General features: G+C 38.0%; 1 protein-coding gene across 6 annotated transcripts; it reads right to left on the minus strand.

The window, feature by feature from the left end:
• Positions 1 to 24273: 24273 nt before the first annotated feature.
• Positions 24274 to 114412, minus strand: LOC131031277 (FAD synthetase, chloroplastic). 6 transcript variants are annotated; one of them, XM_057962353.1, is made up of 6 exons: positions 114141 to 114412; positions 112913 to 113047; positions 49176 to 49354; positions 46069 to 46204; positions 25214 to 25389; positions 24274 to 25016 (listed from the first exon to the last, which is right to left on the minus strand). In XM_057962353.1, the coding sequence occupies exons 2-6, from the start codon at positions 112969 to 112971 to the stop codon at positions 24481 to 24483; spliced, it is 1086 nt and encodes a 361-aa protein (XP_057818336.1). In that variant the 5' UTR covers positions 112972 to 113047; positions 114141 to 114412; the 3' UTR covers positions 24274 to 24480. The 6 variants fall into 6 exon arrangements, with proteins under 6 accessions (XP_057818336.1, XP_057818337.1, XP_057818338.1 ...); XM_057962354.2 differs by lacking the exon at positions 114141 to 114412 and adding an exon at positions 113937 to 114091; XM_057962355.2 differs by lacking the exon at positions 114141 to 114412 and adding an exon at positions 113760 to 113906.
• Between the last annotated feature and the right edge of the window lie 29767 nt (positions 114413 to 144179).

A 144179-nucleotide genomic window follows, 5' to 3' on the forward strand; every position in this document is an offset into this window, starting at 1 on the left:
GTGGAGGAGAAGGACATCATTCTTTTGAGTGTAAGAAGACCGAGAACACTGGAAGAACAGCCTTGGTAGAAGAAACCCCACCGGATCAGCTAACAAACCGGAAGATGGAGAACTGTTAATGATGGGGAGAGTCTTATGTCATACTGGAGAGGATGAAGAGCCCTTGCAGAGAAGAAATTTGTTCAAGACTAGATGTAAGGTATCTGGTAAGTGTTGTAAACTGGTTATTGATAGCGGTAGTTCAGATAATCTTGTTTCAGAAGAAATGGTGAATAAATTGCAGTTGAAAGATTGAAACGCCCTAATCCATATCAGATAGCATGGATTTAGGATGGTCATAAGTTGTTAGTGAGTGAGAAATGCTTGATGAAATCGAAAATCGAAAATTATCGTGATGAATTTTTGTGTGATATTATGCATATGGATATGTGTCACATTTTGTTGGGAAGACCTTGGCAATTTGATAGACAGGCAATACATGATGGGAGGAAGAACATATACACTACTGTGGCAAATGGGGTGAAACAAACCTTGTTTCCCTTGGAGGAGCCCCTCAAGAGTGAAGTCTATACGAATGCTATAATATGTTTGGTGGATGGAAGGAAATTCCTAGAAGGCATGAGACATGAGAAGGTGTTTATTGCCTAAGTTCCTAAGACGACTGAGAATTTGGAGTATGAAGAAGAACAATTAGAGGATATAAAAGAGTTGTTGATAGAGTATGAGGACATCATTTCAAATAATGTGCCTAATGGATTATCACCTGTGAGGAGTATCAGTCACTACATGGACCTAATTCCCAAAGCTATTTTATCAAACGAAGTTGCACACCAGATGACACTAGCAGAGAATGAAGAGTTGAATAGACAAGTGCATGAATTGTTGAAGAAAGGTTTGATCAGAGAAAGTTCAAGTCCCTGTGTAGTACCAACAGTGTTAGCACCTAAGAATAGTGGAGAATGGAGGATGTGTACCGATTCCAGAGCAATAAACAAGATCACAATGAAGTATCGGTTTCCTTTACCTAGGATGGATGACATAATGGATTGCTTAAGTAGAGCCAAATTCTACACAAAGATAAAATTGAAGAGTGGATATCATCATATCAGAATCAAAGAAGGAGATGAATGGAAGATAGCATTCAAGACAAATGAAGGATTGTACGAATGGTTGGTGATGCCTTTTGGACTATGCACCAAGTACTTCATGAGGTTGATGAATGAGGTATTGAAGAAATCCTTGGGTAAGTTTGTTATTGTATTTTGGATGACATTCTAATTTTCAGTAAGATGAAAGAGGAGCATTTGTTTCATTTAAGACAAGTTTGCAGAGGTTGAGAGAAGAGAAGTTGTTGATAAATCTTAAGAAGTGTACTTTCATGAAGAAAGAGTTAGTCTATTTGGGATTTGTGATATCCTACAGATGGATTGAAGATGGATCCTGAGAAGGTGAGAGCCATTGTTGAATGGCCCACACCGGAAAGCATTGAGAGGTTAGATCATTTCATGGATTGCCTAGTTTCTATCGAAAGTCTATCAGAAATTTCAGTTCAGTTTGTAGCCCTATGACTGAGACAATGAGAGGAGATAGGAAATAATTCAAGTGGACCACCAGAGAAAATAATAGTTTTGAATAGTTGAAGCAAAAAGTGACTGAGCAACCTGTGTTGGCTTTACCAGATTTCAACAAAGTATTTCAAGTAGACTGTGATGCAAGTGGGAATGCAATTGGATCCGTGTTAAGTCAGGAAGGAAGAGCGGTACCTTATTTCAGTGAGAAGTTGAATGATTCTAGAAGGAAATATTCAGTGTATGATCAGGAATTTTATGCTATAATTTAAGCTTTGAAGAAGTGGAGGCATTACCTGTTGCCTAAGGAATTTGTGTTGTATGCTGATCATCAAGCCTTACAATATTTCAACAGTGAGAGTAAGTTGATTCGACATATGAGATGGGTAGAGTTTTTGTAGTGTTACACCTTTGTGTTGAAACACAGGAGTGGGAAGTCAAAAAAAGTTGTTGATGCATTGAGTAGAAGGAGGAATTTGCTGATAGAGATGAGAGTGATGGTATTAGGATTTGAGGAATTGGAGACCTTATATGATGATGACCCATATTTTGCAGAACCTTGGAAAGCATGTAGAAAATTGGTTATGGTGGACAGAAGTCAGTGGTTGGATTATTTCATTCAGGATGAGATGTTGTTTAGAGGAGTTCAGTTGTGTATACTCAGGAGTTCTATGAGGGAGATTCTGATAAAAGAGAAGCATAGTGGAGGATTAGCCGGCCATTTTGGTATTGACAAAATAGTAGCATTGGTGAGTGAACATTACTTATGGCCTCAGATTCATAAGGATGTTAGGAAATTTGTGCAGATCTGTATAATTTGTCAAGTTACATAAGGTAGCAGTCAAAACATGCGATTGTATAAACCTTTGACAGTAATGGAGAGACCTTGGGAAGACATAAGCATGGATTTCATACTTGGATTGCCTAAGATACAAGGAGGAAATGATTCTATATTTGTGGTGGTAGATAGATTCTCATAAATGGCTCATTTCATACCTTGTAAGAAGACATCAAATGTAGTGCATGTAGCTGACTTATTTTTTCAAGGAAGTGGTGAGATTACATGGATTACCTAAGAGCATAGTTTCAGACAGAGACACCAAGTGTGTTGGTTATTTTTTTGAGGACACTTTGGAAGAAGATGAGGACAGATCTGAAATTCAGTTCTACTTTTCACCCACGGACTGATGGATAGACAAAAGTAGTAAACCAGAGCTTGGGAAATTTGTTGAGATGCTTAGTAAGAAAGAAGACCGGAAGTTGGGATTTGATTCTTGTACAAGTAGAGTTTTCCTACAATAATTCAGTAAACCAGAGTACCAGAAGAACACCTTTTGAGATTGTTACTGGAGCAAACCCTAGGGGTATATCAGAATTGAGAGATATCAGTAATGAAGACAGGAGAAGTGCAAAAGCAGAAGAATTTGCAAACCATATGAAATCCTTACATGTTCAGAATAGCAACATTTGGAGGAAACTAACAGCAAGTATAAGGAGAAAGCATATGAGAAGAGAAGGCATAAGGAATTTGAAGTTGGCGATGAAGTAATGGTGTATCCAAGAAAAGAGAGATTTTTAGGTTGAACCTATAAAAAGTTGCAGATGAGGAAGTTTGGACCTTGCAAGATCTTGAGGAGATTCAGTTCCAAAAATGCATATGAAGTGGAGTTACCGGATGGTTTGAGTATTTCATCTATATTCAACATTGCAGATCTACATCAGTATCATGAATCAAAATTCAATGAAGACAATCTTGCAGACTTGGAGAAGTATTTTCCCTGGAAGGAACCAGATCACGATTAAAGACATTTTGGACAATAAGATCGGGTGTAGTACCCGGAGCAGCTAGTACAAGGAGTATCTTGTGAAATGGAAGGACAGACCAGTTGAAGATTCATCTTGGATTTATTAGGCGGAGGTGAAGCGCCTTGGTTTTCCTCAGACCCTAGAAAAGTGAGGGTCTCACTTTTTCAACAACCCCAGATATCTGATGCAGGAGCATCCCCGATTCTTGGCAATCTTGCATCAACCAAAAACATTTCTTTTTCAATTTGTTTTCCGTTTTGCAGCTTCAACATTTCTTTCGGCATTTTCTTGCATTTTCTCATTGGATCTGGTGGAGCTAGATTTTGTTTTTGAACATGATCATCTTCCTTATTCCTAAAGTGCGGGACATTTGGATCATTTTCTGGCAAGTTATCACTTTTGGATTTCGAGACAGTTTTCTAGTTTAGAGCTCTGGAACCGCTTGGACCTATTTGCTCTCGGTGAATCTTGTGGATCCTTTCATAGCTTGTGAAGCCTTAGCATGTGTCTGACCTTCCTTTTGATTTGCACTTCATCCTTTGTATTTTTCGGAGTATTCTCTTTGGCGGAGGCCGACATGGTGGTTGTACACATTTGATCTTGTTCTTCAGTATTTTATTCTTCTTGGGTCGACCAGATCCCTCTAGACCATATAAATCAATGTAATTTAGCATCATAAATCATCAAAGAGTCAATAAAGAAGATATATCTAAGAATGAGATTTCAAGAGTTGACTGACTCTGTAATTAAGTATGTAGCATGCCAGTGAGCTGAATCTTGTAATCCAGATGTTACCGGTCACTTGTAATTAGTTTTCATTATATAATTCATTCAGTTATGCATTGCCTCCAACATATCCTCTTGTTTCTGTTGTGTTTACTCTTGCTACCCGATCTGGATTGATCTCTTTGAGGTCCCCCCTAACCGTTGACTCCACCATGTTGATAAATAAAATAAATTGTTAAGTTACTTGATTTCAAATTAATATGCTTAATTATTAGTAATAAGTTATTTAGGATAAATTGTGTCTAGTCAACCTGTAACAAAGTTAATTTTAGTAGGAATAGTTAACTGCAACTATTGTACCATTAGATTTAATTTTTGTATAGTTATGCTGTCAATTTAATTTATTTTTTCAAGTTGAATTCCTATACACAATCAACAGAATATCTTAAAGTCTCCTCAACTACACATATAATGGCAACATCAACCAAGAAGATATGATTCCCTAGTTGATAAATGAATATAGCATATTAAGGTTAACAAGTTACTTGATAGGAGATCTATTGGCCTATTGAGTTGAATGCATGCCTTTTCAACATCAATTTATTACACTTAGATGCAGCTAGTAATTTTTTACACCATTTTTAGGTACAGTGGTAAGGTTTAGGACCTTTGAGTTTGAATTTCTTTATATATTGTTTGTTTACATAAACTGCAATCTTTTCTTTTCAGTAGTAGGATTACTAAAAGATAAACTTTGAAACATTTACTAATGGATTGTAGGAAGACAACCCTTAAACTTCCATTGCATGTGGTGTTAGAGGGATGCCTTAGGAATATTCCTTCCACCAACTCAAAATCAAGAGGAGCTATTTGAATACATTAGTACAATTAGAAGCACAATGCCTTTGAAGAATAAACATCCTCAAGAGCATCAACATCAATAGAAGAATCAACATACATAATGGTTGAGTAAGTGTGGAATCCTAATGAATGGATGACTTTTGAGTTTACAATTACTAACCAAGAGCGTGTATTTTCTTTGAAAAATATACTTCCTTTTGCTTTGCCTAATTTCTATGGCCTAATCACGGAAGACCCTAATACATTTTTGTTTGAATTTGATGTCTTGTCTCAGAGCTATGATTATACAATTGATGCACACAAGCTAAAACTTTTTCCATCCACATTGAGATGATGCTAAGATGGTTTATGGGTGTTGGTAAGAATGAAATCACAAGTTGGGACATAATAAAGGAGAGATTATTGCAAATGTATCAAGACTACTTTCATGGTGGGATATGAAAAGAGATGACATCTTTTGGAGGGATTTCAATTTTACTTAAATAAATCATGCCAAAATAAGCTCTCTCCAAAATCTCTTAAGTAATAATTCATAAGAGGTATAAACAAGAATCATATAGATGTATTGAACCTGTGTGGAGCAAGGGACATCTCTTAATTAACTTTTGAAGAAATATGCCAAATCTATAGGAACTGCTTATGATCAACTCTAAGGAAGTCTAAAGATTTTGGATTCCTTCTTGCCACCAAAAAGGTTATTAGCATTTTTAAGGTGGAACTCAGCAACCTTTTATCAAACATGAAACAACATATCATCAACCATCTTGCAACTCAGTTGGACACCCTACATATCAAGAAGAAATAAGAAGTAGAGACTACCCTCACTGAATTTTCTCCACATTACTATCAAAAGAAGGTCAATTGCAAGTGTAAGAGAATTTCTAACATCTCTAAAGAAAGGAAAGGAAGACCAAAGTTGTGCACCTTAGAGGACAAGGAAGAACAAGTTTTCTACATTTCTCAATGTGAAATGTGGTAGCAAAGACAAGGTATTCCTCAAGACCCTTTATCCAATAATATTTCTTTTCTTCGGGACAATTCAAATCATCCTAACGCAAACAATCAATCTTGGAATAATATGCCTGGCCAACCATGGCCAATTGTTTTTTTCATCTAATTGGATTCCATAACAAGGGATGTGGCAACAACAATCATAAATTTTCTAAACTATAACCAGTAGTGCCAATCCCCTAAAAACTCATGGTCACAAGAATGGTGTGGAAACCAACAGTAGTAGAACTCAAATGTAACCAACCTGTAGCCACAACCTTTACAACAACAACCAACCATTATGCTAAACTTAGCTATTCATGCCCTTGCACAACCCAAAGCACCTCAATTGCCAAATCAACCTACACTAAACCTTAACAGTAATCCTCTCCAACAAGCCTATACTAATTATCCTAACCTACGCAATTGAGGTTAGTGATATTCACCTATGTTCAGGAAAAACCCTTGTTGGCCCATCATCCCTATAAATCATGAAACTTTCTAACGAGGAACCAGTTATTGAAGTTACTTGCAACAGGAAACCTAAACAAAATCAACCATATATAGACATCATGAGCAAGGAACCGATATTCCTAGAAAGGCTAGCCACTCAAAAAAAAATCTTAAACCTAAATTTGACTTCTTGGCCCATCAGCTAAAGAAAGTATATGTTGAAATTCCACACATCCAAGCCATTAAAGACATGTCAATCTATACCAAGACTATTGGATAATTGTGCCTCAAAAATCCAAAGAAGAAATGAAAGGATCCTTAGACTATCCATGTTATATGACAGCTAGTTGATATCACGTTAGGAAACTTAGTTGTCCCAAAATATTTACCCGATAGCCCTATAGTAGATGTGCACATTAAAGGAACAATTATCAAAAATACCTTGATTTGTTTTGGAGCGGCCTTAAATGTGTTGACCAAAGAAACAACAAACAATATGCAACTAATGGATTTAACGCCTACACCCATAACTTTGCAACTTGTCACTAGTACATTTGGAGCAATTTTCCGACGACCGTTCGTCGGAATTTAGACAACTAAACGTCGGAATTCTGACATATTTGTTCATCACTATTTTTTCGTCGGTGATTTCGACGACGGGTTTCATGTCAAAAATCAAACGACACCACGTCGGAAATTTCTATGCACCCACGGAATGTTTTTTTGATAAGGAGACGTCGAACTTCCGATCTCGTTGCATCCTGTATCATCATAACCTTTGTCGATGACCCTTTATTTATCATCATAACCTTTGCTGATAAATTTTTACTTTGGCAGTGTCCATCAGGATAATTTTTACCGATAGCATTATCGGCTATCAGCAAGACAAGATTTCTCCATTGCCGCTAGTGTGTGTTTTGTCGATGGACCATCTTCAAGGATATGTTGGAATTTCGACGATTACGACAACGGACGAGGCTGCATCCTGTGACGTTTTGTCGTTGTAGGTATGGCAACATTGTTGGTTGTCTTGTGGTGTTCGTTGGAATTCCGACCTTCCCCAAGATTCCTGACTGCTTTTGTCTACATTGATGACCCTTTATCATCGTAACCTTTGCCGATGCATTTTACTTTTTGCCAGTGTTCATCGGGATAAGTCGTATCGATAGCCTCATCAGCTATCGGTAAGACAAGATTTCTCCATTGTCGCTAGTGTGTGTTCTGTCGATGGACTTAAACGGCGTATGCTATCCCGATCACATGCTTCTACTTGTCGGTGTTATCATCGAGTTGACTTTTGCTCATTACAAAGGATTAATATCAGTAGCATTTATATCAATGAGCTTACAAAGGATTAATCGCAGTCGGTATATCATTATTAGGAAGATAAAGATGAAATAGCTACAAGAATGCATGCAAGAAGACTTATCATAAGGAATCATAATAGTAAATTCCAAAAATGTCTTGTAGCCAGTACATAAAGCATTCATAAATAGTCATACAGATAGTCATATTATTGTTTAAAAATATTATAAAAGGAGGATATTATAAAGATAGAGACCTAGAACTCAGTATGCAGTCATGCATAACAGTGCAGGGTTAGGTATAGTCCTAGACCTTGTTTAAAGGGAAACATATGATAGTGCACGTGCCTAAGGAAAACTCTACAAAATAGTGAGCAACAAGACTATCAAGAACAATATTTCAGTCTTAGGCATACACAACTCAAGGAGATAATGATTAACAAAGAAAGCACTTACAAAGATATATCTAGTCATAAAAGATAATCATCTGAGTTGGAGACATGAGAATATTGTAGAACACAAAGTAGACAATGCCATCATAAGGCATACACTCCATTTCAAGGCCCCAAACCTAAGGGCAATACAAGGAGATTCCATCAATGCCAATTGTAGTCCATAAAAGCCTTGTCGCAAAGTAAATCAAAGACAAAGTACAGACATAGAGAGAAAAGAAGATCAAGTCTATCAAAGAAAAAAAAGAACTCAAAGGCATTCAAAGATGTAATAGTCATAAGGCATGCACAGAGGCTCAGTGCAATGGTGATACAGTGTTGCAGACCAGTAATGAGGAGTGAAGAATAAGGATTCTGATAGAAATCAGGTTCTAAATACAGAGGCACATGATAGTAAGTTTGAGATTAAACAATGCAATGTGGAGATATGATCACCTTTTATGAGAAATGAAAGTGCAGTCATGATAGCATTTTTTAGTAGATTGGACTACCATAAACATGCACATGGAAATGACTAAAGGGTGGGAGTTTCAGTTAAGTGAACTTCAAGTTAGAATGCAAGTTGTTAGTATCATTCATCAGTTCAGGGATTAGTTTTTAGAGAAAATATGGATTTCTAAGTTCATCATTAATTTGAGGCTTGAAAAGGTGGAGTTTTCAGGATAATTTCATCAGTTCTACGTCAGTTAGAAGCCGCTCATAGGTTATACATGAGACAAGATGGCTTTTAGATAATTTAACAGCTAAGTTACTGATTCGAGTACGCATACGGATACGGAATCGGGTATGGATTCACGGAATCAGTAAAAAAAAAATCCTTGGGTATGGGTACGGGTACATCCGTGCACACACGTATATATATGACATAAAATCTACTTCAATGATATAAAAGCAGTTGAGAGCAAATGTAATCTTGAATTTATTTAGTTTATGACAGACTAAAATGAAATCAAAGTAAACACTCATACAATTAATTGCATAGATGCAGAAACTAATTTGATTAATGATGCTCAATTGGATCTTGAAACCCTCAGAAAAATATTGACAATACCAGATCTAGTCATCAAGATAGTAGGATGACAAAATTTAGTGATAAATAATGCCACTATAACTATCGAAAGATCTCAGAGCTGATTATTTATCAATATGATTACTAGTTGACCAATAAGAAATCACTAATAGCAGTTTCACATCCTTATGACAGTATGAAGAAATCAACAAAAAATAAAAATAAAGATCAGATTGTACCAATGATGACAGGCTGTGTATTTATGAGAATTGCAACTTGAATAGCAGTTTGGGTCAGATCACACCCCTTACAAAAGGTTGCAGTGTATATGAGATAGCAATTTAAATTGTACACTTTGCAGCCAGCACTACTTTATTAATTTGCCCCAAAATTAGGCATAGCAGATGATGAATAATAACTGAGGACTCAACCACGTAAGAAGGACCTTGGAGGAATCCAAGGGGAATCAGGCTCGGACCAAGACCTAGGCAGAATCATAATCGGGATCCAGGAGTTTTAGTGAAGAATTAGTAACTTAGTTTAACAGTCAGTTTCCAGTAGTTCCACCTCTTTTTATGCATGCTCTTTCTTCAAATTTGACCCAAAATAAACTCAAAATGAACAATGAATGAACAAAATGAGACAGTGTGTCTATTCTAAAACAAAATGAACAAATGCTAAGGAATGAATAGAGAAAGTGAGTCTATTCTAGAACAAAATAAACTCACAAAACCAATGAGGCATGCATTCACTTGTAACGGTTGTCTTGTAGAAGCATGCTCACAACCTGCAACACTGAATATGTAACCTGCAAACAAGATTCTTAGCATCAATAAGATTAACAGTGGAGTATAATGAAATATTGAAAAGTGTGTTACCTTATTGAGCTTCTATTTGTTTCAAGAATAGTTTAATATTCTCTACTTAACAAGGCCAACCACGCGAAGGTGGAAGCTCATCTGGCCCCTCCCTCCCCCCTGCTAATATCACTCTAAATTCCCCATTAACGTCTAACATTGTTTCATCCATTAATGAACATAACATGCATTCATTATCACGTAACATTCATTAACACATAACATTCATTAACATGTAACATTCATTAACACATAATATTCATTAACATTCATTAACAAGTGACATTCATTAACACATATCATTCATTAACATTCATTAACACATAATTAAATTCATTAATACATAAAATACAGCTGTTAACATATAATAAAATTACAATCATTTTTTTTCTTTCTTTTTGAAGCTTGGAGGTAAAGACTAAGTGGACAATCGTTGTCTTCATCATTTGTCCCCTCTTCAATTCTTCTGCCCTCTGTTCGTGATCTAGTTAATGTATGCCTAGTCTTGTACTCACGATGAGGACGCGTATGCAAAGGGGGGTCCGCTGAAATAACAAAGAAATGGGTTAAATTCATGAGTTTTATTATTATTGTTACAAGTATTATAGGGGTGCTCTTTACCTAATGGGGCCACATCATCTTCCTGATCATTTTGTCTAGCCTCATCCTCAACATCCTGAACACCCTCTAAATCCTCTGGAGTTGAAACACTAAAGGTTACATTAATCAATACACCAATTGCAACTAAATTCGTTTTAAGGAATAACAGTGGTCCTCTTTACTTGGTGGGGCCACATCACGTTCCTGATGTTGTCTACCTGGATCATCCTAAACTTGCTCACCACGGTCTACATGCTCTAAAATAAAAACAAAAAAGGTTACATTAATTACTACACCAATTTCAATTAAAGATGTTTAATTGTAATAATCATTGCATGCTCATCCTCAACATCCTAAACACCCTCTAAATCCTTTGGAGTTGAAACACGAAAGGTTACATTAATCAATACACCAATTGCAATTAAATTCATTTAAAGGAATAACAATGGTCCTCTTTACCTGGTGGGCCCCCATCACGTTCCCGATGTTGTCTACCTGGATCCTGCTCAACTTGCTCACCACGGTCTACATGCTCTAAAATAAAAACAAAAAAGGTTGCATTAATTACTACACCAATTTCAATTAAAGATGTTTAATTGTAATAATCATTACATAAAAAAAAAATTGTTTAGCACGTGAATACCTCCAGTACTGGGATGCACACCACGACCTTCGTCATGTGCAGGTTGTGTTCCACCTTGTGCAGGTTGCATTCGAATGTCATGTGCATTGTTATGATTGCTTGATTATTTAAAACAAATATAGTCACATTATGTTGGAAATTAACATCGAATAGATTATTGCTCAAGTATTCAATTTTAAATAATTTTCATTTAGCTTATTTACATGATTGATGGATGCATTGGATTCTTTTGTTTGCCCACTCAATCCTTTTAGATGTTTAGCCACGACTCTATAGCCCTCCCGGAAGGCAATTTTCATGTCATCTTCTGTGGGCACTCTGTTGAATTCAGAGCCTTGCATTTTTTGCTTAATATCATGAATTTTGCTTGTATTATTTAATGATTAAAAAAATTGTTTGCAATTTATTATTTCGATGCGATATTTTATTTTTTGATACTTAAATTTGTTTGGCAACTTTCATATAACCACCAAAGAAGAGTTTGTGTTGCCCGTGCTTTTCTAGTCTTGCCTTGCAGTCTATGAAAAGTTTGAAATATGTTAGATTATATAAATATAAAGAGTAATTAGTACATAATTACATTCTTAATAGTATCACATACCTTCTTCTGCCTGGTGTTGTATTTCCTTTTTCCCTTTCAACTCTCTCCTTTTCATCCAAAATCAGGTCCTTTCACTCCCTCTCTAGAATCATGGGGGGACACTCGTACTTTTTGTTCTTTTCTAAATGTGTCCTATACTGGTCCCTCACATACTTTAGATGTTTGCCAGCTTGGTCCAGGACCTTTCTTTTCTCGAATGTGTCATTTCCGAACAACCCAACCAAGTGGTTTATGAGCTCATCTTTTAACATTTTTTTTTTGCTCATTCCACCGTTTACGTATGGTGGGCTCGAAGATCTCCAATGTAATTTCATTAAGATTTTTATAAAAATATCATTTCCTGCAAACAAAACAACGGCCCGTAGAGTCCTAAATAATCGTATAAAAGTTGTTTCCATACAAAGGGCTATTTTGAGGGCTGGAAGGATTTACAGTCGCAGAGAATTGTTGACCCCTCTAGAAGCTATGAAGCGACTTGTCTTTATAAATGTTGCTAGTTTTTTAAGGGTTAGAAGGACCGCGCTAGCAACTTCTGGGAACCATGTTATGGATCCATTGGATGATACTACAATTCATCCAAAGTCATATGAACTAGCTAAAAAAATGGTTGAGGATGTTTACTGTGAAAATGCAGGATAGCATATAGATGATATGGATGAGGAAACACAACAAATGGCAGTTGAACATGTCAAAAAATATCCCCATGTGTTAAAGGCCCTTGATATTGATGAATATGCTAGAAGTGTGGAACAATGGACATCCAATAAAAAGCGGGAAACTCTTGCTGACATAAAGATTGAATTGGTGCATGGATTTAAGGATTGGCAAACACCATATAAAGAGCCATCCCAGGATGAGGAATTTTATCTGCTAACTGGAGAAAATGAAGAGACCCTTTCAGTGGGAAAAATTGTACAAGCAACTGCCCATAGAGTCCTAAATAATCATATAAAAGTTGCTTCCATACAAAGGGCTATTTTGAGGGCTAGAAGGGTTTACAGTCGCAAAGAATTGTTCACCCCTCTAGAAGCTATGAAGCGACTTGTCTTTATAAATGTTGTTGGTTTTTTAAGGGTTAGAGGGACCAGGAAAGCAACTTTTGGGAACCATGTTATGGATCCATTGGATGATACTAGAATTCATCCAGTGTCATATGAACTAGCCAAAAAAATGGTTGAGGATGTATACTGTGAAGATGCAGGACAACATATAGATGATATGGATGAGGAAACACAAGAAATGGTAGTTGAACATGTCAAAAAATATCCCCATGTGTTAAAGGCCCTTGATATTGATGAAAATGCTAAAAGTGTGGAACAACGGACATCCAATAAAAAGCGGGAAACTCTTACTAACATAAAGATTGAATTGGTACATGGATTTAAGGATTGGCGAACACCATATAAAAATCCATCCCAGGATGAGGAATTTTATCTGCTAACTGGAGAAAATGAAGAGCCCCTTTTAGTGGGGAAAATTGTACAAGCAATTGCCCGTAGAGTCCTAAATAATCGTATAAAAGTTACTTCCATACAAAGGGTTATTTTGAGGGCTAGAAGGGTTTACAGTCGCAAAGAATTGTTCACCCCTCTAGAAGCTATGAAGCGACTTGTCGTTATAAATGTTGCTAGTTTTTTAAGGGTTAGAGGGACCGGGCAAGCAGCTTCTGGGAACCATGTTATGGATCTATTGGATGATACTAGAATTCATCCAAAGTCATATGAACTAGCCAAAACAATGGCTGAGGATGTATACTATGAAGATGCAGGACAACATATAGATGATATGGATGAGGAAACACAACAAATGGCAGTTGAACATGTCAAAAAACATCCCCATGTGTCAAAGGCCCTTGATATTGATGAATATGCTAGAATTGTGGAACAACAGACATCCAATAAAAAACGGGAAACTCTTGCTGACACAAAGATTGAATTGGTACATGGATTTAAGGATTGGCGAACACCATATAAAGAGCCATCCCAGGATGAGGAATTTTATCTGCTAACTGGAGAAAATGAAGAGACCCTTTCAGTGGGGAAAATTGTACAAGCAACTACCCGTAGAGTCCTAAATAATCGTATAAAAGTTGCTTCCATACAAAGGGCTATTTTGAGGGCTGGAAGGGTTTACAGTCGCAAAGAATTGTTCACCCCTCTAGAAGCTATGAAGCGACTTGTCTTTATAACTGGTAGTCGCAGAATGGAGAGGTTAAGGAGGTTGAGGATCCATATTTTGCCAAAGTGGATGCCATTAAACAAAGTGAACAAGAGAATGCAAGGAAAGCAAAGGAACTTGCAAAAAAATCTTAATGACAAGAACGAAAGGACCAACCTCTTGTACAGTTGTTGCCGAGCATCTATCTGCAGCAATTGTGCCCTAATAATTGCCCTAATTTTAAGTTTTACTCATTATTGATGCATTTAATCTTATTCTATGGAGATTTTAGGGGTATGTGGCTTGAGGAATTGAGGCTTAACGTCAGAAACAGCCAAGGGGAGGAGCAACCTATTCAATTATGGACTTCTGTTTGGGATTCTCGTTACACAAGATCAAATTATATCAAATTTGAGGAATGGATAGTAAAACCAATTTATCAGATGTATGGATTTCCTTGTGATGGATCAATCTCAGATGATATTAACTATTTTTAAGACCTAAAGAATTTGATGACAGAAAGATAGTGAATCATAACTGGGGAGATCGGTATGTCCAGTGACTTGTCTTTATAACTGGCAGTCGTAAAATGGAGAGGTTAAGGAGGTTGAGGATCCATATTTTGCCAAAGCCAATACCATTAAACAAAGTGAACAAGAGAATGCAAGGAAAGCAAAGGAACTTGAAAAAAAATCTTGATGACAAGAACGAAAGGACCAACCTCTTGTACAGTTGTTGTCAAGCATCTATCTGCAGCAATTGTGCCCGCTTCCTCCCAATTTTTGCACCCTGAGCCCGCGTATAATGATGGCGCATGATTACTTTTTTTTTTTAAATACCACGTGTTCGTCAGAATTTCGACGTTAAATATGAAATATGCGCTATTGGCAAAAGTCAACCCGATGGTAACACACAAGTAGAAACATGTGATCAGGATAGAATACAGCGATGAAGTTCATCGGCAGAACGCACACTAGTGGCAATGGAGAAATCTTGTATTTTTGATAGCTGATGATGCTATCGGTAAGACTTATCCCACTAGACAATAGCAAAAGTAAAATGCATCGGCAAAGGTTACGGCAATAAAGGGTCAAAGCTTATGTTGAGGAGACATAACATACCGGGAGGAGCTACGCCAAGGGAAAAGACATCGGGGAAATTATGCTCATCACCTGAACACATTTTAAGCTATCCTAATGCCCGATGAGACTAGCAGGATAACTTGCACCGATCAGCAGGAAGAGAGGTCGTCAGCTAATGTTATCCCGATGAGTAAGAAAAAATCAAGAGGCTGTGAAATCATCGAACCAACTTATGTCGATCAACAGGTAAAATCCGTGTTCGTCAGGATGCCGACATGAAATTTCAACAAGTCTGAATTCCAACAAACACGGGTTATACTTTTTTTAAAAATAAAAAATTAATCCAACAAAGCAATAGAAATCCCATAGCCGGTCGGAAATGTTCGTCGGTTTTTTGTCTGAATTCCGACGTGAAATTTTAACACGTCAGAATTCCGACAAACACGGGCTAATTTTTGAAAAAAAAAACAAAGTAATCTGACAAAACAAAAGAAATCCCATAGCTTGTCGGAAATGCTCGTCAGAAAATCGCTCCAAATTTACTAGTGTGTGGATAGGTCAACAATTAAGGCCCCTCTCCCATGTGCTATCCATCAAACTCCCAATGCAGATTCTTCCTCTTGGCCTTCTAAAAAGGCAAAAGGAAAAGGTGGCAAGACATCAAAAAACAAAAAATTAAGAGAAGAAATCATAGTAGGAATCCAAACTACCCTGGATGACAATCTTAGCCCATGGAGAGCCTGTCACTCTCCACGTAAAGTATGAAAATCATAACTTGGAATGTTAGGGGCATCAAAACACCTAACAAAAAATGTCTCATCAAATCGCAAGTTGAGGCTAGTGGAGCAGATATAATACTGCTACAAGAAACCAAATTCTCGGATGAGGAATGCAACCAACCCTTTACAAAATGGAAAAAAATGGAAATACATTGCATCTACATCTATTGGGGCCTCTAAAGGTCTGGCTATATTGTGGAAGGATAGATTTATTTAGATTAAAAAAATTGCAGTAAGGGCTAATTGGATTTAGGTCCAAGTCAAACATTTCAATACTTGCTTCCATATGTTCAATGTGTATGGCCCTAATTCAACAGTTGGAAAAAAGCTATTGTGGGATTCCTTGTCAGTGGCATGTGCAAACATTCTAGATGAACCAATCATAATTGGAGGTGACTTTAACGCTATCTTATCCTTGCAAGATAAAGTGGGTGGAATAGTTCCTCCTCTTAAGACAATGCAGGACTTTAGTGATTTTGTGTCTAACAACGGTTTCAAGGACTGCATTCCTTCTAATGGAAAATTAACATGGGCAAACAGAAGGTCAAATTTCCTTCATATTGTTGAGAGATTAGATAGATTATTCATCAACCCTATGCTATTCATGGCTATTGTGTTTCAAAAAATTTGCCCCCTATGGATCAGACTACTTCCCATTGAGATTAGTTTAGACTTTGGTAGGGCTCATCATAAACCTAAGTCATCCTTCAAGTTTGAACAAATGTGGTTCAAGGATCAGTCCTTCCTTCATCTCCTCAAATTCTAGTGGCAAAACTCCCCTTTCATCCAAGGTTCCAGAATGTATCAACTTTGTAAAAAACTTCAGATTTTGAAAGCACACATCAAAGTATGAAACAAACAAATTTTCCAAAATATTTTTACTTCCAAGGATGATCTTGAGGATCATCTATCCAAGATCAATGCATAAATTGTTGAAAATGGTATCAATTTAGCTTCTTACCAAGAGCAAAAAAGAATCCAACATGCCTATGAGGAGGTTCTCTCTAGAGAAGAGATCTTCTAGTGCAAAAAGTCAAGAGAACTTTGGCTCAAAGATGGGGATAGAAACACTAAATTTTTCCATTCCTTAGCCAAATTGAGAGCCATCACTAATTCAATCCTTCAGATTAAGGATTCATCTAGGGTCCTCTTAGTTGAAAATGACAAAATGTAGCTTGAGGCAGTCCAATCTCTTTGCAGCTCCCTGGGAGGGTATAAAATCTTAAGCAAATGATCTTTGTGATCTCCTTGTCAGCATCCCTCCTTTGGTATCTAATCAAGATAATTTAGATCTCCTCAAACCATTTTCCCTTTAAGAAGTTAGTGTGGTGGTTTTCTTTTTGTCCCCTAACAAAGCTCCTGGTCATGATGGACTAAATGCCCTCTTCTTCCAAAAAAGTTGGGAGTTTGTGGGCTCAAGGTCTGGTCAGCTCTTAAAGAGGCTAGAAGGAATGGTAATGTCCCCAAAAAATTCAAAACAACTTTCTTAGCTCTTATTCCTAAAAAAGAGTTGCCCTGATTCCTTTGTTGATTTCAAAACAGTTTCCCTTTGCAATTCAATCTATAAGATATTTACCAAGGCTATATCAATCAAAGTTGTGAAGCTGATTCCTAAAAACATCTTAGAAGAATGAGGATTTGTCCCTATAAAGGAGACTTCTGAGGGCCCTTTGATTGTCCATGAGGTTCTTCACTCTATCAAACAGCATAAATTGGAAAGCATGATTATAAATTTGGATATGTTAAAAGCATATAATAGAGTAACCTGGCAAGTCTTAGAGCAAGTGCTTCTCAAATTTGGATTCTCAATCAAATGGAGTAAATGGATCACTCCATGTGTTTCGAGCATCAATTTTTTTGTCCTAATTAATGGGCAACCACATGGTTTATTTTCTTCGCCAAAGGAATCAAACAAGGCGATCAGTTATTTCCTTACTTCATCATCCTGGTTGAGGCTCTCAGATGGTCTATTGCTACTAAACATCACCTTCAACTATGGAGAGGAATCAAAATCCCTCGATCAGAGGTTGTCATTACACATATCCTCTTTGTTGATGATACAATTTTATTTGGTGAAGTTACCATGCAAGAGGCTCAAACTATCACATTAGTGTTGGAGAAGTATTGTGATGTCACGGGTCATAACATTAATGTTGCCAAATCAAAGATATTTTTTCAAAACTTCTCTTCATGTGTATCTTAAAGGTTATCAGAGTTTCCTGGATTCAAACAGGACTTGCTCCCAAGTAAATACCTTGGCATCCCACTCTTTGTAGGGAAAAACAAAAGGTCATTTTGAGATACCATTTCAAACTCCATTCAGAATAAAGTTTCTTTGTGAAAAAACACTTAGCTTTCTCTAGCAAGAAGACACCTCATGATCAAATATGTTTTGGCTATCATCCCTAACTACATCATGCCAGTTCTCCCTATTCCTAAGGGATTTTTGGCTGACATTGAATCTAAACTCAAGAGATTTCTCTAGAAAGGTAATAAAGACCCCAAAGAAAAACTCCATCTTTTATCTTGGGAGAAGGTACATACTACCAAATCTATCCAAGGTTCAAGTATCCATAATCTGGAACATAGAAATGTGGCATTAAGTGCAAAGTTGGTTTGAAAAATGTTTGCCAACCATAACTCTTAATGGGCAACAATCATGAGATCAAAATATTTTGATTCTAATGACCCGGAAAGGATCTTCATAGCCCCGAATCCACCTTTGAGTTCTCAAATGTGGAACTTTATGGTCGATTGTAGAAAGATCTTTCTTCCTTTCTTAACCTAGGTCACCCATGATGGGAGAAAAACCTTTTTTTAGGACTCTTGGAATGGTTTTCCTCCCCTAAACAATTTGGACTCATTAGCTCAATCAAAGGCCCTCCTCAAAGAAGCTTGGGGTGACAAAGTGAGTGATTATTTCATCATTAAAGACTGTAATGGGTTGGGATCAGGTCACTGGAAAGACCTCTCCTCTGCTCCTATTCCTGCAAATCAAAGAATCATTCTCCAAAGGGAACTCAACCAAAGGTTTGTGCATTTTAAAGATTATCAAGACTACATTATTTGGTCTTCTTCTCCTTCGAGTAATTATTCAGTCAAACAAGGGTACAATATTATTAGAAATCCTAGTTTGGTTGCAAAGGCCATATGTTTTTCCTTCTGCTAGTCAAATGCAAACCTTCCAAAGGTGGGTTATTTTGTTTGCTTAGCATTAAAAGGATATTAACCAATGACAGAATCTCTCATCTAGGGATCGCTCCTATGTTTAATTGTATGCTATGTGATTCAAAATCTAAAACCAGAAATCACTTACTTTTGACCTACCCCTTTGCATAGTCATTTAGGTTATGGTTGCAACATAAACTTCATTGGAATGCCCCTCTTCATTTTGATTTGTTAGAAGTATTCAAAACCTGGCCTCTTCTCCACCAAAACTCTTTCTTTGTTGTAATTTGGAAGGATGCACCATCCATCCTGATCTAGAACATCTGGTGGGAAAGAAACAAGTGCATCTTAAGGAATGAAAGAAATTCTCTGGACATTGTTCTCTTGAACATTGAAAAATCAATTTCAAAATCAGTGAATGCATATTCTATCAAACATAAGAAAAATTTTGAGGATGATAGGATCCTCTCATAATGGAAACTTATATCTTTATCGTTCAAAGGGTGTCTACTTAACAATTTTCCTAAGAGTTCTAATAGGAAAGAAATCAAATGGAAGCCCCCTAATAAAAACTTTGTCAAATTGAACTTTGATGGGGCTTCAAAGGGAAACCCTGGTATTTCGGGGGTGGGATGCATTCTTAGATATTCCATGGGGTTGGTTGTTGCAACATTTGTTGCTAAAGCTCCAAATGATAGGAATAACATGACTGAAGCAAGGGCTATGGTAGCAGGTCTTAAACTAGCAATGAAGTATAAGGTGTTAGGCAGCTTATCATTGAAGGGGATTCCCAAATTATTATCCTTGCATTCAAGATAAGGGAAGCTCCTAATTGGAAAATTAATTACATCCTACAAGAAGCTTGGGATTGTCTTCTATTGTTCCATAGTTCCATTGTTGTCATCTTCTTCATTGCTTCAGAGAAGCAAACAAGGTTGTAGATGTGCTAGCAAACATGGGTTGCTCCCAAGTTAATGAGGAGAAATTCTTCAATCACCCTGAGTTTATGGCGGACCCTTACTATCCTCATTTGTTAAAGATGATGCTAGGCATATTTAACTTTCTCTTTGTTTGTCTGCTCTCAGGTCTTGGTCTTCCCATTTTGGCCAACTACTACGATTTCAAATTCTTTTTTCAAAGATACTCTTGTGCTCATTTCCTCGCATGATGCTCAGCTTTCAAATCTATTGGCATCTTGTGACCCATCCAACTTGCAAGTTCTTGTGTCTTCGGTCTCCTTGCCTGGGGTTTCGACTATTACATTTTTCTGACCACACTTCCAATGTATGCTTCTATCAAAGAATCTCATCATGCATAGTGCAGTCTCCCTAGGATTCTCCTAGCCCTTTCAAATCGGATATTGTTGTTCATCCTTCATGCCCCTACGCTGACTATATCCATGTCAAAAGTTTTCAATTCCTTACTCACAATTTGCAAGCCCCTATGCTATCGAATCACTTTTCTCGAGGCTGCATTGATATGTTTATTGGTCTCACTCTTTGAATGGGTGAGCTTTCCAAAGAATTTCACCATTCTCTGTGTGCAGTCAATCAGAATTTGTTTTAGGAAACGTGGATTTGAGTGGATATGATGTACACATGCGTGCATCTCCTTGATTCTCTCATGAGCAAGGCTCGTATGCCTCTCTTTTTTTGCCTCTTCCTTAGGCCTCTAGTTGCTTTCAAGCAGACACACCATCTCAATATTTAAAACTGATCTTTTGCTTCCATTTTGGGCCTCATTGTGTATCTCAGCAAATTTGTGACTCGCTTTGCATTGTCGACATCCTTTGGTGTTTCATGCAAATGTGAAGATGAGTCACTAGATCAGCAATGCCATCGACTCTTCCATTATGTGGATGAGACAATTTGGGAAGCAATATCTCTTATCCTCAAGCACAACACTAGTGAAGATGATTCTCATATCCACGATGGTCATTTTTTTTAGTTCTTCTTCTCCCCATTGTTCCAAGCAGTCCCATTTCCAAATTGGGTATGCATGGTGTGTAGTAAATTGGTGTTTGGTCAATATTGGCCAAATGTAGCTCAAGCTTTGGGTGGGATTGATACTGATCTGATCTCGAGCTCTTTAGGTGAAGTTTTTTATCTTTCTAGGGAGGGCAAAGAAGAAAAAATGATGGAGGCATGGAACCTCTTCAAATCTAGTGTAACCTATGATGACTATGCACCCATGAATATTTTCTATTCAAACAACAAGGATCTCTTTGAGGAAGCTCACAAGTGAAAGATTTTGGATTTCTTCTCAGACCTTGCCACAATTGTGGCCAAGTTTAATTAAGGACCTTCTTTGTTGAAGCCTCTCTCCATTGTTTTGGTTTGTCTTAGATCTAATACTCAGCACATTGTTTTTGTCATGTGCCTTCAATCCATACAGCTGGTATTGGTTTTTGTCAATCCTATCTATCTTTGAGTTTAAATCCAAAGGTGTTTGAGGAATATTACCCTGTCTAGTTAACTATTGTTGCCTCAATGGTTGAGCCTTGCTCCCATATTTTGTGCAACTACTTTATCTATGCATCCATATCTTATATTATCCTATTATTTTATGCTCTATGTGTTTTATCCCAAAACAAAACAATTAAACTAGAAGGTACAATTAAAGATTTAGTCATCATACTTGACTCGTGGGAATACCCCATAGACTTTGTGGTCTTGCAACCTAAGGCCAACTTGGGAGGATACCCATTAATCTTAGGATGACCATGGTTGACCATAATAGATGCCTTTATTAGATGTAGGTCTGACAATATGATCACTTCCAATGGAAATGTAATAAAGAAATTGATCCTTTATCCTCCTACACAACCTCATGTGTGGCCAAACTTGGAATATGATGACCAATACTCTATCTAGACGCTAGTGACCATTGAAATAAATCGCATTTTAGATATTCAAGATGATGAAATTATTGCCAATATTATATAAAACTCTAATGGGATTTACCCACAGCAAGACCAATTCTTATCATGTTTGAATTGTCTATTGCATAATTTGTTACAAATGTCTGCCTTAGAGTCTTCTAATATATTCCATGAACTATTCTCACGCAATTGCAACCTTAATGTATCTAGACTAGAATATTGCTTCTTTCCTAACCACAACAACACCAATGAAAGTATCACTTGGCAAGATACTTAATGTCAACAATGAGTTGACAACATCCCAACAGTCTGAACTATTGAAAATGCTACAAGCTCACACAACCACATTTTCTTGGAAATATCATGACATGAAGGGCATAGATCATAACCTTTGTATGCATAAGATATACATTAATGAAGGATGCAAACCAATGAGACAACCCCAATGTAGAATGAATCCAATTGTTAGGGATATAATGAAAATTGAGCTACAAAAACTATTAGATAAAAGATTCATATATCCAATATCAAACAGTCAATGGATGTCTCCATTACTCATAATACCCAAGAAAAGAGGCAATGGAGAGTGTATCTTGACTACAGAGAGCTAAATGAAGTCACTGGGAAGGATCATTTCCCTCTCCCTTTCATTAATCAAGTGTTGTAGATTCATTGGCAACGAAAGGATGTTTTTCTACCTTGGATGGATTTAGTGATTACAAAAAAATCAAGATAGTTGTTGAAGACTAGGAAAAAACAACCTTCACATGTCCATGACGTACCTATACATATTTAGTTCTACCATTCCTATTATGTAATTCTCCTACAACATTCCAAAGGGTTGTTCTGAGCATATTTTTATATTTTGCCCATGATTCTATGAAAATATACATGGATGATTTCACCACCTATATGGATTCTTATGACGAAGCATTAGCAAATATTAGTAGGATTGGACTAGGAACATATCCAACTTCGCCTACCACATTTGGTCTAGGATTTACAAGTAGACCTCTAGGCTGACTCTAGGAGTAATATCCCATCTTGGGAATTGTATGTAATAGCCTTGTAATTGATATCCAAAAGGTATAGATGGGATAGAAAAGATAGAAGAGATAGGAGATATAGAAACTGGGATCTGGAACATGTAACGTATTTTGGAGATCAAAGATATAATGTAATGATGTTGTTGTCGGTCCGATTGTATGCGTTGTGTTTATGCTTTGTGATTTGTTAAGGTAGAAATGATTTATTGTTTTGATTTACTTCCACATCTATTGATTTCCTTTGCCGTGTCCTTTGGCATATAGAGACTATAACAAGATATATTAGGGGTACAGATCTCCAGACTTTAGTTTCTCTATTCCTCTTGCTAACATTGGTTCCATTGTCGGGACCCTAGAGTGAACAATGAGGAAATTTTCAGCAAAAAAACAAGGCAGAATGGCTGAAAATTGATATGCGATAGACCCTAAAGGTCACCTCTATCAAAGTGGGGTGGGCAAATAGGGGATGGTGAATGGAATGGGGGTGAGATCCGAAAGGAATCTTAAAAATACAAGACCTCTCAAGTTCTGGAAGCTGAAAAGACATATATATGATGAGATGAGGAAGACTAGAACAAAATACTATGAAAACATGAAAGAATGAGGGCAAAAGAGAGACCAAATAATTGATTGCAAAAGAAATGGGCATGAATACTGTAGATGAATATATAGGCTTTGAGAATTAATGCTCAAGGCATTGATAGAAAAATGTCACAATCTCACCCTGCGGAGGGATTTTATGGCGATGGTGATTGTTTTTCTTCTCGAGCAGCCCTTTGCTTCTTCATCCATCTAAGTCAAAGATCATGCAGAGTGTCCATTTGTCACCCCTACACGAATTCTCTACAAATATTTATCGGCCCCATTCAAAAGATGTGCATGCATGCCACATGGTGTCCCTGCACGGTTTGAGCAGAGGCTTTTCCTTTTGAAGACACTCACAGCGGAGAGTGACACATGTCAGCCCCACAAGGTTTTGAGAGGAACAAAGAAACGGGACTTTAGAAAATCCCCCACCAGTGCGCCATGGAAAGGCAGTATTCATTAGATATATATGAATCACGCAACATTCTTTTATCCTATAACAACAATTTGAACTTTTATACATGATGGAGAGTTCTGCGGTCCCCTCCCAATGTGAAAATTTATATATTCCCAGCAAAATAGATAATGGGATTTTCAGAACAAAGACACTATCTAAGTAAAAGAACAATCACCCCAATTTTCAATTCTAGATATGTCATCAATATTGATACAATGTCCCTAACCAAGATCTATGAAATTGAGAACTCCATGATAACATAAATCGTAAATATACACTATGATTATCAATAAAGTTTTGCTCTTAGGAAATTTGAATGCACTCCCAGAATAAAACTCTCATAATTTACAACTTTTCATCCAGGCGAAGGGCCTGAAACATGCAAAAGAATAAGGCAATTATGTCTTCATAACATTATTGGCCACAGGTGAAAATAATTTCTAAAAACATCTCACTCAACATGTTCTTGAGCATTCAAATTCTAGACCAATACAAGTATTTCTATTTAGTGGTACCAAGGAGTTATGTTCACGTAATGTGACTTCTATTTGTGAAGAATCTATTCTCATATCACCATATCCTATAACATTTTCATTGCAATTAATGTCCACATGATTATGATCATTGGTCACTATCAAGCAACCATATATGCCCTCCTTAGGTGGCTGATTTAGCACAGATGACCTGCAGGCAAGCAACGTATTTTTTGTAACAGCACAATTGGCTGTTGTTAACATTAGCCGATGCTTTCTACCAAGAAGTTCTTCTACACGCTTGATATTGCCACCGGCTAGAGCTTTACGAATGAGAGTCGAAGATACCTGCCCTTTCTCTCTAGTATCTGTTCCCATATTTCCTTGCTCTGAAATTGATCCGTCAAACTTATCCATGACAGGGTCAACAATGTAAGCTTTGAGGCCAAATTCTCCACACAACTGGACTAAATCTGATGCATCCCCTGAAGCTTTGTACCCAAATCTGTAATTTGAACCTGCAAATAACCAGGTTCAACCACTTACTATCATAACACTCTCAAAATTAGTTATCAATCTATGTATGTCCTAGTGTAGCATGGACTAAAGTGCAATTTTCGGAACTTCCTCCAAACAGTGCCTTAAACTAAGATTCAAATGTAAGTATAGATAATAATATTACTTGCCAATAGCCTAAATTTAAGGTAAAACTTACCTGCTACAACTCCTGTCACTCCTAATTCCTTTGAGAGACTCTCCACAAATTGACGGGGGCTCAAAGAACGAACTTGAGCGAATTGGACATGGTATTCATGTGGTACCATACCACCACACAAAGGTGCCCACAGTGAAAGTGCTCGCTTTCGATCACATTTAGCAACCACAGGTAGCCTGCATTTATAAGAAATGATAAGTTTATCTCATAAAATTTGAAATTCAACTAGAAAGCTGAAATAAACAAAACAAAACACAATACAAAAAGATGGCACACAGTTTTGGTCAGAACAAATACAAAATGAGAAAATTTAGAACCATGGCTGGGAGAAAATAAGAAGTTTCTTTGTAGACACGATTTTTCAAATGTTTAGTATGCTTTTGAAATAAACTGTGTGAGCTGGAGTTTGAATTTCTCTTGGCATCCTTTGTTAGCCTCCCTTTGTAATAGTCGTTTCCACCCTTCTTGAACCTTGCCTTTTCCCATTGGCTTCTCAGCTCCATTCATTTCCTGTTTTGTCTTTTCCTCCCTTGTCATCATCCTTTTCTAACCTCCCCCAGCTTTTTTTTCATCTGCAATCTCCTTTATTTCTCTTCCTCACATTGCTCATCAATTTGATCCAAAAAGTTTATGCAAAAAGGCTCACACAGTTTATTCTAAAAGCATACTAAACAATTTTCTTGCTATTCAGACAACGTCACAATTGCTATATTGTATATCTCTGATAAGTGTGACAAGCCTGGTCAGAAGAAAAGTAGAAGATAACATGAAGGACTTGATAGAAATTTGAATGCATTTCTTGACTATCAAAATAAAAACCGCATACACACTCATCAACAAATAGGCAGCTTATATAACATTCTTCAATTTTGAATGCATTTCTTGACTATCAAAATAAAAACCGCATACACACTCACCAACAAATAGGCAGATTATATAACATTCTTCAATTGTTATGAATTCATGACTGCAATTTATTGACTTAAGATGGGGCTGTCCTGGAGTAGAAATGGTAGTTTTGGCCCCCCGTGGATGAGTTTCAGGAAGACTCTATAGTATGCCACAGAAAGAAATGGTACTCCCCACTCTCATAGGTTCTTTATAAGGGCATCTTTGCATTGTGAGGTAGAAAAGCATTTCCACGGACTTCTTTTTTCAAACCAAGGTCTGAGAGGGAAAACTCCGGCTTCCAACAGTCTTTGTGGAACAAGGTGCTCTGGGCCAAATGCTATTCCATCAGGCAAGGGAAGGGATTGGGCCATCCTCTATCTCATTCTATGGTTTCTCGCATGGCAGTAGTGGATTCTACTCCTGTGGTTCCTGTTTTCTCATCTTGGCAGAACAGATGCTCTCATATATATATATATATATGCACACACACAGACATGCGCACACATATTTTTACATTTTATCTTTTCCTTGTTGTTTGGAGTCCTTCTTTTTCTTTTTATTATTCTTTTATTTATTTTTATTCTTATTTTGGTTTTATTTGCCTCTTTTTAATTTTTTATTTTTTTTATTTTATTTTTATTCTCTTTCTTGGGTCTTTCTATTATTACTCCCTTCTTTGTTTTTTGCTTCCTCTTTCATTTTTTGGTTTCTTGTTTTCCTAGGTGTCTTTTCTTGCATTATTTTTTGTTTTCCTTTATTTTTATCCTGGACCACCTTGTCAACCGTGCCACTCCCTCCCTCCTTTGTGCTATCTCTTTATATCTTCTATTGATCCGCAGCAGTCCATCTTTCTTATTCTTGAGCATTCTCTCATCCTAATGATGGATCAGAGCGTGATCCGAAACATTGATGCAAAAAATCAGAGTCAAAACCAGAAGCAAGAACATTAGCTATCATGGATTGTGGAAAATAATTCGTTTTAAATGCTATTCCGTTAGCCAAGGAGAGGTCTTGGGCCCTTCATCTCCTTCTATGATTTCTTCCATGCTAGCTGTGGGTTCCACTCTTGTGGCTTATGTTTCCTCGTCTTCTTTAGATAATATTTAAAGCTTAAAGGATACGACATTAATAGGGTTTTATAAAGAATGGTGATTGTCTATGCCATCTATCCAAGAATGGATCAAGGCTACATGGAAACCTACTCTGGGACTTTTCTTCCTTCCCAAAGATTTTTTTGTGGCACAGTTCCCCTCTATGATCGAATGCAAAGATGTCCTGGCCACAGTGCCATCCAAGATTTAAGAGTGGAATCTTTCTTTTCAAAAATGGACCCCCGGTTTCTTCCTTTCCCTTTGCCCCTTTGGAAACTAGATATGCCTTTATAGTCTCCCACTAGAGATTTGGAGCCTGGACTGTCTTGAAGCGATTAGATGCAATCTAGGAGAACTGATAGAAGTAGATTAACACACATTGGAGGACAAACGTACTGTTTATACCTATCTTAAAATAGCAAAACAAGTATTGCTCTCTATATCTGTAAGTTCTTTTGCTCATGTAATGTCCCCACTTTGAAATACAATTTAATGATAAATAATAATAATAATATTAAAATTAAAATATAAAAGAAATGATTAAATTTTAATTAAGTTAATGAATGGTCCAAGACATGAAATGAAAAGTTGCGACTCCCTCAAACATGAGATATAAAAGGGAGAAGAGAACCTCATTTGAGGAGGATAATTTGGGAATCACAAGTGAAGAACTGATTTAAATAAAAAGTGCAGATCTGATTATGAAAGGTTGTGTCTCTTGCCAAAAGGGCATCTTTAATGAAGAGGTGTGACCTCTCCCTCACATTGAGAGATATAAAGGAAAGGAATTAAAAGCATCCAGTGACATGACCATAGATCAGATCAGATCAGAAATGTTATTAAGTTACAGAAATCGGCAGCCTCCTAGTAGTGGATATTACCGCATCACGTGAAAAATAGATAATAAGATTGATTGTGTGGGATTGTTTATCATAGTATAATATCACCACAATAACATCCATCGTACAAAAAGAAGATAATGGAGATAGAAGTAACATGGTCAAACAATCATCACACTCATCCACCAATTATTATCAATTTGAGAGGAAGCTTTATCAGTTCAATCATCAAAGGATGATTATAACATACAGTAAGAAATTCGTAGAGCAATATAATAGTGACAACTTTGGATATCCTAATTAGTAATTCCAGATCCAATTGTGCAAGGTTATTATCAATGCTCCAAAGGGTAATAATAATTGCCAAGAAATTCATATTGCTGACCAAGGAATAAGCGATTAAAGCATTAAGCAATCCATATCAATATTACCATAAGAGGAAATCCAATTATATGATCTGTTAGTCAAACAAACATAGCATCGGTTCATATTAATTATGACTAAGACATTACAATGGACGGCAATTATCTAAAGAGGTGTGATATCATTAATGATTATTTAAGACAATTTTCTATGTTAACAAACAATGGTCATTGAAGGACAAGACACGACCCTTCAAGAAATAGCTATTCCAAAAGGATACGATCTAAGGAGATAAAGGCATAAAAGGAGTATCCAACATCAAGTCAGAGGCATTGTGGAATTGTTTTTTTTATTTGCATCTACATCAAGTATTGGATCAATTGGCTTTGGAACTTCTAATAGGTACTAGTGCTCGTTTTCCCCCACCACCTTAGTGTTGCGGGGTCACCTGCGCTTGCTTGCCTCCATATCCGGCTCCTTATTAAATGGGATGGGGATGAAATGGGTGTCGATCTAGCTCTTAAACTAGCTTTCTAACTGTTGCATTAACTCGAGCGAGCCTTCAACATAGCATACCTTCCACATTGAGAACCCACAATAGATTCTTTTTATTGAGATCGATACCCCCGAGAACCCGTGAATGTAACTACTCCCCCATCGCCATCTCATCTAGCTTCCCTTTGCTCAGTTTCACTTGCATCCCTCCTTGTTTCGACTCTTGGTACATTATCGAGCCCCATACGAGCCCCATACGTGCTGGGAATTGTCACACCCATCACCAAAGGCATAGGGAGCAAGGGTAACATGGGAAAGACGAGGCATCTCAGGAGAAGGAAAGGCGGCTAGAGAGGTGGCAGGGGCAAAGGTAGTAGATCCAATTGCCTAGGACGTGACACAATCCACCTATTGTGCCTTACCTCATTCTTATCGAGATCTCCCTATTATCTCCATAGATAGGTCATGATTAGTTATAGTATTTGGACCCTCACCCTCCGCTCCGCAATCACTTTCATAAACTTATTTGCCCAAATATTATTAACTGCAAGGATTTATAAAAGTGCCTCTATGCGTCTTTCGACTTTACATACCTCGCTCTGGGCTCCCGACCCAATTTGAAAAAAGATATTGAGGTACGCTGACAGTACGCACTGAAGTTAGAGCTCATCAGCCAGCGATGAGACTATCTGCATACTCCTTAACGGCATTGAGAAATGCACAAATAGTGTCCGAGCATCCGCTATCTTTCCGTTTCTTCTGCCTATTCGTATATTGGTTTGGCAGAATTCGCAGGGAGTCATTTGACAAGTCTCTAGCTACTCCCTCCCGGAAGAGACTCCTGTGGCTCCTTACGTGGCAGCAGCCGAATCCCACCTATCTATTTCAGTAACAGATCCGATCATTCAAAGTGCTAATCCTTAATATAAGTAATAGAAAGGCTCGAGTGATAAGGCATGCAGTTGATTGATCCGAAGCCGCACCAACGAGTTTCGTTCCTTCCTCGGAATAACACATGGCCAGAGGAGAAGTAAAGACATCAGTGGGAACCATGGGTTGGGGGGCAAGCTTGCATCATATACGAAATAACAACCGTTGATTGCTCCCAATACTGGTCGACCAAGTCCCCTACTTCTCGGGAGAATTGTCAAGGTGTTGTACTGCCCATTGAAATAAAGACTGTCAGAGAAATGAGACCAATAGCTTCAAAAGCATATAATTGATTGCCAATTCTCCGAAGGAGAGCCACGGGTGGACATAACGTTGGGCCATCAGCAGCTCCAGAAGTGGGTTGATACCTAGGCTTTAGGTCGAATGACTCCTTTCCTTCGAGTTAAAGCTTTCCAAGCAAGCATTCTTCCCTTTCTGCCTTTCCCACCACCCTTTCCTATTGCTTCCCACATGAACACCCCTACTATTCGCCAGGCAATTCCGTAGGGTCACAACATTACCACCCACCCATCCCCACAGCAATCATATGATCTAGACTTTTTGGGAAGTTTGTTTGCCCTACAGGGGTGGGTGGGAGGATATAAAAGTTAGTTTGGAAGTTTTAAAACAGTCGTATCACATATGGGCTAATATCCAATGTGTTCGGTTCCGGGCTTCGAGAAAGCCCCCGCCTACTAGGTCGCCAATAGGGCGAGAAAGCCCGAACCCGAATGTGTTACCGTGTTGGGTTACGAGAACACGCTATCTATCTATATACAACACAATTTGTATTGTTACGAGCGGTCTCCAACGTCGGTGAGCGGATATGCGGCCAATCCAACCTCCTAAAGTCAGTTGAGTGCCCGGCCCACCAATCATGTTACGTCTCTAGTACTCGACCTTCCAACCAGACCATATGAGCCTTACGTAGGTTCGGTTAGAAGAGCATCATGTGACATTAATAAAGAGATTTGGATAGAGAGAGCCAATAACTATAGTTGATTACCGGTCGACGGAATAATTCAAAATTCACAATGTTTGTTTTAAAAAAAAAACTAGCTATTGTCTATCTAATTTCCCCATATCCAAACCCACCAATAGTAGTGAGAGAGGCACCACCGCCCGCTATGGATGAATCACCCGAACTTGCTTTCATTAGCATGTTGATTAATGGCAGTGGGAGGGACTATAGTTGAGAGAAGATTCAACGGCTGGCAGCTACCTTAGAATAGTAGGGGCCTGCATGCACATCCGGATCTGAGGAACGGAATAGAGATAAAAGTTGCGTGCGGTCACCGTGACTTCGAATCAGAATGTAATCACCTTGCAGAATAATGAAAACTATAGTTTTTAATTTATCAGTGAATTCCCATAGAATTGTAGGGTAGATAAATACGCCTGCTAGATTGACGCTAGAATACGCTAGAATAACCGCCTATATGTTCTCATTAGTTATACTGCAGGAATCACAAGTTCAACCATCAGACCCAACCAACCCCTACTATTCTATGGGCATTTTGATGAAGGGGCAGAAGCATGCATCACACGTTTTCTATCAATTCAGAAGCTAGAAACATCAGACGGGGCCCGCCCACACATGTTTCTTTAGGCCAGTTGTTTACTTTTAACCAGCGCATAAGCATGGACCAGAACTAGTACCCATTGATGATGCAAGTGATTCAAACCCCATTGAACAGCCCCCTATAGTTTCTTTAGGCGGGTTCACTACCCCTTAAAATAGTAGGGGTTCTAGCAATTGCATTTGAACCCATTGAAGCAGCATCCGAGCGAGCATCCGGGCCCCTACTATTCTATGGGCGAGTGTTAATTCTATATTCTCTTCTAATCACGGATTGAGTTGTTTCATATCCAGATTTTGTGTCAGTTGACCCAGACCCACCCCCCCTTTTTCTATAGTTGTAGAGGCGCAGGCCACAGAGCCTATTTAATCATTTCAATATCCAGCTAAAAAACTAGAACTAGTTCTCAACTATCTAGAATATTGTCTTTCCATATTTTAGATCGGATGAGAGGACAACTATAGATAGCCCCTCGTTAGACTAACTACTTTAGGATGGATGGATGGAATAGAATAAACAAGGATGGATGGTAGCTCGAGATCTCAAACGAGCCTAGAATTTCAGCCCACCCGGCCCCCCAACTTTCTATTTCAGGGAGGTATATTATTTGTAGGGGCCCCTCAATAGCACCCTACCATTTGATAGGTGTAGAGAATCTAGCTCTGCCCTCGTCACTGGAGAATCCGCAATTCGATCTGGGGATAAGATAGTAGGGCACCCAGCACTAGATGTGGAACAAATTCTTTGACTCGATCAATCGGTTATGATAGAATTTCCCCCCCACCCGGGTAAACTCGATCTCTAACCGGATATGGATCAACTTGCCCAAATAAACTATAGGCAACGGGTGGAACAACGACTGCTTATGGAGGAGAAGGGGGAACAATACCTGTATCATAAATAATCCATCCCCATCCATCCCTACACCTAGACTGGTTTCTCTGTGCACAATCAAGAACACCCTTCATGTTGCCTACCTACTTTTCATTACCCGAGGGGGAGGGAGATAAACACCTAAACCCACCTAATCTTCCTCCTGAGGGCATACATAATAGATAGCGCGCACCTTCCTTACTTGCCCACCTCGCCGCACCCATCTGTCTTTAAGTAGTTAGTTATCCCCGCCCAAATGGAATAACTTTATGTGGTCAATTGCCATGACAGAAAATTGTTGTCTGTATGTAGAGGGAGGGAATGAAGGCCTACTTTCGGTTCGGGAAGAATATGAATCTATCTCCTCGACCGGCACATTGCTTTCCATGGACTGATTTATTAATCGCTTGTCCCGCTACTTGCTAATGTTGTTTGCTGCGCTATGCCGGCCCGCCTTCTACCTTTAATTATCTATCAATTCCATTCTATTCTCAAACGAAAGGATTGGATGGAAGGGCATGAAGAGCGGGAGGGGAAACGGAGGAAGGGATTCTCAACTGGAGGTAAAGCGGCAGTAGGCTTCTCATTTCCATTTTATATGTCGTACTAGAGAAAGACTCCAGCGGAGCTAGCCGGGAGAATAAAAGCCTCCCTAGAATTTGTTCGAAGGGATAAAGGGGAAAAGCCTTGAAAAAGGATGAAACACTTTATTTGGTTGGGTGGGTGCTTGGTGAACGAATGAAATGGTTGGATAACAAACCGGTTGGGGGAAAAGCAAAACGGCCTGCCGAGAAACGATGGAATGTAGGGAGAAATCCAGCTAGTGGTTCTGCTTTCCCTACTGCTTTTCCCTGCTATATATAGAATATAAAACCAAACCAAAGCTCATCTCAAGGCTACAACTGGTCTTCACTGAATTCACTGACTAAACCACATCGAGACCTCCGGAACCGCCAATCTATCTCTCTCTCTATAGGAGAATGCTTGCTCGTTGGGTTTGGCAGCGATTTCCTTTTGCCATATTATGCAGGACTCCTTCCCTTTCCCCAGACCTGGGACCTCTGGACCTGCTTGCTCTCAGTCAAATAGATGCTCCCAAGGCCTCTGACCCGTGTTCTCAGCCTTACCAATTTATTGGATTTAGCTTTCTGCAAATTGGAATATACTACCTAGATCAACCAGCGAGCCAGCAGATCATTTGGCTACGAAGTGCTCGATTGATCGTACTTACTGAACGGCAAAAAATTGACCATACCATACAACGAATAGGAAAGGTCAAGTGAGGGGAAGGAGGATGAGTGATTCGTACAATTATATACGCAATATCTACATGGTCTCCAGTTGCTCGTCGCTCAATCTGGCTTCATTCATCCTTTGTTCGTTGAGTCGAGTTCAAGCTATGTAATTGACTGACTAATGCTACTATTTGATTCACAAACGAACTAAGATACGACCGGAACTGCAATATGGTTGGTGAATCAGTTTGTTGGACGCCCGCCCGGGGAGAATATTTCACTACTCAATATCCTGTCCGTAGGTGTCCTACCCTCTCTATTATTCGTTTTGTGGGTGTCCCTATATTCATGATGCTAATGATCGTTGAATTCGAATAGTTGATTAGTCACAACAGAGAAACGGGACTCGCACGGACTCGCCTGAACTCGGCGAGTCCCTAACTCGGACTCGGACTCATCCGAGTCTGGCGAGTTAACTCGCCAAACTCGGCGAGTCCCAAGCCCCAAACTCGGCCGGCGTCAAGCTAAAGTAAAGAGAAAAAAAAATTAGTTTGCAATGCTTTTTCAATTCCTTTTTTTTTTGTTATTATCTCCTATCCCTAAAAGTGACCTTCATTTCATTCACTTGCAAAAATAGGAGTAAAGTGAGTTGGGAAGAAAAACAAGGGTGCATAGAAGAAAAACCAGCAAGGAGGAAGCTCAAGTTTTCTTCAATTTGTCACATTGGAGCTGCATTGTGTTTGGATTTGGTGCATCAAGAGTTGGATAGGAAGAGTTTGCAGCTCATTTCAAGCTTGTTGTAAGAGGTAAGATTGTTTTTTTGAAGATTATTTTGTTTCTTGTATGCAAAAATTCCATTTTCTATTCATTTATTTTGAAAGTTTTACATTTTCTTTCAAAATCTTTTGTATGTTTGTATGTAGCATGTAGTATGTAGTTGTAGTGTTGTACTATGTAAGGTTTGTAAATTTCATTTTTTTAAAGTAGGGTTTGACAAACCCTATTTTAGTTTTTTTGAATGTATGTATTAATTTTATTTTGTATTTGTAATGTTTTATTGCAGCAAACTTCACTTTATTATTTGCCTCAACTTCAAGTTTCACAAAACTATCCTAAAATGTCTACTTCAACTTCTAGACCCCCCATTAGAAAGGACCCTGCTTGGAAATATCATGAGGATTTTCCAAGGCAAGGAAAGGGGCAAACAAAATGTACCTTTTGCAAAACAATATTCCATGGAGGTATATATAGACTGAAATACCATATTGCTGGTGTGCGTGGACATGATGCTGAACCATGCCTAAAAGCACTCCCTGAGGCCGTACATGAATGTTATGTAATGATTGAGGAAATTTAAAGGAAAAAGAAACAAAAGGAGGATCGAGCGGCCATTGGGAGAGAGGCAAATTTAGGAAGAGGGACACAGTTAGGTTGTGTTGGAGGCCCTTCTTCCTTACCTTCATATCGTCCCACTCAGTTTGCTACTGCGGGGTTCAAAGCCCCTAGTGAGAGTGATTTGAGGGGACCCATTTTGTCTCAAATGGTGGATGATGTGAAGAAGGATTTAGATGAACAACGCCAGATATGGAGCACTAAAGGTTGCACCATCATGACTAATGGTTGGACGGATAGGAGAAATAGAACTCTCCTTAATTTTCTTGTTTCTTCCGCAGGTGATTGATTAATTTTAGTTTCATATAGTCTTTAATTTTTTATTTTTTATCTAATGATTTATTGAATGATCATTGACCTAGCTTTATTTTTTTATTTCAGGGGGCACCGTTTTCATCAAGTCCATTGATGCCTCCGCCCATTGCAAGAATGCCACCTACCTATGTGAGCAGATAGAGGAGGTGATTGATGATGTGGGTGAGGAGAACATGGTACAGGTGGTGACCGACAATGCAGCAAATTATGTTGTTGCGGGTAAACTTTTGATTACAAACTAATTTTGTTTGCAAATTAATTACTATCTTGTAGTTTGTACCTCCATTAATTACAATTTACAATGCAACAAATTATGTTGCTGCAGGTAGACTATTGATGGAGAGGCACCCATCTATAGTTTGGACTCCATGTGTTGCTCATTGCATTGACCTCATGTTGGAGGATATTGGAAAAATCCCATGGGTCAAGAGATGTGTAGAAAGGGCAAGAAATGTCTGCAAATTTGTATATAATCATTCATGGGTGTTGGCTCTTATGAGACAATACACAGAGCAGAAGGAGTTGCATCGTCCAAGAATCACAAGATTTGTCACAAACTTCCTCACATTGCAGTCCATGCTTAGGTCTAAGTCTGCCTTGAGACGTATGATTGTTGGTGAGGAGTGGTCTTCCTCATCCTATGCTACCACCCCTACAGGGAAAAATAGAGACTGCATTTTTGATGAGCAAGACTTTTGGGTCCCTTGTGATGAGATAGTGAAGGTAATTTTTTTATAAATTCTACAATTTAACTTCATGTTTTATAACTTATTATATGTATTCTCTTATTTGCTCATTTTTCTAAATTACACAATATTTTCAATTTTGCAGTTTGTTAAGCCCTTGGTGGTTTTGTTGCGAGTTGCGGATGGAGATAAGCCCGCAATGGGCTATATATATGAGGGCATGGATAGGGCAAAGGAGGGCATCAAATTCGTCTATGGAGGAGATGAGAGCAAGTATGGTCCCATTTGGGAGATCATTGATAGGAGATGGCATCATCAGCTTCATAGGCCCATCCATGCAACAGCCTATTATCTGAATCCGGCATTCCGTTTTATCCCTTCTTTCAAGGCTGATGTGGAGGTCCTTAATGGGCTATACTCAATCATGGAGAAGATGGGACCTGCTGGTACTTCTCAGATAGACCTTATTCGAGAGCTACAGTTGTTCTTAGATGCACAAGGGGAGACCTTCTCTCGTCCTGTCGCCAAAGACGGTAGGACAACTATGATGCCAGGTAAAAATAAATTGTAAGGCTTAATTTTAGTTTTATTGTATATTGTAACTTGTTAATGAGTTCATGAGTGGGACTGATTTTATTTATTTTTCTCATTTCAAACTCAGATCATTGGTGGAGCTTTTTTGGCCCAACGATACCAAATATTCAGAAGTTGGCCATTTGCATCTTGAGCCAACCATGCAGCGCATCAGGTTGTGAACGCAATTGGAGTATGTTTGAGCACATACACTCCAAGAGGCGCAATAGATTATCTATGGAGAAGATGAATGATCTCGTCTTTGTTCACTACAACCTCCGCCTGAGAATGAGAAAGAATGCATTAGTTGACATCTCACCTATCATTCTAGATGAGGTTGATCTTGAAGCAGAGTGGGCCAATGAGAGTCAAACAGATCCTGAGATTCCTGCAGCTGTCTTTAGTGATGATGACACGGATTGGATCGACCAGGTAGATATAGAGGCTGAGGTTGTAGCCATAGCAGAGGAGGAGCAGAGAGCACGAGCAGAGACAGGAAATACTGAGACTCAAAGTGATACAACTGTTCCTGATGTTGGTGAGCATGGCATGGTGTCACGGGGAGCGACTATGGCTGTTGAATCATCCAGGACCTACCTTAAACGCCTTTGCAGGGGGCCAGGGCGAGAGGGTGCACACTCCTCTGAGCCATAGGCTTGTAGTTGTATTTACCTTTGGTATTTGTATGAAACATTTGATGATGATCATATGATGACATGGATTTTTTATTCCATGAGTTTTGTAATATTGTATACATTTGACAATATTTATATATTTATGTTTGTTATTTTCTTCAGCTACAATTTGTGTTTATGCTTATGTGATTGATGTATACTAGTGTATGTAATCAAATGAGCCGAGTTTGATGATGTTATTGTGTCTTTAAGGTGTATTCAAAAAAAGGGTGTCTGAAACATGTTTTAAATCTTTAAAAATCTCTAAATTTCTTGAGTTTTTCACTTTCCCGAGTCCAACCGAGTCTGGAGCCGAGTCTGATGCCGAGTCCGGAGCCCGAGTCCGAGTCGGCCTTGCCAAGTCCGAGCCGAGTCCAAGTCCCGTTTCTTTGATTGGATCGCTCTTGGAGCAATAGCCTTATTGGCATGAAATCAGGTTACACATATTCAAAGTCAGAAATCTGGAGCAGCACCATCATAGCAAAATCAGAAACAGCATTATGGCATTATTGCTACAAGTAACAAGGAGAAGGCTCACAGCATATTGCACGTCTCCATATCAAAAATAGCAGAGATAATTCCCTAATTGCAGATTGCAGTAACATACAGATCAGATTTCCATTGCATAATCTTCAAAGACGTATCAGAGACAGCAAGATACTCCATCTTAATCATTCAAGGTTGTACATTGCAGATTCGTATATCAAGACTCATTACATCAAATAATACTTGAGCATCATATTGATATCAATAGTATAATCAGATATAACTATATAGCAGATCATAATTATAATTCTCATAAGATTTATTAAGGAATTTCATGTTTGATAAGATTTTTAATTAGAAGAAGTCTCTTGTAATTGATTTGTGAGTCAATAGTCCCTAATTCCAAAGAATTTACAAAAAGGGACATTACAGCTCAAGAAACAGACTACGAAGGAATCCCTTTCCAATGCTTCATCTACCATAAAATAAGTCATGAAGCAAAAATCAGCAAGATAAAGAGCTCTACTCTGCCCCATATAAGTAGTCCACAGAGTCTCCTCGACTAAATAAATGTTGAAAGGTGAAACAATTATTTCAAGTGAGTCTGAACCAAGGAAATCCTTCTTTTAGGCATGTGATAACGATTGGTTCTTTTTAGATGAGATCACTTAGGCTTTTTTTGGAGGCCCATAAGAAATCTTCTCTTGCTCATGAGCCTCATTTTCAGTGGGTGAAAGATCTAAGCCATTTTCCTAAAATAATTGCCCCTTCTTCCTAGCATCTTGGCTCTCCTGCCTCAAAATGAAGCTCTTTTGCTTTAGAGGAGCTAAATGAGTTTAAGCATTATCTAGAGAGCCCAAAGAGGAAAGAATCAATGGATGCCCTTTAACAGTATTTCAAGTGTAAAACTCTCTCAACAAGCCATACCTACTACAGACAAGAAAAAAAGAGGTAGGAAAAGTAGAAACAGAACTTGAAAGTTTGACTGGTTTATCACTACAGGAAGTAGGTGACAGATTCTAAAGAACTCTAGATGTTTCTTCAAAGTTTCTAACAGTACAATGCAGAGGGAGCAGGGCCTTCCAAAGGGTCGAAGAATGTTCTTTTGTGGAATGTCAGTGGCTTCAACACACCTAGCAAGCAAAAGTTAGTTATATATAAACTCTATCTAAGCAAAATGGATTGAGTCCTTCACGAAACCAAACTCTTTAAATTAGAATTTTCCTGGCTTTTAAACTCCATGAAAACATGACAAGGTATAGCAATGTCTACAAATGGTGCTTTTAGGGGGTCTTTGTATCCTTTGGAATCCAGCTTTCCTACATCATCTCCCTTTTATGTAAAGCACCCAATCAGAGTTACTGCTCCCTTAGATCCTACAAGTACAATATACCAAGTATTACCCAACATTTGTGGACCCAATAGCCCTATCAAGAAGAGGACGCTATGGGATGATCTCTCAAAAGCAGTTGATTCTAAATCCAGATCAAAAAATGAAAATACTCTGAGATTCCAATACACTTTAGGATTACCTGCTAAAAGGGGTGGTATCGAGAAGTCAACTATACCTGAATACTTCAAGGAGTTCTTGGCTAAAAATAAGCTTTTGGATCTTATCCCTAAGAAGCTCTTTTACTTGGAACAATAGATGCAAAGGTTCCTAATTATAATTGTGAGAGCATAGAAGCATAAATCCTCAAAAAATAACAAAAATTACAATTTTTAAAAATTCTTCAGCCGAAACGATTTTTTCCCCAAAAATCGTGATTTAATCAGCCACGATTTTTAGGAGTTTAAATAGCAAAAAAATTGCCCAAGAAACACACTATTCACCAACCCATCATGAAACCCTAACTGCACAAAATCGCTATTTAATCAGGTTTTTGCGTTGATTTTTAGCACAAAACTAAGCATTGGCCATCAAGACATGGTTCACCATCAGAGATTCACCAAATTTCATCAAGTTGCTGAAGCAAATCACAAGTGAGCAACCTTGAATGGACGTTGTTTCCGGGAATAATCATTATGTTATGTTGTTATATTATGTTTATGTTGTCGTCAGTAATAATGAGTTACGGCGGTCAGTTAGTTAGCCGACGGGTAGGTAGTTGGAGTAGCGACGGTTGTGTCGCACCCCTTCGGGTATTATATATTGTGTACCTTTTCTTCGAAGTAGGATCATGTTAGTCGTGTCAGATGTAATGTTATAAGCACTTATTGTACATGGACTGTGGAATTAATACAGAGGCTGGTTATTTAATATATTTCCATTATGTTCTGTGCATTTACTTTCTGCATTTAACTGTTTGGGGGCAAACAGTTAAATGCAGAAAGTAAATGCACAGAACATAATGGAAATATATTAAATAACCAGCCTCTGTATTAATTCCACAGTCCATGTACAATAAGTGCTTATAACATTACATCTGACACGACTAACATGATCCTACTTCGAAGAAAAGGTACACAATATATAATACCCGAAGGGGTGCGACACAACCGTCGCTACTCCAACTACCTACCCGTCGGCTAACTAAGGGCAAACAGTTAAATGCAGAAAGTAAATGCACAGAACATAATGGAAATATATTAAATAACCAGCCAATATATTAATTGCACAGTCCATGTACAATAAGTGCTTATAACATTACATCTGACACGACTAACATGATCCTACTTCGAAGAAAAGGTACACAATATATAATACCCGAAGGGGTGTGACACAACCGTCGCAACTCCAACTACCTACCCGTTGGCTAACTAAGGGCAAACAGTTAAATGCAAAAAGTAAATGCACAGAACATAATGGAAATATATTAAATAACCAGCCTCTGTATTAATTCCACAGTCCATGTACAATAAGTGCTTATAACATTACATCCGACATGACTAACATGATCCTACTTCGAAGAAAAGGTACACAATATATAATACCCGAAGGGGTGCGACACAACCGTCGCGACTCCAACTACCTACCCGTCGGCTAACTAACTGACCGCCGTAACTCATTATTACCGACGACAACATAAACATAATATAACAACATAACATAATGATTATTCCCGGCAACAGACATATATTTCTAATATATGCTAAGGACATTAAAATTGATACACATTCTTTGGTATGCTTCTACATTTGATGTTAAGGACATTAACATGGAATGGTCAAGAGATGTGCCGGTTTTTCACTATATTCCACACTACTGTCATTTGCCTTAGACTTGTAGTAATGCTTTCCGTGTACATAAATCCAATGACACAATTTAGTGGGAAACGATTGACACTATCATAAATTCTAAGGCTTCTATCTAATTTTTTTAACATATCAGACCTTATAAGAGCACTTGACAAAAGTAAATATAGTACGCCAAACTAACTAAAATGAAACTCTATGGGCTTGATATCGACCTAAAGAGGTTTGGTTTCTTGGAATTCTTGTGATCCTAACTATTCAAAAGAATTTAACATTTCAATCTTTAACAATAATACCAAGGTGTTTGCTTATTAGATTACAAGGTTAGGTTGAGACGAATTTCTTTTTGAGATGCTAACAAAGTGTGATAATTTGGAGCTTCAATTTGACATTGGCCATCAAATTTTAATGACAAGAGGGTAGGGAAGTGGCAATTGTATAATCCACTAGGATTGTGGAACCGGAAGAAGAATAGTTCCTATCAGAGAGATAAAAATCAGCTTGTAGTGCTGAAAAAATTGAACTGTAGCAATATCTAATATCAAAATGAAGGATTGTTTTGATTATATTTAAATTTCCTAAATATTTCTACAAGCTTAATGCTTTGTTAAATGGTGAAACTCGCTACTTAAATGCATGCTCTGCACTTGTTAGGGAACTACATTCCATTTGGGATCATCGTCTACATGGAGATTCAAAAGGCCTTAAAGGAGTACAATAGCATTCATGAATACTTTAGACATATATAGCATAGTATTCCATGCATGTTAAATAGGTATTAGGCAAACTAATACATGCCTTGAGAAAATTCATGCCCTAATCTTGTGGGCTTATCTTGATCCCTCCTGAAGTAGGCCTCATATATTTTCTCTTTGATGATCCGGATAGATCTCAACAGCAACTGTCCCATTGAAAGGGAATGTTTCTTGCGCTTTGATTTTCCATTGAAACTTGTACCTATAATCTCTCAAATTCTCAACTCAAAGTGTCCATCAATGTTTTTAACTCCATCCACTTATACACAAAATCAAGGAAATACTTACTTGAATAATAATAGCTAGAATTGTGGTTCAGATAGTTGCTCTCTTCTTTTGTACTAGCAGGTCTTTATTATCTAATGGAAAATAATTAACACTCCCTTTACCATTTTACAAATCTGCTAAAATAGTTATCAATGTGAACATTTCAATATCGTTTATGGTCTTTTCAGAATCCAGATGCAAGATTCTGTTTCAAAAGCATTTTCTATGACTCCCTGAGCTATTTGATTCAAAACCTATTAAGTTGAACTATGCAATTGCTTCCTTTGTCATTTAATTTCTCTTTCACAAGCTTTGTATTGTTTCTCTTTGACACTACTAGAAATTGCAGGTACCGTTAAATCACAAATATGAACCAATCAATTCCCGTTTTGTAATTTATGATGTCTGCACAACAAAGGAAAACTGCCCTTTTAATGACTATCTTGAGCCTAAGGATTTTGAGATGCTAGAAGCCAACTTAGATAGTCATGAGGTTGGAGATAGAGAGGCTCTAAAGTAGGATCTTCATCATCAAAACCCACAGCCCTCAAGTATAGCTCTATTTGTAGTAGCAAGAGTCATTGGCTACGTTTGATTTTTAGAACTTTGTACTTGGTTTATAGGTTGACTTTATACAAACTATATTGTAATTGAAATTTTGTCATTTGTAACCATCTAGTTATTATTTATTCACTATGATTTGTGCAATGCAATGTAATCAGCAATATGAATATAAGAAACAACATCCTATTTTCTACAATTCATGGGTAAAACTCTCAATTTTATTTGCTCCTTATAACTCTATGCTTTGGAAATGCCCTTAAATTAGAAAAAAAAATGTAGTTTTTGCCTCTTTTTATACAATTTTTTGCTTTTTTTTAAATCCAATTTTTTCCCCAAACGATTTTTAAAACTGTCAGCATGAATCATCATAAAAGCTTCATTAATCTTACCTTTTGAACAAATGTACAAACATATTATTTAAGGTGTTGTCTCATAAAATGTTTTCTAAGAATTGACCTATGTTTTGTACGAAATTAGGCATTGAGTTTCATAATGGTTACACTACACGTGTTTCTACACCGCACTTGAAACATAGGGTTTCTTAACAAGCAGAACTATGTTCATAACTATAAATAATAAATGAATTAGTTCAACACATCTGGGTTGTATACTTATGATCAGACAAGATATTTAAAACTCATGAAATGTGACCTTTTGGATTGCAGTAAAAAATAAACTCTATTACCCTAAGCAAATATTCATTGCAATAAGGTTCACCAAACATTAGCGATGGGCCTCTTGTGTAGGGTTTAGTTATGCAGAGAGGGACCTGTGAAAGAGTGTTCACGGTTCAAGAAATAAAGTGGTGGGAAGATGCTCAAAATTCAAGTGTTTCCAAGTGCAAGGTATTTATACTTTTTGTTAGGCTCTACAAACAATTGCCATAGTTTACATGACCGCTTACATCTTAAAAATGCAACAATGATTTGGCCTAATTATCCTCTCCCACTAAAATATGTGCAAACAGTCTCAGTCTAATGACAACACAGTAGAAACTCTAGAGAATATTTGAGTCACGCCACAAAGATAATAAGGAATATCGGGATTTTGCATGGGGAAATGGCACAGAATAGAGAAAATACAGAAGCAATTTTGCAGGCCAAGCTGCACAAAGGGCGCTACCTCAGACCTCACTGCAGTATCATTCTCTATTTCAGACTTTGAGACAGCTGATTTAGTCATCAATAAAAAGCTCGTTTCAAGACAGCCAACTTCTGGGAATGTGAATCAATTGCTCACACTACTTCATCCCTGCCCTGCACGTCTTTAAGGTACATTACATATGGGAAACTCCTTGTACTGACTCCTATGTGAGAAAACTGATGAATGTCACCACAAAAGTAGGATACTTGTCTTAATGCAGGCTTTAGCATGAGACGTTGAAATGAATTGACTCGTAGCCTGTAATGTTCAGGTAGATCTTGGCCTCAAGAAGAGAAACCCCAAGGGTGGTTTAGGGTGGGCTTATATCCTGGCCAATTTTTATTCTAATCAACTAGTTTCTGTTGTATGTCTCACCAGGTTACAGTAATTATTCTAGGTTCTTATCTGTCCTCATTATGTCGCTGTAAGCCCTAATTTTATTTGTCTATGGCTCCTTCTAACTAAAAGTTACCCTCTGGACTTTATGGTATATTTATCAGCAGTTGCCATATATTAATATAATCTGTTTTCATGTTCCAGAAAAAAGTACATTATACTACTACATGTTCCAAGCTTTTGGCAACAGATTGAGAAAACAAGAAGCACTGCTCATTCCAAAACTCTGTTCCACATTCAAATTTATTATTCTAGTTTCTATTGCATGTCTCGCCAGTTTATAGTAATTATTCTAGGTTATTATCTGTCCTCATTATGTCTCTGTAAGCCCTTTCCCTATGTCTATGGCTCCTTGTTATCAAAGTTGCCCCATGGACTTTATGCTATATCTATCATTAGTTGCCATATATTAATATAATCTGTTTTCATGTTCCAAAAAACAGAACATATACTACTATATCTTCCAAGCTTTTTGGCAACAGATTCAGAAAACAAGGACTGCTCATTCCAAAACTCTGTTCCACATTCAAATTCATTATTCTAGTTTCTGTTGCATGTCTTGCCAGTTTATATTAATTATTCTAGGTTATTATCTGTCCTCATTATGTCTCTGTAAGCCCTTTCCCTATTTGTCTATGGCTCCTTGTTATTCAAAGTTGCCCCGTGGACTCTATGCAACATCTATCAGCAGTTGTCAAATACTAATATAATCTGTTTTCATATTCCAACAAGAAGAACTATTATAAACATAGACAATAAAAATCTATATTCTACAACTCATGGGCTAAACTATCAATTTTATTTGCTCTTTATATCTCTATGTTATGGAAATTCCTTTAAATTTCAAAAAAACAAGTTGTCTCTTTTTCTACATTTTTTGTATTCTATTTTTTATTTCCAATTTTTCCTCGATTCTGTCCCATTTAAATTCAATTTTTCCAAAAAATATTAAGCTTTTGGTTTGCTGATTTTTTCCCTAAAAGTTTTTTGCTGCTATGAGGGCATACTGTAGGCAAGGATGTATCTACTTGCATTATTGAACTCAAGGCAAGGAGCCTTAGCTCATTGTTCGATAGCATATCAAACCTAAAACAGAGAAACAAGAAGAAAATCACATTGACCATGGGGTGCACAAGGTAGTTAATAGCCCAAGCGATGCCAAAAGCCACCATAATGCTTTCCACCATCGAGTTAATTACCAAAATAACAGGGCCATTGGAATATTTACTAGAATAACAGATACTGGCCTGCTAATGAACACAAAAGCTAGCACATAAGAATATGAAAACAACTGACCCACCAATGAGGAGAATGACATCATTTTATGGAGCCAGGAAGAAAGTTTCCTGCAAAACCAAGGTGGGGGTTTCAAGCATTACTTATGTTTATAAAGTGAGTCATTTATCACCTGTATATTGTTGTTTCATCTCTCTATGAACACACAAAAAATAGCCAATATAGAATTGACAAGTCTGCAAGTGTATTCTTAATCTAAACATTTCACTCACAGTTCAAGATAAAAAACAACCCTACCTGACATATTTCTTCTGTACCAGTTATCTAAGGCATTTTCTAATTTATTTACTGCCCATTGTCTGCTGTCAACCCCTGAGGCAAGGCCGTCAGCAAGGGAAAATTAAGCCATTTAGATATGAGTCTCAAGTTCATCTGTGCATGCAAGTATAGAGAAGGCGACCTGAAAGAGAAAATTAAGTATCTAATATGTCTTTTTTGAATAAAGTAGCAGCTTTTCTTCACAACATGGAAATAATCTTCGAACATTATTGTAAATACATTATCAATATGCAACAAATGCATTTCTTCAACACTCATTATGTCTCTTTCAAATTAGATAAGCTAGTTTACTGTCACCAAGTTGTATAGACAGTTTATTATACCCTTTCCCCATTGCCTTTACATTTGGATTGAGGATTGTACTTTTCCCCATCAGGGAATTGAATATAAACCTCTTACAATGGTCCATAAAAATATTGACAAACTTGGATACTTGCAATTCAATAAAACTCAGCAAAGGAGAAAAAAAATTGGTAGATGGGCAGAATAAACTAAGAGAGTGAGAACCATGGCCTAAACATAATTGACAGTACATACCGTTTCTCCAAGCCAAGGACCTCATCAATTCCTACAAAGGATAAGAGAAAAGGCACCCCTATTTTTGCTGCCTGTATTGCCAGTTCACGATGACCAATGTGCAGTGCATCAAATTTTCCAAGTGCAACAATTCCTCCTAGAAAGTTACAGTCCTTCCACTTGTTAGATTTGTAAAGCTATGTGCAATAAGAAATGCACAATTTCAGCTTATATTAATTAGCTATAACCACATTGAACTCTGCATGCTATGAAGAATCCTACCTTCTGAAAATTGTTATTTTAAAGAAAGTATTGATAAGATAGCGTCACATTTTCAACTTCTCTGAACAGAGATGCACCATGAAAGATTAAATAAATCATGTAATCTTTGGGAAACATCACAATGATTAAGAAAGAAAAACAAAATTATAGATTCACAATTTTATTGTCTTAATAGATTGTTGAACACGACAATGTTGCAGGAAAGGTATAAAATGAGCTTAGACTATGGAATTCGTAATAAAACAGAGGCACATTAAATGACCCTAACTGATTGTAAATGGCATGAATAGTGATGGTATCTATTCTACTTGATATTGTATGGATATCTTAAATACATCTATTTTAAAAGTGCTGAGCGATATCAGCCTTGAGTTATTATATTTATTTAAGAGTAATTTTATTTTACATTAGAACTATTTAAAAATTATTTTATTTTATTTACATTGTTTACTTTATTTTTATTTGAAGAGTTGTAACTTGTAAGAGTTAATTTATTTTACTTGATTTTTATTTGAATAGTTAAAAAAATTTTGAGATTGTTTTATTTAGGAAAAAAAAAAAATTTAATGTATATCAGCTCTTCAATAGTTTTTGTTAACACACTCACGCCATTTACACTTCATCCCTTCATGCCACTCTAGTTATACCTCTCAGCATAACAAGGTGGATAAGGCAATTTCAGAAATGGAAAGCACATCCAAAGAAATGATAAGAGTAGAAGAGGCAAGGAAAATCTCCTTGTGAGCGCTTGCAAACCCATTGGAGGACAATGAGACACCAAGACTTTGAATTGTGTAGTCATTAAAGATGGACATGGCCACCATATCCAAAGACATGGTAAGAGTAGAAGAGGCAGGTAAAATCTCCCCGTGGTCACTTGCAAACCCATTGGAGGACAATGAGACACCAAGATTTTCAATTGTGTAGTCATTCAAGATGAGCATGGCCATTGCACAAGAATTAGTTGACAAGATCCCTCCTCCACTTCCTTAGCCTACCTTAAAAAAATGTCATAAGAGGTTGGAGTGTGAAGGCTTTGAGAGCTACAAAAAGCTGATGCAAAACAACAGATTCATACATTTGGATGCAATCTTGATCAGAGAATTAAATTGAAGTTCTCTAGTATTATACCTTATTGATCATTGATATTCTGCTCTGGTTTTTGCAGTCTTTTATTTAATAAAAAATGGTACCAAACAGGTCCAATATTCCTCACTTTGTCACTGAAACCATCTAGATAAACATTTGTGTGGGAGGGTTAAAAATGCGATATTTCACTCACCCTCTAGTAGAGAAAGGTGCAGTTATTATCAGTTATCCTCACAATTTCTTAAATGGATGGCATTCACAAGAATATGGTTTTTCTATTCAATGAGCATTAAAGTAGTAAAGAGGCTAAATAGTAAATATCAAGATTTGATCTATAATCCTATATTTATTTTTGGATTGGTATTTTAAAACTTTGCATGTTTTACACCACTTATAAAGATTGTTTTGGGCACTTATAGATGATTAATCAGCCCATGGTTTTATACCTATTGTATTGTAATATTGCTCAGTGTTTTATGTTGGTGTAAATTATGTCTAATAATTACACTTTACATAAGTTGACTTAGGATAATGCATTCATAGTAGTTTGCATATGAGACACTTAGGGAAGTGTGCACATAGGGAAGTTGCTTGTAAGAGAAATTCCACCTTTTGTGGTCTTATCTTGTTTTTACATTCCACCATCGGTGGGTGATCCACCTCTTGTGGAATATTTTATTATTTCTCCTACCTACCCCTACCTACCCTTATTTCTCATTGAGCCACATGTCATGATTGTGTGCTCTCTCATTCCCTATAGCCTTGTCTTTATAAGCAGGCTCATTTATATTGTGTATAATCCAATTCAATCAACTCAATTAGTTGGGTATTTTGCATCTTGATAGGAATACAGTTTATTCTTGTCACATTTATTCTCTCTTGTTTGTGCTATCAATTAGACTGTAGATCTTGGTTGCTCCTAGCAAATTCTCACATGGTATCAGAGCCATTAGAGTGCCATTATTTTGCATCATTGATGAGAATACAGTTTGTTCTTGTCACATTTTATTCTCTCTTGTTTTTGTGCTTTCCATTGGACTCTAGATCTTGGTTGCTATAGACAAATTCTCACATTTTCCTATACTGATGCACCCATAAATAATCACATACTGATTAGGGTTAGGCATATGTACAAAATATCTTTTCATATTGTGAATGGTTGAGCTAATACAGCGAGTGCTGTTTGGCTGATTTTTTTTCCAATAGAGTTTTCCAAGGTAGATTCTCTTGTTATATTGTGAGCTTGCTATTATTTATTTCTATTGCATTCAAAATTTTGTTAGTAATGCTTCTGCTGCATAGGTTTATCAGCAAACCCTTGGCCAAATTAAAAATGGTATGCTAATAAGAAGATTGCCACAAAAAGAGAATGCTACCTGGACAGTTCTAACTAGAGATCAATTATGCAATCAGTCAATGTCTGCCTCAATTAAATGGGATACAATTTACAAGAAAGATATATAAGATAAGATTTAACTTCGTCTAGAACAGTAAAATAAATACAGATCTCTGAAACAGCTAAAAATTTTATTGATGCACTCAAGAAACATAGCAGCAGAAAACAAACTGAGTACATTTAAAAATTATTGCAAAATTTAATAAAGTATTTATGTCCAAAACCTCAAACAAAGACATCATACACAACAATTTTTTGTATAAGTATATACAATCAATAATTCTGACAACAAATGAGAAGGTGCATTGTACAGGAATGACATCAATTTTTGTTAAACTATTGAGTTATTTGCAGAACCTACCAAGTACACATTGTTGATCGGGTCCACAGTCAATAAGAAGCTTCTCTTTACCACTGGCCTTTGTCCCCATATCTGCTTCCTGTGCTCCAAATGAACTTAATACTCTCGTTACATTCCACGATCCTTTTCCCTTTTTAGAGACTCTAATACATTTTTTCCTATATAAATTATAGTGAGCTCTGCACAAGGAAAAATGCCAATTAAGACAAAGCTCTACTATTATCTGCTGTAAGAAATTGTTTACTATTGTCTGCAACAAGAAAATGTTAAAGTATACAAGAGAACATAAAAGATATTTAATGTGGAATAATGAAACAAGATTTACTCAGAGATGCTATTATGCAAATAACGTGGACTTTAGAAGCTACGAACACATCAAGAAAAGGTTGTCTAAATTTCAAAGCCATTTGCATCCATTGCTTACTTAAATAATGGTGGTTTAATATTATATTCTCTTTCAAATGCTTATAGTTCCACATGAAAGTGCACAAAAATGATTACCACTACACTGAGTGGGGAAGCTGCAACATGCATGTTTATAACAAAACAAAATAGGTGAGTTAACGCCACCTTAAAGTTTTAAAAAGCATACTGAAAATATTCAAAACGCACATTAAGTAAAATTTGGCTGTGTGGTCAGAATGCATTGCCTGCACTAGTAAATGTTTAATCCAATCCAGCAAAGATCATAAGTTTCATCCATGGTTTGAACCGTACAAAAACAAAAAAACACTATCCTATTTTCAAATCCATTTGCTAATCTCTCTTTGAGCTTTTTAAATGATCGGTACAATTCATCTTGGAATCCATCATTATGAAACTGATTAAACTTTCTGAATGAAATAAACTGTCAGGGCACCCAAATTATTTTATTTTAAATTTTTATCCTAGAGTGGATCATTTCTGTCTTTAGAAGAGTTTTCAGTTGCGAAGGATATTTTTAAAATATCTCAGCACATGATATTCAGAAATGAATTTCAATGCAATTGATTCCATGGCTTGTATGATCAAACATTTAGTAAACGTAATACCTATGCAATCAGAATATAATATTAATATTACCCATTATGATCATTAGCAATCACATATAAACTATGAGAAAGTTTAACATATAAAGGCAATAATAGACATCAGGTTTCCACAATCCATGAGATAGTAATCAGCTGCTTCCGGAGTAGATTGTGTGTAAATTTTTGCATCAACGTTTCGGATCACACTCTGTGATCCATCATCAAGATGTAGAGCTAGAGAGTATGCAGAGTGAAAAATGATCAAGAAGCAGACCAAGGGAGCTAAAAAGAGGGATGGAGGAGGCACAAAGATCAAGGGAGGAGGTATGACAAGATAGAGGGAAAAAATAAAAAATAAAATAATAAAGATAAAAAGAAAACAGAGACAATCCAAAATAAAAATAAATAAATATATACAGACACACAGGCCCAACACAAAAATATTTGAGTGTGTGTGTATACTATATACATGTAGATACACACACGAAAAAAAAAAATCACAAGAGAAGAATAACAAAGAAAAATCAAGGCAAATACAAAGAAAACTAGGAAAGAATATAAAAAAAAGAGAAACAAGAAAAAAGAAAATTAAAATACAAAAAAAACAAATTAAGAGAACCAAACAAAAGAAAGAGTAGGAAACAAGAAAAGTATACGTACATACATACATACATACATATATATATATATAAACAAGAAAGAGAGAAAGAAAAAACAAGAAGGACTAAGATAGGTAGAAGCAAAAGGAAAGCCCAAGGGAACAACCGAGGGAAGTGAGAGAAGATCCAACGAAGAGAGGCATCAAGAATGATGATGATGGCAAGTGTGAAGGTTTGAGAGAAAAGGCTGCCAGGCAATACTAAGACTCCACCCCTCATCTCGGTTAAGGTTGGAGGCATGGTTATTGATTTCAATGGCTTCTTTAAGCTTGCGCTTAAAAAAGTTTTCTTCCTTGAATAGGATTTGGGTGCTTTCTAAACAGATGTGGTGCTTAGTGGAGGAGGCATGCTTGGCCAAGGCGGATTTGGAAATGCGCTCATGCCTAATATCAGCACTGTGCTCTTTGATTCTAGTGATGAGAGAGTGGCCCGTTTCACCAATGTAGGGAGTGCCACACGAACAAACTGTCTTGTAGACCCCAGAGTTAAGAAGGATGTCTCTAGAGTCTTTGAGAGTCGGCATTCGGTCCCTCAAGGTTGAAACGGATTTGAAGGCACATCGAAGACCTTTCTTTAAAAGGATCTTAGAGATTTTGTGAGATATGCCTTCAATATAAGGGAGAGAGGCAAAGGGGGGAGAAGGAGATTGGGTATAATTGGACTTGGGAACGATGCGAGCCTTGGCTTGAGAGAAGGCTCTGGAAATTTGTTTTTAACAGGAAGACACAATGGAGATGGGCTAACTCAAGCTCTATGTTATCCTCATCGCAAATACGAAAGGCTCTAATAGCCAAGGTCTTGAGAATGCTAGCTTTTTGGGTCGGATGGTGATGGGAGGAAGAGTGGAGGTAGAGATCAGTGTGGGTAGCTTTGCGATAGACACGGCGAGCAAAAGAACCATCCTGCTTTCTAATAAGGAGAATGTCTAAAAGGAAAGCTGGTTGTCAAGCTCAAGCTCCTTGGTGAAAGAGATGCTAGGGACCAAACCATTAAGGTGGGCATGAAATGCTTCAAGGTTGTCTAGCCCATGAGGCCAACATACATTGGTGTCGTCCACATACCTTTTCCACCATCTAGGTTTGAGGGGAAGGGAGAAAAGGGCAACTCCCTCAAAGCATTCCATGAAAAGATTAGCTATAATAGGGGAAAGGGGAAAGTGCAAGCTTAAAGAAGCCATTGAAATCAATAACCATGCCTCCAACCTTAACCGAGATGAGGGGTGGAATCTTAGTATTGCCTGGCAGCCTTTGCTCTCAATCCTTCGCACTTGCCATCATCATCATTCTTAATGCCTCTCTCTCTTCATTGGATCTTCTCACTTCCCTCGGTTGTTCCCCTGGGCTTCCCTTTTGCTTCTGCCTATCTTAGTCCTTCTTGTTTTTTTTGTGTGTGTGTGTATACATATACATACATATATATATATACATGTATGTATTGTATATAGACATGTATATATAATTTTCTTGTTTCCTTTTTTAACTCTTTCTTTTGTTTGGTTCTCTTAATTTGTTTTTCTTGTTTTTCTTTTTTTATATTCTTTCCTAGTTTTCTTTGTATTTGCCTTTTTATTGCCTTGATTTTTCTTTGTTATTCTTCTCTTGTGATTTGTTGGTTTTTTCTTTGATTTTATTCTTCTCTTGTTTTTGTTGTTCTGTTATATATATATCCTTGCCATACGCACACACACCCACATATATATACATACATAAATACATACGTGTGTGTGTATATATATGTGTGTGTGTGTGTGCATGTTTATATATGTATATCTATACATATGTATATATACACACATACAGTCAAACATTTTTGTGTTGGGCCTGTGTGTCTGTATATATTTATTTGTTTATTTTTATTTTTATTTTGGATTGTCTCTGTTTTCTTTTTATCTTAATGATTTTATTTTTATTTTTTCCCTCTATCTTGTCATACCTCCTCCCTTGATATTTGTGCCTCCTCCCTCCCTCTTTTTAGCTCCCTTGGTCTGCTTCTTGATCATTTCACTCTGCATGCTCTCTAGCTCTGCATCCTGATGATGGATCACGGAGTGTGATCCAAAACGCTGATGCAAAAATTTACACACAATCTACTTCGGAAGCAGCTGATTACAATATAAAGGCAATTTTCATTTTGATTGCAAAATACTTGTGAACAATTTTCTTGGATTGAATTCCTTGATACTCTAAACGCATGTACTGTAACTCCTTATGAATACAACCAAAGCTGCTGAACTCTCTACCAGATTTCCTTGAAGTGAAAATGAACTATACCGCTCTAAGGGAGGTCAAAGAAGGCTTGCCAAATATGTCTCCCAGATGCCATACGCATGCACTATAGTTCTTCATTTTCTATTCTGGACCTAGTGGAAGGTACCTTTGTGTTTTGCCCTCAATCATCTCATTGTTACCCTATGATTGTGTCAATCATTTCTCAGTAGAGTAGCTTCAGAATTGCCAAATTTCAAGGTTTTGCTCAACCTAATTCTATTGTTTGAAAATGTTTGTCTCGAGTGACAATATGGTGAAGTCTATTTTGGCCTCAATTTCTATTTTGACATTAAATATATCGGGTAATGCAGTATTCTATGTGGCATCACTTTATTTGCCACATCTGAATTCTTGTTTTCCCATTGATGCTTATGAATCACCAAAGGAATTAATATGGCAACAGTTAGAGACAAACCACATACTACATTCTACCCAGAACATGGTGCAAAAACTGATGTTTCAAAGGCATGCTACATCTATTTTAAGATTCAGGCGCTTCTTACCCAACAAAACTCTGTATATAGCTGATATGGACAAATCTATTGGCAAGATCTATAGATAGTAGACCGCAATTAGTCGTAGGAGCAGAACATTGGATGGGACAAAACACCAGTTGGAACTTATTTCTTTCTTTTTACAGCATACAGAAGTGTTATTGTATGGGGTGCCTACGAGACATTTAAATGGTGCAGGAAGGAATTCTTAACCACAGCTTTATCACTCTATCAGTCAGGATTTAACAGAACTGTTCCATCAACAGGTATCGACGTGTTTTGTTACTCTGTCTTGTGGCTTATTGTCGTACAGCACAACAACGACAGATGTAGCAGGAGATCCTCCGCAGTTAGTGTGCCACATATATGCTGTCATATTTCTTCACATGGGGATAAGTCTTCAAAAAGTGAGACTTAGTAATTAAATAACAGTCATTTTGCAGCCAAAATGGATACAACAGATTAAGAGCTCAACATGATGATGCTTTAAGTTACATGCAAAATGTCCTTCAATTTAACAACTGAACAGGATGCTAGAAGATAGACCTCCCTTTGCTTACTGCAAATTTAGATTTAGATTAGATATAAAAAAATCATAAAAGACAGAGCAATGTCAAAATAAAGGTATGTGCAGCCAAGAAGAGCTGAAGAAAGAAAGCATGGAGCTAGTTTTGACCATCTTTCCTACACTTGTTTCACTATAAAATACTTCAACTCGCAATATTGTAGCTTATACATAACAAAAGATATACTTAAGCTTTGCTATCATCTTTGAAACCTGTAAATTACACTAAAACGTATTGATATTAGCTAACCTGCAGATCACAATTCATGCTAACCATGGATAACAGGCACTTGTGATTGTCTTTTCAATTAAAACTTTTGTAGGGAACTTAATAAGCTATTTGTCTGTGCAACATTTTAGATTGTAGCTTTTTTAGGGTATCAAATGCTGGAACTATGCTGTATATTATATTTAATTCTCTTGTATCCTAAATAAGGTATATCTTTCAACTAGTCTTTAATATTTAAATATTAAAACCTATGCTGACTATTTCACACTCATATTTGAATGAAATATTTGTTAGTTATTACATTATACCAAAAAGCATGAGAATAAGACTTGAAGAAAAGATAGCAATTTTCTCTTTGTTTTATGGGGCAACGTATCTTCATCCTTGTGGATGCCATCAATTCTAACTTTAACATGCATAGCTAAAATTCTTTTGGAGATATACCATTCATGGATCCTTACGGAATAATTTAGTCCACAATCCTTGTCTAGGCATCAAGTGGATTCCTCCCCCAGTAGACAATTGAAATTTAATTTTGACAGAGCTGCAAAAGGGAATCCCAAGGCATTGGGAGTAGGTTGTAATTTGTATAGTTAGGGATTCCTATGGAAGATACCTCTTCTAAAAGATTGGCTCTTGGGATGAATAATGAAGCTGAGGCACAAGCTTTGCTTCTCAGATTAAAATTATGTGAGACCTACAATACAATTCTTGTCTAGGCATCAAGTGGATTCCTCCCCCAGTAGATGAATTAAAACTTAATTTTGACAGAGCTGAAAGAGGGAACCCAAGGACTTGGGAGCAGGTTGTATAGTTAGAGATTCCAATGCAAGAAACATCTTCTAAAAGATTGGCTCTTGGGATGAATGATGAAGCTGAGGCACAAGCTTTGCTTCTCAGATTAGAATTATGCAAACCCTACAATATTTCCAAGGTTCCCATTGAAGGAGATTAATCATTGTCAATGCAGTAAGGAAACACTACTCACCATATTGGAAGATTACTAGTATCCTTGATAATGTTTGGCCTAGTTTGAATTCATTCTCAGATTTTTCCATTAAACACGTCTACCATGAAGTCAATGAGGTAGCAGACTTCCTCCCCAACTTTGGCACAGCACAATCAGTAATCTACATTGCTCATCATTCTTCCATGCTCTAGCCTTCCCTCGCTCAAATCATCATTGCGGAAGTTGGCATCAGTCCATTCTCCTCAGGAATCCTGAATGATATGGGCTTCAAGAGTTAACTCATGATAATGACATTACTGCATCTAATAGATTTGCAGCATTAAAGCATGCTCATAGCAATGGTGAAAAATAAATTGAATGAATGATTCAATAATCGGATAATTACATTGAACGATATACACACGTATATATAGAGGTTACAAGACGATGTTCTATAAATAGAACTAGTCGTTAAAGTGAAATCAAATAAGTTAATAAGCTTAAAAAGCTAAATATAGCTTAAAAGGCTAAATAATAAAAAGCTAACTTAACAAGCTAAATAAGTCGACTAAAAACCTAAATAGCTAAATAAGTCGACAACTAAGATGACTGCTAAAAATAGAAGATGACCATTATAGAAGATATTAATATCAATTTAACAAATGGCAGGCCTTTCACAGTTAAGATGTGTGCTCCAGATGAATATTGGGCTGTAAGATCTTCAATTTATAATTTCATTGGCTCCTCCTTCAAATATATTCCTATTTCATTGGCTCCTCCTTCAAATATATTCCTATTTCTTCATTTGGTCAACGTTCCTTAATGCAATGGTTAAAAAATGTATCTCCTTCCTGGCAAGAGGCAAATGGCTTTTCATAGCCCTATCACAAAATTGCATCCTTGGAAAGTGGTCAGACTGACAGCCACCATGACCATCTTTGTTATCCAATGGATCCCTTTTGGCCAATCACAAGCATCAAGTGAACATGGACATTTCCTCAATGCTGGTTGGTGTGCTCTTGGATTTTGATGTGGCAAAAGATGATATCACAAGATGGTTGAGTTTATGGCTCACAGGGAGTTTCTGGGCAGTTTGGAATCTATTTTGGAAAGGACTGTGATTGGGTGTGGCTTCCCAATTGCTGACACTTCCTAGCTGATTGGAAATGGTCAATCCGTGGGCCAATTGATTCCCTTCATTGTGTCTTGTTCTCCACAGCATGAGGTTGCTCTAAAGAAGGTGCAAGGTAAGGCATGAGTTTTCCTAAAGCTGTAGTTGGGGTTGCTGCACCTGGGGAGATAGATTGGAGTTTCACCAAGTCCTAGGCAGGCAGTCTTTTTATGCATGGATGTTGTTCTTTCCTAATTTTGGTTCTGTCAATTTCTTGGGGTTCTACTGTTTCCCAATTTCATGATAAGACATTAGGGCTATCATTTTCCCTAAAGGTCGTAATGTTACTGTTGTCACAAAAGCTTGCACCCTTGCTGAGCTATCAACTCAACAACCTCGTGAAACATGGAAACAACCCCGAAGTGGGGAACCTTGCACAAGGGGGTTGAATCTCCGGAGAAGGTTGGCTTCCTCTTCAAACAAGTGCAGGTGTTGAACCAACTCAACACTACAAATCTTACTTCTAAACCTATCCTAACAGCTTGTAGAGGAAACGGGAAGAGATAAATGCTTAAAATGAAAGGAGGTGATGCACCAAGATAAGAGATTGTTTCTCTCCCCACCCGAAATGACACAAAGAATCAACTGAAATACCCAGGAGATGCACAAACTTCAGTTGCATGAATGACCTCAATGCACGTATGGAGGTTAGAACTTGCTAAATGTCAAGAGGGGAGAAGGGTTCCCACAAGTCACACCCAGAAACAGGTTAACACAGCATATATGTGAAAGAAAGCCACAACGTACACTTACAATGAAGGTAAGAACACATACACAACATACATAAGTTGAAGTAAGGCAAGAATGATGATTTCAATTAATTATAAGGCCAATGGCCAAACTTACAGTTGCAGAAATGCAAGATAAATACAAGTCTTCAAGACGAGTGAAAGAGCATAGAATAGCTCAAGCCAGCAAGGAGAGAACCCTTTACAGTGAGGCCTAACAGCCTTATATAGAAAACTGGTTGCAAGAGTTGTTGGAGCATTAAAAACCTTGAGTGTTAATCACACCATCTAGAAGTGTTGCAAGCCGGAAGGAAGTTGGGAAGACTTCGGAAGCACAGGTTGCCGAAGTTGGGAAGGCTAAGGAAAGAAACTTCGAAACCTTGGGGTTCCGAAGTTTCGAGCAAGGGAAGAAGGCAAAGGAAAGGAACTTTGAAACCTCGGGGTTCCGGAGTTTCGGGGAAGAGAAGAAGGCAAAGGAAAGGAACTTTGGAACCTCAGGGTTCTGGAGTTCCAAGGAGGAGAAGAAGGCTTAGCAACCTGGGAACTTCGGGGGTCCGGAGTTCCGGATTTGAGGACTAAGGAACTTCCTCCAGACAAGGCAACACTTCACACTTCATAATTCCACTACTTTTCTCTTTGATCAACTAGGGCAGCGCTGGTCCATGGAACATATCTTTGATCGGTTCTCACTGATGGACCAAGGGTGTCATAAAATGACAACAGTTGCCATATAATTTCTCTATTTTAATACAAAGGGATTGGCCCCCATGGTCACAATTCACCGACCAAAAAAATCCTTTTGGAAGTATGAAGACAAATTGAAATAATGCTCTTATAATTAACTATAGCTTGGATAAAAGAAGACCAAGAAATACACCTTGATGACTGTTGTGACGTTTTCACACATCGCCCCATTGCAAATGGGGACCCCTGCTTTTTTTTGCTTTTTAGGGTTTGTTTTTAGGTCTTTTAGGGTTTTGTCCGTTGGCCTTTGCATTTTGAGTGTCGCCCAGGGGATCACATGGATAGCAGGTCCTGCTTGGGTGATGTCTTGGTCCTGAAATTTGGCTAAGTCTGAATGTCCTGATCCTGAAATTTGACTAAGTCTGGAAACTGAAAAACCTCAAAAAACTAGATTTTGCAATATAACTCCTGGAGGTCTGAAACCACTCTCAAACATCCTGAAAGTATATATGGAATATAACTTAAAGTATTATTCCATAAAAATTATCCTGATAGAGAGTTCAAAAAGTCAAATTGCGCTCTTGTCCTTCACTGAGGATCCAGAGCGAAAAGCGCTCCTGTCCCTCTCCAAGGGACCAGAGCACAAATGTTATTCTATACATATTTGTCACTGACTTCTCTATTTTGTTTTGTGCAGGGTCTTCCGAAATGATAATTGGACATGACTTGATACTTTTGAAGATTTTGAAGGCACAAAAATGGTGAATTTTGAAGGTTAAAGGAAAAAGTGCTCCTGTTCCTCTCCAAGGGACCAGGGCGAAGTGCTCCTGTCCCTCACCAAGGGTCCAGGGCGAAAAGACTTATTTGAGTCATTCCTGACTTTGTTTGGACAAATTGAGACATCAAAGGCATGGTGAAGGACGAAATGAACATGATAGAACATCCAGACTTGATTAAAAACGATGAAATGATGAAGTTTTTGCCTAGAAGGTAAAAAGTGCTCCCGTCCCTCACTGAAGGACCAAAGCACTTTTCTTTATATGCACAATTTTAGACCTTTATTGGACATTAACTTCTATTCATAGCATGAAGTAAGATGAAATCTTCCCTAGCAAAGGAATTTCGAGGTGAAAAGTGAGACAATTTGGCTTAGAGAGCAAAAAGTGCTCCCGTCCCTCACTGAAGGACCGGAGCATTGAATTTCAAATTCGCACTGTCTTTGCAAGATTAAAGTGATTTTACGATTTGAAGAGGTCAAGGGAAGCATGTTTTGTCCATTGAATATAATTTAAGCAGATCACAAAGGAGTAAATCAACCCAAATGACAAAAAGTGCTCTTGTCCCTCACTGAAGGACCATGCCACTTTTTCAAGTTTCTCCTCTTTGTTTGATATTTTATGGCAAAACTTGACTTGGATGGGAAGGACGAATGATGTTTTATGCGTTGGACGCAATTGAGAGGTTTAAAGAACAAAGAAGTATGCCAAGATGCAAAAAGTGCTCCCGTCCCTCACCAAGGGACCAGAGCGATTTTCCAAAAGTGCTCCTGTCCCTCTCCAAGGGACCAGAGCGATTTTCCAAAAAAGTGTGAATTTCCTGCAAGGCCAAGGCAAGTTTGTGATCGAAATGAATGGAAGAGGACATGATTTGAAGATAATTTGGGAAGCTAGCAAAGGACAGATAAGCTTGAAGTTGAAAAAGTGCTCCCGTCCCTCACCAAGGGACCAGAGCACTTAACATGTTATCTCGCCTTTCTCGCCAATTTTGGACAAATTGAGGCCAAGGCGCAAGTTTGAAAAAGTGTTTAAAATGCCTTGAAGTGGAATTGAGATGCGAGAGTTGCAAATTTTGACGACAACTGGCAAAAGTGCTCCTGTCCCTCACCAAGGGACCAGGGCGCAATTTCCAAATATGACCATTTACCTTGCATTTTGAAATGATATTTTTATTACCAAGGCTCAAGATGGAGTGAAATGTGATATTCTACGCCTTGAGGGTAATATGAAGATTAATGTGATCAAGAATTCATGCAATGGACTCAAAAGTGCTCCCGTCCCTCACTGAAGGACCAGAGCACTTTTTTATGAAAACAACAAATTCCCTCCGAGATTATGCTAAGGCAAAGTTGTGTGAGATGGGAAAGATCTTCTAAAGCATGATGAACAAAGGTTTGACTTCAAAAAATTGAGAATCCTAGCCTAAAAATGAAAAGTGCTCCCGTCCCTCTCCAAGGGACCAGAGCGAAGTCATTAGCATTCTTTATTTTTTTGCCATATCCCAACGTTGATGTCCTCCAAATCGCATGAAATGCCAAAATTGCCGACTTCAAAATATTTGAAAAAATTAAATTAAATTGGCATTTAATAAATTGATTTTAGGCCTTAAAAAAATCGAACTTTTATTGTGAAGGCATTTAAAATTAATTTTTTTAAATTAAAAAATTAAATGTGGAGCGCACAAGGCATTATTTGCCTTTATTTGACAAGTCGGCCTACTCCTTTTGGGTTTTTATTTATTATTTCACCTTTTATTTGCAAGGTCGGCCTCATGGGTAAGTGGAAGGTGAGCGCTCTATATATTGGAGGTGTTTTTCACAGTTCAAGTCATTCACTCATTGCTTCAAGTGATGGAGGGCAAATTGGAGAGGCGATTTTCTTGCTAGTTTGGAGGATAATTTCCAGATTTTTTGAAGACATTTGAAGGCGAATTTCCAGATCTTGAGGAGGCAAGTGGAATTTGTTCTTTTCCAAGCTAGAGGAGGCGTAATTCATCCAAGGGAGGACTATAATCTAAGCTTGTCCATCAAAATCCGGTTTTCTTCCTTCATTTTTCAAGGTTTATTACTTAAATACTCAAAGGAGGAGGTATGAAGAATCATTTTTGAAGTTCTTATTCAAGACTTATTGTGATCCCATTGCAATTTTGTAAAATCTAAGTCTTGAAAATCCAATTTCCATTCATGATTAATTTGAAAACGTATAATTCTTGATTTATCATGACTTTTTTCAAATTAATATCTTAAGTTTTACCTTTGAAAGATCTTAAATTTCATGCTTTGAGGTTTGATGCTCAAAAGACTAACTTTAATATTTTGTGTAGGCATCAAATGGAGATCCCGGAGTTGGAAAATCAAGCCAGATCAAGGACGGTCTCCTCCAGGACGATCAAGCAAGGACAAGGGCGACCTCCTCCAGTCTAGCATCGACAAGGACGACCTTCTTCGATCCAGCATCATCAGGATAGGGGCGACCTCTTCCAATCCAGCATTCCAAGGTGAGGTACATCATCATCTTGCACATCAAGGACAAAAAATGTCAGAGCAAGGGTTCGTTGAAGAAGCAGATAGTTCCAGAAGAGTTAATTAAAGTTAGCTTCTCAACAACATCAAGTTGAATATCTACCAAGTTGCAAGTGTCAGACAAGGAGGCATCCTAGTCATCACTCCTCCAGTCAGTGTGGTCCACCTCAGCATGTCCGGATTCAATGTACCTAACTCATGGAAGGTGGCACAAACTTCGATGTACCTACCCCGGCTATCCATTGGTGGAATTTTCCAGAAAGGACATGTGTCCAAGCAATACAATTATTTCATTGGTCAAGCATTAAATGTTATGTAATGGTTGTAACAAACCCTAATTAGGGTTTTCATTGTAAAATCTTGGCCATTGATCTCAAATTGATCTAAGCCATCGAATTGTATTGAGGGCACTATATAAGCCCTGGCATTTCATTTGTAAAGGCAATAGATAGAAAATAAGTTAGAGAGATAGAAAGTAAGTTGGAAGCAGTTAGAGAGTAGTTAGAAGGTGATTAGCTAGGTGATTAGAATAGCAATTAGAGTAGAGTAGAGAGAGAAGGCAAAGATTGTTGCCAAGATGTTGTTGTAAGAGACTTGTAACTTGATTGAAGAAATGGTGAAATTTATGGGTCGATTCGACAATTTGCATGGTCTTTATACTTCTCATATTTGATTTCATGTTATTAGATGAGTGGAAGAAATGTGTTTGATTGATGGTGAAGTTCGTACATCCGTACTACTAGTAGTTTGTTGATTGCAGACTTGCCTTGCGTAGTCAACTGGAATCATTCAGCTTAAGCTTAACTTCAATTGTCGCTTCTTCATTGATATGCATCAACCTGATGGTGTCTATGCCTGCAATGATGATTTGAACATCATAAAGCTTTCCTTCGAAGATCGCACTAACCTTGTGGAGATGGTCCTGTGATGTCAAAACAAGACTTAGTTAGAATTCCATCAAAGATCATTCATTGCTCTTACATTCTTAGTGTTAGGATTAGATCCTTTCCGCCCCCTCATCTTTTTTCCTTTTTTCAAATCAAAGCTAGTAAAATCCTGTGTTCTAGCAATATTCAAAGCAAATCAGAAGTTCAGTCATCAAGTGTAAGTCCCCTTGTGATTCCAGCAAAATCACATCATACCACAAAGAGCTTATCCACACGTAGAGACCCTACATACAAGAACCTTGAAGTCATCCCGATTGAACCTTTTCGCGACATCTTCAGCATTCAGAGACTTTACTCAAGAGAGGATAAGGTACCCTTGGGTATTTTATTCTGTGTTTGATAGTGTACAAAATACACGTCAACAATGACCAAAATATATCAAACATTGGCAGCTAATTAAGTGTCCTACTACCAAGAAATTCCAAATAATGGGATTGATATACAGAGATCAAGTGTTACCAAGGTTGCACAGTCCTGTTGTGACGTTTTCACACATCGCCCCATTGCAAATGGGGACCCTGTACTTTTTAGGCCCTATCGGACTTTTGGTTTTTTGTTGTTGGGTCTTTTCGTGGCAGTCTCGTCAGTTTCCTTAGTTTGCAAGTGTTTGGGGGTGAATTTGATAAGGTATGCTTTTCGTTTGAGCAAATTCTCGTTTTGTCAATTTTAGGGTTTTTGCCTTAAGTCCTAGATTTTAGGGGTTTCTTTTAGGGTTTTGGAAAAACTGAATGTAGAATTGGAATCAGGACCCTTCAAGGAACCTCCCAGTAAAATTTGAGCGAATTCTGAGCACTTACTATTTTTGGTAAGTTTCACTGCCTCCCCGAATTGGTCTAATTTTGCCAAAAATCAAACGTATTATTTTTAGTAAGTGCTTTCCTGACCTGTTTGTCCAAACCCTAATATTTTGAAACACTTACTATTTGGTAAAATCTATTTTTGGAAGGTTCCTCGCAGACAAACACTAAAGACTGAACATTCTTGGAGACGCTGAAGACTAATCGTTCCTAAAGAATCGACTAAATCCGGAAAGTTGGAAAGAGTAGGTAGAGTGATCAAAATTTGACTGTGTGGGGGAAGAATCAGTCCAAGAATGGAAAGCTCAAAAAATCATCTAAGTCTACAAATTCACATCAATCCACAAATGTCATCTTGATCTAGAAATGGTCTGAAACTTGACTAAGTCTGAAAATTTAAAAGATCTTCTAAAACCTAGAATTTGCATTATAATTCCTGGAGATTTGAAACCACTCTCAAACATCCTGCCAATATATATGAAATATAACTTAAAGTATAAGAAAGGAAAAAGACATATTGAAATGCCATGTATACTTAAATGTTATATTTCATATATGTTCTAATGAAGAGAATGAGACCGACTTGGTAGAAATCATCAAATTCCTCCACAAGCATGGAAATCCGCCCAAGCAAGGATGAAGGCGCCAAAGTGGAGTGGTCTTGGAAAACTCCAAAAATGCGAAATTCCTCTTCAAAGTGAAAATTCCACCCAAAGAGGATAGAGGGCACTAAACTCTAATGCTCATGGAATTCAAAGGAAATGGTAAAATTCCTCCCTCGATACAAAATTCAGCCCAAGGTCTTGTGAGGGCGCCAAAGTAAGTACTCTTGGAAAAATTGGAAAATCATGAATTCCTTGGCCATAGTCAAAATCCACCCCAAGACAAGTGAGGGCGCCAAAGTGAAAGATGCATGGAAAAACGAACCAATGATGAATTCCTCCTTCATGAAGAAATAGTGCCCAAAGGTGAGGAAGGGCACCAAAGTTGGGTTGCCAAGGATAACGGAGAAAATTATGAATTCCTCGCCTTGGTGGAAATGGCGCCCAGTGATGGGGTAGGGCGCCAAATGGAGGTACTGAAGGAAGATTGAAACATGATAAAATTCCTCCACGAAGAAATAGCACCCAAAGGTGATGAAGGGCGCCAAAGGTAAGGAGTCTTGGAAAACATGAAAAACATTGAATTCCATCACTTGGTAAAAATTCCGCCCTACTCCTAAGGAAGGCGCCAAGGTGGAGTCGGCAAGGAAAGAGAAGAAATTTGATGAAAACCTCCTCCAAGTCAAAATTCCATGCTAGAAACAGGATTCTGAAAAATCAAAGGGCCAAGGATGAAATGATGAATTCCTTCATGAAGTGAATTCCATGCCTAAGTTGGAAAACTGAAAAATTTGTCTAAGGCATGAAAATCCAAGGGTCAAGGAGGAATGAAAAGCAGAAATCCCCTCAGAAAAGAAAATCAAAGAATTTCTTCATCGCATGAATTCTACGCCCAGGATGAATTGAAGATGAAAATTCCAAGACAAGGAAGGAATCAAAGATGAACAGAACGAGAAAATTCCCCTCAAAAAAAAAAAATATTAAAAAATCTAATCTCAAGCATCAAATCTCATCAGAATTTCAAAATTTCTGTAGATTTGAATTCGTGAGGGATCTCTCTCTCTCCTAGACCCGAGTCCTAAATTTTAAGGAAGTTTCTAAAAAATAGGAGATGGTGGAAAAACGTTGAAAATCTCTCCCAGAGCAAGGAAAGTTTGAAAAACTTCAATAAAATTCTTCTCTCCTGAAGTTTTCTCTCTCAAAGGGTTTCTCCCCAAGTGGCAGTCAGGTCAGCGCATGTTGAGTCAATGGAGCATCTTTTGCACGCAGCCATCACATGAAAGCATAGTGACGGCACATTTATTGTTGGAATATTTTGACTAAGTGGCGGCCTAGTCAATGTATGTTGAATGCATGAAGAATCTTTTTGCATGCAGCCATCTTATTAATGGTTTTATGCCAAATTCTCTACGCATGTAGCTGTCGTGTGGAGAATGATGAGCATTTATGTCTGCATGCGGAATATTAATGGTATTTTGGGCAAATTTAATGTAATGGGGTGCATTTAATGCATGAATGGATGCTATTTTGGGTCATTTTGAATTAATTGTATAAGGGCATGATGGGTTATTAATTGTTGATTCCCACCTTGTTGCATCATGTGTGGGGAATCTTTTGGGGAAAACCCCAATTAGGGTTTTGCGTGTACTCATGGCCTAAGGCCTATATAAGGGGTGACCCCCCTCATTTGTAAGCAAGGAGGAAGGCTTGTATAAAATTGTTGCGATAAGTTTTGAGATAATAACAGTGAAACATTGTTCTCTAATGGTGTCCACTTAAGTTATTTTTCAAAACTTGCATGGTTTCACCTTCCTCACTTAGAGTAGAATTTTATTTTCTCAGTTGTTAGATAAAGTGCTTTGATTTCAATGAAGAATGCAATGGTGTTTGATGAATTTCCATGGTTCAAACTTTTTGCATCTTGCTGATTGTAAGTTGCAGTGTAAAGTTAGCCTGAACCCCCAAATTTGTGCTAAGTTCGATTGTGAATTGTCATTTGGATTGCGTCGTGTTGGGTATTCAAATGCACTTTCTCAATGTGAAAATCCTCCCACACCCTCAGAAGATTGCACCAGTTCTTGCACAGTTGTAGTTAATCTTGGGAATGCAGAGCTTGGTTTATTTGGAATTTGTCCACCAAAGCATTAACTGTTGATATCACTGCCCTTAGGAGTAGATTTAGATCCTTCTAACCCTTTTCCCATTATTTTCAGTTCATTTTAGTCCGTTCGAAGTAGAAGCATTGTAAAATTGCCATATCCGATGATGAAGTTCCAGCCACGATGAAGAAGTGAAAGAACGATCCAAACATAAGGCCCCTTGGATTACCAGCAATCACATCAGCCAACTGAGTCACATCCGTTGCATGAAGGAACCTTGGAGTTAGCCGTTTGAACTTTCCGCAATCTTAGCATACGGTCAAACTTTGATCAAGAGAGAGTGAAGTGACCATTGGTAACTTTATTCTGTGTTAGACGTCGTCATAAAAAACACATCAACAAGTCCCCTCCTCCTTGAAGAGCCATTAAACTCAGTTTTGATCGAACAATTAAAGGAAATCAATTGTTCACTTTTTAAACTGATGAGGGTAGTGACAGTAATACAATTAACAGTTATGAAGCAATGGCTCAACTTAAAAAGGATTGAAACAATGGTTGTAAGAGGTTGAAGGCAAATGATGAGTAAGGGTGACTCTCAAAATCTCACCGATGCAATAATGACTGGGAATATCTCACCTCGGTGGTCAAGTAAGTTGGAATCCATCTCATTCTCCCCTTATTAGAAGAGGCAAAAATAAGGTCACACACATGGAAGCAAATAAAGTTGTATGGAATCAAGGGGTTAAAAACAAATGTGGGGAAAACACATTCCCTGATTATTTCCAGAAGTTACTAATTAAGGTTGCAAATATCCATCATTTCCTTATCATTCTCCATTAGCCTAGAAACAACCACCTTCCCAATTAAATCCACCACTCTTGATAATGATAAATACAAAGGACTTAATCTGAAGCGAGATAATCATAAAATTGTTTTGCTTTTATGGTTAATAATTAGGGCCCCATGTATTGATGTGCCCATGGCAATTATGAGTCGATCAATAAGTGTGATAAGCATTTGCACAAATCATAAATGGCAGTATGATGGGTGGGTGCCATGTATAATGTGATGACCAACTTCTCCAAAGAACAAGACCTTGATGGCAGCCTAGCCACTAGAGACAGGCAGTGGCTTGCCCAACACCCCTTAAACCCCTATGAATAATTAGTATTAATCAGTTCAATTAATGGTAAGGGGTTTCATGGTCTGCTGAGCTGGTCCCATGTCCCTACCCTCCCTCACTTGCTTTTTACCTTCAATTATCTCTTCCAATTCATATAGTCTGCAAAGTGAAAGGGATAGGTGGTTATGATAGCACCTTTGAAAAGTCATAAGACAAGTATCTCTGCACCCATTTGCATAACAAAACTTGACAATAAAAATATTAAGCCAATTCCCTGCATAATTGAGGTATGTGGCCGTAATGTATATCTTCACCATGCCCCCATTTCCAGCAAAGTACTAATGTTTGAAAATTGATGGTAGATGACTGTTTATTTTTGCAACTACTCTCTCCTCTCTTGCTTTTTTTTCATTTTGAATGGAGTGACAAAATCGATCTCATTGAAAACAGCAATTAAAAATAGTTCTTTCTAAGGCCATGCTTTTTTTAAACTTGGGAAGCCCAAATTATCTTCCCTCTATTGTTTCCCCTGCAAACTATCTCTGGAAATTCCAGAGGATGACGTCCCCCGCCTGTGTAAACTCTCTCATAATGAATATGGGAGGATTTGGCTTCAAACTGCATCAAAGTTGGTGAGGAATTAGATTCATAGGACAAGCTTACAGCTTCAGCTCTAATAAGAAAGATGATGAAAGATTGTGGTACCACATATTGAGACAGAAAATTTACAATGCAATTCATTATATTGCAAGCACTCATTTGATCATAATTTCTCACACCTCCCATCAGCTGAATAGTAACATGGTGGTTCCTGATGCCAAACATAACTGGCATGCAAGAAATGAAAGTCATGTTAAGGAAACTAACACCAGACATTCTTATTTGCACAAATGTGTTGACTGTTGAATGTACTGTTGCACTCTCTATTCCTCTGCTTCCCCACCCCTCTGACAAGATTGATGTTGTGGATATAAAGAATGAAGGTGTTTGAGCTTATCCAAATGATCAAGTAAAGCTTTAGCTTCGAGCTTTTTTGTTATGTGCTTGCTGAAAATGTAAGAACACTGAATAACACTAAACTGTTCATGGCTGATACTCTACATAATGTGACAGCCTTTTTTGATCCTATTCATGTTGATGTTCTATATAAACTCTTAAGGATAACAAACTGAAAGTATGTCTGCTCTTAAGAGGATAAAATTTAAATGTTTTGTCTTCATATAGTGGACTCCTGAAAGCTTGTCTTCACATAATGGGCTCTTGAAAGCTCTGCATATATCCATTCTGCACCCACGATATCTACTGGTGTGATTAAAATCCCTTAAGAACTTTATTCATGACAGTTGAAAGCCCAGCTATCTAAAAAGAAATAATCTGATATCTTTAAGAATGTGACAAGTACATATGGATTTTACTGTATACTTTAACTATCAATTCAGTGAACAGAGACAAATGGTAAGTATTGATAAGAACTCCTAGAATATTGTGTGTATTCTGTGACAAATTTTGATGAACTGGAATTTGATGTATCCAATTCAGGTTAGGGATTCCAATTGTAAAAGGTGGTTTTGTCTTTGAAGATGATAGCTATAATGCTGTATGGAGTTGCCACTAGTTTTTCAGTAACAACAATATAAATTTCTCTTAAGATCGAGACAAAGAAATTGATAATATATTTTTCATATTTGAGTCCTAATGAGTGTTAAAATTTCTCTAATAGTGACTGGCATTTCCCTCAATTTTTTGTGCATTTAGGATTCTTAATCTTGTGCATCTACAGCAAACAATGGATACTTTATAATATATTCGACTCTCATAAGTGTAGTGAGGAATAGCATTCATGGAAACTCACCTTGATTAGTGTCTTCCAAAAGAAGTATGTACCATATAACCTTACATATACCACAACTCTTTGTGCCTCTTTGTTCATTCAGCTGTCCAATTCACTAGGAAAGAGGGGAATGAATAACTAAATTCTGGTTGCAGCCATGTTTACAATTGCATAGCAAATGCACATTTTCAGACCACCATATTGATTCCTCTCATCCGAAGGGAATGCAAAGAGTTAGATATGCCAGCCCAACTTAACCTTGTTAGGATTAGCAGATCCCAGACTTATGCCAGGCACTTGCCACCACAAAATCCAAAGAAATAGAGTTTCTAAGAGCTTATTTCTTTTGTCATCATTCTTCAGGATTAAACTCCAAGCAAGGTGCAATAGGGAATTTAAGTTAATTTCTACCATTAATTCTCTTTCTCACATGGTTACAGTAATACAAATGCAAAAGCATATGGATTTCAACGAATCGATGTTGTTCAATTAATCAAGGAGACAAAGCTCCTTTAAAAAGATTTACAAAGACGATGTTTCTAAAAGAAACAATCGTTAACTAGAGGCGAAATTAGAAACAACTTAAATGACCATTAATAACTGTTACTGCGTCATTTATTCCTCATGACAAGAGCGAGTCATCCTATAAAAATTCCATTCAGAGTCCTTGTCTTTCTTGTGACACCTCGGTTCAAGCCCTTAGTACGTCTGTAAATCGTCTTCCAATCACAAATGTCAAGTTTTAGTAATTGGTTGAACTCTGTGAACACGTTGAACCATCTTGAACCTGGTTCAATAGGTTCATTTAGGTTCCATAGGTTCTTAGGTGTTCAGGGAGGTTTTTCATACTAATATTTTCTTTAAGTGTCTTGCAGCGGCTTTTTAAAAGTTTCTTGTTCGGAAAAATGTTACTTTATTTCTCTCTAGGCTTTGAACTCATTGAACCAAGTTCAAGAGGTTCAAACATGTTCAACATGTTCAATATAGCACAAATGGTCAGCAGCTTGGTATAATTAATTTTCTCCGCAAAGATTTTCCTTGAGCGCAGCGTACATCTTGAACTACTTGAACGCTAATGAAGTCTGTTCGGTATGTTCAGATGTGTACGAAGTTGGTGGGTCCCGCGGGTTTAAATGATTTGATGGTGCATTCATTGCCAAATATGAGGAAGGTGAACCATGTTTTAAGTGATGTCAATTCCCAGCTTTTCGAAGTAAGTAATCATTTCGGGAACTAGCGGTTACTTCAAAAACGCCGCCATGTATTCAATGCATGTGTGCGATGTCCAATCCACAAACTTAACACACTCAGACTGAAAATTGGAATTATTGCATTTAATGGTTCTGTATCATTGCCCTCACTAATAAGGTATGAAGGATTATTAGTGCTCTGCATTTGTTCCTCGCTACTGCGGTTTTGTTTTTCCTGGATAGGAATCTTGTTTGCTGCTAGTCGTTGTCTGGTTGTTCAACTGTGAAGGTGAGTCCTTTTCTTGTTCTCTCCAGTAGTTTTTGCTTGCATTTTCTCTCTCATGGAAAGTTTTGCTGCAACCGATTAAGGCTCATTGCTTTGAATTATGAAGTCTACACTGCATTTGTTCGGGAATGTTTTTAGCCTCGCATGTACTGAACCCATAGTTAGCGATACCAACCTAAAAGGGGAAAATCTTGAGGTTTTGAAAGAGAGGGTGTTCAAGGGAATTGACAAATCTTTTGGTGTGGAGATTTTGAGTAGCGGTCTCATAGAAGCGGCAGCTTTTCCCCCAACCATTCCTTGCCCAGAATTGATTCGGGAATGTATCACTAGATACGACCCAGTGTCTGAGACCATTAGGAGAGACAATGGTGAAACCCTTCTTGCCATAAATCGTGAAGTAATTTCCTCTATCTTCAAGATACCTGATTACCAGTTCTCCAACTTTTCCCCTGCTCAGTCAATCACCGAGTTCAACGCGGACAGAACCGGACACCGTAACAATGTAGCAAAATTCTGGTTGAAGGTTCCTCAAAGAGGTGGTTCCAAGTTACCCAAGAATCCTAATAAGAATCACATGTTGCCTCACATTCATGATGTTATGCTTTTGTTGCACCGGGCCAGAGGATCTGCTGAAGCTTACAGCTTCGACGACTGGATTTATTGCTACGTGCAGCTAGTTTTGGAAAGGAAGCAGTATCTGGATTGGGTTGAATTGATTGCTGATTCAATGAGAGAACAACTGAGTATGGCTAAACAGTTCAAACAGAACTTCTTTATGTCTTCATATCTCTTGTATTGTTTGGCGTGTGTTAAGGAGTTAGTTGGAATACCAAAACAGCTCACTGAGGAGGATGTTTCCGTATATGAGTTATATCCCATGCTGCAAAAGGATAAGGCCTTACAGGATTTCAGAAGGGTGCACAATGCTTTTCTGGGCGACTTGTGTCATGAATTGAAAAATATGAAAGCCAAAAGAATCTCCGAGAATGCGCAGACATTGATAAAGAGGTTTGGTAGTTTTTATATCCAGTTTCCACGCTTCTGTTACATAAGGATAGGCGGCTTTGAAGAGGAGCCCTTCAAGCTCCCTCACTTTTGTTCAGATTGCTTTGTTCTGGCGGAGATATGTAGACAGCTGACCTCTGTAATCAAAAAGGAACAACCCAGGGATAAATGGGAGGGTCATTTTCCCATCCAATTGGGCGTGTTGTCCTGCAGTTCGATGTCCGACGCTTTGAGTATTGGAGCAGATCTCAGGAATTTCAATTTTTCCCTGTATCCTAAAAGGAAAGGTTTCGATAATAAGGGTTTTTCCTGAAGTCTTGGTCTAATGCCATACCTCCCAATGCCACAATTAGAGGATTTCTGGGAAGATTGTACTGATGAACTCGAGGTGTTCAAAAGGGGAAACATGAGGATGGTGTTAAAACAAGTCGTTTCATTGCAAGTAAAGTTGGACACTAAGGGGCTCGAAGAGGACTATCTAGAGCTATTCGAACCAAGATACTTAGCCCGTGCAGAAATTGAAATGCCTCCAATTGACTGGGATGAGGAAGAGAAAGATGATATACGGTTAAAGACCAAAGGAGTTTTGGAAAGGACCGCAGCGTGGGTTGCCAGGAAGAAAGCAGCGAAATTAGGCGTTAAGTCTAATTCAGCGAAGAGTAATGAGGTCCCTCTACGTTCACCAAAGCGTCTTTCTAACAATGCTTCTATGCCTGTTCGTGCAGGTCAGGATAACAAGCCGCCCTAGCTTAGACATAGGTCTAATTCAGCTTTGGATTTCTGTACTCCTCGGCATACCCGGTCCCGAAGTGTCGCTCAAAGAAAGATGGATCAAGCAAAGGATACAGGGGTGAAAGATACAATTCTTGATGCCCAGATATTTGAAGTTGAAGACTTGGATAGGGATGTTGCTAATGCCCTGGATTCTCATACGGTGACTGTGGCTATGATACCACCTTCCAAAGCGATCAAAGGAACAACCAGTTCCAGTGCAACTCCTAAGTGGTTGACCACTTCGGTGAACAGAAAGCGGAATTTTCTTCCCGTGACTATTCCAATTCAGGAAATGGTCGTTAAGTACACAGAGAAGAGTCCTAAGCCGAAAAGGTTCAAAACCGCCGCCCGCCTGGACAATGATGAAGGAACTGGAAAATGGGTTGCTGAAATCGCCTCGTACAAACCCAAGGACGAAAACAAGGAGGCTAGCCCCGATGATTTCGAGATTACGAAGGTGGAACTGGGAAATATGAGTAGAGACTCAGACAATCATTTCTTCCAGGTATCGGCAAAGAAAATGCTCACCAGATCGGAGAAAGATGGGCGAGAAAAGAGAGAGCTAAAGCGACACATAAATGTTCTTGCCCAGTTCATCGACAATATTGGTTGCTTTGGGGCACTCCCAATATCTCATGCTACAGAGAACTTCGACCCAACTTCGCCAGAAAATAAAAAGTTAATGAGCCAAGTTCAACGGGCCAAGAGTATTGCAGAAGCTGTGGAGAAATGGATTGAGGGAATAATCAAGGACGGGGAGAAGTACATCACCGACTCCCAGAGGTTATGCGATGAGATACAGAGTCTTATCGCCAAAGTTCAAAATCAGCTTGTGTCGTGGGAGAAAGAGGAACACAAGTGGCAGAATATCTTGCCTTTGTTCGCCAAAATAGAAGAATATGGAGTTACCAAGTTTTTGACGGAACACTCAATCAAACTGGTAGCGGATGAATGTTAGCTCTTTGTGCTGAAGAAAACCATAATGTGGCGGGTGCTTACCTTCAAGTCTGTGATCTCCGACGCTAAGACCTCTGTTTACGAGCTCCAGGATCTCCAGTGCAGTATAGTTAATGATAACAAAGTGCAAGGTGGTTAACCCTGACCATGATTGGCAATTGGGAATTTGCGGGTTGAACACACAGGATGCAATCAAGGCTTTCCGAATAAACATGGAAAAAATCAAGGCCAAGGGTAATTTCACTCTGGAAGATATAACAAGGGTGGCTAGGATTGAGTCCATGACTTTCATTGGAAATGATCAGTTGCCGAAACATGTCGAAAAGATGGTGAGGCATCGGTGGAATAAGGAGGCGGCGAAGGCAAAGCTCAATGCCATGAAGGTTCTGAACCAATCTATTATTCAAGAACTCACAACCGCCCACAATGCCCGCGAAAGCGGAAAGGATGATGATGATGGAAAAGTGACATAATGCATTGATTCAGGCCCGGTTTCCTTTATTTTTGTAATTTCTCATGTTTATGCAAAAACTTCGGGACATCTGTCCCAAAATACATCATGTTGGTTTCATAACTGTTTTGGGGGAGGTCGAGTTTTCAGGGAGACCTCCCCTGTTCTAAAACTATAAATTAAGGAAAGATAGATAGAATAGGGGTTAGATTGGGTGACAAGTTTTGGTTAGTTTTTGTTTTTCCCTCTGTTTTGTGAATTTTCTGTTTTGTAGAAGGAAGAATCAGACTTTTAAATCTGGAATGGAAAAAGACATGTATTATCATGCCTTTGTCGCATAAGAATATATATATATACAAAGATCATACTGTTTTTGGGAGAAGGAAAATCTGTGGGTTTTGAATCTGTGTAGACACATATCTTTGCATATGCTTATCTAATCAAATAACAGTAATGACCTTTCCATTGCAAAAAATTATTATTTTTCTAGTACTCCTTCCCTTGAGTGTTTGTTTTCTTTTAGAAAAGATTCGTGTTTGAGAACAGATTCGGTTTCTTTAATCTGTTCATTCCTTATTGAAATTGTGGAAATGGTGTACTGAACTTTGATTCAGTTACTTTCATCTCTTGTATTGAAAAGATAGGAAAGATTGTTTTTCTCAAAAATATGTGTGAAATATTGGCCTCTCATCCAAGAATGAAGTAGGCAGCCTTACATGCTTTCAGGTTAAAAGCTACTACTCAAATAAAATTAATTAAAATATTCCTTGAATAACTAAAAAGGGAGCTGTACCTATGGAAAATTCAGAGGGAAGTGGTTTATACAATACTTACCCAACTGTTTAGTGGAACACTTGTCCTTAAAAGAAGGCGACAGAGTTTAAAATTGATCATTTTAAGAAAAGACAAATCTGTTCACTAACAATAACACAAAGAGAAAGATATTATTCTAATACCCTCCCTTAATGGTCATCGTTCTAACTACCAAGAGAAATAACAGAGAAGGTTGCCCCCTTCTTCTCAGAACACGCTACAACAGAAGACAAGAGCCTGCCACTAACTCTGCCACTTGAGATGAGTCTGCCACCAACCCTCCAAGAAACTGCAGATCTTCTGCAGATACAACAACACCAACCGTCCAACCTGATGTTGGAGAATTGTTCCTCTCTGTAACTAGAGACACACCAAGAACAGCTATCACGATTTTGAGAAAAAAATCGGCAAACCCTCCAAACTATTGCAGATGAGCAAGATGCCCGAAAATAGACTGCAAATAAGAGACTAGTGCAGATGTTCGCACAACTCCAGGTGCGACGAAAAACTGACTGCAACAAAGTACAATTTTTGAGGAAAAAATCATAAACCCTCCCATGATTTCTTTTTTATAGGGACAAAAAATATTTAAAAACCCAGAGACTTTTTTAAGGGAAAAAAATATTAAAACCCATCAGAATTTTTTTCAAGTAAAAAAATATTAAAAACCGAAACAAACATCGATGCCCATAAGCCATCTTCATGCTTTTCGAGGCACGAAAAATGAGGTACTGAGAAGATGCTAAGTGCACAAAACCTGACTGCCTTCCAACATCAAGTTGGTCAATGACACCATCTTGCACGTTTCCCAATGCATGGAAAACGAAAAACTGAGAAGAGGTGTTGGCAAGGAATTCAAAAAATTTAAATCCCAATGCAGAAACAAAGGCAAATGCAGGTACAGACTTCAAGAAAAATGAAGTGCGAATGGCACGGATTTCAAAAAAAATCTGGTTGACCCAGAAAAATCTGAAGGCAACCCAGAAATCCTTGCGAAAAACCCATAACGAATCTGCTGTCAGAATGTGGATCCGCTGGCTCGAAAATTGAGGCACGAAAATCAAGGCACCCAAAAAATTCTGACGACGACCCAGTTGAGATCTCGAAAAACCCACCAAGAATCAGCAATCTGAAAAAAAAAATTGATTGGATCTGAAGGGTAAAAACCCTAATCGAAAATGCAGATTTCCGTCCAAAAATGGCAGAAAAAAAATTGCATCACGTGGTTGCGCAAAATGCAGGAGAGACGGGTCGCGGGAGAGGGCAGAAAATAGCCAAAAAACCCTAGTAGCTGCAGCCAAAAACGAACTGCCAAAGTAGCAATTTCGAATAAACAAAGAAATTCTTCAAAAAAAACTGTTAGAAATTCATGACGAATTTTTAATTGAAAAATTATTTCGAAAATAACCAAGGCTCTGATACCATAATACAGATGCAAAAGCATATGGATTTCAAAGAATCGATGTTGTTCAATTAATCAAGGAGACAAAGCTCCTTTAAATAGAGTTACAAAGACGATGTTTCTAAAAGAAACAATCGTTAACTAGAGGCGAAATTACAAACAACTTAAATGACCATTAATAACACAAAGAGAAAGATATTATTCTAATATACAGAAAGTCTTCCCATTACTTCACTTCCAGTCTCTCCATTCTGGCCCTGATCTTTGGATTTAAAACATGAAAAGGCAGCTTTTTCGAATTCATTTATAAAGCTCCAGACAAATTGGTTCACGTATGCCACTGTTAGCAATAATTTGGCAATGATCCAAAGTTGTCCTTAAATGTTATAGTCTTATTCAGATGTACTAATTACAGAATTCATTCCCATAGAGTTTATCAATTAGAAGAAAATAGAACAGAAAAAAAATTATTGGAGTGAACAAAAGGCATCCTTGTTGATTTCCAGGAAATATCCAAGGTAGTGTAAAATGTTCTCTCAATCTTGCATCTCTCTAACTCATTTTCCAACCTATTCAAGAGCTTAAATAAAAAACAACCCAAAGAAATTATCAAAACTACCTTAACTACTCATTCCCTCAAAGGCTCAATGTATACAGTACTTTTCTTTACCTTAAACTAGCCGATCTTGTATCACATAACTGACTTCTTATACATATACCAACAACCTAACTATCTCAACAGGTGCCATTTGTGTTGCTCTTTATGCCAAGGATCCAACTCAGCAGAAGAGAGCATCCTTCCCAGTTAGCTTTAAATCTAGCAGATAAAACGCAATGTTGTCCTATCAAAGGCCTCAATGTTAAATCCCAGATATCCTGTGTCCCCTTGTAATTCCAACAAAGATAAGCCTTTTCACATTTGCTAGGCAAACCAAATTCTCAAGGGATGACAACCTTCACAATATGAATTCCTTTACATTACACATTACATGTCATATGTTGGGTGAGCACTAATTCTTTTTGTTTGTTGAAATTGATAAAACCCTATGAACAGCCTTATCTCTAATACTATGGACAGAAATTGAAGTTGAATGTATATAAATGTCAACAAATTACAAAAGCAGGCAAATTAAATACACTCCCAAAGGCCCATGAATAACTTTTATCTAATGTTATGAACAGAAATTAAAATCAAAGTTTCTAAACATCCACAAATTACCAAAGTAGATATTCAGGATATGATAGCAAACACCCCATATAAATGGCCTTTTATCTAAAGTCAAGGACGAAAAAAGAATATTGCAGATAAAATCCTTAATGTGCCAATCCTTCTGTATTAGGTGTTTAAAATATCCCTGCTAAAACCCCAAATCACTATTATATTATAGCTAAGTTACCGATTCGGGTACGGAATCAAGTATAGAATCGCAGAATCGGCAAAAAAAAATCCTTGGGTACAGGTACGTCTGCACATATATATATATATATATATATATATATATATATGTTTGTGTGTGTGTGTGTGTGTGTATATGTATATGTATATGTATATGTATATGTATATGTATATGTGTATTAAAAAAATTCCTTGGGTACGGGTACGTCCGCACATATATATATATATATATATATATATATGTTAGTGTGTGTGTGCATGTGTGTGCATGTGTGTGTATATATATGTATATGTATATGTATATGTATATATATCTATCTATGTGTGTGTGTGTGTGTGTGTGTATAAACTATCACTACCATTATTGATTATTACAATGATACAATCCATACAAATATGAAATATACAATGAAACCTTCCATACATAAATCATAAATCCATAATTGCCAATGCCAATAGATATTCATATATCATAAATGTAATATCATATTCATAATTTACAAAAAAGATGATATTCAAGTTACAACTTATTCAAGTTTCAAAATGTGAAAATGTCAAGACACAATAAAAATTCAAATTACAAGCCATCTATGGGATTTAAACTCCATATTCATCTTCATCTGAAGCATCCAACCCAAGTCCAAGGTCAAGTCCAAGGTCATCAATTGGTTCAAATTCAGCATCAATGGAACCACTATCAATTGGAATGCCACTCCCACTAGGCAGGACCCACAGAGGACCCAGCCGTCTGGGAGGATCTTGGGTGGAATCCATGGGGGACCAGGGTCGAACCAGAACCCATAAGGAATCAGGACCCGATTCCAAGGCTGCCAAGGCAATTCCGGTAACTTAGTATTACAGTGTTCACGCATCAGTAACTATGAATTCCACAAATGCTGGAATGTGGAATCTGAACCAAAGGTGTTTATAGTATATATACTCCTGTGAGTATATGCCTAGTCCATGGTTCTCATCAATTACTGCAGTCTCTCAATTATTTACATTCCTCAGATCCATCACTTTAAAAGATATATAGTAGCAAACTGTAATGTCCCCTCCTTGCACCTAGTCAGCATTGGAGTTCCAATAGCCTATTCTGAGTCCTTGTAGGCTAAGTGGTTGTGGTTAATATTAGAAGAATACTTTAGTATTTTATTATTAATGCTCAATATTGTAAACTTAGTGTAAATATCTTAATAAGATCTTGCTCTATCTTATTGGCAGTTTCTTTTTAGAAACTTGCCCTCTTGTAATTCTTTGTAATCCTATTTATTGAGCATTTGTTCATTGTTAATATCATCCAATTTTTTACCAATTACTTGCGTAATATGCTATCAGAGCCAAGTTATTTTCGAAAATAATTTTTCAATTAAAAAATCATCACAAATTTTTAACAGTTTTTTTGAAAAATTTATTTGTTTATTCAAAATTGCTACTTTGGCAGTTCGTTTTGGCTGCAACTACTAGGGTTTTCTCGCTATTTTCTGCCCTCTCCCGCGACCAATCTCTACTGCATTTCGTGCAACCACGCGATGCGTTTTTTTCCCGCCTGTAGATTGTTTTCTGCCATTTTTGGACGGAAATCTGCATTTTCGGCTAGGGTTTTGACCCTCCAAATTTAGTCGAAAAAATTTTCTGAGCACAGATTCATAGTGGGTTTTTCGAGATCTCAACTAGGTCGTCGTCAAAAAATTTTGGGTGCCTCGATTTTTGTGCCTCGATTTTCGAGCCAGCAGCTCTAGAATCCGACAGCAGATTCCTTCTGGGTTTTTTGCAAGGATTTTTGGGTTGTCTTCAAATTTTTCTGGGTCAGCCAAAATTATTTTTTTCTTGAAATTTGTGCCAGTCATACTTCATTTTTTGAAGTTTGTACCTACATCTGCCTCTGTTTATGCAATGGGATCCAAAAATTTTGAATTTTGTGCCAGCGCCTCTTCTCAGTTTTTTTTCATTTTTTGTGCATTGGGAAACGTGCAAGATGGCGTCATTGACCAACTTGATGTTGGAAGGCAGTCAACGATTTAATGGGACAAATTATAACACCTAGAAGCAGCGCATGCTGACTATTTTTGAATATCGCCGCCTAGATAATCTTGTTTTGGGCACGGAGTCCCGTCCTCAAACACCTGGAGCTAACCAGGACAAGTTTGATGACTGTAATCGAGAAGTTGTTATGCTTCTCAAGCTCTCTGTTACAGATGACCAGCTACCTCAGATTCCTTCCGGCAAGTCAACTGCAGATATCTGGAAGCATCTGAAGGAGTTGCACGAGACGTCCGACAAGAGTCAAGCCTTTTTTCTGAAGAATCAGCTGTTCTCCATTATGATGAATGAACGCATGTCCTTACAAGAGCATCTTGCAAAGATTAAGGACATTCGAGATCAGCTCGAAGCTATTGGTCGGCACATGGAGGAAGAGGATATGGTAGTCATTACTCTGAAAAGTCTACCAAAACCGTATGAGCACTTTATAGAGACTCTCAACATTACTTCTACTAATGTTGATCTAAAATTTCCAGAGTTATGCACCAAACTTCTGCAGCAGGATCGTTGGAAACAACAGTTTGGTAGCGGTGCTACTTCAGCCTCCTCAAAACATGCCTTTGCTACCAAATCCTTTCACAAGGATAAAGGCAAATCCCAGTCATCCCAGTCCATTCAGCAGAAGGGCTCTTCTAAGTCTCAGGATGGTTTCAAGAAAAAGAAGGTGCAATGCAATTACTGTCACAAATTTGGTCATATGATCAAAGATTGCCATACTAGATTGGCTTCCGAGCAGCGGAAGCAGGGAGGGTCTCAGCCTAAAGCCAATGTTGCTGAGCACACAGAGTAGAAAGAATCTGCCATTTATGCCTTCATGGCTAAAAGACCTACAGATCATGTGAAGTCTTCTGCCTGGTACATTGATTCTAGTGCTTCTCGTCATTTCACTCACAGGCGTGACTGGTTTGTTGAGTTCTCCCCCTACACTGATTTAGTTATTTTTGGAGGTGGTGAAGAGTACACTGTTGTCGGCAAGGGCAACGTTCAGATACAGTCTGGAGGGAGGAATCTCATATTCCTCAATGTGTACTATGTTCCTAGTATGGAACTTAACCTCCTTTCTGTCAGTCAGATTATGCGGCATTCTCGTCAGCTGGATGTCATTTTCAGTACACATAAGTGCTCGATTGTTGATCGTGCTTCTAGCACTACTGTAGCTATTGGCATTGAGGATCATGGTCTATATAGACTTGTGGATATAGGCGATTCTCTTGAGCATGCCTTCGCAACTAAATCTTCATCTATCAGCAGTCTTTGGCATCAGCGATATGGTCACCTGAACATTCATTATCTTGCACAACTTGTTCGGGAAGACTTAGTACATGGTCTCCCTGATATTCAGACTCATAATCATCACGTTTGTGAAGCTTGCCAAGCTGGGAAACAGCACCGGACACTATTCAAGGATGGTGACTCATGGCAAGCCTCTAAGGTACTGCAGCTGGTCCACGCTGATGTATGTGGTCCTATGAATACTACTTTTGTTACTGGGTGCAGGTATTTCTTGCTTTTTGTTGATGATTTCAGTCATAAAATGTGGGTGTATTTCCTCAAGCACAAACCAAATGTGTTTACTGTATTTCAGAAATTTAAGGCCTTAGTAAAAAAAGAGTCTAGTTCTTCTATTATTACTCTTAGGTCTGATAATGGGGGGGAGTTTTGTTCTTCTACTTTCTCTACTTTCTGTGATACACATGGCATCAAACGTCAGTTAACCACACCATACACCCCTCAGCAAAACGGCGTTGTAGAACGTCGTAAACACACCATTACAGAAATGGCTAGGTCTATGATGGAACATAGAAACGTTCCTAAGAAATATTGGGCAGAAGCAGTGTTCACAGCAGTCTATCTTCTTAATAGGTCACCCACTCATGCTGTTAAAAATAAGACTCCTGAGGAAGCATGGTCTGGTTGCAAACCTCGGATCAGCCATTTGAAAGTTTTTGGCTCGTTAGCTTATGTGTGGATTCCTGATGCCAAGCGCACTAAGTTGGATTCCAAGAGTCAGAAGCTCATGTTTACAGGGTATAGTGACAACCATAAGGCTTACCGACTGATTGATGTAGACTCTGATCATCTTATCTTCAGTCGTGATGTTGTCTTTGATGAAGAACGAGGACCATTTCAGCTTTCCTCGTCTCAACAGCATTCTGAGGATCAGCCTTTGAAGGCTTCTGACTTAGGTATCTGTCTTCCATTCGGTTCACCTGATGGGAGGGATGATGCAGATTCTACATTTGATGATGCACTACCTGAGTTTCCTCCGGAAGATGCTCAACTTCCTCCTCCTCCTAATCCTAATCCGCTTCCTCTTCCAGTTATTCCTCCTGCTCCTGATGTTGGCACATCTACTCTTCGGCCTAAATGGTGGGCTAAGACCATCAGTGATCTTCGTCCTGATGAGCTCATTGAGGGCAGAGCTTCTAGAAATAAGGGCAAACAGCAAAACACAGTTAATTTTGCTCTTATGGCTAACATCCATAGTATCTATGAGCCTCAAACATATGCAGAGGCCAAAGGGATTCCAGAGTGGGAACAGGCAATGGATGTTGAGTTCCAAAGTCTTCAAAAGAATCACACCTGGGTTCTTTCAGATCTTCCTCCAGGGAAGAAACCCATTAGCTGTAAATGGGTATATAAGGTCAAGTATCATGCAAATGGTACCTTAGATAAATATAAGGCCAGATTAGTTGCTCGAGGATTCACACAGCGAGAAGGCATTGACTATGAGGAGACTTTTGCTCCTACTGCTAAGATGAGTACTATTCGTCTTCTTCTCGCCGTTGCAACTCAGTATGGTTGGAAAGTCCATCAGATGGACGTGAAGAGTGCCTTCCTCAATGGTGAATTGCAGGAAGAAGTCTACATGACGCAGCCTCTTGGTTTCAAGGTTGCCGGTTCAGAACCGCAAGTGTGTAGACTCCGAAAAGCACTCTATGGACTTAAACAGGCTCCTCGAGCATGGTACATAAAAATTGATCAGTACTTGGTTGCTTATGGCTTTCAACGTAGTCCTTCAGACAGTAATCTGTATATCAAACACTCTGGTAATGATATTCTCTTTCTTGTTGTCTATGTGGATGACTTGATCATTACTAGGAATTCAGCACATTTGATTTCAAAAATCAAACAGGATTTGTGCAGCACTTTTGATATGACAGATTTAGGACTTCTTCATTATTGTTTGGGTGTTGAGGTTTGGCAGACTGATAGCAGCATCTTCCTTTCTCAGTCTAAGTATGCCAGAAGCTTGCTTGACAGGTTTCGAATGCAGGATTGCAAACCTACTTCCACACCTATGGAGACTAGTTTGAAATTGTCAGCCAAGTCTGATTCTCCTCTTGTAGATGAAACACAATTCAGGCAACTAGTGGCAGTCTCATCTATCTCACTGCCACTAGACCTGACCTCAGTTTTGCAGTGAGCTACATCTCACGCTTCATGACGGCCCCCAGGGCTGATCATTGGGTAGCAGCGAAGCATGTCCTGCGCTATGTGAAAGGCACCTCGGATTATGGACTTCTTTACACTAGGAGTGATGATCCTAGACTCATTGGGTTCACAGATTCAGATTGGGCAGGCTCAGTTGATGACAGGAAATCAACCTCTGGATATGTGTTCAGTTTGGGATCTGGTGCAGTCACCTGGACTAGCAAGAAGCAGCAGGCAGTGGCTCTCTCTTCGACAGAAGCAGAGTATAGAGGAGCTATTAAGGCAGCTTGTGAGGCAGTTTGGCTTCGCCGGATGCTTGGAGATATGCAAATATCTCAAGCAGGTCCGACTCCCTTGTTTTCGGACAATCAGGGAGTTCTCAAACTTGCCAAGAATCCAATCTTCCATGAAAGAACCAAACATATAGAACTTCATTGTCACTAAATTCGGCAGTTGGTTGAAGACATGGATCCATTCAGTTGCTGTATGTTCCTACCTCGGAGCAGTCAGCAGATATTTTCACCAAACCCCTCACTCCATATAAGTTTGTAAAATTCAAGGGGTCTATTGGTGTAGTTGATAGATTGAGCATTAAGGGAGGGTATTAGAATAATACTTTAATATTTTATTATTAATGCTCAATATTGTAAACTTAGTGTAAATATCTTAATAAGATCTTGCTCGATCTTATTGGCAGTTTCTTTTTAGAAACTTGCCCTCTTGTAATTCTTTGTAATCCTATTTATTGAGCGTTTGCTCATTGTTAATATCATCCAATTTTTTACCAATTACTTGCGTAATAGTTAAGGGACTCTTGTGTCCTAGTTGAGATTGTTTAGGTGTTTCTTGAGCTTTCCAGCATAGTTACTTTTTTTAGGAAGGAGCTACTATGGGTACTTACTATTTATAGTAAGTCAACGGGCCACCAATTCTTTAGTTAGTGCAGAGTTTATATTCCTATCTTTGGCAAGTTAAAAGGCTTTCGAGAAATATTTGTTTTATGGCCTTATTAATCTTTTAAATGTTGCCTTTTAAGTCTTTCGAAAAAAGTACCCCCCTGTCCTAGTCAGACAACGTCGTTTTAAAAGAGGGGCCAATGTATTTCATGACTTAAGGCAAATATTATGCCTTTTAAGGTGTACGCCTATGGATAAAAAGGCAAAAAAAGTTAATAAACAAGTTAATAAAATGTAATTTATTTCAAAGAGAAAAGGGACACCTATATGAGGGAATAAAGTGTTTTTCAAAAAGGTTTAAATAGAGGGAAAACCCTAAAAGTGCCCTAACTCTCCCTCTCATTCTTTTAAAAAGGTGGATGAGCTCTCATTTTGAACAGCTTGGTTTTGGCAACTTAAGGAAGTGCTGCTGGAGTGTTTCCAGGAAGGACAATCTGCTCGTTTGAGGATGAAAAACCTCAATTGGGACACCGGTTTCGGTGGTGGACGACCACTCAAGCTGGATACTGTTAAAAGATTGAAGTTTCCGGCTTTTTTTGGTGTGTGTTTTTGGGTGTGAAGATGAAGATTTACAAGGTGTTTTGAGTTGGGATTGCAGGCTTTCAGTATGGTGTGGTTTTTGTGGTGTGGTGTGAGTTTGGATAGATAGTTTGATTTATTTATTGTGCTGGCATGGATTCTTGGAAATCTGGAATTTTTTGTGGTGTGGTTGAAGCTTTTCCCTACTCATAACTCTTGGAGGCCTGGTGGCTATCATTCTGGGTATTGGTCTGTTGTCTCCCTTGCAGCTGAGCGCTTCATTTCAAGTTATTATTTGCTATATTTGCTGAAGATCTGATTTCTAAGAGCAAATTGCCCCTAGGGCAGGCCGTACAGCTCCATCTTGGCACTTGGACATTATAAGGGGTCCCAATCTGCATTCATAGAAGTCTGAAACCCTCTATTAAGGTGCCCAGTTCTGAAGGTTGTATGATTGTATGCTGGAGCAGATTCGGTGAGGTTAAGAGCTTACTCACAATCTAACAAACCGTCCTGTTAAGTGATGGAGTCCAGTTTGGCTCCTGCATACTTCTGAGCATTATTCTCATGACTGTAACAACATTCTCAGGTCTGAAAACATTGTCCTAATGTTCTGATTTCATACTGCTGTTAATCTGAATTAAAATGATGAGTTTCATGTGATATGATTGAATATGTGCTGTGCTCTCTTATTGCTGTATTATGTTCAATGCCTACACAAACATGATGCAAACAAACTAAAACAAACCATCAACCAAACGATAAACTGAACAGCAAACACACAGCAAGTCAATTCGACATTATTTCAAAAAAACAAAAAATCAAGGGTGTTTGCTACAGTGGTATCAGAGCACAGTTCTCCCTGCCATCCATTGGGTAATGAGCTTCTATGAGCATCAATGATAGAGAGAGAAGGTATCAAGAAAGACAAAGGAAAAAAGAAGAGGAATTTTGGGAAAAGTGGCCTTCAAATACTGAGGAACAATTATTTGTGAATCAATCACAACAACCAGAACAATCAGAAAATTCTGAAAACATATAGGTGATAAAGGTGAAAGAGAAAACAGAGAACCGGAACAAGACCAGACAGCTCTTCTTTTGGATGCTTTGGTTAGGAGTCAGGCACAAGCTAACCAACGCATGAATCAATTAATTAATTTAATCACTCAAATAGGACTCAATAATGGTGGTAATAATGGTCAAGGAAATGGTGGGAATCATTATGGAGCAGAGAACCAACATCATAGGGCAGTAGTAGCTAGATCCCTTATGGCGGTCTTTCCGCCAAACGTGCAACCACTAGCAGGGAATGAACCCCCTTTGCTAGACTTACAAGATGAATTAAGACAAAATTCGCATGATGCGACCTGATTGTCAACATGACATAACTCTGCGTGATTACATGGATGTTAGGATGAGACACATGCCTTTCAAAGGAAACAGAGAGCAATACAATGAATTGCGCAGGAAGGTGGGAAGACTCACACTCCCTTATTTTGATGGATCGGTGTTGTGACGTATTCACACATCGCCCCATTGCAAATGGGGACCCCTACTTTTTTCGCTTTGTGGGGTTTTGCTTTCTAGGTCTTTTAGGGTTTTGTCTATTAGCCTTTGCATGATGAGTGTTGTCAGGGGGATTGCTGGATAGCAGGCTCTACTTGAGCTAGGTTGAGTCAGTAGATGCTCCAGGTTAGGGTTTCTTTGAAAGTCTTCCTTTGGGCCTGGTTTTGCTCTTATTGCTAATTGTGTCTTGCTTGGTGAGTAAGTATCATTCTTGAAGGTCCGAGCTAGGTCAAGTTGGTGAATGATGAAGTCTGGAATGTCATCCTGATCTTCAAATGCCCTGAAATTTGGCTAAGTCTGGAATGTCCTGATCTTGAAATTTGACTAAGTCTGGAAAACTGAAGAATCCTCCAAAAACTAGATTTTGCATTATAACTCCTGGAGGTCCGAAACCACTCTCAAACATCCTGGAAGTATATATGGAATATAACTTAAAGTATAAGTCACTTATACTTAAATGTTATATTCCATAAAATGATCCTGACGGAGAGACTAAAATGAGAATTTCACTCCTGACCCTTCCAAAGGGTCCAGAGAGAAATTCCTAGGATCACCCCTTTTTTCCTTGCAAATCAAGTCAAGTTTTTGGTTTTTATGGCCTAGATAGGAGTGAGGCAATGTGTCCTTGATCTTGGAGGTGGATTGGAGTTGAAAAGATGAGGAAATAAGCCTAAAATAAGATTTTCGCTCCTGACCCTTCCAAAGGGTCCAGAGCGAAAATCCTAAAAACCATCCTTTTCTCCAAATTTTGTGCTAAGTCAGGCCTAGACTAGGGTGAGAAAAACTATTTGGAATGCCTTGGAAAGATGTTTGACCATCAAAAGTGTGAATTTTGAGCTAAAATTGGAATTTCGCTCCTGACCCTTCCAAAGGGTCCAGAGCGAAATTCTGGATAGGTCCTGTCCCTGGCTAGGTTTTTGAGTGAATTTGACGTTTTAGGCCTTGTGAAGATCAAACCAATGTTGCCAAGTTGGGAAGTGGATTCAATATGGGGGAGTCCAGATGAAGTGAAGTGAAGTGAAGAAAGTGAAATTTAGTGTGTGAATAGGCAAGCAAAAGGTGAATTTCGCTCCTGACCCTTCCAAAGGGTCCAGAGGGAAATTCATCAAAGTCACTATTTCCTCTTCGTGTCAAGACAAGATTTTGATTCCTAAGGCATGAAAAGGCTGGAGAGAGGTTATTTAAGCCTTGCAAGATGAATTGAAGTGAAGGAAGTGTAAAATGAAGCCTAAAGAAGGAATTTCGCTCCTGACCCTTCCAGAGGGTCCAGAGCGAAATTCCCAAAATCACCTAGTTTGCCCATGAGGAAGGTCAAGTTGTGGATTCCCAGCCTTTGGTGAGGAGAAGGATAGTGTATGCTTGCCTTGGAAGGCATTTTGGAGTAGAGACATGATGGAATTTGTCCAAAGATGCAAAATTCGCTCCTGACCCTTCCAGAGGGTCCAAGTCAAAATTCTTATGAAGCCTGTCCCTGGGGAGAATCTTGAGCAAGCTTCATTTTAATATCTTTTGTTGATGATTTAAGGTATAAAATGCTATGTTAGAATAAATATATTATGTGTCCTTAATCATTTTATGGTTTGTCTTGCAGGTGAAAGAAGACCAGGCTAGGGCAAGGACGACCTCCTCCAATCCAACATCAGCAGGGACGACCTCCTCCAGTCCACAATCATCAAGGACGACCTCTTCCAGTCCAGCATTTGAAGGAAAGGTACACCATCCATCCTGCACATCAAAGACAAAGGAGGTTAAAGCAAGGGTCCATTGGAGAAGCAGATAGTCTCAGAAGAGTTAATTAAAGTTAGCTTCTCAACATCATCAATTTGAACATCAACCAAATTGCAAGTGTTAGACAAGGTGGCGTCCCAATCATCACTCCTCCAGTCGGATTGGTCCACCTCAGCGTGTCCAGATTCAATGTACCTGACTCATCAAAGATGACACAAACTTCCATGTACCTACCCCGGTTATCCACTGGTCGAATATTTCAGAGAAGACATGTGTCCAAATAATGCAATTATTTCATTGGCCAGAATTGAGTTTGTTGTAACAAACCCTAATTAGGGATTTCATTGTAAAATCTCGACCATTGATCTCAAGTTGATCTGAGCCATCAAATTGTATTAAGGGCGCTATATAAGCCCTGGCTCCTCATTTTGTAAAGGCTAATAATAGTTAGTCTGTAGTTAGAGGGTGAATAGTTAGAAATAGTGAATAGTCAGTTAATAGTATAGCAATTAGAGTAGAATAGAAAGAGAAGGCAAAGATTGTTGCCAAGATGTTGTTGTAAAAGGCTTGTAAAACTTCATTGAAGAAATGGTGAAATCTATGGGTCAATTCAAAAATTTGCATGGTCTCTATACTTCTCAGATTTGATTTCATGTTATTAGATGAGTGGAAGAAATGTGTTTGATTGATGGTGAAATTTGTATATCCATGCTACTAGCAGTTTGTTGATTGCAGACTTTCCTTGTGTAGTCAACTGGAATCATTTAGCTTAAGCCTAACTTCAATTGTCGCTTCTTCACTGATATGCATCAACCTGATGGTGTTTATGCCTGTAGCGATGATCTGAACATCATAAAGCTTTCCTCCGAAGATCGCACTAACCTTGTGGAGATGGTCCTCGGATGTCAAAACAAGACTTAGTTAGAATTTCATCAAAGATTTTTCATTGCTCCTACATTCTTAGTGTCCGAATTAAATCCTTTCCTCGCCCTCATCCTTTTCTTTTTTTTTCAAAATCTAGACTAGTGAAATCCTGTGTTCCAGCAATATTCAAAGCAAATCAGACGTTCAATCATCAAGTGTAAGTCCCCTTGTGATTCCAGCAAAATCACATCGTACCGCAGAGAGCTTATCCACGAGTAGAGATCCTACATACAAGAACCTTGGAGTTGCCTCAACTGATCCTTCGGCGAGATCTTCGGCAGTCGGGAAACTTTGCTCAAGAGAGGATAAGGTACCTTTAGGTATTTTATTCTGTGTTTGGTCGTGTACAAAATACACATCAACAATCGGGTAAGACCACAGCTAGAGCATGGGTACAAAAACTAGATACCTGCTTCAATCTCAATCCCATGCCGGAAGAGGAGTCAATTAAATATGCTGCTATACATTTGGATGGTGTTGCCCACAAGTGGTGACATCATGTCATGATCACCATGGGACACGACCAAATTACATCCTATGCTAAGTTCACTGAGAGGCTGATTGAAAGGTTTGACAAGAAAGACCCAGAGTTGCATTTCAAAGAACTCACACAGCTGAACAGTGGGGGGCAGTTGATGCATATGTTGCTGATTTTCAGCTATTGTCAATTTTGGTGACGGGTGTTTCGCAAAGGAGGCTCATGTCCTTTTCATAGATGGGTTATCTGAACCATTGAAGGGATGGATAAAAGCATTCAACCCACCTACCTTACAAGAAGCCATCAAGAAGCCAAGAGACATGGAGACATCCACTTCAAAGAGCAGATTTCAGTCAATGGGGTTCTCACATAAAAGGGACAAAGACAAAAAAAAATTTACAAGAGAATCTAATCAGCAAAAGAAATCAGTTACCAGAATTGATAGTGAGACACTCAATGACTTAAGGAAGAAGAATTTATGCTTTACATGCAGAGAGCCCTGGGCCCCAGGTCATAAATGTGCAACAAGGGGGAAGGCACATCGGATAAAATACTATTCAGCTGAAGAAACTACATCAAAAAAATCAGATCAGCAATCTGATTCAGATAAAAAAAGGGGAAGAAGAATCATCAGAACAGTCTGAAAGGGAAGAAGAGCCTAAGGAGGAGAAGACCCTAGCACAACTTTCTAGTGCTCAAAAGGCTATTACCCTCAAGGTGTGAGGTATTATACAGGGCAAGCGTAGTAGCCTTAACTGATATAGGAGCAACACATAATTTTATTGATGAATGGATTGTGTCTAGGAGGGGACTTTACACAAAAGAGAAAGATGGATTTAAGGTGATGGTTGGTGATGGGCGTAAAATCCCTTGCACTCACAAAATTTCAAATCTGACTATGCAGATTGGTGACTATCGGCTGCAAGATGAGTTTTATGTGGTGGATATGGGAAATAATTGTTGTAGATTTTGTCATTGATGTCATGGAGATTAGAGCATTTTCAAGTTGATTTTGAATAAATTTTTGGTTGAGCTACTTGGATGTGTGCTTGCGCAAGTTGGTTGTCAGGTTGAGCAGCTTGAGCTACTTGGTTGTTTGCTTGAGCTGCCAAATTAATTGTTTCATCTGCTTGGGTGCCTACTTGAGCTCCTTGGTTACTTGCTTGAACTGCCTACTTGGTTGGTTGAGGTGCTTGGTTGCCTAGTTGAGCTGCCTGTGTGTGTGGTTGAGCTAGGTGAGTGTTTACTTCAGCTAGTTATGTGTCTACTTAAGCTTGTTGTGAGCTTACTTGTCAATTTGTCAGCTGCTATATCAGATTTCATGCCATGTCATTTCTTGCATGTCTAAAGGCTTGGTGTTTGTAAAGGCGTCATATGTAACGCACTAGTCAAAAAGGGAATCCTTTTTCTTTTATCACTAATGCAAGCCGTGAGAAATGTTTATGGTAGAAGAACATGGGGATATTTATATTGCTTCAAATTTAAAAGGTCATATATTTGGATGAAGGTGTAAAGAGGATATGTGTCTTAATATAGCTGAGTGTTTCTTTCAGATTAAATGCGCCAGTTTGGTGACAATCAGTGGCAGGTTCAATTTCCTTATTTCTGGTAAAGATTTTAATAGCTGAGGAGTCGTGTTTTGATCATGAAGTTGACCAATTTTAAAACAAACCATTTTTCTTTCTTCTCTGGTCAGAAGGTGGACCCAGTAGTGTGTCTTAATTCACACGCTGGATGAAGTCGTGTTTGGGTGGTGCGGTTCCAATATATCATGATGTTTTTATGCAGATCAGAATATAAACGGAGATAGACGTTTTGACTTTATTTTGTGGTGGGAGGCGATAAAACTGTGAACATTCTCTTCAAAGAATGAATTTTTTTTACAGCCTTTGTTTTTTATGTGTTTACAAGGCGAGCTTTTTGAAAATGTTTTTTTAGGCTGAGGTGTTTTCTATTCTGAGGATTGTGTGAAAGTTTATGTATTCTCTGGGCAGCATGGAGGTTACCTTTTACACAAATAAAAGCATTCATGCTTGAGATTGTTGAAGAAGTTTTTTTTTGGTCTCAAAAAGAAAAGAAAAAAATTTGAAATATAGCTAGTATTATTTCTGCTGGGCTGTGAGAAAGACATATTTGAGGAGATCATGCATCTGGGAAGAAACATATTTGTGGAAAGTCAAAGTCATTTTTATTGAACATTCTTTTCAACTTGTTGCTATTGTCTTGAAGAATAGTGTGCTGCTACAATTTATTTCAGATTAAGGGTACTGTATACTTCTTGCATGGTAATTGTTGTGCTGTGTGTTTTCCCAAAAGGATTATCAAGTTTTCTTTGGAGTTGGTATTCAAACTGAGGTTGGAGCCTCAGCTTTCAAGAGTTGGTGCTCACTTTTGTAAGCTGGGTTGGTGCCATTTTTTATTTTTGAAAGCTATAGTTGATCCATGGTTTTTTACCCGAAAGGGTATTCCACGTGAAATCCTGTGTTTGAGTGTTCATGCTTATTATATGATGTTTATCTTTGTGGTTTCAAGTTCTAAATTGTTAAAATACTGATTCCCCCTCCCCCCCCCAACAACCCCCCGTGCTCTCAGTATTTTATGTGTGCTTCTCAATAATGATGTGATTCTTGGCATGACATGGATGACGTCAATTGTGGAGTTCTCCTTCAACCTAGAGAGATTAGAAATGAAGTTTGAGCATCAGGGGAAGAAGGTGGTACTCAGGGGTCTATCAAATAGTGGGCCTAGAGTGGTGACACTTAAGAGGATGGAAAAACCATCCAGGCATGATCAGATATAGTAGGCAGCAGAGTGTGTCATTATACCCACAATTTCAGAGAAGGTTAAGAGGTCCTATCATCCAGATATACAGGCTTTGATCACAAAATGCAGCAAGGTCTTCAATAGCATTCCACCAGGTAGGCCTCTTGATAGAGGCATTGAGCATGTGATTGAGTTGCAAGAGGGAGCAAAACTTGTTATAACTACTCAATACAGCATCCTAAGAGACTTAAAGATGAATTGAGAAGGCTATTAATGAGCTCTTGGAGATGGGACACGTCACGCCAAGTAAAAGCCCTTTTGCTTCTTCTGTGGTGTTGGTGAAGGAGGATGGAACTATGCGCATGTGTATTGATTATACGGCATTGAACAAGAAGACTATTAAAAACACGTACCCGATTCCACACATAGATGAGCTTATTGATGAGCTGCATGGAGCGGTCTATTTTTCTAACATAGACTTGAAATCTGGTTATCATCATATCAGGGTCAGAGAGGGGGACACAACGAAAACTGCATTCAAATGTCACTTCGGCCATTTAGAGTTTCTTGTCGTGCCTTTTGGTTTGACAAATGCGCCCGCTACTTTTCGGTCTTGCATGAACAGAGTATTTAGCAAATAGTTACGCAAGTTTGTGTTGATTTTTTTTATGACATACTTATTTACAACAGGTCATGGGAAGAGCACTTGAGACATTTGGATGAAGTGTTGAACATTTTGGAGAGTGAGTCTTTGTTTGCTAAGGAGTCCAAGTGTGAATTTGGGATGACTGAATTATTATATCTTGGGCACATAATCGGCGCTAATGGAGTTCGTGTTGACCTTGAAAAAATCGAAGTATGCTTGATTGGCCTCCACCTACCAACCTCACTTAGTTGAAGGAGATTTTTGGACTGTGGGTTTTACAAGAGGTTTGTCAAAAGTTTTTCATGAGTTGCTACCCCACTTACAGATTTGACAAAGAAGGGAGCCATTCTGGATTTTTCTAAGCCATTTGAGTTGGAATGTGATGCCTCAGGTGAGGGTATTGGAGTTGTTCTAATGCAAAACAAACACCCAATTGCCTATGAAAGCAAGAAGTTAAGAGGAGCTGAAAAGAGGTATTCCATCTATGACAAAGAGATTTGGCAATAATGCATGCTTTGAACAAATTCAGACAATATCTTGTTGGCGGGAGGTTTGTAGTTAAAACAAATCATAATAGCCGCAAATATATTCTTAATCAAAGAGATCTTAATGAGAGGCAACAAAAATGGATGAATAAGCTCCAAGCCTATGATTTTGACATCAAATATGTCAAGGGAAAAAAGAACATGGTGGCTAATGCTTTATCAAGGAGGCCATATTTGTGCACAATTTCAGAGATAGCAGCAGATTGGAAGGAGAAGATACAGGCTGAGTATGCAAAAAACACTCTTGCTAACAGCATTCTTGATGGCACATTATAGGATGAAAAATACAAGGTGAGAGAGGGTCTTGTTTTCTACAAGGAAAGAATCATCTTAGTGCCTCAAACTAAGCCCAAAGTGCAGATTTTTAAAACATTTCATGACATCCCCATAGCTGATCACCCTGGTTACTACAAAACATACAGGCAGATCCATGAGAAGTTTTCTTGGAAAGGGATGAAATATGATATTCTTAAGTATGTTCGTGAGTGCCAACTATGCCAACAAAATAAAAACGAACATACTTACCCTGCTGGTTTACTGCAGCCCCTACCAATTCCTACTCAGAAGTGGGAGAGTATCTCGATGGACTTCATTACAGGGCTTTCCAAGGTGCAAGGGAAGGATTGTATCTATGTGGTAGTGGACAGATTAACCAAGTTTGCTCATTTATTTGCTACTTCAGCAGGGTATACAGCAATACAAGTGGCAGATCTGTTCTTCAGATAGGTGTTTAGACTTCATGGAACACCTAAGACTATAATTAGCAACAAGGGCAGCAAATTTATGAGTTTGTTTTGGCAGGACTTATTCAAGTTATGTGGCACCGAGTTAACTCCTAGCACTAGTTACCACCCTCATACGGATGGGCAGACCAAGATTGTCAACAAATGGGTGGAAGGTTACCTGCGCAACTATGTCTCGGGGCAGCAGAAAGCATTGGTTAAGTGGTTGCATTTGGGGGAGTTTTGCTACAACTCCACCTATCACATATCTATCAAGATGTCTCCTTTCATGACTTTGTATGGTTATGAGGCTCCCAGCTTCATTGATTTGTTATTTAGAGATAGTAGAGTGCCCAAAGCTAGAGATCTTCTACAGGAGAGCGAAGATATTATGAGATCTCTGAGGGATAATATACAATATGCTCAGAATCAGCAGAAGTTGTACACTGATAAGCACCGTAGTGAGCAAGAACTCAAGGTGGGAGACATGGTATATCTGAGATTGCAGCCTTATAGGCAATCTAATCTGAAGAAGAGTGGAGCTGAGAAGCTGAAGCCCAGATTTTATGGACCGTTTAGAGTTACCAGGAGGGTTGGAGAGGTTGCTTATGAGCTGGAGTTACCAGCTAACAGCAAAGTGCACAATGTCTTCCACGTGTCATGCCTCAAAAAGGCATTTGGGCATATTGTGATTCCTTCGATAGAGTTGCCTCCTTTGGACAAGGAAAGCAAATTGATATTGGTACCTGAGGCAGTGATTGATTTCAGGGAGCATACGGTCAAGAGAAGGGTTATCACTGAGTATTTAGTGAAGTGGAAGAACTTACCAGTGGATGATGCAACATAGGAGAATGAGCAATTTTTACAGCATCCAGAGTTGCGATTGCTTGGGACAAGCAATCTTGGGGAGGGAGGACTGTAATGTCCCCTCCTTGCACCTAGTCAACATTGGAGTTCCAATAGCCTAATCTGAGTCCCTGTAGGCAAAGTGGTCGTGGTTAAGGGACTCTTGTGTCCTAGTTGAGATCATTCAAGTGTTTCTTGAGCTTTCCGATAGAATTGCTTTTTTAGTAGGGAGCTACTTTGGGTACTTACTATTTATAGTAAGTGTTGATCGATAAAATTGCTTCTATGAAAACAGCCTTATGGGAAACTCAATGATGGGGGACCTGTGCGTGTTCGCTGAGTAACCTTCAGGATTTTAGAAGCCGGCTCTTCATATATAAAAGGAGAGGAAAGGGGAAGAAGTAAAACTAAAAGCAAAACTATTCTATAGCGATGCGCTGAAATTGATTTAGTGTACTACAAGCACAGAGAAAATTCACAAAGTCCAGCTCTAAGGCCATTCAACAATCTACATGCCCAGAAAATTGAAAATGAAATATAAACAACTCATTCAAAATAAAGCAATAGATACCATTCATCCACTAAATAACAAGTTCACAAAAACATAGTTTAATCTGCGGAGTCTTATAGCACATATTCCTGAAGTTATACTGAATTACAAAAATGCACAGAAAGATGTTCTTGCACACTAAAATATAATGATCATAAAGGCCAAAGGCACAATTTGATTATCCCAGTCTCAAAAGTACAATTCCAAATTTAAGGCGTAATTCTACTAGCAATTGTCTATATTATAATTCCCCGAATTCTGAACCCTTACAAAAACAAAAAGCATCCTTTAAATAAGAAGAAACCAACGACCTGGCGAAGAAAACCGAGAGAGAAAACCAAAAAACAAACATCGTTGGCAGTGTCGTTAATAACTGCGCAAAGTTGGATTAAGACAGCTTTGGCCTCTAGCACAACTGCCACCAAATCTCCTAACGGCGGATCAAAATGGGAGAACTTGCAACCGCTACTCAACCGCATGTTGTTGGCGACGAATGCCCCACTACTTCAAAAAGCAACGCAAGCTCACCCGACAGTTGCTTCAAATGCAACGTGGCAGCAAGAGGGAGTTCTTTGGAAACGAAGTAAAAACGTATAAAACTCCTCGCGAGGATCTGCCACGCAGCACAGATGCCAACACCTTTTAAAGACGTGGACCCACCAACAGAGAGCAACAAAGGAACTTGCCACGTGTCAACATCTCTCAACACCTTGGCAATGGGAAAAAGAAAACCCAAACAACGTGAGCCGAACTGCCATGTGGAAGATGCGAGGAAGCAAAAAAAAAGAACTCCAGCCAAGGGACAAAATAAAAAACCACCACCCGAAAGGGAAACGGTAGACAAAAGTCTACATTTGGAAAATCTCGCCCGCAGGATGTCGATACCCAAAATCCTGGTTCGCAGACCAGGCTTATATTTTGATCGACTTGAAAAGCTTGTCGAAAAGTTGTTGTAGGGGGGACCAATCTTCCTCGGAAGGAATATCCTAAACCTTGAGAGCTTGAAAAATTCGATCCAGCTCGTTGACATCCTTGAAAGAAACTGTTTCTGGTTCTTTGTAGGCCAATTCGAGCACGATAAGGAGTTTAGCCAAAGGACGAAATAAGGCCTCGAACTCGTCTACTTCAGGGGATCACTCAATGCTTGGAGGGGTGATTGATCTTGCTGCTTTTGCACTATCAAACCTGAGAGTTGTTCATCTCCCATGATTGCGCCATCTGGAAGAAAAGGGGAGGGTAGGCCAAGCTTGACAAAGTCTTCAAGACGCTCTGTAACAAGGCTGATGGAATCTTTTAAAATCAACAGACTTGAAGCAGCTTGTTTGGCCATTTTGCCGCAATTGATGAAACGGTTAGTCTTTTGAATTATTTCTTCAAAAACTGTGACTCCTGTCGTAGTTAACTCCTGGGGAGAGACGGCATAAAGCCAATCAACTAACTTCTGAGCCTCGGAGATTTTAGGGGCCAATACCTGCATGGTGTGCTCAATGAAAGGATCAACCTTAGCGTGCAAACTTTGAGAAACTGCTAAGAAACACAGAGCTGGTTCTAGGAAGAGAACGGACTGCTTTACCTTTTCCCAATATGCATTATGAATGTTGAGACATGGACCAGATAGGACTCGAACCTAGGACCTTCCATACGCTGCTGGAGTGCTCTACCAGTGAGCTACTGGTCCCTCTTGGACCAGTCCATCGTCAGTCCAGGTGTGGCTTATTTCCAACACCAACACCCCCCCTTAAGCCACACCTCTCGTGTGCTTGGAGCTGCTAGCCTGGACCTGGCTCTGATACCATGTTGAGACATGGACCAGCTAGGACTCGAACCTAGGACCTTCCATACGCTACTGGAGTGCTCTACCACTGAGCTACTGGCCCCTCTTGGACCAGTCCATTGTCGGTCCGGGTGTGGCTTATTTCCAACACCAACAATGAAGCCCCTGCACTAGATAAGTGAAATCTGCGGGAGGAGCAGGCTGAGAACCTGATGGTTTTGAAAGCAACTCTACCTCAGTCTCTTTGGATTCTAGCCGCTCGTGCATTTCCTTCAAACCTTGTGCTTGCTTTGCTAACTGATACGGCAACGCTATTATCCTAGTTTGTTTATCCTATACTTCATCCAACAATCACTTGCCTTCTACTTGATGATTTGCAATGGCTGCTTGAGATTCACGAAGCTCTTGGGTGAATTGAGTTTGCAACGCCCAGAAGTCCTACAAAACTTTATCTTTTGCTGCTCTTTTCTCTGCCAGAAGGCTTTGAGTGCTAACCAATTCTTGATGTCCCTTCTCTTTTTCTACAATGGCTTCTTGCAACTGAGCTTGAATTTGAGCCATATCGAAAGAAGCAGATTGGATACGCGATAATTCTTATGTTTTATCAAGTAGTTCTTGGAAAGTTGTTTGCTTGCAGTCTGCTCTGCTCGCAACTAGCCCTCGAATATCTTTAATGCATTTTGAAGATTGTCTTTCTCGACATTTTCTTGAAGTATTGCAGACTGTAAGCGAGTTATCTCTGATTCTTTGGCCTTGCCTTCCTTCATCAACTGCTCATTTGTAGGTTTTACTCTTCCTAGCTCAAACGTGAGTTTCTCCAGGCGGCAAGAACATTTTAGATAGTCCGAAGAGACCACCTTGGGGATTCTTCCAAGATTACCACTCTGTCCTACGGTCGAGCTCTGGTTAAATCAATGCCAATGGCATGCATAGAATAGTCTTCGGGCCGCATTTGATTTGTTGGTTTGACAACATTCGGGGTCATGGCCGCAAACACTAAATTTTGATGATCCTCCCTAAAGATAGTCTGAATGCAAGGCTTTGCGGGCTTCTGAGAATCTTTATCTTTTCTTTTATGTGCCCTCTGAGCACGTGCGAGCTTACCTGAATCTGCATACTAATGGAAGACTGATGGGGAAGGGATCATTTGCCCTGTGAAAGGGGCTCCTACAGGTGGGACAAAAGGGACGGGAGCCACACTAGCTTGCAATTGGGTTGGAGCTGTTAAAGAGAGAGCAACTAGGGAATAAGGAGGGATCCTGGGGAAAACACTGGCGAGCAAGGAAAACAGCGACCCAACACTGGACGAGGCAGCGGGAGAAAAACTCGCAAATCCGAGGACATGCGAAATAGAGGATATCTCGATTGGCTAGCTTGGGGTCTAAAGAGAGTGGGTCATACTAACCAAGCTGTCAAAAGTGCTAACACTAGGTGAGGGAGATGCAAATGGGCTTGCAAAGGCTACAATTGATTGGGTTTGCACAGACAGCGCGGAAGACACAACTGTTTTGGGGTAACTTAGCGCAGTAGCAGGATTGATAGAGGACGACACCAACACAAAAACAAGAGACTGAGAAGAAAGAAGAGGGGCAGAAAAAGGTACCTGCGCTGGAGAGGTTGTTGATGCAAGCATGGCTTGCGTTGATACAGGGGACTGGGTCTGCAAAGCCTTCGAGTTACTAGGAATGCTCTTCTGCTTCTTCTGAGAGGCCATGACTTCTTCTGTAGAATCCTGCTACTGCGCTGGACTTGGCCGCTGTCTTGAAGTCTGTGATCTAGGCCTGCTAACGGGCTTCTTTATAGAGTGAAAAGTAGTGTCAGGCCTAGCGCCCGAGGCAATGATCTTGATTTGCTTTCCTTTCCCTCCGGACACCTCAACCACTTCCGCAACAGCTCCTTCATCGGTGGCACCTGGAGGAGGATTGTACTAATCATCTTCGTCGCTACTATACTTCCGCCACTCTTGCTTGAATTCCTCGTCGTTGTGAAGATTTCCTAATCCCAATTTATTTTCTTTGACCTCTTGCCTATATCTCCAAAAGGCCTGCCTCTTATCCTCGGGCCAATTCTCTTCCTGCATCCTTTTGTATAAGTGGAGTGGTAATTTCTTAGCTAGATCATACTTTTCTTTGACACAGTATAAGGCCAACCAAGGAGGTCTTTCTTTCTTGGGAATGGATGCAAGTTCACATATATTGCCTGGCTATCTTCGTGTGGGTTTCTCCATGAATCCCAAACAGGGCTGCGTGAAACATGCACTATTGGGTTCTTCCTTGTGGCTAGACATCCGTCTAGGTCATAATTCCATTTGTCATCAATAACCACCAGGCCTAGCTAAACCAGCTTTGAGGTGAGTACGCTTTCTGCTTCGCGTCTTTTGACAACAACAATGGGTCCGATTATCGCGTTATCCTTAAAAATGGCAACCCCATGCTTTCCTGACCCTATGCGCTATTCAATAATGACCAGCTGCCTAAACATTTCTAGAGCCAAAGTGCGGTCCGGGACGGATTGCGAGAGGCAAAAAGGTTCTTCAGTGAACCCATGAGTCCTGATGAAAGAAAAATCTAACCCCAGATACCAATCACACGGGAGAAAATTGGATGTCATCCAGGCGATTTGTGTACTTAAAAAGCATGTGATTGAATCTATATCTATCCTAATCAAATCCTGCATTGCAAGAGCCAAGAAGGCATCTGAAAATGCATAAGCATCGTATGTGGCAGACAGCAAGGGGGACCACACTGTCACTGGATTCTTTCTATTTCTATTGTCATACATGGCTGCTGATTGTCATTAGGGAATGGCGGATTCCAATTGCCTTGGGCAACATTGGAATCCGCCCAAGGGGGCCAGCCCCTTCTCCAACGTGTAGGGCTGGGCCCTATATCTCATGGCACTCCATTAAACCCCACGCCACATGAAGGATAACGTGCTAAACATGAATAGGGCCAACCCTATCTATGATGCATTTCGGTTTAAAAGATACATAAATTAAAGGTCATTAATTTATCTTAAGCCGACATAAATGGATCTTGCACCTCATATAAGTAAAGACACATTCACCTCATTTAAGATACAATCATCATCATTCCATGCGAAATACATATATCTGCCTAATGCGAATTTGAAGAAGCAATATTACAGCGGATTACATCTGCCATTACAGCAAAGTATATCTGTCATTAAAGGTGCGAAATTCATTCATATGGAGAGCGAACTGAGGTGCTAAGGTTGCAGTCCAGCAAAGTGCAGACTTCAGATGCAATATAATGCAGACCTAGGGCTTGGACCTGATTGCTGTTGGAAGTGTTAAAGGGGGCAAACTTGACAACTTGATGCTTGTGAAAGTGCAGTCTTGTGGAAGACATTATCAGCCCTAAGTGCAATCATCTTCAAGTACTTGAGATAAGTGTTGTAATCTTCATATGAATATAATCCATAATCAGATCTGAGGATCTTTTCTGGCTGGATTTTTCCTCCTAGGAGGTTTTTCCCAGGGTAACCGTGTCTTGTTCTTATTTTTGTTCATTTCTTTGTTATGCCTAAATCTGGAAAACTATAAATCTTTCATCTAATCAATTTAGTTAGCAACTAAATTTTGATTTTCTGAGTTTACATTAATCTGAAAGTGTTAAAATTAACAATGGCAAGCTCCATGGAATCTTTAAGGAATTCAAGGTTCTGGTGCAGAAACATATGGACAAGAAAAGAGGTGTACCTGAACCTGCGATGACTTTTGAAGTTTCTCAGCTGTTCTACCATCTCATGTACCAAAACGTCTGCAAAGTCAAAACAGAAAACTTTCTTTTGTTTGCTGAATTTGAACACGAAACCCATTTGAAATGGGTAAATATTCCAATCATCATTTAGACCGAAAATGTATGCCAACATAGATGCAGCATCCTTCACATCTTGATGTTGGAGAGCGCCATAAGCTTTTGGGAATTGAGGAAGCTCAACGGTTGTCGGATCTCTATTCATCAAGTCGTTGCAGAAACTAACAGCAGTGTCTTTGTTCCTCCAATAACCCTCTAAGCTCTTTTTCTTAAAAATCGTTGTATTACTGTCAATCTGAGGAATACACAGCATATCTCTGATGGATTCAACACTTATCACCACCTTTAGTTCTCCTTCAATTACAGGAGGTTCTAGGGTAAATTTATCAACGCACTCATTAATGCAATCAAGGCAATGAGGTACCATTGGAAACATGTACTGCGGAAGACCAAAGTGCCAAAGCTGAAAAGCAGGCCTACCTACACCACCCTTCTTCCATCTCTGATAAGTGGCTTCTCGGAGGACCTTTGGTTGAACACGGAGATCCGGATCAAAAACATCTTCAAACCTATCAGCGACCACGGCTGTGTCCTTGACATGGCTCTTTTCTTTTGGTTTTGTGAAAGGACGGTTGGGCTTAGGAGGCATGGCGTGGGTAGCAAAAGACACCTCTCGGAAAATGTCCACATACTGGCTGTTGAAAGCAGTTCCAGAAACTCCTACGGATGATGTCATTTTGTGTTTTCTTAGGGTTTGCACTTAGAGGCTAAAAAAACTTTGTTCTTATTTCACTTCGTTGTTGCATGCGCTCTATTCTTGATAAAACTGCATTCATGAATATGAGGTCCTTGAAAATCACGCTGCACGGTATGTTAGCTAAGTTAACTTGATGAAACGGCCAACTCACACATACGTGCAAGATTAATTCGCGTGTCACGCACCTTATTGCCAACTCACTAAAGAGCGAGACAATCATGCCTTTTAACGCTGCCATTTGAAAGCCTTTTGCACTGGCCCGTACAATCTTCTTGAATTAAGGACTTCCCGCTTTATGGCACATTTATGAAAGCCTGTCGCACATATCAACACAAGAGATTACCTAAAATTTGCTTCAAAAGGAAATATTGCGACCAGATGCATGGCAGCGGCTCGTTATTCACACATTGGGGTCATTGAAAATCGCGCTGCACGGTATGTTAGCTAAGCTGACTTGATGAAATGGCCAACTCACACATACGTGCGAGATTAATTCGCGTGTCACGCGCCTTACTGCCAGCTCACTGAAGAGCGAGACAATCATGCCTTTTAACGCCGCCATTTGAAAGCCTTTTGCACTGGCCCGTACGATCTTCTTGAATTAAGGACTTCCCGCTTTATGGCACATTTATGAAAGCCTGTCGCACATATCAACACAAGAGATTACCTAAGATTTGCTTCAAAAGGAAATATTGCGACCGGATGCATGGCAGCGGCTCGTAATTCACACATTCTCCGAAAAGACTACGCAGGAGGGACGATAAAGGCTGTCTTGTGTAGTAATAAACCTCATTAATCGCCAACTTGTGCTAATGCAAGAGCCATTGATGCTGCTTTTGGCATAATCTTTTCTATAAATACCGCTTAGAGAAGGCAGTTTTGATCATACTGGGAATTAATCCTTAGAGTTTTAGGATAAGCTTGAGTAGCTTCTTAGAATAGAAGTAATGGATACCCCCTTTAGGCTAGTAAGCATAGGCAGTCAAGTCGCTTTTCTAGGAACTATCTCAGACGTCGTCTACAAACGATGACGGACCATACTAACCCTATCATCATAGCTGCTATCAAGTGGGTCCTGGGAGAAGACTTCGTAGGTACTGAGGACCGTTACCGAGTGAACACGGACATTACCTCCCGCTTTGTAGCTTCCCTGCTTGACATTGCAGTGCTTAAGCACCTCGTTCTGCAACTCACGGACCAGCTTTTCCATGATAAGTACTTGGGGGGGTTGGATTGTTAACTTTAAGCAATCAGGTTATAACAGACTGTAGATAAACAGTAACTGCAATGAAAACACAAGACAAAACACACCAATACCCTGGGAAAACCTCCCTCTAGGAGGTGAAAAACCCAGCCTCAAAATTCAATATGTATTATCTCAAATGTAGGCAAATACAAGGCAATGAACTTATCTCAGATTGCTGTCCAATCAGCAAGGTAGCAGATCAGAATCTTTCTTTACACAACAATGAAGATTGCAGCCCTTATCAACAGCAGATAGCTAAAAGAAGATCAACAATGAATTCTCATACAATGTAGACCAATTCGCATGTTCCAGCCTTCGCATGAGAGTCCTTTCAGATTCGCATGGATTTCCTTATAATTCGCTCAAGGAAGACTTTGACCAGATTCGCACAAGAAGAGTCTTCATCAAATTCGCACAATGAACTTGACAAAATTCGCACAAGATAGAGGAGTTCGCTGAGCAGATTGAATTCATATAAAAAGATGATTGTTAATGACTTCATTTGATGTTTGTTTTATATCCATCCTTTGGTGCCAATCACCCAAGTCGGCTTGCATATGATATTAATTTATTTTTATCTTACATTGCCATTTAATAAATTACATCATTTCCCTTTGCCTTTACATTACATGTGTTTGGGCCCAGCCCTAGACAGTTCGAATTGCATGAGAGATAATACATATGAATTTTAATTGTCATTGACAACATTAAAATTCAATAATCAGGTATCCGAGCTAGCTACTATTTCCAACATGGATGAGGTAGTCCTTTACGCAAACCCCATTTGGGGTATTCCCACCGCTTCTGATTTGAGGCGATTCATTGATAATGGTGAGGTGGTCCCATGGCTGCCTTTAGTTTCTGGTTTTAAAACCATGTCTATATTAACACACCGCTACCGAGCGTGGCGGGCAACTGATTTTCTACTAAAAGTGCACATGTTGATTGAGGCAACTGGAGTAGCGTGGTACTCGGATTTCCAACACTATATATTCCCCAAAATTCTGACCCCAAAGAACCCTCTGATCCTCCAGGTGGTTCTGCGCTTCTCTGATTCGGATTCAGATCCGGATTTTGATCTTGGGGATGGAGACAATGAAGATGATGATGACAACGCTGACTTTGACGAGCATGAGCTCGAGTCAAAGGATGATGATTAGACAACCTCCGCAGCAACCTTTCTCTCCATCTTTTTGCATTTTGCTTTGAATGACATGAAGACCTAAGAGCCTCTTTCAAAATGTATATATGTAAAGAAACCATACGTATAATATAAAAGATATTTTGCTTTCGGCTTTCATGGCTTGTTTGACTCAAAATGCTTGTCATTTCTTTCTTTTGCTTTGCTTGGGCTTAGAAAAACTTAACTAAAGAATACAAAGAGCTAAGACAAAAAGAGACCACCGAAAAACAGAAAGCACAATATTTACATACACACAAGGATAAGCTCTAATATAAGGCTTTGAAATGGATCTTGTTGACTGGGATCTCTAAAAGCTCACCTTGCGAGTCTTCTAACATGAAAGCGTTAAAACCCTTGCACTCAACAATGCGGAACGGGCCCTCCCACAAACTGTCGAATTTAACGTGATGTCCCGGCTTTGCGTTCGTTATATTTTAGGACAAGGTCTCCCTATTTAAAAACAGGATCTGAGCTCTTTTGTCAAACCATTTCTTGACAATCTGCTGGCGGTTTCGGAGAGATTCGAAAGCCTCCTCTCTTTCTTCTTGTAGCTCCAAGAGCTCTGCCAATCTTACCTCCATAGGCTCATTCTTCTCCAGCTCAAGGGATTTTAGAAGCTGCAGGGCTGGAATCTCTGATGAGATTGGAAAATGTGCTTCTTTCCCGTACACAAGCTTGTATGGGGAGTTCTTCAAAACTTGTTTTGGGGTGACCCTGTCTGCCCAGAGTGATGGCAATGCCATTCTCTTTCATGTTCCACTCAAATTCTCTTGATAAGATGGATCAGGTTTTTGTTCGTAGACTCGGCCAAACCATTACCTTGAGGGTAGTAGTTCAAGGTCTTTAAGTAGATGCCATTGTTTAAAGCGAACTGGGTGACCCTGGATCCAATGAATGCTCTAGCGTTGTCTGATATGATGGTTTTCGGCAGACCAAAACATGTAACTAGCTCCTCAAGGAAACCTAAAATTTCAGTTTCAGTGGAATTCTTTAATGGCACTGCCTCTGTCAAACGGGTGAAGTAATTTGTGGCCGTGAGAATCCATTTGTGACTGGCAAAGGACATCGGATTGATCATCCCTATGAAATCTAGCCCCCAAAGGATCATCTACCTTAATAAGCCTAAATGGCATGGCTGCATTCCTACGCTTTCCAACGTAGAATTGGCACTCCTTGCATCCCTAGATCAGAGCATGAGCGTCTTTGAATAACGAGGGCCAATAATAGCCTGCGCGAATAATCTTCATGACAGTGGTATGGACAAAGAAATGACCTCCCGCAAGGCCGCTATGGAACTCGTGCAGGATTTTTACGGCTTGCTGCCTTTCCACACAACAAAGAAAAACTTCGTCGAAATTTCATTTGAATAGGACACCTTCCAGCAACCGATAGCTGCTATTCTGAAGCCTGTAAAATCTTCTCTTCTCCGCGGGGAGGTTTGAAGGGAAAACTCCAATTTGCATGAATAATTTGCGATCAGTGATCCAGCCCTTTTCCTCTGGCTCAATATGCATTAACACAGTCTCATCTTGAGACTCTCCTACCTCCTCAGGTTCCTGAGCTAAATATTCACAAAGACCCTTGCCTCGGATCACTTTAGTGGGCCTGACATCTATGTCATACTCAAGGATCTTAGTGATCCAAATCGCTCTCTTTTCCATGATTTCTCCTTCCATAGCATACTCGTGGATTGCGGAATGAGCCACATAGACAGTCGCCTTGTTACAAGCAATGAAATGCTTGAACTTTTTCAGCCCTTTTACAATGGCAAAGGCTTGTTTTTCCACAAAATTATATTTGATTTCATATGCTTTCAGCGTTTTAGAGTGGAAAGCAATTGGATGCTCGCCTTTCAACTCTGCATCCTTCAGGGTTAATACAACAGCTATGCTGAAATCGCTGGCATAAACATACACAATAAAATCCTTGGACATGTTCGGATTAGCCAAAACAGGGGCGGACGAGATAGCCTATTTAATCTTTTCAAACACTTCTTTGGCCTCTGACGTCCATTTGAAATGCATATCTTTCCTGAGCATGAGGATGATAGGCCTTACCATTCCAGAGAAATCCGAAATGAATCTGCTAACGAAGTTAATCTTTCCCAAAAAGGACTGGACACCCTTTTTGTTAACTGGCAAGGAAAGCTCTTTGATGGCATTGACACAATCAGGGTCAATTGACACCCCTTCTTTGGACACCATGTCCTAGCAATTTCCCTTGAGGCGCCCTGAAGAAGGATTTCTTGGGGTTGAGGGAGACTCCGAATTCCAGGCATTTCCGAAAGACCAGCTCAAGATGATCAAAATGATCCTCTTTGCGTTTTGAAAACACAGTTAGGTCATCCAAGTAAATCATGATTATCTTGTTTATCGATTCCCAGAAGGCTATATCCATGGCCCTCTGAAAAGTAGCACCAGCATTAGATAACCCGAAAGGCATCTTCTGATAGGCAAACGTTCCCCACTTGGTGGTGAACGTGGTTTCATGTTGGTCGTCTGGTTTGACAAGGACTTGATTATAACCGGAGAAGCCGTCAAGCATGGAAAACATTTCGGACCTGGCTACTGTATGCAGGATCTGCTCCATCGGAGGCAATGGGCAATGGTCCTTCAAGGAAGCTCTGTTCAAGTCCCAGAAGTCTACACAAGGGCGGATGTCCCCACTCTTCTTCCAGACTGACACCAAGTTGGAAACCTAGGTGCTATGCTTAATGGGATATATGATTCTGGAATCAATTAGTTTTTGCAACTCTTGAGACATTAGGGACTCAATCTTCAAGTTGACTAGACGTTTTTGTCGGACGGGCTTTGCTCCTTCCTCCAGTTCGATTGTATGTTGGATTACTTCCGGATTGTACCCCTTCAGATCCTCATAGGACCAGGCGATCACCCCTACATATTCATCACAGAAGTGGATGAGCCTTTCTCTGTCGCATTGGGGAACACCTTTCCATATCTTGAGCTTCCGGCCACCACCGACTTGGAGCTAGGTGTAATCCCCTTTGTCCGCTATGAACTTCCTCTTGTCATTTCTAGTATCTTCGTTGTCAAAAAGGTTTTCAAGAGTAATCAAACCTTTGGGAAATTTGTTCGTTTTCAATTGAACCACTTGGTCGCCATATGCTTCAAACACTTTGGGTTGCAATTGATCCGCAAACTCTTCGGACTGTTGGATGAACATAGCTATATGTTCGTCACTTTCGAAAACCTACCAATGAGTGTCGTTGTCAGGTATAGCAAGTCTAACCACTACCTAGACTAAATGCTTATTCTCCAATAATTTTGTCGCAGGATCAAAAAGGGACCCCACCGTAGCCATGCGGTCAGCCACTTGATTTTCTTTCCAGGGAATTCTCTGAATATTGAAGGCTTCAAAGCTCTCAATCAAGTCCCAGACCCTATGGCAGTAAGAACGCATGTGGACATGCTTCGCAGCTGAAAACCCGCGAACTTGATGGACCACCAATTCCAAATCTCCCAACACTCTCAGTCGCTTGACCCCGTGACAATCCGCGAGGCTCAAACCGTGAACCAAGCACTCATACTCAGCCTCGTTGTTTGAACAAGCGAACTGGAGGCAGAAAGACCTCAAGATCTGTTCTCCAGAAGGCGAGGTGAGACAAATACCTACTCCGGAACCAGTTCTACATTTGGCCCCATCAAAGTGGAGGGTCCAGAGCTTAGAGGTTAGGTCTTTCTTTTCTTTCTCTCTGTCTTCGAGGTCTTTTGAGACTTTGGGGATGGGTTGGTCCTCATCAAAAATCACATGTCCCTAGTCCAGTAGCATGATAATTTCCATAAGGATCCGCATCTATGAATTCGTTGAGGAAGACTTCTTGGTCCGCGGATCTTTCTCCTGTTACTTCTTCATCTTCTAGTAATTCCACACACTTCATCTCTTCTCCAAAGATGGACGTGTGGGTAGCTTCAAAGTTTATCATAGCTTCATCAGCTATATGTTCTGTATGAAGGGGCTCAGACAAAATTTTCAACTTGGCCCCATGCTTGGTCCTAAGGATAAGGTGAGACCAATCTAAAGAGAGGTATCCGCCGACCTTGGAAGTGAAATCTTGGGACAAGCAAAGGTCGAAAACAGGGGGAATGTCAATGACTGCTACCTCTTGGGTTACTGTAATGCTAGGGCAGGCAAACAAGGTGAGCGACGGCTTTTTATAATGCCCACGGTCTGGACTCTATTCCCATCTAATTGCATGACTCCTCTGCTCATAGGCTCATATTTCAAATTTAGAACCTCCGCAATTTGTTTAGGCATTACGATGGTGCTAGCACCAGAGTCAATCATGGAGTCGTGGAGCAACTTATTTCCAACAATAAGAGTCAGAAAGAAAGGGTTGGGTTTCGGCTTACCTTCCCTCGTGATAACAACAGCTTCAAGGCCTTCATTAGTAAGTACCGCGGGGGTCCGTGATTGGTCACCTGAAACAGGTCCATTACTTTTTGTGTGTGATCCGGTTGTTGCTGGCTCTGCGGATAGCTTTTTGTCTCCATCGAGTGCTTCCTACAAACGATTCTTTTGCTCTGGAATTGTGAGGATATCCCATAAGGATACGTTTGCGGGGGCTTTCTTCAGTTGCTCCACTATATCAAGAATGGTGGGAATAGAAACCTTAGATTCTTTGGCCTTATAAGGTATGAAACCTTTCACCTTTTGAGGATTGCAAACCACAGCCAGTTGTTCCACATGCTTTTCTATATTTACTCTTGGCTATTGAATCACGGGTTCTCCCGTAAACCGGCGCTTAGAGCGGAGGTTATAATCAAACTGTACCTGTGACATCTTGGCAAATGAAGTGGAAGCATCGTTTGTGAGAACAGTTTCCTCCTCTTCCATCCACGAAAAGAGAGCGTGGTTTGGATTGATCTCACCCTCTTGTTCCATCGACATACTCTGCATTTGAGCAGTCAGTGAGGCGTTATCCATACCCAGAGAAGCATAAACCCCAGCATCAGGGCTCATTCCTTGACTTCTCTACTCCGTGACCTTCTGCTGTAGATTTCCTCTCGGGCAGTTTCGTCGCATGTGAGCATCATTGCAAGGAAAGCACCAAGAGTTGGTATCGTCCACTAGATTATTCTGGCCAGCAATCAACTCTTTGTTGTGGTTAGGGGGAATGGCGTGCAAAGGGGTCGACACAGGGACGAGTTGGTTATTAGGTTGTCCTTGGTTAGCTCTTGTACCACCCTGATATTGATTTGGCTAGTAAAGAGGTCTCCCACCTTGATAATTTAGGAAAGGGGGTTTAGCGGAAGCCTACTACCTTTTGAGGTTGATGATTTTGTTCGAAACAGTTCGAAGCAAATTATTCATGTCATTTACCTCAACGGCTAGGGCAGAAGAAGTGGAAGTGCTTGCTTACTGAGTGTTAGGGTACGTATACATGGATTGAGGGGCGAAGGTGCTCGAAGATGGTGGCTCAAGTGTTTGGCTTGTTGGCTCTGGGAAAAACCAACATGGGTGACCTCGGAGGAAGCTTCCCTGCATCAATTAGGTTATTTTCCGCTCGAATAGCTAGCTCAGGCATCCAGAAGAGTGCTACCTCCCAAGGATTGGATCATGACAAATATGTTAGAATTGAAAGCTTTTAGGTAGTATACAAAAGCCATATCCGTCGGGGGTCGGGCAGATAAGGGTATTCTCTGCCATGTCTTCTGGAATCTGGTGTTGAAGTCAATTATAGCCTCTTGCGGAGCCCTTCTTATGGTTATCATCTGTTGCATAAGAGAAGATCTGTCTCCCTTTTCGATAAATCGCTCAAAAAAACAATCTCCCATCTAGTCCCGGCTTCCTATTGAGTTTGGCGTGAGAGATCTGTACCAGTCTTGTGCTTTTCCCTTGAAAGAAGCTGCGAGCAATCTTAAAGCTATATTTTGTTTCGTGACGTTGTGCACAGTGCACACGTCGGCCATGTCTTGCAAATGCTCCTTGGGGGTCCTGGAACCATCCCCTATGAATTTTGGTAATGCTTTTAAGGCAAAAGTAGGGATAGCACCCCATTGAAGGAAGGTTTGGCGCCCAAGTGACAAAATTTCTTGGAGGTTGGATTGCCATTGGCACGTGAGCTGCCTGAACAGGGATTTGCGCTCCGACGCCTGATACTGCTTGGACCGCAACTAGGGGTGGTAATAATAAGCTCGAATTGGCTGCAGATTGACTCCTAGTGACTAACCTACATGCACCCTCTTTAGACAAAGACAAAATGGTCCCACCGGGCGTGCCAAAAAAAGAACTGTCGATCGATAAAATTGCTTCTATGAAAACAGCCTTATGGGAAACTCAGTGATGGGGGACCTGTGCGTGTTCACTGAGTAAACTCCGGGAATTTACAAGTCGGCTCTTCATATATAAAAGGAGAGGAAAGGGGAAGAAGGAAAACTAAAAGCAAAACTATTCTATAGCGATGCACTGAAAGTGATTTAGTGTACTACAAGCACAGAGAAACTTCACAAAGTGCAGCTCTAAGGCCTATTCAACAATCTACATGCCCAGAAAATTGAAAATGAAATATAAACAATAACTCATTCAACATAAAGCAATAGATACCATTCATCCACTAGATAACAAGTTCATAAAAACATAGTTTAATCTGCGAAGTCTTATAGCACATATTCCTGAAGTTATACTGAATTACAAAAAAGCACAAAAAGATGTTCTTACACACTGAAATATAATGATCATAAAGGCCAAAGGCACAATTTGATTATCCCAGTCTCAAAAGTACAATTCCAAATTTAAGGCGTTATTCTCCTAGCAATTGTCTATATTCTGATTCCCCGAATTTTGAACCCTTACAAAAACAAAAAGCATCCTTTAAATAAGAAGAAACCAACGGCTTGGCGGAGAAAACCAGAAAACAAACACTGTTGGCAGTGTCGTTAATAATCGTGCAAAGCTGAATTAAGACAGCTTTGGCCTCTAGCACAACTACCACCAAATCTCCTAATGGCGGATCAAAATGGGAGAGCCTGCAACCGCTACTCAATCGCATGTTGTTGGCGACGAACACCCCACTACTTCGAAAAGCAACGCAAGCTCACCCTATGGTTGCTTCAAATGCAACGTGGTAGCAGGAGGGAGTTCCCTAGGAACGAAGTAAAAACGTATAAAACGCCTCGCGAGGATCTGCCACGCAGCATGGATGCCAACACCTTTTAAAGACGCGGACCCACCAACAAAGAGCGACAAAGGAACTTGCCATGTGTTAGCATCTCTCAGCACCTTGGCAAACTAGAAAAAGAAAACCCAAACAAAGTGAGCCGAACTGCCATGTGGAAGATGCGAGGAAGCAAAAAAAAAAGAACTCCAGCCAAGGGTCAAAAAAAAAAACCACCACCCGAAAGGAAAACGGTAGACGAAAGTCTACAGTAAGTCAATGGGCCACTAGTTCTTCAATTAGTGCAAAGTTTCTATTCATATCTTGGGTGAGTTAAAAGGGCTTTCGAGAAATATTGGTTTTATTGGCCTTATTAATCTTTTAAATGTTGCCTTTTAAGTCTTTCAGAAAAAAGTACCCCCTTGTCCTAGTCAGACAACGTTGTTTTAAAAGAGGGGTCAATGTATTTCATGACATAAGGCAAATATTATGCCTTTTAAGGTGGATGCCTATGGATAAAAAGGCAAAAAAAGTTAATAAAATGTAATTTATTTCAAAGAGAAAAGGGACGCCTATATGAGGGACTAAAGTGTTTTTCAAAAAAGTTTAAATGGAGGGAAAACCCTAAAAGTGCCCTAACTCTCCCTCTCATTCTTTTAAAAAGGTGGATGAGCTCTCATTTTGAACAGCTTGGTTTTGGCAACTTAAGGAAGTGTTGCTGGAGTGTTTCCAGGAAGGACAATCTGCTGGTTTGAGGACGAAAACCCTCAGCTGGAACACCGGTTTCGGTGGTGGAAGACCACTCAGGCTGGTTACTGTTAAAAGATCAAAGTTTCCAATATTTTTTGGTGTGTATTTTTGGGTGTGAAGATTAAGATTTACATAGTGTTTTGAGTTGGGATTGCAGGCTTTCAGTATGGTGTGTGCTTTTGTGGTGTGGTGTGAGTTTAAATAGATAGTTTGATTTATTTAGTGGGCTGGCGTGGATTCTTGGAGTTCTGGAATTTTTTGTGTGGCTGAAGCTTTCCCTACTCATAACTCTTGGAGGCCTGGTGGCTGTCATTCTGGGTATTGGTCTGTTGTCTCCCTTGCAGATGAGCGCCTCATTTCAAGTTATTATTTGTTATATTTGCTGAAGATCTGATTTCTAAGAGCAAATCGCCTCTAGGGCAGGCCATACAGCTCCATCTTGGCACATGGACATTATAAGGGGTCCCAATCTGCATTCACAGAAGTCTGAAACCCTCTATTAAGGCGCCCAGTTCTGCAGGTTGGATGATAGTATGCTGGAGCAGATTCGGTGAGGTTAAGAGGCTTACTCACAATCTAACAAACTGTCCTGTTAAGTGATGGCGTCCAGTTTGGCTACTGCATACTTCTAAGCATTACTCTCATGACTGTAACAACATTCTCAGGTCTGAAAACATTGTCCTAATGTTCTGATTTCATACTGCTGTTAATCTGAATTAAAATGATGAGTTTCATGTCATATGATTGAACATGTGCTATGCTCTCTTATTGCTGTATTATGTTCAATGCCTAAACAAACATGATGCAAGCAAACTGAAACAAACCATCAACCAAACGATAAACTGGAAAGCAAACACACAGCAGGTCAACTCGACATTATTTCAAAAAAAAAACAGGGGTGTTTACTACACAAACAGTACAGAGGATATTCAAAGAGAAACATACAGGAACTTTAAATGTTCTCTAGCATTACATCTTAAAAGAAAGAGAACATGAGGGGAACTCTGTTATGATATGTGATCATTTTTATCCTCACAAGTCATGTGATCAATTGTTTCTTATAGTTATAAACTTATAAGTTATAGATACACATTTTAACACATTGTCATCCTTGATTTCAACAGGTCCCTCTTCCTGCCAACCACTAGATACTGAAATTGAAGTTGATTTTAATATTTATTAACAAGTTCCACAATATGCATTTCCATTAAGTTGTGAATAGTCCTACAAAATGAAAGACTAGTTTCCCAAAGTTGAATGACTACAAAGCCGACAGGATGTGTCTAAAATTTGAAGATTATGATGGAATAGATATTAGAAACTTCCATTAAGAAAAAAGAAAAACTGCTAAAAAGATCGTTACATTGCATTCAAAACCCACACGAGTGTAAACATTTGTTTTTTCAGCAATTGCAGTATCATCACATGAACCTTGTCCTTTTTTTTTCTCAAGTATGAATAAACCCTATGAAGCTAAAAAATCATTATTACAAAGCACCCTTGTGATGTTAATGATTGCAACTTTGAACGTATCTAAGAGTTAAATCTTGGATAATCTTAATATTAAAATTGACCATGTTTCTCTTGTCTTCCATCTCATTAGCCGAAGTAAATATAAAAAAATAACCAATGAAAAAAATAAAATAACAGCATCAATAGTCACTAACCAATAAAATCATGACTTACTGCTTGTCCCAGCAAAGAAGTTCTTTACATGCTGTTAATGAGTGAAGAGCAATCCCCATCTTTGTCTTGAAATTAGCAACTAGTGCCCAATATCGCACACCCAATCCTTTTTAGAAAGCATTGCTTCTTAAGAACCTGATAAAAACAATACATGTAAATAACTCAACAGTCGGGGACAAAGAAAAATTACATACAAAGGATTCCTGAAAAAAATCTATTGTAGAATAATTTCCAACTCCGGCCTATATTCCAAGGAAATACTGGAAGCTGTAGGAGTTTTATAAATGAGATACACTTGCTTCTGTCACTGCCCATTGTTATTGAAATTTATTTATGGAGAATCAAAATATGATTCTCCTAGCAATAAGTACTACTAGAAATTGCAGAACATATCCACAAGTGAGCATTTTCTAGAACAGCCTGTATAAAGAACACACCCAAAATCTGAAAATAAAGATATAGAAGATCTGTTACAAGCTTGGACTTCAGAGAAAATAATGCAAATTAGCCAAAACACAACAGCTTCAAGAGACACAAGCAGCAGAACTAAAATAAATTTCAAGATAACAAGATGTATTTTTCAAGCCCAGCCTTGAGACGTACATATCATGTAGAAGTCTGGTTAACTTGTATCCCCCTCTTAATGCTGTCAGTAGCTAAAATCATTAAAATTATCTTGTCCCAAAAAGGGAAACTTACAGATAACACATTGACGGGAAACCTCAAAAAATTCAGGTAAAGGGCCCAGGCCATCAGAAATGTTACAATATGCTGGGCAGAAAAATAACAGAGAGCGAGGCCATAACCATTTTTTAATTAGAATTTGTAGATATCATTCATAATCTACCTTGCAGATTACAACCGAAGGGGCACAAAAACACTTCAACATCAAACACTCCAATTGCTTCTACGAAAAAACTATTCAAGGTCGGGATATTGTCATGCTCATCGAAGCTTACGCACTATTAAAACTGCAAACCGCATTACATAAATCACAGTACCCTGTATATGCTTAAACATTTACATTTCTTTTAACGGTGTCATCTGCAATGCTGAGGATGAATTTTGCGGAAGTATAGTTGTCTATGAACATATCTCATTAAAAAAAAATACCCTAAAATTTTGTCTTCTCTATAATTTTTTAGCGAAATTTAAAGCCCATCAATGATAAAGTAAGGAGCGCGGATTTTTTGTTTTGGAAAGAGTGAAACTAACTATATATAAGTACCTCCTCTACTGTTTCTCAAACTATATATTATGCAGCGTCGATCTCCCAAAATCGCCATGAAATATGGTTAAAATTAACAGTTTGTTTTTATCAGCGAAAAAACTAAACGCCACAGTTTAGTTTTGAAGATTATTGTGGGTTGCTATGGTCCACGAAAGAGAGCCGTTCGTGGTAGCAGTAAAACCACATGCCGTAATTCCTAGATAATGAGTGTTCCATGCCATATAAGGCTGAGGACCCCGGACACGGTCCTATGGATGAGACTATTGAAAAGTGCAAGGAAGCCATGCAAGGGTTAGAAGTGAATGATGAGGCATAAATGAGCTACCTTAAGGCAACCCTATCTATTGTTTTATTATGATTGATAAGTATGATTGACGTTATAATTAGTAATTACATTTTCGTGAGTAATGGGTATATTTAGGAGGTGCGTAAGGTCAATAAGAAAAAAAATTGGTTTATTTTTTGCATACATTTGTGCGATATATGGGGTCAATTGGTAGGCCATTTAGTAAGCACGATATTGTTTGTGCAACAAAGGTCTAAATGGAGAAGTGGTAGCTTCAAATCAACTATAAATTTGCTTATAGGGATCCAAGCATGATTGGAACGAAACCTCTGAACTAAGAAGATTATCAAGCTTTGTTACCAGTAGGCTCATGTAATGTTTGGAAGAGGGAGGGAGTGAAAGATAGAGGGGGGAAGAGAGGGGGGTGGGGAGAGAATGAGATAGGGGATAGAGATAGTGAAGAAGATAGAGACTAAGATGGAGATGGAGAAGGAGAAGGAGAAAGAGAGGGATATGGAGAGATAAAGAGAGAGGGGAGAGATGGATAGATAGAGATGGAGGAGATAAATATATAGAGGAGAGAGATATAGAGAATAAGAGCAGTCGAGGTAGAAAGATAGAAATAGGAAGTGATGTATAAAGAGAGTGAGAGATATAGGGGTGGAGAGACGATGATGTAGAGAGTACCTCAAGACTCATTGTCCTTATCTCTCAATTAAGACGTCACAACCCTCTACCATCGATTATTATTAATTAATTTTTATTATTCAATTATAAATTAGTAAGTATTGCATTTGATAAAATATTATTATTTAATTAATTAGCGTAACAACTCCTTTTAAAAAGATATAAGTATGTTTATTATTGAGACAATATCAACTATAATGGAGATAGTACTCTTTGTTTTTCAAAAAGGATTGTGCGTAGTCAGGCAAGGGTCCCACGAGGGCTTAAGTTTCTATTTTTAAAGAAGAGGTGGCCCCATGAAAAAATTATTTTGTTGCTCTAGCATTATTTGGAATCTTTTCCTAAAAAATAGGAGACCCTACTTTTTAGGCCTGCAAATTAAAGCGGGTGAAAATGGGGTGGGGCTAGAAATTGTTGTGCCACCTTTAAAAAATTCCTAAAAAATCTCAGCAACTTCAATAAGACCCCACTCTTAGTGGGGAAGTGGAGTGAACTATTAATGGGAGTTATGAAGAAAAGTATGCAAGTCGAAATAAAAGGAAAGTCATCCTTGTGCTATTGTTACATCAGAGAATGGAATTAATGCCAAAAAAAGGCTAAATATAGCCAGTAAAGGACATGAACATAAGGATTGGCATCGTTAGAATGATAAAAAGGGGTGGTTACCTTGTTTTAAGGGGGACCAGCAAATAAATAATGGCGTTAAGCATTCGTAGTAAGCAACAAAATAGAGGCACCAAACTTTGCAGAGACCTAGGCTTAACCATGCATTAAGAAAAATGAAGGAAAGAAATTAGTAGGTATGCACCTAGAAGACTTAACATCTACATATGTATTCATGCAGTGATGTAGATGCTCTTATATAGTTAGGGATATCATGCAAGGTAAAAAACTATATAATATAAATTGCTCTAATTCATAGCACTGTAAGCACAATTGCATCGATTTGAATTTGCTTGCAGCTTGAGTTATTTAGCTTAGAGGTCCAATTTAATGAATTATCTTCCTTTTCATCTCTACCTTTGTCAAGACTAAACTCTTTCCACCTCTTTCACCTTGTATTTGATTTCTTTAATTATTCGATCTATCCTTTTATGGTGTAGTTGAGGGTCATCGCCTTATGCATGGTTTTGAATTTCTCTTACCCTACTTACCAACATAGTTTTTTGGTGGCTAGTAGATTGATATGCGATTCATATTCCTTGTACGAGTAATGTGTGTCCTCTTTCTTTGAAGCATTCTACCAATCAAATCGCAAGCCTTGTCCTCTTGAAACACCTTAAATCACACACTAAGCTTACACTTCTAGACTTAAAAGTGTTAAAGGCTTAAAGTTGACTTACATTTTTTAGACTTAATATGTTGCTTGAGGTGTGTGGTCACACTAAGAATACACTTCTAGGCTTAAACAGAGTTGACTAACATTCTCTAGGCTCAGTATGTTGCTTAGTGTGTGTGGTTTAAGGTTGGCCTATTTTGTCTCCATTCATGTCCAACTTTTCATAAGCCTTGCTTTTATACATTTAACATTGTGTACTTTTGAAAATCAGGTCACAAGTTCAAATTCCACAAGGTGTAAGGTATGTATGCCTCATTCGTAGCCTTGTTAGATGCCTCCTCCAAGGAATACCAAGGTTTGTGCAAGAGCATTGTAGGCCAAAAAGTGGCAATGGGAAAAAAATGTGGTTTTTACTTTGCCAAATACACCAAATTTTGGTTTGACTTTTTGTATGGGTCAGGCAAAATTTGAATTTGGTTTGTTAATACCAAACTAAAATAGATATCTGTTAGTAATTAGTAACAGATATTTGTTTCCTCACATCATTTTTGTGATGTCATATTTTCAAAAACAAATATTCATATAAAACTTTAGTAAAATTGGCATAACTTTTGCATTTCTTATCAAAATTTTGATTTTTTACAGGCATCGGAAAGGTGATTCAAAGACCTATACAATGAATAAGATAATTTTTTTAGAGTATACACCAAAAACTAATTAAAATCATTCGAAGTTAATCCTTCATTTTTAAAACTTTAAATACTCAGAAATTTCACATACAAAGCCTTTTTTTTCGTTTTTTTGCTCTCATAATAATTGAAACATTTAAAAAGTAATAAATATTAAAATATTTTAATTTTAAATAATAATGAGACTATGAAATTTACATAAATCATCATAGAAGGTTGCCTTGTTGTCTTTGATCTTATGCACACCTTTGTCAAAGTTTACGTAGGAGAAAATGTCCTTCTATAGCTCTCTAGCCTTCTCCCTGTTTACTTAGGTATATCTCACTCTCTCCCCCTCTCCTGTCTCCCTTTCAATTCCATCTCTCTCCCATTCAGTTACTCTATTTCTATTTATATCTTTCCTCTAGCTCTTCCTTCTCTACTTACCTCCCTCCTTTTTCTCATCCCACCTAGATCTTTCCAAAGTTATAGCTATATCTACATATATCTCCCTTTTTCTATTCCTATACCTCCCTCTCTCGCACTATACCTATCACTCCCTATTTCTATATCTCTCTAATAATCTCTCTTCTCTCTATTTATCTCCCTCCCTCCACATGTACCTATTATTTACATGTCTTTATCACCTCCTTTCTCTCCCACTCAAGTGTCCCCTCTATCTCTATCCCCCCTATGGATCTATATTTGTGTCTATCTATATCTCATTATCTCTTAATATCTCTTACTCACTCCATCTCTCCCTCCATTTGTCTTACTCTCTCTACCACTTTCTATCCATATCTATCTCTACCTCCATCTTCATATCTCTACTCTTTCTATATCTCCATTGATCAATATATCTCCTCCTTTGTACATTATTAATCTATCTCTCCCTCTCTTCCTCTATCTCCCTCTCTATGTATCTATCCCTTTCTCTACCTTTATCTATTTATTTACCCCATCTCTCTATATCTTTGGCTCTCTCCCTCCATCCTTCTATATACTCCCTTTATATCTCTCTATCTCTCACTCTTTCTCTCTCCTCTATCTATCCCTGTGTATAATTTTTATATAGCTATTTATCACTCTATCACACTATCTACATCTCTCTATATATCCATCTTCATCTTCCTTTATATCTCTCTATCTCTTCCTTTTTGTATCTCACTCTATGTCCTCCTCTCTATCCATACCTCCCTATCTCTCTAAATATTTATCTTTGTCTCTACCTCTTTCTTATCTTCCTCTCTCTTTATCTTCATGTATATCTCTATCTTCCTCTCTCCTTTTCTATCTCTAGATATGTCTCCATGTTTCTATCCATCCTTTCCTTTCTTTCTTTCTCCCTCTCTCTTCCTAGACCTTAATATCAATATCTATATTCATGTCTCTATCTCTTTTCTATGTGTGTCTATCTCTCCCTCTCTTTATCTCTCCATCTCTCATCACCCTTATATCTCTACTTAGCTTTATTGTTATCTTTATATATCTATATCTCTCCATCTCTCATTCTCAACCTCTCTATATATTTATCTCTTCTACCTCCCTTTATGTGTGTCTTCCTCCCCCTCTACATCTCTATCTTCTTCTCTATCTCTAGCTTCATCTACATAGATCTCTCTCCCTGTTGGTAATGGAACTTGATTATCTTTCTAATTTAGATGTTTTTTGTGTTAGATACATTTGGATCTTAGTTATTTATGAGGTGTGTGGAGTATCTTTCCCCTTTGACTTTTGTTGTTAGGGAGGGAGGGAGAGAGGTGAGAGAGAGAGTGTAATTGGGGGGAAGAGAGAGAGAGAGAGAGAGAGAGAGAGAGAGAGAGAGAGAGAGAGAGAGAGAGAGAGAGAGAGAGAGAGAGAGAGAGAGAGAGAGAGAGAGAGAGAGAGAGAGAGAGAGAGAGAGAGAGTGATTGGGGAAAGAGAGAATGAGAGAGATAGTTGGGGGTAATTAGGGGTTAGGAGAAGAGGGGGGAGAGGGGAAAGTATCAACAAAGGGAGAGAGAGTGGGAGATGGGAAGAGAGGTTGAAAGAGAGAGGTCCAGAGAGGGTAATTAGGGGGAGGTGGGGAGATGGAAGTATCAACAAAGGGAGAGAGGGGAGAGCTGGAGAGAGAGCCCCCTAATTACCCTCTCACTGTCTCCCTCTTCACCTCTCTCCACATCTCTCCCTCTCTCCCTTTGTTGATACTTACTCCTATCCCCTAATTACCCCCAACTCTCTCCCTCATTCTCTCTTTTTGTCCAATTACCCTCTCTCTCACCTATCTCCCCCTCTCCCTTTATTGATACTTCCCTCTCCCCCATCTTCATCTCCCCATAATTACCTTCTATCTCTTTGTCTCTCTCTTCACCTCTCCCCATCTCTCCTGTCCCTTTGTTGATACTTTCCCCTCACCTCACCCCTCTCTCTCTCTCTCTCTCTCTCTCTCTCTCTCTCTCTCTCTCTCTCTCTCTCTCTCTCTCTCTCTCTCTCTCTCTCTCTCTCTCTCCATTTGTTGATACTTCCCTCTCTACCTTTCCCCCTCCCCTTTAACATTTGTTGCTAGGGATGGGAGGGATAAGTAGAGACAAGTTTAGATCTTAAGGGAGAGAGAGTGAGATAGAGGAGAGATGAAGAGGTAGAAATATAAGTGTAGAAATTGAGAGAGTGGGGGAGGGGGTGTGGGATTCAATGAGAGTTAGAGACATAGGTCTAGAGGTAGACGTATAAATAGGGACAAAAAGAGATGGAGGGAGTAAGCAAGAGGTGGAGTAATAGGTTTAGAACTCAAGAGAGAGAGGTAGAGAAAGGAACATAGAGATATGATGGTTTATCAAAATTTATTACTCCTTAGTAAAATGCCTTTTTTTTTTTATTAATTACTCATTTAATATTTCAAGTATTTTGAGATGATTGTTACAAACAAATTCACGGACTTAGAGAGAAGTCATATGCAAAAGTTGTGAGCTTTTGATGTTTAAAAAATGAAGGATGAATTTAAATTAATTATAATTATTTTTTAATGCATAATATTGAAACACTACATATTCCATTATGTATAACTCCAAATCAACTTTTCAAAGCCTATAAAAAAATTAATATTTCGATAATAAACGTAAAAGTTGTGACCATTTTACCAAAATGTGTTTTTCTAGACTTTCAAAATGGATATCCGTTTTGGAAAACATGACATCACAATAATGATGTCAGGAAATGGATATCCATTTTTCTGACATAATTTTTTTCTCTCCATTTTCCACTCGAGATTGCTTTGGGATTCGTCTTGGACATGCCAAACCTAGAAAGTCAACGTGCAAAAAATGTGTTTATAAGTTTTCTTTGGTTTTCCAAATTTCGCTCATGTGGCTGATGACTTTTTTCTACCTGAAATAGATGATACGAAAAAGGGTATTTTAAAGAAATTATTTCCACCAATATAAATTATGTCTTATTTTGAATTTAATAAATAAACATTATTGATTTTTAACATACATTATGTCTAAAGTCATGATTGATGGGCTGATTGAAAAACATAACTTTAAAATTGTTTAACATTTTTCAAAATTCTATGCTTTGCATACTTTATAGGATTTAAAAAAAATGAATTTCATAAAGTTTTGACCAAGTTATGGTGGTCAGACATACAAGTTTTAATATTTTTACAAAGTTCTTGTAAAAAACTCATGACCAATTATTTACTAAGCAAAAAATTACAAAAAAATATGTGTCACATCTAGGCATGAGTCCTCTACTTGTACTTAAAGTGACATAAAAAAAACTTATGTTTTGCTTGTACTTAGGTCAGTTAGACATACATATGCTTTTTATCTTTTTTCCTAAAAATTGAATACCACTACATTGAAATTTCAAATTTTCACCAAATAGATTTTTTTTGATTTTTTTTAAAGAAAATAACTACTAGTTTATAAATTACATTCAATTTGCTACAAATATTGTTTAAACATATTTTTCAAATTATGTTGGTAACCTATTCAAATTTTCATGTCAAGTTGTCTAACTTTGTTATTCTGAATTTTCATCGCCACTTAAGGGCCTAGTTTGGCCTACCATGATCCTACACATAAGTAGTCTCATATTAGTTAAACCATATGTAGGCACATATACAAACCATTCGGTATTGTGGACTATAAGAAAACATTTCTTTCTTTCTTTCTTGGGATAGGATTGTCGTACAATTCGCTGACTTAAGATTGAATATTAGTTTTCATATATAACACTCCTACTAAGTAAGTCTTTCATGCATTTAGACTATTGAATTTAGATTTAAAATGAAAGGAAAAACTCCTAAAAATTTAATTATGCAAATTATTATCTTTTAATCATTTATTCTTGATAATTTTATATTTGTATGTAATAGATTTTGGAATGTATGGGTCATTAGCTTATCAAAATTTTCAAAGATTAATACAACTTAATTTCTCCTATATATATTTAAGCATTGAATATCTCAACTTATTTTCATAATTACTTCTCGATGATATTTAAATATCATGTTTTCATATTGGCAATCTCTTTTATCATTAGAAAACGGAAATGAAATATGTTTGTATTAAGAGTTGTTTAGATCATAAGAAGATCAATATAGATATTAAAGAATTTAAGTAAAGTATGCATTTCATAAAAGAAATCATAGTTTTGAATATTAATTGGCTCTTATATTTAGTTAAGAAATACTTAAGGATGTAATCGAATTATGGTATCATTACTATGACTTTTCATTGAGATACATCTTATTCTAAGTTTCTCAATGTAGCATTTCATATAATACAATTCCCAAAATAACAAGTAATTAGCTTGCATGATCTAATTGTGACATGAGTAATTTCTAAAAGATTGCATTTAGGTAATGACTCAAGTATATGTTTCTCTTATAGTTGCTCTTAGATGAATTAAAAGATATCTCACAAATTAAGGATTCTAGTTCTCATTTTGACCAAGTGATAGTATCACCATAGAACCTTGGAACCATATTATAATCAACGAAGTTTCAATGATTAAATTTTAATGATGTTTTAAGAGGACTTGTTTCATTTGTCATCTATATTGCTTGGGTATTGAGAACTGTGGTTAAGTCATAAATGAATATATATAATGAATACCCCATAATTGACCTTATACTGAATAATATAGTGTATAACCCTTAAAAAAAAAGTGAACATGGTTAGTCAGGTGCTCACTGAATTAGGAAAATTAATGTTGTTAATGAGAATATGTTGTGTTATGATTGGAAATCGGCAATATGAAGATGTTTAGTTTACTATAAATTTTCTTAGATATTAATAAGATGTTGATTTTCTCTACCTTCTCAAATAATATTTTGACTTACTAATTGTAGTCTTGAATATCAAGTTTTTTTTGGGATAATTAAATAGTTTCTAAGGGGCAGCACCCATTGTATTCATTTTGAAAAAGGGATACATTGTCTTCTAGACTATCTAGGACCCATAGCTAATTTTGTTTCCTCCTTGCTATCTTTATCTAGAAATTTGTTAAGCATAATTGTCTTGAATATCAAGTTTATTTAAATACACGTGATTTAATTGGATTTCAAACCTCTAAAAAAGATATCAAGAAGAAATTGCATAGTTTGATGCATTTGAATGTCTATGAGTGCTTTTGTTTACTTATTGTTCAAAGATTTCAATTTGTAGCAAAGACGAAATTGTCATATGCTTATGTATACATTGTATGCTTATGTGTACTTCTAGTGAGTTTCTATATGATTGGTTTTAAAGATATGTTGAAAATGCTTTTTCAAGTTGCTAACTATGATGCGCTATCTTTTAAGAATCTCATGTACTTAATTTTTATCTATGGAATGAAGTGAGTGAACTGTTTTTCATGTGTGCGTAAATCATCAATTAGAAATGCATGGATGCATTATTGTATCTTCATTGATTATTTTTATGGACAATGTCGAATATTAGGAACAAAGAGGGGTAACTTTCCAAAGAAGTGAAGTTTTTGCTTTAACTTATTTGCCAATAGTCATCTCAAAAAGATGCTTTGGTGAAAACTCTTGAAATCATTTGTTAATGATTGTGTTGCTTACTCTCTATCATATCCTAGTATCAAATGTATAGCTATTTCTATGCATGTAAAATTGAATGCTAGATATATCATGTTGCATATATTACATTACTCCTACCATTTTTAGATTGCTAGGCATCCTTGTGTAGAGTTGGGTATTCTTCGTGTTAGGAATAATTTTAGGGAAGCATAAAGCTTCGTGGTTGGGTGGAAAAGTTCTCTGATAATTTTCTCACTCGTGGTGTGCTCGAAGGAGATAGATGTCAGGAGTTCCTATCAAGGTTTTCTTCATGATTTGTTATGTATGTAGTCCATGTATTTGACCTTATGGTCTCTTGTAAAGGAATATGTTTCCTTATGTTCTACCTTGTTATTGGCTTATGTACCCATACCTTATGTCATTCATGTAATTTTTTGTCTATATTCTTTTGTATATGTGATCAAATTGCTTTAATTAATGATTAATTATGCGTATTATATAGATTATGTTAATTTAATAATATGGAGGTAAATAAACCCTAGACACAAAACTAAGAAATAAAACCTACCTCTAAAAATAAATAGTCCAAGATACATTATCCATCACAAGGCAAATACAATCTTTACTAGGATGAAATATAAATTCAAATTTGCAAAAAAAGATAATCACATAAATTCAAACCAAGAAAATATTCAAAAAAAGTTGGGTCATGTCATTCCATCATATTCAACAAGAAATTGTTTACAAAGCTATCACTCTAAATTAGAGATTGTTTACCAAAAATAAAGAAACTTTTCCTGCTAACAAAAACTATCTCATCCCTTTAAAAGGAGAGGAAAACAAAGGCACAAGACAATATGGAATGAAAATGCAAACAAGTAGTGGGCCCACAAGTAATTGTCAATTAAATTATTTTCCTTTCCTTTGAAAGGTTCTAAATATCCTGATTTTGAAGAGTCTAATCTTGTAAATTTCATGAGATCTTCAGTGATTCATTTGTTGTTCGAATTAAGTAAAGCCACACATTTGACCAAATATATCTTATAATTTTTAGATCTTGTGGTAGTAATCTTACGATTGCTCTTTACTAGAGGACTGTGATCTTTTGGTGTTGTGGTGTCCTTTCATTATCTTTGTTTTCTAACCTTGCCAATATTTTTAGACCTCGTTGCACGGCTACTCCATTTGTGACTTTTCTTGGCTCTCATATTGCTTACAATATGATTGGTGCTATCTCTATGACTGTGGGAGCTCCATGTTTTCTTTGAATGAAGAAACAATACTCTCTATAAATATCAAATCCTATGTTCGTTGTCCATGATAATGAGGCATAGATCTTGTCAATGTGCAAATGGATCTCTTCTAAGACCCATGTGTATGCTTCATTATTGTTTTCATGTATAGAGGCTTATGACTGTAAATTTTGAGTCATACACACCTATATCTAGTGGATAGACCCTCATCTTGATCTCAGACCTTGTTCTCATGATGATCCTGCTAACTCGGTCAAAAAAAATTTATCAGGCCCTTAAAACAATCATAGATGACTGTCTTCTTTGCCTCTTGGACTGCAATTTAGAGCTTATGAAGGTGGCATTTGCTTTTAAAGCTTATGTTGTTGGCTTTTTTTTATATCAGATCTTTGTAATGTCCTTTTATCTTTGTTGCAATACTTCCCTTAAAGGGACTGTTATACCTGGGATTGCTCATGTCATATTGCCTTATGACTGTTGTATCATTATTTTGACTTTTCCCTTTTTTTGGACTACTGCTACGAAGGTTTCTCAATTTGATTGTCCATTATTTTACTTCTCATTTGGCTTCAAATAAAATCTTATGACCAATAGATATGAGAGATATAACTCTATAAGATTGTCTCAAAACTTAATAAGCATAACAACAATAGGATCTATCATTTAGACGTTCATATTGTAAAGTAGAAAATTGGGAACCTTAGCCAATTCTCCACTTGAAAGAAAGAGAGGAATTTAACTAAGGTTCAATTTTCACTTGAGAGCGACTTCACATTCAAAAGAGGGGGATGAATCCACTAGATCCAATCCCAAAGGAAGCAAGGATTGAATGCTAAGTAGATTGGGATGGATTAAAATACAATTGACCCTCTTTTGTAAGTCGATTGATTGAATTAAGACAAAGCATGTGAAAATAGTGAGCTACAAATTCGAGATTCAACCATTCACCTGGATCTGAGAGGTTTGAGATGATTCGGAGTTGCTCTGCAAAATCCGACAAAAGTTGCAAGGACCGTGTGTCCAGATAGGGGTGCCCTCCAATCAGTCCTCTGAAATTTCTGTGCGTCGAAAAAGGTTTTTCCATCTTTGCGAATAAAGCTTAATTCTAGAAATACAGTTGTGCACCTATTTTCTGCACACATAAAGAAAGGGAAATGTGTTGAGAATAGGGGTTTGTCTTCAGATCAAACCTTAGTTTTGGAATTAACCAAGTGGTTAAAATAATGTAAATCAAAGGACTGAAAGTAGAAATCCTCCCCTTTGAGGGTATGTTGAATTGATTGAAAATGAAATGTTTACACCTTGTGAAGTTTTACTTGCCTCCACATGGAATTGGGGTTTCATAAAGTAGAATTTTGATCTCCTCTTCAATGCTTGAAAAATTGTCTCAATTGTTGCTCCAAAGCTTGAAGGAAGACTGAAAATGCTCAATTTCTCTTGAATGCTTGGAAGCTTGATCTCTTGAATGCTTAGATGATACATTCGATAGGATTGATAGGATTTCTTGTTATTATCAAATGAGAGGGGAAATCCCTCTTATATACTTGCTAGTAGATTTAATTGACTGATTTTCCAACTTGAGCCAACATGGGAGGGAATTCCCACTTCAAATTTGAATTAGGTCCAAGGGGAGAGGATCAAGGGAGATCCCAAATAGGGGGATCCGAGGGCACTACGCCCTAGTCCTGCCCTATTTTGGGGCAGGATCAAGGTGTGGACATAGCACAAGGTTGATTTGCAGTGATTTTTTGATGTGCATGAGGATATTTAGGTCTCTGATCAGGTCAAGGGGAGCAAACACTAAGGCGAAGACCCAAATTTAGTTGAAAATTGTGAGGGATGCAATTTTAGGACATTACACATATCATATATTTCAAACTTGAATAAATGACTCTCTCATTCATAATACAACTTTTTCTTAATGACCAATCATTTGCTACAGGTAATAAGAATACAAGCTCTTCCTCTATTGTGTTATTGGACTCTTTGATTTATAGATACTAATGAGAAGTTGTCAAGGAGAGGAGATAAACGTGTTTAAGGGTAACGATGTGCATGACTTTTGCATGGGCTTGATAATGTTAGTCCTTGTGATATACAACAATCTCTTCTCCTTCGTTGGAGTCCCATTCCACATGCTCTTTGACATCTACCCGGAGACTCTTGCATGTGTTATACTATGACAAGTCTTCTTGTTGTTCTCTTCAATGAACTGTGGATTTTCTCTATATGTTTATGCCCTTTAACTGTTGTTCCCATTGACTGAAACTCCTTGTCTTAGGTGGCCATGGTGGAGTAAAACTCAAGACTAGGGTTTTATTTTCTTACAAAAGTGTAGTCCATTGTTGGCAAACTTGAAATCTCCTCCTTTAACCCAAGTTAACCTTGCGTTTGGCCATCTTGGTCAGTATGTACATTGAAAATGCTTTTTTGCAGTTCCCTCTGTTGGAATTCAAGAACACTGAGAGGGGGTTGAATTAGTGTTCTACAAGAATGTTTAATTTTAACCTTATCAAAATATGCATTCACTAACCGGTAAACCGATACATATAAGATTGAAAGAAGTAAAGCAACCAATAAACCAATCACATAAATAAATACCATAACACATAGAGTTATACGTGGAAAACCTCAAAGAGGAAAAACCACAGTGGGATTTGTGACCCATAATATCAATCCACTGACCATATGAAGAGATATTACAAAATATAGGGGCCTACACTTGCAGGAAGGCTTACAGCCTAGAGCACACTACTCAGTCACAAAAGGAGCCTCACTGACTACATACAAATCCAGACTACAATCTAGAGAAATGATTGAACTGCAAAGATAACATCTTCTATGCCTGAATACAGTTCCACCTAAGCTCTGTCTATTCCGGTCTGAAACCCTTAACCCTATACCAGAATAATCCTTTACAAAAATATCCTCACATATACAATCTCTCTCATATATTTCGCATCTCCTTCATTATTTACTTCCCAATACATATTCTCATGATATATCAAAAATGATCTGACCAGCTGACCTATATACCCATTTACAATTCATTATGCCTTATGTCGGCTTACAAAGATATTTACAATATGAATATACATGTCGGCTAGTTAACATAAATACATGAACATCAAAAACGATTACCGATGTCGGATCCAAAAGATGTTGGCCTCCAATACTGATAACCTGATTCTAAACCATGTCGGCCTGCATTGTCAGTATCCTAAGAATTACTTCCAACTTATCGGTGCCAGTGCACGTGAAGTGTTTGTGATGTGTCTGTCGGTACACAACTGAACTAAAATATGAAGTCGAAACAAGTTGCCATGTTGCCATCAATGACAACATATTGAAACCAACCAATTGAGTGTCAATTGCCAACACCCTCTAAAATATAAAGCTGATTTTTAGGATTATTTTCCAAGGATCAAATGGTTTTTCATAAATTAAAAGGCTCTTTACAAGATTTTACAATGAATACAAAAAAAAATGAAACCTCCTATGTCATTATTCAAACAATTCAAGGTGAGAACTTTAATGAAACGAGACACATATCCTCTTAGACCTAAGACTTCAAATAAATAACTCAAAATTGATTCACCTTTTATGTCATATAGACATAACTCACCTAAGGCTTGAGAAACTATAAAAATGAATCAATAAGGGCAATTAGGGCATAAAGACTAAATTGAATAACATTTTGGTGACATCGCAAGGGTGTTTGCCTTTTGAACACATTGCACTAGTAGCCTAAATAACTTCCATTAGGCACAAAGACTCAAAAAATCTAAGATCAACTTGAACAAACTTTAGACCTTGTTGTTACAAACATGGAACAACACTTGAGACTCATACTTGACTATTACAAAAGCACGACACACTTGGAGAAAAACTAAGCTAAAACATAACTGAAAACTACTCAGAAAGAACTGAGAACCTACTGTTAAAATGAATTAGCAACACCTAATCTGAATGACCTGAAAACTTGTGCTCCAACACTTGGAGGGATACAAACTAAACTATAACATGACTGAAAAACCACACCTAGACTCTAAACAATGATGCTTGAACACCTTATTAATATGTACAAAAGTTTCAATATCACCTCATTAGCAGAGCTTGAGGTGCATCCCATTGACTGGGATATCCATTTATTCTCCATCCAACTTGGATAGATGATAAGAATTATGCATCTTGCAACTTGTGATAATACAAGGACCACTCTTGAACTTGTTTCACTTGAAAACCAATTCACCTCTGAAAATTCTTGGGGTTGCCTTCTTATCAAAAGTCCTCTTCATTTAAGCATGTCGATTCTCAAGGTTTATGAGAGCTTTCCTCCTTATTTCTTCTAATTCCATCAACTTAGCAAATTTGATTTGCATTGGTTCCTCCTCCATCATTTCTAGCTCTTGGATCAGGCTCAAGGTTGGTAATTCCACTAAAATTGGAAGCCTTGCTTCCTTACCATAAACTAACATACATGGAGAATTACATGTGGACCTCTTCAAAGTAATCCTATTATCCCATAAGGATAACCTCAACTTGTTGTGCTAACTTCTTTAATTGTCCTCTATTGTCCTTTTGATGATCTCAATCAAATTCTTGTTAGTGGACTTGACCTATCCATTATCTTGTGGGTCATAATTGGATGACGTATTCGAATATATGTCATTTTCAATACCCCAAGTAGTCACTTTTAAACCAATAAAAGCTAATGCGTTAAATAAAAAATAATTGACTATGGAACAACAAACCTTGCAACCAAATCTTGATAGAAACTCAGGACAACAGTTTCATTTGCTTCTCTCAATGCTACACCTTCTGTCCACTTAGTAAAATAATCACTTGTTGTCAAGATCCATCTATGACCAACACTTGAAGGTGGATTAATAGGACCAATAAAATCAATACCCCACTTCATAAAGGGTTGCTTCACCTTTATACGTTGCAATGGAAGGGTTACCAATCTTTGTTTCCCTGCAAATAATGAACATTTGTTACATTTTCTTACATATTCATGAGCATCCTTAAACAAATAAGGTGAATAATAACTAGCTCTCATGATTTTATATGTTGTTGTTCTTGGTGCAAAATGGCCACCAGGTCATCATGAAACTCTTCAAGAATCCTACTTGTTTGATCAGACTCAACACATCTTAACAACATTCCATTATAGCCTTTTCTAAACAAAACTCTTTTAATAATCACATATGGAATAGCTTGAAGTTTGAAATACCTTCTCTTTGCATTATCTAAACCAATGGGACACTCACCAATTCGAAGATAGTGTACCATATCTTGAATTTAACTTGAAGTAGGTGCTGCTACAACTATCTCTTCTTCATCATCAAGCACTAAGATAGCCTGATTTTCACCTTCTTTATTGTATCTACATCTCCAACTAACTACTTACACAATCGCTTACCTCTAATTAGCTTTGTAACTTTGATGTCAATATTATACTCCATTACTTTAGTGATCCAACCATCTCTCTTATCATTCAAATCTTTACTCAACAAAAATTCTTTCACGTAAGGGTGAGCAACCAGTAAATGTTTCTTATTATTTGAAAGCATTCATCTAAACTTCTTGAGAGCTCTAATGATAGCCAATACATGTTTTTCAACAAATGAATATGACAGCTCATAATTTTTCAACACATAACTAAAAAATGCAATGGGCTACTCTAAACCATCCCGATTTTGTTGAACCAACATTGTTGAGATTGTCTCAACACTCCTAAATGCATACAATATTAAATCCTCAGAATAATCAGGATTAATGAGTGTTGGGATTGGTGATATTGCTTCTTTAATCTCCTCAAAACTCCTTTTGCCTTCTTTAGTTCAACTAAAACTCATATTTTTCTTGAGCATAGAAGTTAGAGGCTTCAAAAGAATAGCAATATTTGGAATAAACCTCCTTACGAAATTTATTCTACCAAGAAAGCTTTGAAGTGCTTTCTTATGAGCTGGCAGTGGTAAAGCAAGTATAGAACTTACTCTTTCTGGATCAATTGATATGCCATGCTTGGACACTTTGTGACCAAGAAGCTTTCCTTCATGGATAGCAAAGATACTCTTCTTTGGATTTAGTTAAATCCCATATTCTCTGCACCTTTCAAATATTTTCCTTAAATGCACAAAATGATCATTAGTTTCTTTTGAAAATACAGTTATATCATCAAGATAAACCAACACAAACTTGTTCATTAAACCTTCAAAATCCATATCCATGGCTCTTTGAAAAGTAGATCTTGCATTTGACAATCCAAAAGGCATTTTTTTATAAGTCATGGTTCCCCGTTTTGTTGTATATGTTGTTTTGACTTGGTCTTCCTCTTTGACTAAAATCTGATTGTAACCTAAGAAGCCATCTAATAAAGAAAACCTCTCAGATCCTGTAGCTACCTATAAAATTTGCTCCATTGAAGGCAATCAATAGTGGTCTTTAAGAGAAGCTTGGTTGAGATCTCTAAAATCCACACACAATCTGATTTCACCTCTTTCTCACAGAAACTAAGTTAGAAACTGAAGATGTGTGCTTTATAGAAAATATTATGTTACATGTGATTAATTGAATTAGTTCCTCCTTCATGAGATGCTCCGACTTTGGATTCAAGGGCCTTTGTCTCAATCTTACTAGTTTTGCATTTGGTTCAAGCTCAATAGTTTGTTGAGCTGAGCTAGGATCAAAACCCTTCAAATCACCATACTCCCATTCAAAAACATCATAGAATTCTTGGCAAATTGAAACAAAAGCTTGTTGTTCCTCTTTTGTACATACCTTACCAAGCTTTAAAAGCTTACCTTGGAATATTTCAATTGGTTCAGAGTGATCTTCTTTGACCAATATGTTGGTTTTATCTCTTCTAACCAAATCATTTGAATTAAAAATGGATTTTAGAGTGACCAAACCTTTTGGTAGCTTGTTTTTCTTCAACTATATGATCTAATCATCATATTGTTATTGCAACTTTCATTGATTTCCAACCGAAAACTCAACTTCTTCAATCAGAAAGTTTATGATCTACTCATCACTATCAAAGACTTGCCAATGCACATTGTTATCTATAACTAAAGGTCTAACCACTATCTTAACATATTGTTGAACATCAACATTCTTAACCTCATTTAGGATATCAAACTTTGCCCCCATGGCAGCCAACTTATTAGCTTGTTTGTTCTAATTTATTGGAATAGATGAGAGGTTGAAGGCATCAAACTCTTCAATAATGTCCCACACTCTATGCTTGTACAACTTCAACAAATTATTCTTTGTGACATTGTTTTTTTTTACTTGATTAACCACGAGTTCACTATCTCCAAACACCTGCAAGTATTTGATATTCTTCTTCCTTGCCCATTCTAATGCATGTATGAAAGCTGCATATTCTATTGTATTATTAGTACAATTGAAAGCAAAATGAAAGGCAAAATAAGAATTATCACCTTTAGGAGAAATCGACATTTCCCCACCTCCAAAACCCACCTTAGTTCTTGCACCATCAAAGAACACACTCCAAACCTCATTTGAATGTTGCTCTTGCTACTATTTTTCATCCTTAACCAAATTTGGAACAATGCCCACTTGTTCATGGATCAAATAAACTCCTAGATCAAATTCATCCATATTATTGAATGGATCAAATTGAAAATTCTTTGTTGCCCATTCATCTAAAATCAGATCTGGGATACCTTCTATTAGGGTATTTGAGTCATGCACAACTAGCTGATCTTCTTGATTTAGATCGTGAAAAGTAAGGTTAGCATTGGTAGGATTAGGAACATAGGTTTAAATACGGTCTTTGGCCAATTACTTTGATTTTATAGTCACTTTTGTACCATACCTTGTCCTAAATAAAAGATGAGACCAATCAAATGTCAAATAACCTCCCAATTCTATAGTAAAATCCCTACTCAAACAAAGAGCAAAATAGGGTGGCAAATCAATAATGTATATGTCGCGAGGGATAGAAAAGTGACGACAAGAATGAAGTGTAAGACTTGAGTTTTTTGTTACCCCAATAATATTCACTGTTGTTTTGTCCAATTGGACTACTCCTTTGGAAAGAGGCTCATAGGTTAATCCTAGTTTATCAATAATTTGCTTGGGCATAACTGAGTTGCTTTCCCCCGAGTCTATCATACAATTATGAACTAAATGTTGGCCAATAATGAGAGTGACATAGAATGGTAGAGATTTAATTTCTTTAGACTGTACATCATTGGCTTGTGGGGTATTTACAAGGGCTACTTTGGATTGTTCTCTAGTAGGCTCAATAGACAAACTAAGAGCAGATAGGGCATTCTACAATTGTTCCTTTTGTCCTGGAAGGGCTAAAGAGTCCCACATGGAAATATTAACATTTGACTTCTTCATATGTTCTAAAATGTTAAAAGATCTGGAACTCACCTTTTGTTGTCCTTTTGGAACAACAACCTCTCCTTGAGTTTGTAGTGGCTATGACTGAGTTTTAATCTAATCCTTACTTGCCACTACCTTGCCTCTTGGTAAGATTTGGACATTCTAAGTTGCTTGAGGCATATTGGTAACTTGCTGGCTTGAAGAAGCCTGATTTTTGTCTTTATCAACTTGATGCGACTAATCAACTAGCCTCTTTTTAGATCTTGCTTTTATTGTTATAGGTGTGTAAGATTGATTTAGAGTAGCATAATCCACCCCACAAAATTCCTCTCTTTGCCAGTTCATCAAAGCAACATCTTGATGACTTTGATCATCATGAGGACCTTGTTGTTCATTATTGCTTTGGATTGGTTCTTGTTGGACAATAGCATTACCCTGACCCATAAGGGATTGATTGAGTATCCCATTTGAGCAAGTAGCTTGATTATGAGGTTTATTACAATGATAACACCAATCACAGTCCTAGGCTAAGTTGTTTTAGATAGGTACTAACTCTTTTGACAAGCTGGCTATGTTGGGGTTATAAGGTTGAAAAGGCCTTGATTTATAGTTCCTCCTTTGGGCTTGAGGATCAATTTGATTAGGAGGCTTGTTTGGCTAATAAGGTACTTGATAAGGTTTGTTACCTTGATTTTGTTGCCTTTCTAGGTTCATTGGCTTATTTCCAAAGGTTTGAAACATACCTTTTGTCTCTTGTTCAAACTCATTGAGCTCTTGGGATTGACTTGGGATAGCGTTAGCTTGACTCGAAGCTTGATAACCCAATGCTGGAAAAGGTGGGACAACAATTATAGAAGGGACTCCCACTAGAATAGGTGGTTGTATCTTAGGAAAAATGGGCATTGGAGACTTGGGAGCTATTTTTCCATCTTGGATGAGACTATTCTCAGCTCTTATAGCGACATCAAAAGCTATTGGTAATGAGTTTCCACCCATTGATTACATCATCACTGAAATATCATTGTTAGGAGCTTTTAAATAGTACAAAAAAACATGATCATTAGATGGCCTTATCGCAACCGAGATCCTATTCCAAGTTTTTTTAAAATTAAAATTGAAATCCATCATCTGCTCATGTGGTGTCCTCTTAATGGAAGTGAGCTTCTCTACCAAAGAGAGATGGTCTAATTTGTCTTCAAACTACTTGTTTAGACTATCTCCTAGCTCGTCACATGTAGAGATTGAATTGACCAGTAAGCGCTTAAAAAATTGAAGGGATTTTCCCTTAAAGGAAGCTATCAAGAACCTCGCTACAACATTCTCCTCAGTGATGTGATGAACTCCACACGAGGAGGTCACATCTCTTATGTATTTTACGACAGTGGTTTGATCTTCCCTAGTGAAAAAGATAAGGCTCTTAAGGGCTTCCGCTGGAATATCATCATGCTAAGCTAGATTCAATGGGCTACCTTGATTGAAAGGAACAAAAGGATGGTTCCTTGGAGGAGGATCGTGAGCCATGGTATGTGAAGGTACCTAAATTGAAGAGCTTGAAAATAAAGGATTGTTTTAAATTAAAATTGCAAGCTACGAGTTGGAAAAAATAGGCAAAATTCCTCTTGGATTTATTGCCTTCTTTACTACTTTACCCTTCCTCCTTGGTGGTGACAGGGGCTTCACTTTGCCTTGTTCGCACTCTTGTCATATGCTAATTGAACTGGATCTACCCCTACAAGAAGCTCAAAGTCACCTGGTGTGAAATTTCTCCTTCTTGAAGGCTGAAATACTATTGCTCACACCAAGACAACAACAAATATGGGCCTTTTAGTGGATCAAAATTTAGTACACTATCCCACCGGGCAATGCCAAAAACTGTTATCACTAAGGCTTGCACGCTAGCTAAGCCTCGACTTAGCTAAGCTATGAAACATGAGACTGCTTTTAGGTTGTGGGTACCCTATAATGAAAGTAGACCTCTAGGTGAAGGGTTGGTTCCCTTTAATGATCACCTAAACTAATGCCTTTGATGAGGGATTGGGATAGGAGGGTGCTTAAAATTGAATAATTAAACTAAAAGGTGATACACTAACCGATCAATGACTTTGATTTGTTAGTTTGACCTACAAACACTTTAAAAAGTGAAGCTATATCTGCTCACAACTCAACAATACATGTTTTGCATAAACATTTCATATGAGATGTCCAAGTTTTTCTGATGTTTGTACAAAGGAAAACAATGTTGTTTTCATAATTTTATTCATAGAAAATGATTCATTGACCTACACTATAACATGTTTTTCTTACAATGAACATTGACATAATGAAGCAAAAATAAAGTGTTTTCAAATAAAACTACAAGATTTCCACTAAATCACTCACAAACAACACATAAACAAGAAGATGTTTTGAGAAGGAAACTCAACTTCTTTATTGAATATCAGAAGTCACTTGCATTACAAGGCTGAAAATGATTACAAAATAACTGATATTGCTCATAAGAAATGTGTTACAAAGTGTTTTCTTGTTATCACTACAAGGACAAAACTCATAACTAAATAATATGAAATAGAAGCTTTACTTATATTAAGAGAAGGTTCCTGATTTGAAATTTGAGTTTTTTGCTCTCTTAGGATCTTCATACTCCAGTTGTTTCACTTGATTGAAGTGGAAGACTCGAGTGAACCAAAGATGTGGGTGTGTTGGTTACTTATTCTCCTTCAAATCACGTACCAATTGATTTTGAATTTGAAATCAAAACTTTGTTACGCGAGTAGACTTGAAAAAATCACAAAAATAAGGCTGGAATTGAAGATATGATGTTGATTTTTCTCTCAAGATCTTTCTTGATATGTAATTCACTCATGTGGGGTGTCCAACTAGGTGTATGACTTCTAAATGTGCCTTAAAACTCCACCTTTTAAGGTCTCTAACTGATGACACTTTTGAAATTCAAAATTCAAACTTGAAAGCTTAATATCAATGAGTTTAAATCCACTTCATTGATTTTTGCATCATTGATCCTACCGAAGAACTGTAAAGCAATAAAGGAGCTTATGACTATATATTCATTCTTTTGATAAGGAATGTTGTATCCTTCTGCCATTTATACTTCAAAATTTGAGATTCAAAATCTGAACTTCTACTGCTTTTAGCCCTATATGTCTTAGCTTCTTAGTACCCCTTTGTTCTTGATTTTATGAATCATCAAGTTATCCATGTGCCCTTGACTATAGACTTTTGAAGCTCTAATTATGGACAATGACTTCCTATGTGTGCATTCATGGCATGTGTTCCCTTTGTGTTCCATCTTAGGCCCTTGGCTTTGGACTACTTTTAGGGTCAACTAGGATTGTGTTTACTATCTTTTCCTAATTCTTTGTCACAAACTCCTGCCATTGTCCTTTGATTGGTTGTTCTATTGAATGCTCATTATCATTAAGCTTTGGACTGCATTCATTGTCATACTGTCATGCTCTGTGGCTAAGTCCTTTTGATGTTCTTTCTCTTATCCCTAGTTTATGAAATGGAAGACTATTGTAATTGTTCTTCATTGTATATCAACCCTTGCATTCTTTGGGAGCACTACTCTTATCTTAGATCTCGTTACTGTTCTTAATGATTGTATTAGATCTAGGCTTTTGGTAATAAGAATATAGGAAGAGTCTTCATGGTTGCTATCATTATCTACCTTGGTGACCTCTGTAAAACTTCTTCCATTGTTACTGTACCTTACTACACTTTGTCCCTGCCTATGGTCTTAAAGAAATGTCTTAATTTTCCTTTCTCTTTCTCTATGTACCTTTCACATATTAGCCTTCTATTATTTGCACTAGTGAAGCACTTGCAAGAAACATTCAACCATGGCCTTGTGTTAAACATTAGAGCAGTAACCTATGCTTAGGGGCATTCTTTACTAGAGGACTATGATCTTTTTTTGTTGTGGCATCTTTTCATTGTCTGTATTTTCTAACCTTGCAATGTTTTCAAACCTTGTTGCAAGGTTGCTCTATTTGTGACTTTTCTTGGCTCTTGTACTGCTTACAATATGATTGGTGCTATCTCTATGACTATGTGAGCTCCATGTTTTCTTTGAATGAAGCAACACTACTCTCTATAAATATCAAATCCTATGTTAAGTGTCCATGACAATGAGGCATAGATCTCATCAATGTGCAAATGGATCTCTTCCGAGACCCCTATGTATCATTCATTGTTGTTTTCATGTATACAATCCAATGACTGTAAATTTTGAGTCATACACCTATATTTAGTGGATAGACCTTCATCTTGATCTCAGACCTTGTTCTCATGATGATCCTGCTAAATTAGTCAAAAAATAATAATTATCAGGCCCATAAAACAATCATAGATGATTGTCTTCTTTGCCTCTTAGAGTACACTTTAGAGCTTATGAAGGTGGAATTTGCTTTTAAAACTTGTGTTGTTGGCCTTTTTATTGTATCAGATCTAATGTCATTTGTTCTTTGTTGCAATACTATCCTTAAAGGGACCATTATACCTAGGACTACTCATGTTATATTGCCTTATGACTATTGTATCATTATTTCAACTTTTCCCTGTGTTTAGACTATTGCTACAAAGGTCTCTCAATTTGATTGTCCACTATTTGGCTTCAAATAAAATCTTATGACCAATAGATATAAGAGATATAACCTTGTAAGATTGTCTGAAAACTTCATAAGCATAACAACAATAGGGTCTGCCATTTAGACGTTTAGATCATATATTGCAAACTTGAACAAAAGACCCTCTCATTCACAACACGACTTTTCCTTAATGAGCAATCATTTGCTACAGGTAATAAGAACACAAGCTCTTCCTCTATTGTGTGATTGGACTCTTTGGTTTACAAATACTAATGAGAAGTTATCATGGAGAGGAGATAAACATGTTTAAGGCTAAAGATGTGCACAACTTCTGCATGGGCTTGATAATGTTGGTCCTTGTGATATGAAACAATCTCTTCTCCTTCTTTGGGGTCCCATTCCATGTTCTCTTTGACATCTTTCTGTAGACTCTTGCGTGTGCTAGTGTAACAAGTCTTCATGTTGTTCTCTTCAATGAATCATGGATTTTCTCTATATGTTTCTGCCCTTTAACTGCTATTCCCATTGACCGAAAGTCCATGTCTCTGGTGGCCATGGTGGATTAAAACTCAAGACTAGGGTTTTATTTTCTTACAAAAGTGTAGTTCATTGTTAGCAAACCCAATATCTCCTCCTTTAACCCAAGTTAACCTTGAGTTTGGGCATCTTATTCAGTATGTATATTGAAAATGCTTTCTTGCAATTTCCTCTAAAATACAAAGTTGATTTTTGAAATCATTTTCCAAGGATCACATGGTCTTTCACAAATTAAAAGGCTCTTTATGAGATTTTACAATGAATACAATAAAAAATGAAACCTCCTATGTCATTATTCAAAACAATTTAAGATGTGAACTTTAATGAAACAAGGCAGATACCCCCTTAGACCTAAGGCTTAAAAAATAACTCAAATTTGATTCACCTTTTATGTCATAAAGACATGACTCACCTAATGCTTGAGAAACTATAAAAATGAATCAATAAGGGCAATTGGGGCATAAAGACTAAATTGGATAACACTTACATTACCTAGATAACTACCACTCGATAAATATTTTTGGGCCTACAAGAAGTTATACACCTTTATTAAAAAAATCCAGGTTTCTTAGTGTGTCTTCTTGATTGAATGTTGTGCATACCAAGTGCTTGTTTGCAAATTTTCATACCAATCTAATCAATTCCAATTTTGAAAACCATTTTGATTGATTGAAAACATAATCCTAATTGATATCCATTAAACAAAAACTTGAAGCCAAGTTTGGGATAACCATAATTTACAACCTTAGTTCCAAAATCCATTTCACCTTGGTCAAAATCTCATTCCAGAATACATACCCATAAAAAAATAGTCATTAACTTCCAAGCCCCTAACCCATTTCCCCAAACCTTATTCCCAGTCCATTCTCCATATCCTCTTGCCTAACCAAAATACATCATTGATAACACCTACCCGTTATCCTTTCATCTCCATTTATTATCTTCCTACTAGTCTAAGGCATGTGAATTTAGTCATAAATCCATTGCATGAAGCCGTCACCTTTTTTTATTTTACATTATCATCTTAACCATAACCTTAGTCTTGCATTTATTCTTTAATCTTGATTCACCTCCATTCTCCAATCATCGATCCCACACCTCCAGGTTCAAATGACTCATCTCTTTATTACCCATTATCTATTATCCCAATTGGTTCACATTCTTAGTCATCCTTAAATCAAATCCAAATTTAAAAAAAAACTTAGGTCATCCTTGATCATTTAATCACCATCATCCTTTGTTGCATGTCTTTATAATCCAAATCATATCATCTTCAAAAAGTAATCCTTGGAAACATTTGAATAATCACATTTAGATATCTTTAAATCAAATAGTTATTTGATCCATTGTATAGGAATCTTAAAATATCTCAGGTTCCACAATTCCACACCTTGGAATGCTACACATATTCATTCATTCTAAAATCCAAAACTAGATCAAAATATCCTCAAGATCCAAAGTGCAACATACACATTAATCCAGGTTTATCAAAACATCATATATTTCCACCTTTGGAAATCATCCTATCATTCCAATTTATCTATTTATATTATTTTAAATTCATCCAAACAACCATCCAAGGTGATCATTCATTTAGGAATTGATTATCCTTTCAACATAATTACCAAAAGTCCTATATTTTGAGTCTAAAGGATTTTCCCTCTATCGCCAATTTGATACAATTCCAGTTTCACCAAATCTTCCATACCCATACCCTACCACATCAAATATTAAATTAGGACTAATGGATCCCAGTGTTGGTTATTCCAACTGATGTATCCAAGTGTCCTCTATGAGTATCCAACTTCAATCTACAAGGACTTGGATCATAGGCCAACTGATAGGATAGTAACTAGGGATAAGGAGCTAATTACAATCCTCTACACTTTAGGCTCCATTAGACCTAGGTGGGTAGACCTCATAGAAACTCCTTTTGATCCCGATTCCTTTTTATTTAGGTACTGCAACATATATCTTCTCAAATCTTGGATATCAGAGGGTGCATAATTTGAATGGGTGTGGCTATATCTCTGATATGTAAACTCTAAAAACCTCGAGAACAAATAACCCTAACTATAAGACTAGAAGTTAAAATAAAATTAGAAATAAACAACATGAAAATGATACTCTTTGGTTTTTAATGATATGTTGAAGTTGATGATACAAGAAACATGATCAACGCCTATACATTGGGCAGAATGAACTGTGAACAAAGTACAACATATGAAACAATTACAACTTCCAAACTAGAAACATCTACACCCCCTTGATTAACATACCGAGGCCAAAAAATACCAACACCCCCCTGATATTATCCAAGGCATGAAAATGAATTGAAATTCATTCTTATTATCCAATCAAGAATGCAAAAAATCCTTATGTTTGACTCAAGTTTTTAGTCTTCTACTTTAGAAGAAGAAAAAAAAAACATGCATAAGCAATGCTGTGCAAACACAAAATCAGGAAGTCCTTAACTCTTGATTTCATAAGATTTTGTAGAACACATTGGAGACAACTTGAAAACCATTGAGTTTGATTTCAAGATGCTTATTAAGTTACATGTGTTTCATAGGCAAACTGTATTTATATAGAAAATAAAAGCAAAACATGGATTGAGCATATCACTATATTATAGACTTATAGACAAATTGTACAACCAAACTTCTATATAGTGCTCTAAAGAATACATGAGACTTGAGAGAGAAATAATAAGGCCTTGAATATCCTTTTATAAAACAAGGATGCAAACAAGCTTTAGGCCTTTTACGTGCCTTTTAGAAAGTTATTTATTGTAGTAGGTGACTGCCTGACACACAAGAAGACAAAAAACTTTTTGTGTTGCGGGCAAGGTACAAACATTCCTTTTCATCCTCCACGGGTAGTAGTATTTGTAGATGATATGGAGCCCTTTTCCTTCATATGAACTCTCTTATCAAGTTGAAAATTTTGATAACCCTGTAGACCTATTTAAACCACCATGACAGAGAGTAGCTTATTGCACCTTTTAAGACATATACAAAATTTCAAAAATGGCAAGAATTAACAACTAGTTTTGATTCAAAATTTTAAAAAATACTAAATTAGACAAAACAACAAAATAGGAAAATTTAGAAAGTGAAAAATCTCTCCTCTTTAAACTTCTTGATGCAGTGAAGATGTCTCTAGTAGTCCTTGTTGTTGATTTCTTCCTTCTAGTTCCATTTTGATGAGCCCTTTTTCAAATTTAGACAATGCATTCAAATATGCATCCAACTTTCTTATTGCTTGACCCTCTTATGTAAGAACATTTTCCAATAATAGATCAATGGCCCTTTTGATCTTTTATTCCCACTCACACTTTGGTCTTAATTCCTTTATTCCCTCCTTTTCTCTCTTTTCTCTATCAAACAGAGGAGGCATGTGGCAGACAACCAAACTCTGGAAAGCTTCGAGGTCTATGATAATTAATCTTGTACGCAACTTATGATAAGAAAACATGCAAGTCAAATTGTTCAATTTTATCTGCATCTCATTTAGTAACCCTTATAAATATTCTAGTAAGATCCTAGCTAAGCAAATCTCTAAACCCTTCATGAATCTCTACGAGTAGGAGATAGAACATGCAATGAATCTTTGACACTTTAAGTGGGACTAATAAAAGTTGGTCAACTCTTTGTATTGATCCCATGCTATCTTTGCATGCTCAATAATTGCATTAAATCTAAACTATATAAGAGACTATATCGTCATTGTTGTAGCCTTCACTTCCATTACTTTCATATCTCTATACAATAGTTCAATTTGGTCCTTCATCCTTGAATTCTCAATCCTAGCTTGGACTATGTCATTTCTTAGACCTAATGCCTCTTTTGAATATTGGTGACTAGGGGCCATTATATATTGAGAAGGTTTAGAGTGTAACTCTGCCTCCAACTATTTCACTCTTTCTTTCAAAATCTTGTTTTCTTCATCGGTCCTCTTGGACACCTTGTGAGCAAATTTAGTAACATTGACTACTAATTTTGTGGCCTTTGTACCTGATGAAGTTGTCCATATAATTGATCATGTTGTTGTATCATGGAAGGCTTGTGTATAGAAGGGTATGATGCCTAGATAGCCAAGATGTCCAACATCACATCAAATATAGAGCCAAAGATTAGGTTTCTTGCTTGTTCAGAACCTGAGCCTTCAATATCGATATATTGCTTCCTTTTGAGGCTATCAAATGCAATGGCCAAGGAAAGATCCCAACCATCCAAAAGTAAGGCCCCACCTCTTTTGACAAACTGCCTTCCTAACTCAAGAGTCATAGTTTCCAACATTGCATTAGCTTCCTTCAATATTTCATCTTTTAATCTTAATTTTCCCCTCCATCAAGGCTTTCCATTTGAATAGCCATATTCTTCTGCATATTATTAGCTACAGATTTAAGCAATAATTACTTAAACTCCCTAGTTTAAATGAAATCCTCATCTCACAAGTATTCTTCATGGGCTGCCAGTTTGACATCATCAACGAGGTCTCGTCCTAGTCTAAAAGAATCAATGGCCCTCTCAGGAGTAAGATCATCAATTTACACTCCTAGACTTGTATCAAGTATATGAGGAAGCATAGGTTGGTCAACTTGAACATTGAAACCTTCATATGACCCGAATGGAATATCCCTTCCAGGGGATAAAATGTGTAATGGTGTAATTTCTCAAGGGTTTTTAGGGACAACAATAGTTTGTCCACTTGAAGATGAGGAAGCAACCATTGGCCTCTTTGAATATGAGGCAACAAAAGATCTAAGTGATGGGAGAGATACCACAAGAGGGGACTGTGAGGGTGCAAAAAGAGGGGTAATGGAGGAAGAGGCCTCATATCTAGGTGGAGGTGACAATGACATAGGGCTATTAGGTGGGGAAGTTGGCCCAATGGGGAAGCCAATAGACTGAGATGAATCTGACTCAACTTCAATTTCGGGTGCCTCGGGTTCTACTACTCTTGGCCTCTCAAGAGGCAATGTCATTAGATCAACATCTTTGTAAGCACTGAAAATAATCTTCATCTTTACTTTGGGTATCAAAATTTCTCCCCGAGAAGGGGCATGGGAGTTGTCAACTCTCTTCTTCAAGTTCTTAGAGTACATTATCTTATACCATCTCTCCTCCTGTTCGATAATTTCTTCATAGTTTGTAGCATTCCTAATCAAATCCTCTTCATCATTATTTTTATAATCAAGATATTTGCCTTTTGTAAGCCCTTGTATGAACCACTTAGTATCATAAAAGCTACGCTTAGCAAGAGGGAGATTGTATTTGTTCAACATACTGTTTCAAACGCTCTTTTATTTATGAAGTGATATCCTCCAGCTTGCACTTGAGATAGGATGAATGATCCCTTTTTGTGAACACCTCCAATAACAAACTTCTCTGCCTCAAAGAATTGGTGTAAAATCTCCAAGAAAGCAACCCTATCAAGGACTGTGATTGGAAGAATCCTAGGTGTCATAGGGTTGCCAAAAATATTGATAATAGTATGATCTTTAAAGTAAAACCATGACCCCCAATTATGGTCAATTCCCATTCCCTGATAAAGGTCCTTTGGCCTTAAAAACTTTTTTATTCTTTCACTAAGACCCCATAGTTCTTGTCCCCATAGTATGGCCATCAACTTTCCAGCTATAATGCATATCCCATAAATATGTCCATTCTTGGACAAGGACAAACTCTCCCTTAACACTAGGTGAACCCCTAAGGTTCTCATGGCAAACTTTTAGACCATTGAATAACAAAATATATATAAGAATTGTATAGTATCTAAAATGCACTGAAGGACCAGCTTTAAAATGACAAAGTTCACTATGCAATCTTTTTGCCAAAACACTGCCATAATCAAAGGATATATTATGATCCCTACTTTGAATATTTATACACAAAACAAGCATCCAATTCGGAATAAAAAGTTCAACATTCATACCAAACACTTGACACAAAGCATAGTATGTGTCTTTAAAGTATCCAACAAACAAATCAATGCTATGTGGAGATTGGTCCCTTGGAGTTAAGGCCCTTTCATCCCTTTTCAATTTTCTAGGCCTTAAGGCCAAAATTTTTCTTCTATAAAGCCTCTCATTAGATTTGAATTCCCTAGCGAATTCATCTATGTCAAGAGGCCAATCGAGACACTCGTCCAACATAAAAACTTCTTCAATATTCTTTTTGTTAATAACAACCAACCTACCACCTCCATGGGCTAATATCTCCCTTGTATCTTCTTTATATCCTTCTGCAATAGCTCTCATGAGGTTAATATTGATGAACACATTGGGGACGACTAACCTCCCCAAATTCAGATTCCATATATTACAGACTAGTATAT

This window comes from Cryptomeria japonica, chromosome 8, assembly GCF_030272615.1.
Source record: "Cryptomeria japonica chromosome 8, Sugi_1.0, whole genome shotgun sequence".
NCBI lineage: Eukaryota > Viridiplantae > Streptophyta > Pinopsida > Cupressales > Cupressaceae > Cryptomeria > Cryptomeria japonica.

Bases quoted from the DNA above. Each gene is read 5' to 3' on its own strand.
- LOC131031277 (XM_057962353.1), bottom strand. From the start codon at position 112,971: ATGGGGATTGCTCTTCACTCATTAACAGCATGTAAAGAACTTCTTTGC. The intron at 49,355-112,912 runs GTAAGTCATGAT...TTCCTTGTGCAG, and splicing joins CTTCTTTGCTGGGACAAGCA to AGCTCACTATAATTTATATA. The intron at 25,390-46,068 runs GTATGTACTGTC...TTATAAATGCAG, and splicing joins GTCCTTGGCTTGGAGAAACG to GCTACCTGTGGTTGCTAAAT.